Source organism: Oncorhynchus mykiss, chromosome 19 (assembly GCF_013265735.2).
Source record: "Oncorhynchus mykiss isolate Arlee chromosome 19, USDA_OmykA_1.1, whole genome shotgun sequence".
Classification (NCBI taxonomy): domain Eukaryota; kingdom Metazoa; phylum Chordata; class Actinopteri; order Salmoniformes; family Salmonidae; genus Oncorhynchus; species Oncorhynchus mykiss.
This window is the reverse complement of record NC_048583.1, coordinates 42119076-42263254: the sequence shown is the minus strand read 5'-3', so window position 1 is coordinate 42263254 and position 144179 is coordinate 42119076. Positions and strand designations below refer to the sequence as shown.

Here is a 144179-nt window from a genome sequence, read left to right as displayed (position 1 = left end):
GTAAAACAAACTTAGGGAGGAGGCTTCTGATGTTATCATGCATGAAACCAAGGCTTTTTCAGTTACAGAAGTCAACAAATGAGAGTGCCTGGGGACATGCAGGGCCTGGGTTAACCTCCACATCACCTGAGGAACAGAGGAGGAGTAGGATGAGGGTACAGCTAATGACTATCAAAACTGGTCGTCTAGTGCTTTGGGGACAGCGAATAAAAGGAGCAGATTTCTGGTCGTGGTAGAATAGATTCAGGGCATAATGTACAGACAGGGGTATGGTGGGGTGCGGGTACAGTGGAGATAAACCCAGGCACTGAGTCATGATAAGAGAGGTTGCATCTCTGGATGCGCTAGTTATGCTGGGTGAGGTCACTGCATGTGTGGGAGGTTGGACAAAGGAGGTATCTGAGGCATGTTGAGTGGGACTAGGGGCTCAGCAGTAAACTAAAACAATGATAACTATCCTAAACAACAGTATACCAGGCATATTGACATTTGAGAAAGACATAAAGTGAGGCATAAAGCAATCACAGGTGTTGATTGGGAGAGGTAGCTAAGACAACAACGGGTCAGACAACAACAGCTAATCAGCTAAGACAACAACAGCTAATCAGCTAAGACAACAACAACAACAACAGATCAAATGCGATGAATGGGCAGAGAGGGTCGGTTAACTACACACAGGGCCTGAGTTCGAGGCTGGGGCCGACAGATAAACAAAATAAAATAAATGGAGTACCGTGATTAATGAACAGTCCAGCAGGCATCAGCTATGTAGCCAAATGATCATAGGGTCCAGTGAACAGCAATAGATGTAACAGGGAAGCCGCGGGGTAGTCGTTACTACGCTAGCACGCGGGTGACACAGCGTTTAACATTAGCAGGCCGGGGTTAGTAGAAGCGTCTGCTCCAACGTCCGGCAAGGCCAGTTGAGGGCACAGTGGATGGAGTTCCGTCGGCAGACCAGTCGTGGTGGAACGGCGGGGCGCCGTGTTGACAAAGGGTCCAGGCCAGATGGCGAAAGAGGTATTGTAGTTGTAGTCATTTTGTTTGCTAGCCGGGAGATGCGCCTGACTCGCGGCTAACTGGTGCTAGCTTCGGGGCAGGGGCATTAGCCATTATAGTCACTCGGTAGCAGCTAGCTAGCAGTGATGATCCGGTGCAAAGGTCCAGTGCTTGCGGCAAGGATCCGTTGGAGTAGTGGATTCTAGCCGTGTTGGGGTAAGAGTCCGGGAGGCATCAGCTACAATTTGATCACTGAGTACCCCAGGAGGTGGGCCTGGCTCAGAGCTAGCTTCGGGGCTGGGTCACACGGTGGCAGCTAACTAACTGTGATGAATTAGCTGGTTAGCTTCTGATGGCAAGCTTCTGATGGTGGTTCTGACTATAAGGTCTAAAAAACAATAGCGGATTCGTATCACTTCGGGTGACGCGGGTTACCGGAAGGTATATTTAATTTTAAAATGGAAAAGAGATTGAAAATAAATTGAAATATATTGTGGCGTACAGCAGGTCAGCCACCAGGGGGAGACTCGTTGAGGCGATGGCTCCATCTGCTGGACGTGCCAGGTCTCGACAGGCTCTCCGGCCAGGACTGGCCCAACAGGCGCAGCTATTCCACAACTGGAGGTTCGTAGCCGACGCATCCCCCCGAGCCCAGATGAGAGACCTACTGCGCGTCACCAGGGGAAGGCTCCTAACCGACGTACCCACCCTCTCCATCCTAGACAAAGTGGTCCTGGATCACTTCCTACGGGCACTACCCCACGACATGAAGAGAGTTTATCAACTTTCAAAGCAGAATTACTTTCCCATTGTTTCAACTATAGCTCTGAGTCTACTTTTATCCAATGTAAAAAACACAATTTCAAATTTTGCTACATAAGACTAAATTGAGCCACATTTATACATATAGAAGGACATTCACTTAAATAGCTATAGCTTGTATAACACAGGACAGCAGTTAGGGGAAGGAGAGCAGGCAGCTGGGGAAAGTTAGAATAACTTAGAATCATAGACAATACAACTGGCCAATGGAAATTTGGCAGTAGTGCCATCTATTATCCAGACTCAATTCACTGTGCCTGAATATACGGTTGGCTTTCTTCTCCGCGGCTACTGTGCACTTGCTAGATAGTGGTTTTCATTACTCCTGACAATGTCTGTTTGTTGTTGTATCCCTGGTCATAAGCATCTGGTCGTGGAGCATGGAGCATAGCTGCCAGGGAGATGGTAGAGACAAGCAGTCCCAGATGGCTGTTTGCCCGGAGAGAACAGCTAAATGTAGACCACCAGAGTGGATAAAACAACAGGACAATGACACAGGGGCATTGGGCCGATGAGATGCACATGCCAGTATATGAACCAAGCAAAGTAAATGCTAATGGTAAGGATGGCAAATTTGTGACTGCCTATCTTTAGTGATACAGTTGGCTTTTCTTCTACAAGTCTTGATTATCTGACTAAGTCTGCATGACTTCACAGTGGTCAGGATGTTTGATTTTCCATTCCCCTAAAAAACTATAAACAAACAAATAGGCTAGCTACAGGATGGCGACGCTGAAGAAGGTTGGGGTAGGCTGGGGTTGTGAGAAAGGAGGGTCCTGCCCTAAGGTTGTCACTGGCTCTTTGCTGGTCCAGCCTGGTCTACTCTCCTCTCTGTCTGACTCAGCTAAACAGGAAACACGCCTATAACACACATACAGTGCTGTGAAAAAGCATTTGCCCCCAATCTGATTTTCTCTATTTTTGCATATTTTTGATACTGAATCAGATCTTCATCCAAATCGTAATATTAGAAAAAGGGAACCTGAGTTGACAAATAACAAAAAAAGGATGCTTACTTTCAAGGTGTGTTTGCCAAGGACTATCAAAAACAAATCTGTACTGATACATCATTGGATTAAAGTGATTTGCAAACTGTGGGGAACACCAGAGTTGAAACACAAGCTCATAAATGTCCCTAGGTTGTCACGCCCTGACCATAGAGAGCCCTTGGCGATGTAGTAGGTCAGGGCGTGACTAGGGGGTGTTCTAGCTCAATATTTCTATGTTGGTGTTTTGAATGGTTACCAATTAGAGGCAGCTGGTAATCTGATCATATTTAGGTAGCCATTTTTCCCATCTGTGTTTGTGGGATATTTTGGGATGTTTTGTGTTTGTGCACCACTACTTTCACTTTTTGTTTTAAGTTTCACCGTAATAAAGATGTGGAACTTCAATCACGCTGCGCCTTGGTCCGCTCATTACGAAGATCGTGACATAGATCTAGGATATCACTCCCAATCCATTATGAGCTATTGATTAACAGAATAAACCCCTTCAATTCCCTTATTACATTTGCAGAGATTTCATTAATCCACAGTGCAGAGCTGAGGGATCCGATGTTGAGCTCTTTTCTTTGGCAGTGAGAGGTCCCTGTGAGGTTCCTGCATCATCAGCCTGCTGTTATGTACAACTGAGCCATATTCTCTGTAAATGCAGAACATCTCAGATCAATATTACAAATCATGAACTCCTTCAGACAGCCTCAGCAAGTCTGAGAGAAACAGGGAGAGAGAGAGAGAGAGAATCACAAGCACAAGTTGTGGTGAGTGTTGACATCTCATCACTGTCTGTGCAACCTGCTGTCACTATGCCAAGAGAGAACCTGGGGTTGATTAAAGCTAAGCACGGGCTGTGTTTGACACTCCCTGCAGAGAGAGAGAGTGACAGGCTGGCTTGGGGCACGAGTATGTGTTTTGGGGGCAGTCAGAGTCTTGGGAAGTGGTGAGGGGTGATATGCTGGGGACAGGGTGAGTGGATGGCACTGAAAAGACACAAGCCACAGCCCGCACACCACCCACCTCCTCGAACTCTTCCACGAGGAGTGTGTGAGAGAGTGAAAATAAGTAGTGCTAATCAGGAGAAAATTAACAGAGCAGTACCCCTGGGCATCGTGGGAACAGGAGAGGGTTTAGGCCAAGTCAAGCAGAGTCAATGTGCCACACATGTTGAATGGTACATATGGCCACCTACCATATCACACTGTCAGCCCATTTATTTATCAATTCACTGACCTGGATTGTATCCAGGGACGCATAGACAAAGATAATACAATAAAGAACTTCACAATTCAAGTTGCATAGACAAGGCAGAAGTCCAATAAAATAATGAATGGTGTGATGAAGTAATAGAAAATCGAAATCAACCAAAACTGGTTTAGAAGTTGGGGTGTGAAAAGCATAATAAGGCTTTAGAAAGGTGTAGTGTAGGGATGTCTGATAGATATCTCCGTAATTGATTGGTTATGTGTGTCATCATCATAACCGGATATGACTAATCTAGCAATGAGGACTAGCAGATAGTTGCTCGGTGGACTGCATGTTAATTGTCTGATTTAAGATTTCTTAAACATATCTAAACTGGATAATTTACTGTCTGGTCTCCATCAGGACAGCTAGAGATGTTACATTCAGGCAACAGACAAAGCAATAAAGGGTATGCCGCCACTGTGCTTGCTGTCCCCAAAGTTCAACTCACAATTAGAGCTCACAATCAGCCAATACCTTTGTACATTATACATAAGTGTCATTTTCTCTCCCACACAGTGTCTATCCTAGGCTAGGGTTCCGTTCATGCTGGTGGAGGGGGTCACGATGGAACTGAGCCAACAAGGCCTGAGGGAGCACGCTTATGATGTCCGAGCCTCAGAGGAGCCAGGCTGCTCTATCTGAGGGACTCCAGCCTAATCTCCAGGATCAGGGGAATTTTCCCATTGAGATGAAAAGCAGATGTGTGTGTGTGTCTCTCTCCCTCTCTTTCCCTCTCTCTTTCCTCGTAGCTGAACCTACTCTATCCTACTCCAACCCCCCTCCGTCCCCCCAGGCCCCAGGAGGGACATGGGAGGAACATGAGCACCATGGGAAGGCTGGTTGTCCCCAGGCCCCGCCACATGACGGAGGAGCATTTCTGTGGGAGGCATGGACCTTTTAGGTAGCTGTGAGCGCGTGGAGCCGGGCCAAGAGCTCCCTGCTTTCTCAAGGAAAACGCAAACAAAGCTGTTATACTAAACGTCATGTTTCGCACATTCCCACTTAAGATGAATAAACTCTGGCTGGCTCTAGGTAGACAGGGTCTCCTAAATGCATCCTAGACTTATTCTCTTTCCAGTGTTGATCTAGCACGAGAACTTTGACCTCTGGTGGGATGAAGATGTATGGAGATCAGAGGGCTAGTGGCTTGGCCGCTGCCGTACCAGTCCCCTCACCCCCAACTCCCCATCCCCAGGGCCTGTACCACCACCACCCACTTCTAGAGTCTGTGCCCCTCCTCCTGCACCTGCAGCCCCCCTGGGTCACGCCCCCTGCTCCCCTAGAGTCCAGCCCTGGCTCCGGCCCCTGTGTGACTCAGCAGTGACATGCATAGCCTGGCTCACAGCGTAAACAGACAGAGACAGGGCTGCTGTGGAGTCGTCCTCTGTGCAGTGGTCACAGGGTGTTCAACCAGGGTTTGTAAACAGAGCTGGAGGAGGAACAGAATATCCCTGTGGAGTACAGACTCACAGACAGACAGAGAGATAGAAGTGATGGAGGGAACGTTGAGGGATGAGATACATGCCTATGATCATAGCTGCTTAATCTCCAAAATGCCATGTGTAGTTAGGATAAGGAGTTTCCCTTATGAAAATACTGCTCACAGATTACATGGGATTGTTTGCGGTAGTGTTCTGTATACGCAAAATTAAGTAGTAATCTCTTTTCCAATGATTCAGTTGTACCCTATCATTACCAAAACAACATTTTATATATAAGGAACCGTTAGTTCACATAGAACCATTACAAAAAAACTGCTGAAATGGTTTTCACAGGATGAGCTTAAGTTTCATGTGAAACCATATTTTACCATCTATTCAATTTAGAGCTCACATGTTAACACCATCTTCTCACGTGAGGAGAATAACTTTACACCTAATGTGAATTTAGCATTTTTCACATGTGAAAATCAGACATGCAGTTTCACCAACTTTCACATGTGAAAAACATTCACGTGTAAGAACACTGGTTTTCACATATGATTGTTTTTCACAATCAAATTAGTAGTTTTACATGTGAATAACTTTCACATGTGAATATCTAACTCTTGTAGAATTGCATTTTTTTTTTTTTACATATGTAAGAAACATTCACGTGAAAATCGACCTTTCACATGTGGAATTGCAAGTTCACGTGGGGGGTGAAATAGTGTTATTCTCCTCACATGTAAAAAGGTGGTGTTAACATTTTGCACTAGCAATGTTTACACATGTGGAATTGCAAATTATGGAATTCCATTCTGTAACAAGGTAACTTAGCCTACCTGAGTATAATAATTCAAGTGCGTTCATTAAAAATAATGATTTCCTATTTCTGAAATGTCCTCCATGTACAGTAGTCCTCCATGGCGTTTCATTGATATACATGTATACTTAGCCATACCACTAGGGGAAGAGATTCAAAGTGTTAATGCTGCAGGCCTATTTTCTTCGTACGTTTGTCTTTGACTGTTGGAAGAAGCCCAGTGAAAAGAAAAGAACAGAGAAGCTAGCACTCCGTGCCTCCTTATTCTTTTTTCTGGTTTACATGGTGTTGAGTTGTCTGGTAATTTTTATGTATCATTTAATTGCTTTGAACAAGTGAGATTTTCCCATTTACATAAGTGTAGCTAAGCTAAGTAACTAGCTAGCTCACTTTTGTATGCAAGTCAATAGGAACAAGATGGCGTTTCCATTATAAACTCAGGAAAAAAAAGAAACGTCCCTTCTTCAGGACCCTGTCTTTCAAAGATAATTTGTAAAAATCCAAATAACTTCACAGATCTTCATTGTAAAGGGTTTAAACACTGTTTCCCATGCTTGTTCAATAAACCATAAACAATTAATGAACATGCACCTGTGGAACGGTCGTTAAGACACTAACAGCTTACAGATGGTAGGCAATTAAGGTCACAGTTATGAAAACTTAGGACACTAAAGTGGCCTTTCTGCTGACTCTGAAAAATACCAAAAGAAAGATGCCCAGGGTCCCTGCTCATCTGTGTGAACGTGCCTTAGGCATGCTGCAAGGAGGCATGAGGACTGGAGATGAGGCCAGGGCAATAAATTGCAATGTCCGTACTGTGAGACGCCTATGACAGCGCTACAGGGAGACAGGACGGACAGCTGATCGTCCTCGCAGTGGCAGACCATGTGTAACAACACCTGCACAGGATCTCTACATCCGAACATCACACCTGCGGGACAGGTACAAGATGGCAACAACAACTGCCCGAGTTACACCAGGAATGCACAATCCCTCATCAGTGCTCAGACTGTCCGCAATAGGCTGAGAAAGGCTGGACTGAGGGCTTGTAGGCCTGTTGTAAGGCAGGTCCTCACCAGACATCACCGACAACAACGTCGCCTATGGGCACAAACCCACCGTCGCTGGACCAGACAGGACTGGCAAAAAGTGCTCTTTACTAACGAGTTGCGGTTTTGTCTCACCAGGGCTGATGGTTGGATTCGCGTTTATCGTCGAAGGAATGAGCGTTACACCGAGGCCTGTACTCTGGAGTGGGATCGATTTGGAGGTGGAGGGTCCGTCATGGTCTAGGGCGGTGTGTCACAGCATCATCGGACTGAGCTTGTTGTCATTGCAGGCAATCTCAACGCTGTGCGTTACAGGGAAGACATCCTCCTCCCTCATGTGGTACCTTTCCTGCAGGCTCATCCTGACATGACCCTCCAGCATGACAATGCCACCAGCTATACTGCTCGTTCTGTGCGTGATTTCCTGCAAGACAGGAATGTCAGTGTTCTGCTATGGCCAGCGAAGAGCCCGGATCTCAATCCTATTGAGCACGTCTGGGACCTGTTGGATCGGAGGGTGAGGGCTAGGGCCATTCCCCCCAGACATTTCCAGGAACTTGCAGGTGTCTTGGTGGAAGATTGGGGTAACATCTCACAGCAAGTACTGGCAAATCTTATGCAGTCCATGAGGAGGAGATGCACTGCAGTACTTAATGCAGCTGGTGGCCACACCAGATACTGACTGTTACTTTTGATTTTGACCCCCCTTTGTTCATGGACACATTATTTCATTTCTTTTAGTCACATGTCTGTGGAACTTTTTTCAGTTTATGTCTCAGTTGTTGAATCTTTCTATGTTCATACAAATGTTTACACATGTTAAGTTTGCTGAAAATAAACGCAGTTGACAGTGAGAGGACATTTCTTTTTTTGCTGAGTTTAGATATTTTGGCTCTTAAATGGTTTTACTTTTATAAACGAGGGCTCGTATTAAGTGCATTTACATGTCTACATACGACCCATGCTAATCATATGTACTGTATTTTAGAAGGTTATAAAACATTTAAAAAATGGTATGTAATGGTCGCATGCTAATTGCTAACCGCTAGCAAGCTTAGTGCGATAGCTAACCTGCCACTTCATCCTAGCTAGCTATGTTATTAGCTTTTTCTGTTGCTAACTGTCTGTTGGTTTTTGTTACGTTTCATACTCAGGCCTAAAAATTAATTTGAATGTATTTGAAAATGTGTGAATGTGTTTGCTATTGGAATGAATGTAAACACATACTTTTATAGAAAGAGATGGTTTATAATTAGGGCTGTCTGAGTTAATCAGTTAACTTTAATTGACTTTTTGTAATTTTAGTGCATAACAATTGCACACGTGTCTGACACTTTCATGTGTTTTTCTCATTTTTTTTTCACATGATTCTTTCACATGACATTTTTCATGCAGTTTTTTTGTAAGGCAAGGCACAGTGAAAGAGGTCAGAGGGTATTGGCCAGCTCAGTTAGTTTATATGGCCAGAGTTCTCACTGGCGCATCAGGAAACAGATCAAACATCTGGCCTACATCTGTGCAACCACCCAACTTTAGGAAGTTCGAGAATGTACTGTAATCCCTGGCCACGTTCACTGTCGGAACAAGTGGAACATCAGGGAAGTCATATTTATTTCAATTCCAGACAATCAGGACAGGATTGAAAGTATTTAAAATATATTTAAAATATCTAATTACATATTGACTAACATTCTATAGCAGATTATTTGACAAATGAAAAGTTATCCAACAGGTCATAACTTAATCCACTGTTGGTGTGAAATATTGATGGTGAGAATTAAACCAAATAAACTCAACACTCCAAGTAATGTTGGCCAACTTCCTCCGCTCACTGGCCCCTCTATCCAGTTGGCATTTCCATGTAAAATGACCCATGAGCAGCAACATGTGAAGTTCATAGGAACACATCAAATTGGGTGTCAAATAAAAGCTAAGAGTCTATATGTTTGGGAAATGAAGGCATAGATACACTTTTCAACCATTTTCCATCTTTAAAATTAAGCATAAATAAAAACTTTAATTTCTGGATAATCAATCAATCAAATTTATTTTTATTTTTTTTATATAGCCCTTCGTACATCAGCTGATATCTCAAAGTGCTGTACAGAAACCCAGCCTAAAACCCCAAACAGCAAGCAATGCAGGTGAAGAAGCACGGTGGCTAGGAAAAACTCCCTAGAAAGGCCAAAACCTAGGAAGAAACCTAGAGAGGAACCAGGCTATGTGGGGTGGCCAGTCCTCTTCTGGCTGTGCCGGGTGGAGATTATAACAAAACATGGTCAAGATGTTCAAATGTTCATAAATGACCAGCATGGTCGAATAATAATAAGGCAGAATAGTTGAAACTGGAGCAGCAGCACAGTCAGGTGGACTGGGGACAGCAAGGAGTCATCATGTCAGGTATTCCTGGGGCATGGTCCTAGGGCTCAGGTCCTCCGAGAGAGAGAAAGAAAGAGAGAATTAGAGAGAGCATATGTGGGATGGCCAGTCCTCTTCTGGCTGTGCCGGGTGGAGATTATAACAGAACATGGCCAAGATGTTCAAATGTTCATAAATGATCAGCATGGTCGAATAATAATAAGGCAGAACAGTTGAAACTGGAGCAGCAGCACAGCCAGGTGGACTGGGGACAGCAAGGAGTCATCATGTCAGGTAGTCCTGGGGCATGGTCCTAGGGCTCAGGTCCTCCGAGAGAGAGAAAGAGAGAAGGAGAGAATTAGAGAACGCACACTTAGATTCACACAGGACACCGAATAGGACAGGAGAAGTACTCCAGATATAACAAACTGACCCTAGCCCCCCGACACATAAACTACTGCAGCATAAATACTGGAGGCTGAGACAGGAGGGGTCAGGAGACACTGTGGCCCACTCCGAGGACACCCCCGGACAGGGCCAAACAGGAAGGATATAACCCCACCCACTTTGCCAAAGCACAGCCCCCACACCACTAGAGGGATATCTTCAACCACCAACTTACCATCCTGAGACAAGGCTGAGTATAGCCCACAAAGACCTCCGCCACGGCACAACTTAAGGGGGGGGGGGGGGGGGCGCCAACCCAGACAGGATGACCACATCAGTGACTCAACCCACTCAGGTGACGCACCTCCTCCAGGGACGGCATGAGAGAGCCCCAGTAAAGCCAGTGACTCAGCCCCTGTAATAGGGTTAGAGGCAGAGAATCCCAGTGGAAAGAGGGGAACCGGCCAGGCAGAGACAGCAAGGGTGGTTCGTTGCTCCAGAGCCTTTCCGTTCACCCTCCCACTCCTGGGCCAGACTACACTCAATCATATGACCCACTGAAGAGATGAGTCTTCAGTAGAGACTTAAAGGTTGAGACCGAGTTTGCGTCTCTGACATGGGTAGGCAGACCGTTCCATAAAAATGGAGCTCTATAGGAGAAAGCCCTGCCTCCAGCTGTTTGCTTAAAAATTCTAGGGACAATTAGGAGGCCTGCGTCTTGTGACCGTAGCGTACGTGTAGGTATGTACGGCAGGACCAAATCAGAGAGATAGATAGGAGCAAGCCCATGTAATGCTTTGTAGGTTAGCAGTAAAACCTTGAAATCAGCCCTTGCTTTGACAGGAAGCCAGTGTAGAGAGGCTAGCACTGGAGTAATATGATCAAATTTTTTGGTTCTAGTCAGGATTCTAGCAGCCGTATTTAGCACTAACTGAAGTTTATTTAGTGCTTTATCCGGGTAGCCGGAAAGTAGAGCATTGCAGTAGTCTAACCTGGAAGTGACAAAAGCATGGATTAATTTTTCTGCATCATTTTTGGACAGAAAGTTCCTGATTTTTGCAATGTTACGTAGATGGAAAAAAGCTGTCCTTGAAATGGTCTTGATATGTTCTTCAAAAGAGAGATCAGGGTCCAGAGTAACGCCGAGGTCCTTCACAGTTTTATTTGAGACGACTGTACAACCATTAAGATTAATTGTCAGATTCAACAGAAGATCTCTTTGTTTCTTGGGACCTAGAACAAGCATCTCTGTTTTGTCCGAGTTTAAAAGTAGAAAGTTTGCAGCCATCCACTTCCTTATGTCTGAAACACATTCTTCTAGCAAGGGCAATTTTGGGGCTTCACCATGTTTAATTGAAATGTACAGCTGTGTGTCATCTGCATAGCAGTGAAAGTTAGCATTATGTTTTCGAATAACATCCCCAAGAGGTAAAATATATAGTGAAAACAATAGTGGTCCTAAAACGGAACCTTGAGGAACACCGAAATTTACAGTTGATTTGTCAGAGGACAGACCATTCACAGAGACAAACTGATATCTTTCCGACAGATAAGATCTAAACCAGGCCAGAACTTGTCCGTGTAGACCAATTTGGGTTTCCAATCTCTCCAAAAGAATGTGGTGATCGATGGTATCAAAAGCAGCACTAAGGTCTAGGAGCACGAGGACAGATGCAGAGCCTCGGTCCGATGCCATTAAAATGTCATTTACCACCTTCACAAGTGCCGTCTCAGTGCTATGATGGGGTCTAAAACCAGACTGAAGCATTTCGTATACATTGTTTGTCTTCAGGAAGGCAGTGAGTTGTTGCGCAACAGCCTTTTCTAAAATTTTTGAGAGGAATGGAAGATTCAATATAGGCCGATAGTTTTTTATATTTTCTGGGTCAAGGTTTGGCTTTTTCAAGAGAGGCTTTATTACTGCCACTTTTAGTGAGTTTGGTACACATCCGGTGGATAGAGAGCCGTTTATTATGTTCAACATAGTAGGGCCAAGCACAGGAAGCAGCTCTTTCAGGAGTTTAGTTGGAATAGGGTCCAGTATGCAGCTTGAAGGTTTAGAGGCCATGATTATTTTCATCATTGTGTCAAGAGATATAGTACTAAAACACTTGAGTGTCTCTCTTGATCCTAGGTCCTGGCAGAGTTGTGCAGACTCAGGACAACTGAGCTTTGAAGGAATACGCAGATTTAAGGAAGAGTCCGTAATTTGCTTTCTAATAATCATAATCTTTTCCTCAAAGAAGTTCATGAATTTATCACTGCTAAAGTGAAAGTCATCCTCTCTTGGGGAATGCTGCTTTTTAGTTAGCTTTGCGACAGTATCAAAAAGGAATTTCGGATTGTTCTTATTTTCAACAATTATGTTGGAAAAATAGGATGATCGAGCAGCAGTAAGGGCTCTTCGGTACTGCACAGTACTGTCTTTCCAAGCTAGTCGGAAGACTTCCAGTTTGGTGTGGCGCCATTTCCGTTCCAATTTTCTGGAAGCTTGCTTCAGAGCTCGGGTATTTTCTGTGTACCAGGGAGCTAGTTTCTTATGAGAAATGTTTTTAGTTTTTAGGGGTGCAACTGCATCTAGGGTATTGCGCAAGGTTAAGTTGAGTTCCTCAGTTGAGTTCCTCAGTTAGATAAACAGATGGAAAAGGGGTCTTAGAAAACATCTACCAGAAAGAGTCTTAAAAGGTATCAGAAATACATCAACACACAATAACGTTGATGTAAAGACACCTGTCAACTAATTTCAACACTTATATTTACACTGAACAAAATATAAACGCAACATGCACCAATGTCAAAGATTATACTGAGTTACAGTTCATAAAAGGAAATCAGTCAATTCAAATAAATTCATTAGGCCCAAATCTATGGATTTCACATGACTGGGAAAAGGAACTCCTCATGTTTCAAGCAGACCACCATAGTCCCTGTGCCTAAGAATGCCAAGGTAACCTGCCTAAATGATTACCGCCTGATAGCACTTACATCTGTAGATGTCACACCTTGATCTGGTTCACCTGTTTCAACCCCCTCCAGATGTCGCTTATTATCCCCGGTATATATATCCCTGTGTTTCCTCTCTGTGCCAGTTCGTCTTGTTTGCCAAGTCAACCAGTATTTTTCCTTGCTCCTATTTTTCCCAGTCTCTGTTTCTAGTCCTCCTGGTTTCGACCCTTGCCTGTCCTGACTCCGTACCCACCTGCCTGACCACTCTGCCTGTTCTGACCAACAGCCTTCCTATCCCCTTGTACTGTTTTGGACTCAGATCTGGTTTCTGACCCTTGCTGGCCTGACCTCGAGACTGCCTATCGTCTGGTACTGTTTGGACTCTGACCTGGTTTATGAACTCACCCCTGTCCCTGACCTGTCTTTGCATACTCCCTTTGTTATAATAAATATCGGAGCTCTACCATCTGCCTCCTGTGTCTGCATTTGGGTCTCGCCTTGTGCCCTTATAGTAGCCATGAAATGCTTTGAAAGGCTGGCCATGGCTCACATCAACACCATCATTCCCAGAAACACTGGACACACTCCAATCCGCATACCACCCCAACAGATTAACAGATGACACAATTTCTAATGCACTTCACACTGCCCTTTCCCACCTGGACAAGAGAAACACCTATGTGAGAATGCTGTTCATTGACTACAGCTCAGCGTTCAACACCTTAGTTCCCTCCAAGCTCATCATTAAGCTAAGGACCCTGGGACTGAACACCTCCCTCCGCAACTGGATCCTGGATTTCCTGACGGGCCGCCCCCAGGTGGTGAGGGTAGGCAACAACACATCTGCCACGCTGACCCTCAACAGGGGTAGCATTCTCACGTAGGTGTTCCTTTTATCCAGGTGGGAAAGGGCAGTGTGGAGTGCGATTGAGATTGCGTCATCTGTGTATATGTTGGGGAGGTAAGCAAATTGGAGTGTGTCTAAGGCAGGTATTTTCCACACTGGGGTAAGTGCAATGCCGGCGGAGGTATGCCAAATTAAATGTGTCATTTTAAAACAGTACATTTATATTTTCCAACGGGTTAAACATTTGGATGAGATTTTTTTTCTCGTCTGAGTAGCCTCGTTTCACTGCCAGAAATAAAATTAAACCATCTAGTGTTCAGTGAAATCACAACACAATGTCAAATACAGGTAGCCTAGTCAAATAATTAACCATTACTCTCTCGCAGGAAACCTTCACTCTTGTGTAGTCATTTAGAAACGAAACATGCCAATTTAAAAAATAAGCCACAGGAGTTTGTTGAGTGAGAATAAAGAGGACTTTTGAGTAGTAAGACATGTATAAAAGCAACAGATACCATTAACAAGACGGGGCTAGAAGCGTCTTACATGGTGAGCTACCAAGTGGCTAGGACAGGCAAGCCCCAAACTATTGTAGAGGACTTAATTCTTCCTGCTGCCGTGGATATAGCTGGGACAATGCTGGGGGAAAGGCCCAAAAAACTATACAGACAATGTCTTTATCAAACAACACTGTTTCACGACGCATCAGTGACATGGCAGGAGATGTTTTGAAACAATTACTGCATCGCATACAAGCCAGTGAATTATATGCGTTACAGCTGGATGAGTCAACAGACATGGCGGGCCTGGCACAGCTCCTGTTATATGTCCGTTACATTTATGGGGGGTCTATTAAGGAAGACATCATCTTCTGCAAACCACTGGAAACCAGGACAACAGGAGAGTATATTTTTTAAAGTACTGAACAGCTTAGTGACATCAAATGGACTTTGGTGGTCAAGATGTGTTGGTATCTGTACTGATGGTGCAAAAGCCATGACAGGGAGACATAGTGGAGTGGTAACATACATGCAAGCAGTTGCTCCCGACACCACTTGGGTACACTGCAGCATCCACCGAGAGGCTCTTGCCGCCAAGGGAATGCCTGACAGCTTGAAAGATGTTTTGGACACTACAGTGAAAATGGTTAACTTTGTTAAAAGCAAGGCCGCTGAACACTTGTGTATTTTCTGCATTATGCAATGATATGGACAGCGACCACGGCTTTTACAACATACAGAAGTGCACTGGTTATCAAGGGGCAAAGTATTGACACGTTTTTTTGTATTGAGAGACGAGCTTAAAGTTTTCTTTACAGACCATATTTTCACTTGTCTGACCGTTTGCATGATGACGAGTTTCTCACACAACTGGCCTATCTGGGTGATGTTTTTTCTCGCCTGAATGATCTGAGTCTAGGATTACAAGGACTCTCCGCAGCTATATTCAATGTGCGGGACAAAATTGAGGCTATGATTAAGAAGTTGGATCTCTTTTCTGTCTGCATTAACAAGGACAATACACAGGTCTTTCCATCATTGTAGGATTTTTGTGTGTGCAAATTTACTCAAGCTTGTGGACAATGTCAAATATGATATAGCGAAGCACCTGAGTGAGCTGGGTGCGCAATTACCCAGGTACTTTCCCGAAACGGATGACACAAACAACTGGATTCATTATCCCTTTCATGCCCTGCCTCCAGTCCACTTACCAATATCTGAACAAGAGGGCCTCATCAAAATTGCAACAAGCGGTTCTGTGAAAATGTAATTTAATCAGAAGCCACTGCCAGATTTCTGGATTGGGCTGCACTCAGAGTTTCTTGCCTTGGCAAATTGCGCTGTTAAGACACTGATGCCTTTTGCAACCACATACCTATGTGAGAGTGTATTCTCGGCCCTGACTAGCATGAAAACTAAATACAGGCACAGACTGTGTTGAAAATGATTTGAGACTCTGTAACGTCTGCTTCCAACTCACACTCTCAAACACGTAGATCTGCTGAACGCAGCTCACTTTCCAGCCCACTTTCCAGCTCACACTCTCAAACACATAGATCCCACGAATGCAGCTCACTCTCCAGATTCCAATCACATTAATTCTGATCACCTGTTCACAAGCCTGTATGTCATCATCACACACTATTTAGTTCAGTTCTTTGCACCCTTTCATTGTGAGGTATTGTTTGTTTTGTGACACACTTCTATTCAGAGCTCTGTTTTTCCTGTAATTTAATCCTCCCGTGTATGATAGTTTTGGCCTACCTCACTAATGACGCCTTTTGCTTATTCCCTGCCTGTACTTTAGCCTATCGGATTAGCTGTTATCAACCTATTGCCTGATCTCCCGGACGACGTTACTAGCCTTTTCCCTGCCTGTACTGTTTCCCTTTTGGACCCCCTGTGTATGACCTTCTGCCTGCCCCTGGACACAGCTACCTGCCTCCTCCTGTGGTCCTTTACAATAAACACCTACTGCACCCTACACTTGATACCAGCTCTCTGTCTCCCATTGTGTTCATTGCAGACTCTTTCTAATACAACCCTACATTGCAGATTTATGTGCATCCTTTCAAGCACACCCTTCTCATTAACCTGTGGTTAAATTGTATTCACAATTTTCTATGAACAAATAATGTAAATTGTATATGTAAGATGGCTAAATACAGAGCAAAATGATTTATTATTACTATTTTATTATTTGTATCCTGGTCCAATAAGAGCTCTTTGTCACAACCCGGCTTGTGGGAAGTTACAAACTCATTCTTAAATGCATCGTATAGTGTATGTGGCAGGCTTAAAATGATGGCAAAAAACAACATTTGAGAGTGCTCTGAACCTAGTGCCATAGGAGGTACGCAGCCGGAGGTTGAATGTTTAAAGGGGTACGGGACTATAACAAGTTTGGGAACCACTAGTCTAGGGTATCCTAGACGCTGTTGATGTGAGCCATGACCAGCCTTTCAAAGCACTTCATGGCTAACGACGTGAGCACTACGGCGCGGTAATCATTTAGGCAGGTTACCTTCGCTTCCTTGGGCACAGGGACTATGATGGTCTGCTTGAACCATGTAGGTATTACAGACTCGGTCAAGGAGAGGTTGAAAATGTCAGTGAAGACACTTGCCAGTTGGTCCGCGCATGCTTTGAGTACACCCCCGCGGCCCCCCGGCTTTGTGAATGTTGACCTGTTTACAGGTCTTGCTCACATTGGCTACTGAGAGCGTTGTCACATAGTCATCCGGATCAGCTGGTGCTCTAGTGCATGCTTCAGTGTTGCTTGCCTCGTAGTGAGCATAAAGGCATTTAGCTCGTCTGGTAGGCTTGCGTCACTGGGCAGCTCACGTCTGGGTTTCCCTTTGTAGTTCGTAATAGTTTTCATGCCCTGCCACATAGGAAGAGTGTCAGAGCCGGTTTAGTAGGATCTTAATCCTGTACTGACGCTTTGCTTCTTTGATGGTTCGTCTGAGGGCATAGTGGGATTTCTTATAAGCATATGGATTAGTGTCGCGCTCCTTGAAAGCGGCAGCTCTAGCCTTTAGCTTGATGTGGATTTTGCCTGTTATCTATGACTTCTGGTTGGGATATGTACGTACGGTCACTGTGGGGACGACGTCGTCGATGCACTTATTGATGAAGCCGATGACTGAGGTGGTATACTCCTCAATGCCATTGGACGAATCCCAGAACATATTCCAGTCTGTGCTAGCAAAACTGCCTTGTAGCGTAGCATCCGCGTCATCTGACCACTTCCTTATTGAGCGAGTCACTGGTATTTCCTGCTTTAGTTTTGGCTTGTAAGCAGGAATCAGGAGGATATAATTATGGTCAGATTTGCCAAATGGATGTCTTGGGAGAGCTTTGTATGCATTTCTGTGTGTGGAGTAAAGTTGGTCTTGAGTTTTTTTCCCCTCTGGTTGCACATGTGACATGCTAGTAAAAATTTGGTAAAACTGATTTAAGTTTGCCTGCATTAAAGTCCCCGGCCATTAGGTGCGCCGCTTCTGGATGAGCATTTTCTTGTTTGCTATATGGCCTTATAGCGTTGTTTGATTGCGGTCTTAGTGCCAGCATCGGTCTGTGGTGGTAAATAGACGGCTACGAATAATACAAATGAGAACTCTCTTGGTAGATAGTGTGGTCTACAGCTTATTATAAGGTACTCTACCTCAGGCGAGCAATACCTCGAGACATCTTTAATATTAGACGTTGCGCACCAGCTGTTATTGACAAAAACACACCTCATCTTACCAGACTTAGCATCTCTGTTCTACCGAGCTCGAACAGTGACATAAACAATTAGATGCCACCGTTTGGAGTGGGGGTGCCTTCAAGAGCTTTGAGTTTGTTTTTATCTGATGGAAAAGAGTGTTAGTGATGGTAAAGTTGTACTCAGCACATGAGCATGAGGATGATGAGGAGAAAAACTCCATTGGAGTTTATGTTGCCGATGCCTTCCTTTCCTATTGTGCCTCTCTAAAGGTTGTGGTCCCCAACCCTGGCATTGAAATCCCCAAGAAGAATGATCTTATCCTCCTTTGGGATGCTTGCCAGTGATGCGTCTAAGCTGGCATAGAAGGTCTCCTTACTTCCTCCTGTGAGTCCAGAATTGTGGCATCGGCACTCACAACTGTTGCCATCTGGTGTTAGCAAGCACCAGACAGACGGTCATGATCTCAATGGGAAGTTCAGAGAGGTGGCTGATGAGCTGGCTCTTGATTGTGAATCCAACGCCATGGATCCTGGGCTCATCAGCTGCTTTCCCACAGAACAAGGTGTACCCACCCTTCTCCTCTTTCAGTTGCCCTTCATCTGCCAGAAGGGTTTCAGAGAGGGCAGCTATGTCAATCTGGCACCACCTTAGTTCTCTCACTATGATCGCAGTTCTCCTCTCGGGTTGATCACTGGTTTCACTATCCATTAGGGTGCGAACATTCAAGGTTCCAAATGTGATTTTTCTTTGTTTTTGACCGCATGTGGGTGACCCCTCTGGTGACCCAGTCAGGAGTTTTCGAGGCAAGCTATTTTTAGGGAACCTTTGGGTGTAGCTGGGTGTAGCTGCTGAAAGCTCTATCTGCCTCAGTCCAAGAGCGCAGAGACAGCCAGATCACACAATCCTGTCCCCTACGCCCATTGCTGAACACCATAGGACTTTAGTCTGGGATGTATAGGGCGGATTCCTTTTTAAAGGACGCCTGTGCGAGACTGATGCACGGGCAGCCACCACACAGTCCAGTGGCATGGAGTCCAAGACGATGGCAGCCTACCAGCCATTGTGGCTTGACGTCATCTTCCGCCTGCTCTACTGTTGAGGTCTTGGTTGGATTCCACTTTGTCTGGAACCTCCCCATTGACCTTAACACAGTGGGTGACCCTACCAGAAGCTAGCTCAACTCCAGACGGCTTCGGGATCACTGGAACTGTGCAAGCTTCTCCACCACTACAAGGTGGCGATCCTCAGAAAGGACAGTACTGTATATTGTACTGTACTGCATTGCGCTGTACTGTAGTCTACTGTACTCCACTCTACTGTACTGAACTCTACCCTACTCTGCTCTGCTGTATTGTACTGCACTGTACTCTGCTGTGCTCTGCTGTTCTGTGCTGTGATGTCCAAACTTGTGAAACATGAGCAGAATGAGATTCATATCCATAATTATGCATTTCTGTGTAGTACAGATCATGGACCCATGATATAATTATGTTACCGTAACGGGGTGTAAATCCACTTCACTTACTGTAGTTTAATAACCAAAATAGGTGCCATGTCATAGTTGACACCCCAGTATTTCTGCAGACATCTTTGAATCTTAATTTGGAGCAGATATTCAAAAGTGTTCGGAAATGTGGACGCACAAAAACCTGAAGGACATTTTACCATAATTCCCTTTCCAAAGTTTGCATCTGCACAGTTCTGTGACATTTTTTAAAGGTAGTCCTTGTGCATAGAGTTGTATGGTTCTTTAAACTTTGAAATCAATGTTGTTTGTTTGGCATACATTTAAAAGTGATGTCAAAGCCTAATTACTTTACCGTGGAATTGCCCCGGTGCTACACCTTCCCCTCAGAGCAGTAGCTCCAAACGGGACGGGTGGAGCGGGGATAAACCCCACGTCATGGTTGAGAGTTACTGAGGATTCCCATCCAAAGCCTTGCAGTGTGTTAATAAGACTGTGTTGACACTGAGTCGCTCTGTGTTTAGGCAGAGTTGAATGGTTGGGATTAAGGAGAGGCTGGTGGTGTTTTGACAGTCTTGTTAGATGCTTCCCCTCCGCCCCCTCTCCTCCTCCAATCTGATTTCATAGTGGTGCCGATGAGATGAGGGTTTGAAGGCACAAGCCCAGTTATGCCAGCCTGCAGGAAGTGCTCAAGTGCTTTCATGTCAACATAACTGGCCCAGTCGAAATGGCACAATCCATTACAGAGCAGAGCTGTGATTAAATAGGGGCCTGACAGAAGCTTCACAACGTCCACTTCATCAAAGCTCCTGACCTGCATGTATGAATTATGGCCCTTTAGCAGCAAAGAGGCCTAGATTACATTGGATCATATTAAACATTAAGGAACAGGTTGCGAAAATCACATGGCGGTGCTTAGGAACAGGTCTGGGGAGCTAATAGAGAATAAGATAACTTTGTGTACAAACATCACATTTAAGCAAGGTAATTAGCACTTAAACCAACCGTGAAAGAACAAGCTGCAAAACAAGGATAATAATTTAATTCACTGTAATATCAGAAAAATAACAATGCATCCACTGTTCCAAAATGATGAAGGTTAATTGACCCTGCTGCTTGCTGCAAGAAAGTGCATTTAAGTCATCTGAAACCTACACCTAATGACTATTACCACATCTCATCATCTCAATTAGCTTTGCTTACGTCAAACCACTTCAGATACTTATAGGCAGTGTACACTGTACATCTTTACCAAAGCTTCCCATGGTAACAATCTCCATCTCCCCACCACTGATTGCTGGGTACAGTAGTTAAGTATAATTCCGTGTAGTGTAGTAGCCTCCACACCAGGAGCATGCAGCAGATGGAGAATGTCAGGGCCAGCCTGCAGTGTCCATGAGGACCATGTTAATGGGGCCTTAATCACCTTTACAGATGGGTCATAGAGGGACTTCCTCTGGGCTAAACTCCACTCCAGCCTGTGGGCTCAGCACAAATGGTGGCAGAGCACAGCTCTGGGAGAATCTACTACTGTACAGTATATACTGTATCTATTGTTTGTGTAGTAGTACTGTAAAAAAAAATGTATTTACATTTAAACAGGGTAGCAGGACAGATTGTACTATTAGTGCCATTCTTACTGGGGAAACATGGTGTTTTCTGTTTTTATGTCCATACAGAGACATCAGGTGGGATCATAGGAGAGGCACTTCTCTCATGTCCTTAGTTCCTTACATGTGATGCTATATCTCCAGGGAACAAAAGAGGGACACTAGACAGAACTCATCCATCATCGGGACATGTTTTAGAACAAGACAAATGCCACTCTAATCTAATGTTCAGCTGGCCAACAATCTGGGTCTTCCCGGGCCCAGGGTCACTCCTCTACACCTGGCTGTAAAGGAGCCCTAGTCTACTGGTACCTGTACAGTCAGGACAGCTCTAGATGGAAGGATTAGTCATAGGGGATGAATGGGGTATTTATGGGAAACAGTGACAGCATGGTCATAACACACTGACACATATATGTGGGATGGCCCTGGAGGGGACTTAATGGGCCATGATTTGGAATTCAACTCCAAGGATCCCAACTAAGGAGCTTCTCCTTTATGTGGAGGGGCGGCAGGACGAGGGATTTAAGTGGTCCTACATCTGTCCCTTTCAGGGTACAGTACAGTAAGAAAAACAACCATACCTCCTCCTCTTCCTCCTCCTCCAGTGTGTCTGAATGGCAGAGGGGGTGTACAGTACTGTATTCCCAAAGTGAGTCTGATGCTCTTGGCCCTCTCTGTCGTGACTATGTCCACTTCCAACCCAGAGATAACATAGGTTTATGACACTGTAACGGCTGAGGGGGAAGGCTGTCCCAGCGGACCCCCTGTCCCGCTCCTCGCCTCCCTTCTGAACATCGCAATCTAATAGATAAGACATGACAAATGAATTCTGGCAAGTGCATTTGCACACTCACGTGACACATTCTCAGGGAATCACCAATTACGCTGGTGCGTCCCCAGCCTCCCCATCCCACTGGTGCCTCTTATCAATGTGGGAGAAGGCACAAGAGGAAATGCCTCCTTAACTGGAGGAGCCTGCACACTGCTGTTTGTGTTGTCGTGCTCCCTCTCAGTCCACAGTGACAGAGGATGATTGGGGGGGTAGATGATGTCTCGGGAACTATTAGGCAGTGTGCCTGGTGGCCCTCCCCTCAAGGATCTGCATAGTGGAGTCCGATTACAGATTACAGAGCTCTGGGAAGCAACAGGATCCTGCTAAGGGTACATAACATGGAAGCAACAGGATCCTGCTAAGGGTACATAACATGGAAGCAACAGGATCCTGCTAAGGATACATAACATGGAAGCAACAGGATCCTGCTAAGGGTACATAACATGGAAGCAACAGGATCCTGCTATGGGTACATAACATGGAAGCAACAGGATCCTGCTAAGGGTACATAACATGGAAGCAACAGGATCCTGCTAAATGTACATAACATGGAAGCAACAGGATCCTGCTAAGGGTACATAGTAACATGGAAACAACAGGATCCTGCTAAGCACATGATCATGGGTGTCACACCCTGACCATAGTTTACTTTGTATATTTCTATGTTGTGGTTGGTCAGGGTGTGATCTGAGTGGGCATTCTATGTTTCATGTCTAGTTTGTCTAGTTCTATGTTCGGCCTGATATGGTTCTCAATCAGAGGCAGGTGTTCGTCATTGTCTCTGATTGGGAACCATATTTAGGTAGCCTGGGTTTCACTGTGTGTTTGTGGGTGATTGTTCCTGTTTTTGTGTTTGCACCAGACAGGGCTGTTTTGAGTTCTCACGTTTCTTGTTTTTTCGTTAGTTTGTTCATGTATAGTGTCGTCAATAAATTACAATGAACAACCACCACGCTGCGCTTTGGTCCGCCTCTACTTCACAAGAAGAGAATCGTTACAGAATCACCCACCACAACAGGACCAAGCGGTGTGGTAATGGGCAAAGGAAAAAGCAGCAGCAGGAGCAGCGCGAGGAGGTATGGACATGGGAGGACGAATTAGACGGAAGAGGACCCTGGGCTCAGCCAGGAGAATATCGCCGTCCCAAAGAAGAACTGGAGGCGGCGAAAGCGGAGAGGCGCTGGTATGAGGAGGCAGCGCGGCGTCGTGGATGGAAGCCCGGGAGTCAGCCCCAAAAATTTCTTGGGGGGGGGCTAACAGGGAGTATGGCTACGCCAGGTAGGAGACCTGAGCCAACTTCCTGTGGTTACCGGGGGGCTAGAGAGACCGGGCAGGCACCGTGTTATGCTGTGGAGCGCACGGTGTCCCCAGTGCGGGTGCACAGCCCGGTGCGGTACATTCCAGCTCCGCGTATCGGCCGGGCTAGAGTGGGCATCGAGCCAAGTGCCATGAAGCCGGCTCTACGCATCTGGTCTCCAGTGCGTCTCCTTGGGCCGGCTTACATGGCACCAGCCTTGCGCACGGTGTCCCCGGTTCGCCTGCATAGCCCAGTGCGGGCTATTCCACCTCGCCGCACTGGCAGGGCGACCGGGACCATTCAACCGGGTAAGGTTGGGCAGGCTCGGTGCTCAAGAGCTCCAGTGCGCCTGCACGGCCCGGTCTATCCGTCACCACCTCCACACCCCAGCCCTCCGGTGGCAGCTCCCCGTACCAGGCTGTCTCTCCGGCCCATCCGTCCAGAGCCTTCCTCCTCTCCAGCGCTGCCGGAGTCTCCCGCCTCTCCGGCGCTACCAGAGCCTTCCTCCTCTCCAGCGCTGCCGGAGTCTCCCGCCTGTCCGGCGCCTCTGCCGGAGCCTCCCGCCTGTCCGCCGCCAGCGCCGCCCGTCTGCCCAGCGCCGCCAGCGCCGCCCGTCTGCCCAGCGCCGCCAGCGCCGCCCGTCTGCCCAGCGCCGCCAGCGCCGCCCGTCTGCCCAGTGCCGCCCGTCTGCCCAGCGCCGCCAGTGCCGCCCGTCTGCCCAGCGCCGCCAGTGCCGCCCGTCTGCCAGGGGCCGCCAGTGCCGCCCGTCTGCCAGGGGCCGCCAGTGCCGCCCGTCTGCCCAGCGCCGCCAGCGCCGCCCGTCTGCCAGGGGCCGCCAGTGCCGCCAGTCAGCCAGGGGCCGCCAGTGCCGCCAGTCAACCAGGGGCCGCCAGTGCCGCCAGTCAGCCCAGCGCCAGCGCCGCCAGTCAACCAGGGGCCGCCAGTGCCGCCAGTCAGCCAGGGGCCGCCAGTCAGCCAGGGGCCGCTAGAGCCCCTCCGCCCGGAGCAGCTGTCCCTCTGTCCCGAGCAGCTGTCCCTCTGTCCCGAGCAGCTGTCCCTCTGTCCCGAGCAGCTGTCCCTCTGTCCCGAGCAGCTGTCCCTCTGTCCCGAGCTGTCTCTTAGGAGGGTCACCTATCTAGGGACGCTAAGGAGGTGGACAAAGACTATTATGGAGTGGGGTCCACGTCCAGCGCCAGAGCCGCCTCCGCGGACAGATGCCCACCCAGACCCTCCCCTATAGGTTCAGGTTTTGCGGCCGGAGTCCGCACCTTGGGGGGGGGGGGTACTGTCACACCCTGACCATAGTTTACTTTGTATATTTCTATGTTGTGGTTGGTCAGGGTGTGATCTGAGTGGGCATTCTATGTTTCATGTCTAGTTTGTCTAGTTCTATGTTCGGCCTGATATGGTTCTCAATCAGAGGCAGGTGTTCGTCATTGTCTCTGATTGGGAACCATATTTAGGTAGCCTGGGTTTCACTGTGTGTTTGTGGGTGATTGTTCCTGTTTTTGTGTTTGCACCAGACAGGGCTGTTTTGAGTTCTCACGTTTCTTGTTTTTTCGTTAGTTTGTTCATGTATAGTGTCGTCAATAAATTACAATGAACAACCACCACGCTGCGCTTTGGTCCGCCTCTACTTCACAAGAAGAGAATCGTTACAATGGGATTGACAGGCCCTTTTACTCAGGGCAGGAAATGCACATCTGCAGATGTTCAACAGCTGGGACATATCACAAACTCTGCCATGGGAACTACATTATAAAATACACTATACTGTCTGTCTATATACAGTACTCTACTATATCCACTATTTCATATACTTTAGTCATAGAGATGAATTATTTAATGAAGTGGACTAAAACATTAAACAGATATAAATATAGATCTAGTATACAATAGTGATTTTCTTTTAGTTTACACACTTGGTAATTGTTTTATTAATTGAATTTGAATTAATCTGAATAGGAGTTTGATTGAATAGGGCTTCATAACTTTTTGGTCTAATAATATGCCAATTTGAGCAATGCTGAAAAAAGGTTTGTGAAAATTAGACGAAAGCTGAGGGAAGTGGAGAAGAGGAAGAGATGAGAGCACTACATAATTACACAGATGCAGAGAGATAGTAATTGGCATACTACACTCATTGTCCTGTTCAAAGTAGATGGTATCAGAAATAATATGAATACAAGCCAAAGGGAAGTCCCATAAGGAAAGAGAAAATAGTGAAAAAGCTCAAATAAAGATGGACATTCCCATGGACAGACTAAATGATGTTATGCAATTCCGGGATTTTACTGGCAGTTCACTAGCCGTCACTCACAGCAACAAGCTATCTCCCATTAATGCAAATGCATTTAAAGAGTCTCCTGGCATCTACAAACTCTGTTGGATCCTATAAGGAGAGCATGTCAGTAAAGGGAAACTTTATTGGATGAAAATGACTTGTAAAATGTTCATTAAACTGTCTCAATCAAAACTTGTTGGCATATCCTACGGTATAGATCAAAGCGTTGATAAACTATACTTCATATACGGTGAAATGCATTAACAGTGCTAAGTTGTGCAACTCACACAACTTTCATTCTTAGCATGAAACAAAATACCTTTCATGGCTGATAACAGGAAACAACAACATTAAAGCAAAAAACACTCTGAGATTTTGTTCTATCTCTGTGCAACATGATTAGCACCTGCTATCATGTCTGCTGACCTGGACCAGGGGTTCTCATGGTCATTGGAGTCTGACTGGGTTCCTGGACGCTGTGCACGCTATGAATCTCAGAGACAATCTGAATCTGTTTTTATTTGTTTTGGCTTCCAATGTTATAATCTAATGCTTCTGCCTGTGGCCAGTTAGTAAGTACTTGTTTAGCTGGCTCTACAGTACAATACTATTGGACCGATTCTGTAGATTCACCGAGGTTTGTCTTAACTCTGACAAATCTAAAAAGAAAGGTGTGTAAGAATCTTGGTCACAGTCACTATTACCTATTGGATTGAGATTTGTTCAAATCATATTGTTTGTTGCATGACTGATACTTATCCAAAAGAGTAAGGGGAACAGCAGTTGCTGCAGGTGGGCAGGCCTGAGGTGAAGATTATAGGGGTCATTGACAACTAGTGTCCACCTCAGCTCCTATATGACCCCTGACACTTTCTATTCAGATAACTGATCAGGTTAGAAGAGGTCTAATGCTGAAAGCCACCGTCTAAAAGGCCCTGTGATGACAGACAGTCACATTGAGTACCCAAGAAAAGGATTTCAATCCGTCCAATGTAAACCATTTAAAAATACATTTAAGTTCACCATCCCTTAAGTGAACACCAAAATATGTTTCAACAGACTCTACTGATTGTAATCTTAATGTTAAGTTTTATGTTTTAGATAGAGAGACGAGAGGAGTTTCTAATATTATCCACTTCTTCATCACATTTCAAAAACATTTTCGAAAACGATCTTGAGATAGAAACCATCCTTAAAGTCAAGCATAACTTTCAAGCACATAAACCACGGCTGGTCTGTACAACAAACGTTGTGTTTACTTTGGCAGACTGCTGCAGTATGCAAACCTGTTTCTGGCAAAGCTGGAGAAAAAAAATGTATGGAGTTCAATGGGAGTAAGACCCAAACTACAATAATTTGTTCCCACTGTTGAAGCCAGTTCAAGGCTAGCAGTGCATCAAGTTGCTACTGTTTCCACCATGCTGTTTGCAGTTTACACCATCCTAAGATACTTCCAAGCCATTGTATTCAGTCATAAAATAGTTTTTTAGAATCCATCTAACAAGCTGTGAGCAAGCGTTTAGAGTAGAGAGTGCAGGATCAGCACTTCCCAGTGCCAGCATTGAAATGGCCATTTACACTTTTTGACATGTTGAATGTCATACTACAGTACGTGTAGAGGATATCGGAGTTGGCCATCTCCAGACCACGACCCATTTCTGTATATTACTGAAATATCCCAATGGGAGCTAAACAGAGGTAAATTAAACCTGTAGTTATGCTTAGTACAATCTATCCCCAAATGTTCACAATTCATAAACTAACAAGCCATTTCATTTTTTCCCCCAACTTGTACTGCATGTATGCTTCATACCATTAGAACTGATATTGATCATTCAGTACAGATTAGTCTGTCCAGTAAGGCCAAGTAATTGCCGTTGAAGTGACTTTATCTATGACAGATGTGAGCTTTGAGAAAGCTGACAAAGGGGTTGTGTTCTGCAAACTACTAGCGATTTCCAGAAAACGATTGGGCAATATTAGAATTGTATCAGACTCATAGTTCAGTTCCCAGTCAGTCATCATTGGGTAATTCTTTCACATAATGAAGTTAGTTTTTCATAAGATGCCAATGAGATAACATTTGGCAAGGTCTAGCTTGGCCTGTTCTGACAGCACAGGGAGTAACAACAACCAGTGTTCAACATGTGCGTCTGCACTGACATTGATCATATACCAGCAGGTCATGGAATACTGGAGGATACTCAGATGCTTTGTGGAGAAGCCAATAATAAACATAAGGTTAACAGTATGATTGTAATCATCAGGCATGGATTGAGTGAGTCATGATATTCATTTCTTGTTGCATCTTGAGACAAAATGGGAAAGATCGAATTGCACGATTGAAATAACTTCCAAAGAACTATGAGGAAAATCCATGGACATTTAGGTCAAACTAGCCATCTTTAGCTACAGTGAAACTGTGTCATAAGTGCATGATGGTTTTTGCGACTGCACTTGAAGAAACTTTCAAATTAATTTACATTTTCCGAATTGATTGACCTTCAAGTCTTAAAGTAATGGACTGTCATTTCTCTTTGCTTATTTGAGCTGTTCTTGCCATAATATGAACTTGGTCTTTAACCAAATAGGGCTCTCTCCTGTATACCACCCCTACCTTGTCACAACACAACTGATTGGCTCAAACGCATTAAGAAGGAAAGAATTTCCACAAATCAACTTTTAACAAGGCACACCTGTTAATTATCTCTCTCTATATATACAGTGCTGTGAAAAAGTATTTGCCCCCTTCCTGATTTAAATTTTTTTGCACATTTGTCACACTTAAATGTTTGAGATCATCAAACAAATGTTCATATTACACAAAGATAACCCAAGTAAACACAAAATGCAGTTTTTAAGTGATAATTGTGTTTACTAAGGGAAAAAGGCTATCCGAACCTTCATGGCCCTATGTGAAAAAGTAATTGACCTCCCTTGTTAAATCATGAATTTGCTGTGGTTAATCACATTTTTTGGAAAGCTGAGTTCAATTTCACTAGCCACACCCAGGCCTGATTACTGCCAGACCTGTTGAATCAAGAAATCCCTTAAATAGAACCTGTCTGACAAAGTGAAGTAGGCCAAAAGATCTCAAAAAGCAAGACATCATGCCGGGATCTAAAGAAATTCAGGAACAGATGAGAAACAAAGTAATTGACATCTATCAGCCTGGAAAGGGTTACAAGCCATTTCTAAAGCTTTGGGACTCCAGCGAAACACGGTGAGAGCCATTATCCACAAATGGAGATAATTTGGAACAGTGGTGAACCATCCCAGGAGTGGCCGGCCTACCAAAATTACCCCAAGAGCGCAGCAATGACTCATCCAAGAGGTCACAAAAGAACCCACAACAACATCTAAAGAACTGCAGGCCTCACTTGCCTCAGTTAAGGTCAGTGTTCATGACTCAACCATAAGAAAGAGACTGGGCAAAAATGGCATCCATGGCAGAGTTCCGAAGCGAAATCCACTGCTGACCAAAAATAACATAAAGGCTCGTCTCACTTTTGGAAAAAAAACAACTTGATGATCCCCAAGACTTTTGGGAAAATATTCTTTGGACTGACAAGACAAAAGTTGAACTTTTTGGAAGGTGTGCGTCCCGTTACAACTGGTGTGGAAGTAACACAAGCATTTCAGAAAAAGAACATCATACAAACAGTCAAATATGGTAGTGGTCTGGGGCTGCTTTGCAGCTTCAGGACCTGGACGATTTGCTGTGATTGATGGAACCATGAAATTTGCTCTCTACCCAAAAATCCTGAAGGAGAATGTCCGGCCATCATTTTGTGACCTCAAGCTGAAGTGCATTTGGGTTCTGCAGCAGGACAATGATCCAAAACACACCAGCATGTCCATGGCTTAAAAAAAATAATTAAGGTTTTTGAGTGGCCTAGTCAAAGTCCAGACTTGAATCCGATTGAGATGTTGTGGCGTGACCTTTAAAAAGGCGGTTCATGCTCGGAAACCCTCCAATGTGGCTGAATTAAAACAATTATGCAAAGAAGAGTGGGCCAGAATTCCTCAACAGCGATGTGAAAGACTCATTGCCAGTTATCGCAAATGCTTGATTGCAGTTGTTGCTGCTGAGGGTGGCACAACCAGTTATTAGGTTTAGGGGGCAATTACTTTTTCACATAGGGTCATGAAGGTTCGGATAGCTTTTTTCCCGTAATAAATAAAATAATCACTTAACTGCATTTTGTGTTTACTGGGGTTATCTTTGTGTAATATTTCAATTTGTTTGATGATGTGAAACATTTAAGTGTGACAAATGTGCAAAAAACATTTGATATCAGGAAGGGAGAAAATACTTTTTCACAGCACTGTATTTAATATAATTTAAACGTTTGAGGGGCTGGAACTGGTTCAGGGAACAGAACTAAAAAATTTAATATAGCAAACATTTTAGAGGAACAGAAACTGAACTCCGAACTAAAGTGATCTGTACCATTCCTGAACAGAACCAAAATTTTAAAAATCATGGGAACCGTTTAATAACGTTATTTTACGTTCCAGGCATTTTTTTCTAGTCCCCACAAAGAAACGTAACAAGGCGTCTATGCAAAGCCCTCCCTCTGTCACCCACCTTTGACAGTGTGTGCTCCTGTAGCCTACTGATGTTTCAAGAGTGATTAAAAAAAATCAAAGCATATACAAGATGGCGCCGGTAGACATGGCAGCTCTGTTTCTAGCTCCAAAGATTCAGAAATTAGGAAGAGAGAATTTTTATTAGAGAAAAATTGATTAACATTTTCAATGCTAGTTAAGGATACTATAGTTACTACAAAAAGGTAAGTGTTTTTATTTAAATTCTGGTGCCACTCTGCACACACAAGCTTGTTCGCTTGCTAGCTTGCTCTGATCCAACGTTAAGCCAACTCTCAGAAGTTGAAAGACATTCAAAGTTCCATCATAGAGGCTGCTCCTCCATAGGTATATTTATGTGGGCCTAATTCAGATAATACACTTCATAACAAGATGCCCAGCACTTCAAGCCAAGCCTCCTCCTCCACTCTCTCTCATTCTCTCCCCACCCTTCAAAATATCTGTTACATTGGACAGGCAAGTGTCGGACACGAAATGTATGTAAACAACTATAGTTTGCTCGCTCTATAGCAAGCTGCTCTAGCCGCACTGATTTTTCAAGTAATTTAATGTCGAGCTAAATGTTAAAAAAAAATGATTTTAGAAGTTTAAAAAGAACATAAACTAACATTATTTTTGGGAGTTTAACTTAGGAAGTTAAAGCTTGGTCGCAAATGGGTCTTCCAAATGGACAATGACCCCAAGCATACTTCCAAAGTTGTGGCAAAATGGCTTAAGAACAACAAAGTCAAGGTATTGGAGTGGCCATCACAAAGCCCTGACCTCAATCCTATAGAAAATCTGTGGGCAGAACTGAAGAAGCATGTGCGAGCAAGGCCTACAAGCCTGACTCAGTTACACCAGCTCTGTCAGGAGGAATGGACCAAAATCCACCCAACTTATTGTGGGAAGCTTGTGGAACGCTGCACACAACTTTTGACCCAAGTTAAATAATTTGAAGGCAATGCTACCAAATACTAATTGAGTGTATTTAAACTTCTGACCCACTGGGAATGTGATTAAAGCAATAGAAGTTGAAATAAAACAATCTCTCTACTATTGTTCTGATATTTCACATTCTTAAAATAAAGTTGTGATCCTAACTGACGTTGGACATGGAATTTTTACTAGGATTAAATGTCAGGAATTGTGAAAAACTGTGTTGTATTTGGCTAAGGTGTATGTAAACTTCCGACTTCAACTGTATAAACAGTGTTTTCGGAAAATATTCAGACACCATTACTTTTTGCACATTTTGTTACATTACAGCCTTATTCTAAAATGTATTCAATCGTTTACCCCCCTCATCAATCTACACACTATACCCCATAATAACAAAGCAAAAATATGTTTTATTTATTTTTTGCTAATTTCTGAACAGAAAACTGAATATTTCATTTACATAACTATTCAGACCCTTTACTCAGTACTTTGTTGAAGCATCTTTGGCAGCGATTACAGCCTCAAGTCTTCTTGGGTTTGACGCTACAAGCTTAACACACCTGTATTTGGGGAGTTTTCTCTCTGCATTTGGGGAGTTTCTTCTCTGTAGGTTTTTTAAAAACATTTTAATACATTTGTGACTCACCCCCTGAATTTGGTTTTATGTAGCAAAATTTGAATCTCTGTTTTTTACATTGAATAAAAGTAGAGGCTCAAGAGCTACAAAATGGTATATCATACACAGCATTTTTGAGGAACAACGGGAAAGTAATTCTGCTTTGAAAGTTGATATATTTGTAAATTCACTTTTGAGAAAAGGGCCTTTGAATGTTTTGGTACCTACTCCTTTGTATACATCCATTCAGCATTGTTCACACCCTCTTAAGCCATCCCCACCCATCTCTTTAAGGATTCACATGATGTCATGTGCTAAAGACTAAAAGTGGTAGTAGCCTACAATAAGGAAAAATTCCAGGTAAACAGAAAGTGTCCAGATATAAATATTAGATGACGCTTACCCTGATACACTTGTCTAAATTGACGGGTCGTGTGAAAGAAATGCTAGAACCCCCAGCCACACCCAGTGGTGGAAAAAGCACTAAATTGTCATACTTGAATAAAAGTATAAATCATTTCAAATTCCTTATATTGAACCAGGTGGCACAATTGTATTTAAAAAAAAATATATCATATTGATGGATAGCCAGAGGCACAATGTATTTAAGTATCAAAAGTAAAAATATAAACCATTTCAACCTCTTTATATTAAACAAACCAGACAGCAAAATTGAATTATTTTTTATTGATGGATAGCCAGTGGCACACTCCAACATAATTTACAAACGAAGCATGTGTGTTTAGTGAGTCTGCCAGATCAAAGACAGTATGGATGACCAGGGATGTTCTCTTGATAAGTGTTTGAGTTGGACAATTTTCCTGTCAACATGTAACAAGTACTTTTGGGCGTCAAGGAAAATGGATGGAGTAAAAAGTACATTATTTTCTTTACAAAATGTAGTAAAGTAAAAGTTGCCAAAAATATAAATAGTAATGTACAGATAGCACAAAAAAACTACTTAATTAGTACTTTAGGGTATTTTTACTTAAGTACTTTACACCACTGCCCAAATGCCTTCACACCAGTACATTAGCATACTTTATGTACTGTTACACATGCACTTATCACATAGTATACCATACATAAGTTAAGGGCATGCCTGAGTTGAAACCTGAGTGAGGTGCACATGTACAGTATATAAAACAGATGCATGCGCCATATATTTAAGTGGTGGACACGTGATACGAACACATGATATTGTTGTGTTATGTCACAAAATCATGTTACGACCACACATCAATATTCATTTTATATATCAAATATTTTGCTAAGTCTTGCTGAGTGGATGGTCTCTACAGAACGTGTAAATGGTACAGCCAAAGCCAAATGGTTACTTGCATAGTAGTAATATCAGAAATAGTGTCAATATAAATAAAATATACAGTATGTACAAGAACAACATCAATAACAATAGTGATAGACGAGGTTGTTATATGCATACAATCAGGGGTAAAGTGGCTGAGCAGCAGGATAAAGAAAAATATCAGCAACATATGGCGTGAGTGTTAGGAGAGAGTCATGTGAATAGAGGCACTGCTGATGACTGGTCCGTCCAAACCATGCATGAACAGGGGAATATTCGGAGAACCTGTTTCTGTCCTACCCTTGACTTTAGTGTAGAGCATGTGATGTCTATAGCCTCTTCGTCGCACAACTCCCTGATCTTGTCAAAAATATTGTCTAGCTGTGTCCAGTCCAGGTGGTGCTTTTACAGGCAGACCATCTATGGGAGGAAGGATGTCAGCGTTGCGCAGCAGCTGAAACCTGGTCCCGACAGTCCGAACGCTCCAACAACACCAGGCTCCAGAGCATCGAAGCTGTAAAACAGAGAATGACAAAAAAAATCAGAAGACATTACAACCCTGCACAACATCAAGTCACCTCCCAAGTTTAGATAAGAGTAACCTCATGCAAATACATTTTATTTACCTGATGGGCTGGCACTGCTTGATCTGTGGCAGAGGCCTGAAGTAGGGAGTCAGGTGTTGTTGCCAGCCATGGCTTTCCACCAGCACCGTACCATCCTCCAGTCCAACCAGCTGTGGGATGTTGACCCGTCACAGTGCTGTCCTTCACAACCCCAGCAATCTCTAACAAAGTGTACACTCTGGTCTTTCTGAAGCGCTGCTTGATGAGGCCGAAGCAAAGTCAGGGGCAAACTTGGTGTGGCCTGTGATCAGGAAGTGAAGGTCCAGACTGTGGTGGAGCTTGTGCATGGTCCACCAGGCAAAATACCAGAGCACAAACTTGTTCTTGTTTTGGCCACTGCAGTTATTACAATTCAGGTCAGCAGTGTTTTACCAACTCCGTAGTTGGTGAAGAAATGGTGCATGTAGTTGATGGCTGCGCTGCTGCCTTCTTTTGCTTGGGCCAGCTCTCTTTTGATGACTGTATGACTTGTGGATTAGTCAGGCGTGTTCTACTGATTTAATGCTGAAAGACAAATTCCAGATACAAATATTTTAGCATTATTATACAATAGATGCGAAACGGCATTCTGATAACATCACTACACACAGTTCATAAAGGTAATACTAGCTACTGTAGCTAGCCAGCCATCTAACGTCAGCTGGCTAGCTAACAGCAAGCTTTAACTAGCAATACAAACCGATTGTCAGCTAACATTAGGCTGTAACTAGCAATGCGAAATGGCATTCTGAGAAAACATCACTAACGTTACACACACTTAAATTAATGTTAGCTAGCGAGCTAAAAAAGTAACTATAATCCCAATCCATAGAATAACGTTACTAGCAATACAAACCGATTGTCATAGCAAGCTATAGTTAACCAAAAAAGGTATGTTCATTGTTCAATGGCTGGATGGCTAACAGCAAGCTTTAGCTTGCAATGAAAACCATTTTCAGACAAAATTAGAAACGTATAATATCTGAATCTGTAGCTAGATTTTTTACCTGTATACATTAATGAAAGCTTAATGGCAGACTGCAACCCCTTTTATAAGACACCCTGTGTTGTTTCTGTTTAGTTTACACAGCTTATTTGGTCCGTTGTGTTCCACTGATTTCAAAACGTGTCCTTGTCCAGAAAGTTGTCAATCACACCTTTTCCCCATGACCTTTGTCGATAACAGCTGATAAATTCATGCCAGCAATGTTATTGAGAACAGTAACAACATATTTGCAGTTCTCCATAGCTAACATAATATCTTTCTAAAAAACTGCAGTAGAAAGGAGTATTAACGCATTACAAGCAGCTCATTTTAAAGACAAAAGACGCAACACCGCAGACCAATCCAAACTCATCTCTCATCATGTCCCGCCCACTCATCATCTCAGCCAATCTTGGCTAGCGGGAAGGTTGCCGACCTTTTCTGTGGCTAAACCAACTAGGCTCGTAATTTAATAATTGTATTGGTATTTACAGATGATATACACGTTTGATATTAAGGTACATGAAAGTTCACATGTTCGAGAAGGCAATTCTGCCAAAAAAACACATTTTGATAAAAATATTATTTTTACATTCAAAAGGCTCTCCTGTGAAGTCGTGACTTGGGACATACGCCTAGTTTCCTGAATCGGGTCACATTTGCAAAAAAAAAGAAAACGGTTTTCTCTTTGTCATTATAGGGTATTGTGTGTGTAGATTGGTAAGACAAAATGTTTTATTTAATCCATTTTAGAATAAGGCTGTAATATAACAAAATGTGGAAAAAGTCAAGAGGTCTGAAAACTTTCCAAATGCACTGTACACATTTTTGCATATTCATATATATATTTTTTTTTACAGAAATAACTTATTATATAATTATATAAGTATACTTTCCGAAATGCACTGTATAAATCATTGGGTGGAAGCGGACTGGAAGCTTTAAAGTTGTGTAACCTCAGAAGGCTGGTGGGAGTTTTTTTGAGCCCCAGCCGCTGTGACCCGCCATGACGTCATACATACCCAACACACAAACACCTGCTTAGACATAGGAACTAACTAGGCAATGTAGAGTACGAAGCCTTATACAGAGTATTTCCTGTCTAGACATGCTTCCTTTTCAATTGTTCATCTTGTTTCAGTTGTTCAAGGTGGAAACCGTAACATGTTTCAATGCACAGTATGAAATTGTATGACTTGATGTAATCAGCTGTATAATAAAGCTGTGATTTACTATCCTTGCTTGGAACTGGTTTCAACATGATTATTATGTGGTTGCAAAGGAACACCATTATTGATTTCACACGTTTTCCAAGGGATTTACCCTTTCAGCCTACTGTGCCCATTTGTAGTGGCAGGGCCGGAACTGGAGTCGGAGGCCTGGGATGCCTGTCCAACCTGAATATAGTCTGAACACTGCCTGAATTCAACATGACCAGAGTTGTTTGCACTTCCCAACTCCATGGCAACCCTGTGGAAATAGGGGGATAACCGTTCTGCAATCTGGCCTGGTGAGGCAGCTGGGCTTGCCCACTGACTTGGGTGCCTTACACACACTCCAAGAGTGTTTGGTTAATGCTTCCATGGCTCTTGAGGAAAGGTCTTTGTGGGAAAGAATAGGCTTTTGGGGATTATTGAGAGCATACACAGATTTAAAGCTAACCTCACAATTTAATCCTACTGGAACACTCTCTACGAATATTGCAGCTCATCCCTTAACTCCTCAAGTCCATCAATCTATTTGTGTTTTGCAGCTCTATCTACATTGCAATTTACTATAATTGTTAAACTGTCTACACAGTTCTTAAAAGAGTGGTAGTATGATGATTGCAGACTAAGGTACGAACACATGGCCTTGTAAGAAATTGCTGTCTCACTAACACCAGCTTAAGAAAATAAGCGACAAGGCCCGTCTATCCCTGAGTTTGACATGCCCATCTCCATAGACACAATTGTGTCCCCTAGTGCATTTACTGTGTATTACCTCAATAAACAAATACCTCTGTCCTCTACTGTCTTGTTCATGCGTTTATTAAATAGGTCTAACTTGTTTGTTGAAATATTTGATGAAGTAAAGAGATATCTGCACCTGTAAATAAGAAAATACTGTAGATCATATGGATAAATGCAAAGACCTAATCTAACGGCAGTTTGTACTGCACAAATACTGAGATGATGAATGAGAATGATCCTTGTTAAATGTAGTGAGGTTACATTTGTTCTGGGAAGATAATCAGACTAATCTAATTCCCTACAACCTGAGAGTGATTCAGTGTTCTGGAGAGACCATATGGAATTGTCATTCCACTGGATTCTGTGAACTGTTTCTTTCCAGGAGGACATTCACAAGAAACACACCTCCCAATAGAGAACACATCAAGATACATTTTCAAGCATATAATGTTCTGTCAGCCCAAGTTAGGGGTGTGGTGGAAACTGGTTTATCCATTCAATTTGTATGATCTGGAGACAGCATAACCTGTTATATGAAATAAAGAAAACTCAATTCAAAAGGTCTCACAAGGGAAATGTTTTTTTGTTCCTCTGCAGTCAGCAAACCATATATCAGGCACCCTATTATATATGTCAGAATATAAGATCCTTTTCACCATCTTTGCAATAGTGATGCCACTTTGGTGGAATTTCTCTGTAAAAAAAATGTAATGTTTTCTTGTGTAAGGTAATGTTTCAGTTAAGTGATGTTAGTGCATAATATTATTGGTGTAAATGAATGCCATTAAGAGGAACAACACATTTGCAAGAAGCATCAATATTCTCTGATGATCCTTATGAACCACTAAGCACCATTCCCAACAGAGTATGCATCCTGATGAACTGCTCATTTCTGGGACAAGTGCACAAAATACAATGTAAACTTTCAGTGTTTATCAAACAATCCCAAAGTTAATATATATTTGTACAGCATTTGCTTGTGGAGGAAATCATCTTAATTTAATGATTTCCTCTGTGAGAACAAACTGTTGTCATTGTCCACATTGTGTTGTATACTGGTTGAACACAGGGTGGCAGTCTAGTCATATCCCTAAAATGGATGTCAATAGGCAATGAAAATAATGCAAAATATATACTACTGTATACTCTCTCTATATATATACTATACTACAATTAAGACTTAAAATGTGAAATATACTATAGCCTAAGACAGAATGCATTTCTGTCAGATACAGGAGGCTGATGAGGGCACAGTAACAGTTCAGCTCACTCAGACCAACAAAAACAATCAGATCTTGTTGTCTGGGGCAGCGGCATTGTTGAGAGTGGTTCTGTTATAGAAGAAGCCACCTCCAGCTCATGAAACTCATGTTCCTCCCATAAATAGCCCAGAGTCAGTCTGAGGCTCCCTGGGGAGTACCTTGTCTATCTCTGTACTGGAGTAGACAGAGAACAGCCCAACTCCATCCAGACCTCAACAGCAGCAGAGCCCGCTTTTATTTACCTCCACAGAGGTAATCCATCCTATCAGCGCTAATACACCATAATACAGATTCCTTAGCAAATGAATGAATAACACAAAGAGGCTGATGCCATGGACAAGTTGTGTCATGTGTTAAGGTCTGGAAAGCAGTGCATACTGTGTTGAGTTACAGCTCGATCAATGTCCACTAACTCATACTGCGGCCCAGAAGAGATATTATGAATGATCCATCAATAATCCTATCTAGCTGCCAATACCAGGCAGGACTGGTCAGTTGTTGGCCACAGAGGAAATTATCTGGGCCATTTCCACTCTAGGTAACACCCTTGGGGTCGGGAGGCATTTATCAGAAGGTATTGATTCCCTGTTAAGTTGTCCCTGGGTAGACAGTGATCATGGGAGAGAGCTCAGCCTTTTGCCTTAAGCGTCAGCATGGACAAATTGGTTTAATTAGGCTTGCCCTCTTTGGAGGATAGAGGGGCATTGTGGGTTATATACAAGCATAAGTTGTGTCGTTTGTGGTAAGTCGGATCAATATGTGAAACAGGGGAACTGTCAGACTGAGGTGGAGGGTCAGCGTGGTGCTGCAAGCAAGGGTAGGGAGATGGCTGACAGGTTTCTTCAATGGAGTGCTTAGCAGTCATCCTCCGTGTTAGTGGATAAATACCAAGCACAAGACAGATTTGGTCTTTGATCATGGGCTGTTAATGATTACACAAGTAAGATATAAGCTTAGAGAATTATAACCCATGGAAATCTCCACAAGTGTTAGGGAATCCCAATAGGGATGTAGTATAACAGCGGCCAGTATGGCAATCTTGAAGATGAGGACTCATGGACCTGGACAGTCTTTGAGGAGTCGAGGGCTCAGTGCTCGGTTCCATTATAAAGACATGAGGCCATACCACACTATGACCTTTTTATTACACAACAACACAGACATTACTTTCTCAGTGACACATGACCGTGGCTTCATTGTGGTCACTTTGAACAGCAGGCCAGAGGAGAGTCATCAAAGCCAATGTAGAAACCTTCCCTCTATGTGTTTTATCTACCATGTGACGTTAACTGTTCTCCCTCTAGTTGCATGATAACAAATGGCTGCTATTGGCATGTTATGTAGACACCATTTAATGAGTGGTCAAGTAGGAGATACTCATGACAACACTTATTCACTTGATCAGGCATTCTACATGCGTGAGGAAATGGGCCAACCATAAATACCCAGAGTTTAATGAGAATGTCGAGCCAGTAGAGGAGGACTGTGAGAGGCTGATTTAAAGCGACATTAGTCCTGACCTGGGAGGGCAACGTGCTCGGCCAACCATCTCCATACTGCTCTGGGCACCAGCTAGGGGAGAAATCCTAGCTCTAAGATTGCCAATCTCCCAAATCATTATTCTCATTAAGGACAAATGACAGCGGCTTTTACAGAGGGCTCCTTTGAGGCTTCCCAAATCCCTCCCCTGATCTCTCACTCTCTGGTGACCTCGACCTTGAATCACCAGAGTGAGTGTGTCATGCCCTGGCCATAGAGAGACTTTTTATTCTCTATTTTGGTTAGGCCAGGGTGTGACTAGGGTGGGCATTCTATGTTCTTTTTTCTATATTTTTGTATTTCTTTGTTTTTGGCCGGTTCTCAATCAGGGACAGCTGTCTGTCGTTGTCTCTGATTGAGAACCATACTTAGGTAGCTCTTGCCCACATGAGTTTTGTGGGTAGTTGTTTTCTGTCTCTGTGTCTACACCAGACAGAACTGTTTCGTTTTCGTTCTCTTGTTATTTTGTGGTCAGTTTAAATAAATTATTAACATGGACACGTACCACGCTGCATATTGGTCCGATCCTTTTTATTCCTCATCCGAAGAGGAAGACAATCGTTACAGAGTGTTGCCTTTCCTACCATCAGGGTTCAGTGGGTTTTGGTTGATTTCCCTTCCATAGATCCCCTTTAATGACCCGTGGGGAGAGTGTCTGTAGGCTGCGGGGTCAATGTTGGGCTCAGAAATCTTGCGTGGGAGTAGAGTAGAGACACCTGCCACTATACTGACTCCACAGTAGTGTAGGCCTATATCATAATGCTGGTGTATTTCAGGGAGAAAACTGCAGCCTAACCAGAAACCTCCAAAATGACTGTACACAGATAATAGAACTGGTGGGTTGTCTGTGGATACTGCATAGTAGATTGAGTTTTCGCAGCGCTGCAGTAGTAAGGTGGGTTTGATTAAGTGGCAGAACTCCCATGGGACTTGCTCATAAAATGTGTGTCGAGAGAAGACACTTGAAAGAATTCTATAGCTTTAACATGTAGCCTATCCATCCACCTCTATTTTATCTCGGAGCTGAGAGAGGTCAATGAGAAAAGGTGGTTCTATGAATTTCATCTTGTACATGTAGGTCTCAGTTTTTACAGTGAAGATTAATGGTGGAGGTGGTCAGTGAAGAATGGCTCGATCATTCTGTGCTTTTCTTTTTGGCCCTTTGCCTACATTTTACTCTCACTTTACTCCTGCTTTCTTCAAAGAGAACAGCTCAAAGAATTTTCTCCTTTTATTGTATCACTCCTCTTATTTCCCCTCCTTATCCTTGTCTTCATTTAAGCTGGGAGAGTTATGTAAATCAATGCAGGCTTATCTCTCACAGCTACTTTGGAGATTTTTGTTGTTGTGCCAAATGTGACTGTTTTAGATTGTATTAGAAGAATGGGATCAGAATCAATAAGCAGCAGACAAAAAGTAGTAACTGAGTGGCACTGGTTATTGACCTTTTTACGATATGGTGCTTTTAAAAGGAGTATTGAGGCAGCTTTACAGTTAGCTATAAACTGTATTTATTTTTATTTTGGTCGTATCTTCGGAGGGGGAACTGCAGCCAACAATCTCTTACCAACTTGATCACTATCTATGCATGGACAACTTGTCTGATTTCCTGAAATAGCAAATTATTCACTTGTTTATTTGTGTGAGATGGCAAGTTACCCTGGTCTGTATCCCCTAAAACTGGTTTGAAGAGATAAGATGAGTATGAGGAGACAGGCAGGCACCGCAGTAACACAGTAGTATCCAGGCTGAACTGCATGTATCTGAGAATGGCACATAACATCCAGATAAGGAAACTAGATCATGATTGCTCTATACTATAATGCATTAACTGTATGCAAATGAATTAAGACACTAATTGGTGTAATTAAAATGTCATTATCCATCTGTAACACCTGGAGGAAAGTGCATTCCCATCCCGTCATACACTGTAAATAAAACATTGCTTCTTTTCCTCACTGTTATTGACATGGTTGTGCAGTGTTACTTGTCAGGCTACTCTGCTGCAATCATGTTAACATGGATGACCACATTTAGCCACTCTGGAGACCTTGACCACCATAGGAATTCCATGGGAAAGTGAGCACTTGGCTCTTTCTATGAACGAGGCAGAAGACCAGTTTAGATGGTACTTGAGCGTGGCACCAAGGCTGATGCCACGTGGGTTCCATATTAACATGTGGTGGCAATGTGGTGGAATGAGAGACGACACCATCAACACCATAGACTTACTAGAGTACTTGTCTCTGTAGTGAGTAGTGTATTGATCTAACTGTCTTTCACTAAAAGTGTGATCAAATGTATGAAACCAAACCGGGGCGGAACTTAGCATGTTAGAGAAGCTCAGCGCTGTACATCCTCTATTTTAAAATGCGGTCTGGTTACTATGTTTTATTCATATAGAGACTGGCTTAGGCCTACTTACAGCAGAGTGAGTAGAAGACTAATTCGGCAATGGCCTTTTCTAGAGGCAAAACCAACCATTAAAAGTCAATGGTAAGGAAAAATAAATGTCATGGGCCGACTAGTCCACAACAAGACCACGCTACCGAAACAGCTGACTGCACTGTATGTTTGTGTTTGCAGATCAAAACAACAAAGAAAGGTCTTCATCAAAGGACATCTAGAGCCATGACTACATGGAACTCTATTCCACATCAGGTAACTGGGGGTGGCAGGTAGCCTAGTGGTTAGAGTGTTGGGCCAGTAACCGGAAAGGTTGCTAGATTGAATCCCTAAGCTGACAAGGTAAAAATCATCATCACAATGCATCATTGTTTTATGATGTGTGTAAGAATGGCCCTAAGTGGAAAAATATTAGAGCCTCAAAGATTACTCTGGGGAACAATTCAGTGAGCAAAACATGTTAATGCTCAGACTGCAATCACCATTGCTTCTGTATTAGATTTTTTATCACACACAACTAATTGGGTCAATAAGTCTTCTATAGCTGCCTACCATCCAGCCCAGTATGTACTGACTCTATGCTATATGGTTCCTGCCCCTCCTCCACTCAGTCTAATTAAAGCTATACATTGCTACAGTGGCATGCTGATCAAAGACATCAAACATTTAGCAGCCTTTTAAACCTGACCTTTTAGCAGGCCAACACGGTAGGCAGCCACCGCTGGCCTTGCTATATTCTAATGAGAAAACCTCTTCTACAACAGACCTCTTTCTCCAGCACCACGGCACATCAATGTTATCTTTAGTGCACATTGAATATTTATAAGGGAAAGAGGCTGGGAGCGCCGTCACTGATCTGTAAGGTGACTTGTGGTGTCTTTGCAGTGGGTGCTGGTGCAGTGCCAACCCAAGTCACATGGTACATGATGTCTCATAAAAGTTACCTTTATTCTTTTTAGGGGAAGGATTATGTTTCATTCTTAATAGCTGTACCTATTAGCTTTGGATTTCTCTGGAGTATTTCATGAACATTAGAATCATTATCGGAATATATAGATGTGTCAATCTACACAAACGTCAGGTAGCCTAGTAATTAAGAACATTGGGCCAGTAACCAAAAGGTTGCGGGTTCAAATCCCTGAGCCAGCTAGGTGAAAACTCTGACGATGTGGCCCTGAGCAAGGCACTTAACCCTAATTACTCCTGTAAGTCAAATGCAATTATACAACAGGTTTGACTGCCCCATCAAATCCAGCCTAGTACTGAAGCTAAAATCAGAAGCTTAACAGCCTAATTGGTCTATATATAGGCATTTGCTGTTCAACTGCCTGAAAAACATGTTACTGATAATAAGCATCAACAAACACTGCTGGCATGTAATCTCCTCCAGACTCATGTGGCCACCTCATTAGAAAAGAGTGGAGGATATAGGGTCAGAATGCTAATGACTTCCATTGATCGTAGGGCTAAAACACTCACAGAATTCACCTTCTTATAACTGGAAGAGGAGAGGAGGGGAGGAGCAGAGAGGAAAAAAGAAGAGGACAAACTAATAAGACCAGACCCCAAGTGGGTTAGCTGTGCCAGTGAACCAAATTGTTAACCACAGTCATCTTTACAGAGACAAGACTGAGAATGGTTTGTATACTGAGCAGGAGGATGTGGAAGTGTCATTGGAACAGTATGCATCTTCATCCCTACATCCTCATGTTCTCCTCATTACTGAGGGGATGTCACATCACAGAATAAATAAATGATAGCATAATATTCTCTATGTCGATATTATGGATGACTGAGGCAAGAAATTATTTAGAGGTTACATTTATTTTCTATTGGATGATTCCAAACCAGTTGACTGTAATGTGACTTCTGGATTCTAATAAATTAATAGATAAACATCCGATCCGCCAGACAGACACAAGCTGTCTGCGATCATGCATACTGACTTGACTGATTGCTCATTGCTGACGACACGTGCTCGGAAGGCTTCATTGGAGACTAAAATGTACATCATACTTGCTAGCTTCCTCTCCAAAAAGCCATTAGAAAACAATCAGCCATCCCTCTAAATTGAATCCTCCTCTGTACTATACAGCAGGTGACTCAGGGAATATCAATGAGAAAGGCCTCCCAGGCTACTCATATGCCAGAGACATACATCACCAATTCAACGTCCATTCCGCATTGGCTCAACATCATTTCATTAAAAAGACATGGAAACAACGTTGATTCAACCAGTGTGTGCCCAGTGGGAAACCACTAAGCCCTGAGCTTCAAAAGCAACAGACGGGGGGACATTAAATATTGATGGGTAGAAATAAATAAACAGGCTAAGGACAACCAGAAGGACACTACATAAAATGGAGTCGTAGATGTAAACCAAAAGTGTTCAGATCACAAAAATATGATCTCTTCAGGATTTTGACATTCCAGAATTAAGGTTTCTAAATTCTGCCTGCTCCTCACATAAGGCCCACACTCACCACATGCCTACAACTTAGAGACACTAACTTTTTTGACACTGTAGTTTGTGGAGACCAGACTCATGTGGCCAATAATAAAATCACAGAAACAAATCTCAAGGCTTTGCCTTTGGGGGAAAACACTTCTGGGCTCTGGCATTTCTATGTCGCTGCAGCTATAAAGCTATCATATCCCTGCCGGGTAGGGGAGAGATAACTGTTCTGGAGAAAAAACAACCAGAGACAATAGAACATGAGGTGGAGATTGGTTTAGTAAGTAAGAGAAGGAGAGGAAACACTGCTGGCATCCAGGGGCATCGCCACAACTCAGCGGGTGTCTGCACAACAATGCCAACAGGGGTGCAAATTCTCCATACTCCAGAAATCAATTTCACACAAAGTGCTGAGGACTTGGACAGGGGCGTATCGGAAACACATTGAAATACTGCAGCTTGTGTTATTGGATTTGGAGCCCAATAGTCAGCCCTTTGGGCAATATCCACAAACTGGGGGGGATCCAGTCAAGAGTAGCTTCCCTTCCTTCCCTCGTCAGCCCTGGAACCTCTGGCTCTCCCTCTGCCAGCAGGGGAAAAGAGATTGTTATGGAATTTACTTCAGATTTAAAGTTCTGTCCTCAAATTTGGATACAAACTTTTTGGGTTGCTTATAGTACCCATACTGGAGAGTATGACAACTATATCTGTGTCTACTCTGTTGTAAACTGCCTGCAGTAAAAACATTTCCGAAAGCTGTGAACCAATATGTATGGACACAGACCTGTTACACTCTCACTCACTCTCCAAGATTCATGCATGTTTCATTGAAAACAATAAATAGAAACATCACCCAAGGGTACTTAAGCATTGAAGTACAGCATACTGTGGAAAACTAGTGAGCCTACAAGGAGCACTGAATGGATTCTACAAATGCAGTGCCTTGGAGGGAAAGGGGCATTATTGTTGATTTGTGACAGGATGAAGGTTGTAGTAAGGGTATTAGGCCTACATTATGAGAAGGTATTTTAAATGAACCTACAGAGATTTAATATACATCTTAATTCCTTCTTCCCATAAAGACTAATCTTTCTCATACACTGTATGTTGCCGAGTGACTTAATGTGATGTATTGGTTTGGCAATCATATATTTTATAAAAGCTGACAAGGTTAGGGTTAGGTTTAAAATCAGATTTCAAGAAGATAAATTGTAGAAATAGGCGGGGTTTAGACATAATTACTGTGACTGTGGTAACTAATGATTACCATAATCACATCAAATCAATTCAAATGTTATTGGTTGCATACACATATTTAGCAGATGTTATTGTGGGTGTAGCGAAATGCTTGTGTTCTTATCTCCAATAGTGCAGTAACATCTAGCAATACACAACAACACACATCAATCTAAAAGTAAAATAATGGAATAAAAAAATATATAAATATTATGACAAGCAATGTCAGAGTCCGGAGTATAAATATATATACATTTATTTATATGTATATATATATATATATTTATACACAGTTGAAGTCGGAAGTTTGCATACACTTAGGTTGGAGCCATTGAAACTAGTTTTTCAACCACTCCATAAATATCTTGCTAACAAACTATAGTTTTGGCAAGCCAGTTAGGTCATCTACTTTGTGCATGACACAAGTAATTTTTCCAACAATTGTTTACAGACAGATTATTTCACTTAATTCACTGTATCACTATTCCAGTGGGTCAGAAGTTTACATACACTAAGTTGACTGTGCATTTAAACAGCTTGGAAAATTCCAGAAAATTATGTCATGGCTTTAGAAGCTTCTGATAGGCTAATTGACATCATTTGAGTCAATTGGAGGTGTACCTGTGGATGTATTTCAAGGCCTACCTTCAAACTCAGTGCCTCTTTGCTTGACATCATGGGAAAATCATAAGAAATCCGCCAAGACCTCAGAAAAACAATTGTAGACCTCCACAAGTCTGGTTCATCCTTGGGAGCAATTTCCAAATGCCTGAAGGTACCACGTTCATCTGTACAAACAATAGTACGCAAGTATAAACACCATGGGACCACGCAGCCGTCATACCACTCAGGAATGAGACGCGTTCTGTCTCCTAGAGATTAACGTACTTTGGTGCGAAAAATGCAAATCATTCCCAGAACAACAGCAAAGGACCTTGTGAAGATGCTGGAGGAAACAGGTACAAAAGTATCATAACCTGAAACCTGAAAGGCCGCTCAGCAAGGAAGAAGCCACTGCTCCAAAACCACCATAAAAAATCCAGACTTTTGCCACTGCACATGAGGACAAAGATCATACCTTTTGGAGAAATGTCCACTGGTCTGATGAAACAAAAATAGAAATGTTTGGCTACAATGACCATTGTTTTGTTTGGAGGAAAAAGGGGGAGGCTTGGAAGCCGAAGAACACCATCCCAACCGTGAAGCACGGGGGTGGCATCATCATGTTGTGGGGGTGCTTTGCTGCAGAAGGGACTGGTGCACTTCACAAAATAGAGGAAGGAAAATTATGTAATATATTGAAGCAACATCTCAAGACATCAGTCAGGAAGTTAAAGCTTGGTCGCAAATGGGTCTTCCAAATGAACAATGACACCCAAGCTTACTTCCAAAGTTGTGGAAAAATGTCTTAAGGATAACAAAGTCAAGGTATTGGAGTGGTCATCACAAAGCCCTGACCACCATCCTATAGAAAATATGTGGGCAGAACTGAAAAAGCATGTGCGAGCAAGGAGGCCTACAAACCTGACTCAGTTACACCAGCTCTGTCAGGAGGAATGGGCCAAAATTCACCCAACTTATTGTGGGAAGCTTGTGGAAGGCTACCCGAAACATTTGACCCAAGTTAAACAATGCAAAGGCAATGGAACCAAATAGTAATTGAGTGTATGTAAACTTCTGACCCACTGGGAATGTGATGAAATAAATAAAAGCTGAAATAAATCGTTCTCTACTATTATTCTGACATTTCACATTCTTAAAATAAAGTGATCAAAATCAAATTTATTTATATAGCCCTTCGTACATCAGCTGATATCTCAAAGTGCTGTACAGAAACCCAGCCTAAAACCCCAAACAGCAAGCAATGCAGGTGTAGAAGCACGGTGGCTAGGAAAAACTCCCTAGAAAGGCCAAAACCTAGGAAGAAACCTAGAGAGGAACCAGGCTATGTGGGGTGGCCAGTCCTCTTCTGGCTGTGCCGGGTGGAGATTATAACAGAACATGGCCAAGATGTTCAAATGTTCATAAATGACCAGCATGGTCGAATAATAGTAAGGCAGAACAGTTGAAACTGGAGCAGCAGCACGGTCAGGTGGACTGGGGACAGCAAGGAGTCATCATGTCAGGTAGTCCTGGGGCATGGTCCTAGGGCTTAGGTCAGTTGAAACTGGAGCAGCAGCACGGCCAGGTGGACTGGGGACAGCAAGGAGTCATCATGTCAGGTAGTCCTGGGGCATGGTCCTAGGGCTCAGGTCAGTTGAAACTGGAGCAGCAGCACGGCCAGGTGGACTGGGGACAGCACGGAGTCATCATGTCAGGTAGTCCTGGGGCATGGTCCTAGGGCTCAGGTCCTCCGAGAGAGAGAAAGAAATGATGATCCTAACTGACCTAAAACAGGGAATTTTTACTAGGAAGGAATTTACTATGTCAGGAATTGTGAAAAACAGAGTTTAAATGTATTTGGCTAAGGTGTATGTAAACTTCCGACTTCAACTGTACATAGGCGACAGAGGCCATTATCAGCAACCATCACTCCTGTGTTCCAATGGCACATTGTGTTTGCTAATCCAAGTTTATCATTTTAAAAGGCTAATTGATCATTCGCTACAGGTCAAGCATTTCGCTACACTCGCATTAACATCTGCTAACCATGTGTATGTGACAAATAAAATTTGATTTGATTTGAAAACCTTTTTACAATTATGTTAGCACAGCTGAAAACTGTTGTTCTTATTAAAGAATCAATAAAACTGGCCTTCTTTAGACTAGTTGAGTATCTGGATTTGTGGGTTCGATTAAAGGCTCAAAATGGCCAGAAACAAAGCTCTTTCTTCTGAAACTTGTCAGGCTATTCCATGCCAGAAAATTGCCAAGAAACTGAAGATCTGGTAAAATGCTGTGTACTTTTCCCTTCACAGAACAGCGTAAATTGGCTATAACCAGAATAGAAAGAGAAGTGGGAGGCCCCGGTGCACAACTGAGCAAAAGGACAAGTACATAAGAATGTCTAGTTTGAGAAACAGACACCTCACAAGTCCTCAACTGGCAGCTTCATTAAATAGTACCTGCAAAACACCAGTCTCAACGTCAACAGTGAAGAGACCAGGATGCTGGTCTCCTAGGCAGAGTTCCTCTGTCCAGTGTCTGTGTTCTTTTGCCCACCTTAATCTTTTATTTTTATTGGCCAGTCAGAGATATGGCTTTTTCTTTGCAACTCTGCATAGAAGGCCAGCATCCCGGTGTCGCCTCTTCACTGTTGACGTGACAAGTGTTCGATGTCTATATATATAGGGCAGAAGCCTCTTAGGTGCAGGGTTGAGAAACCGGGTGGTAACCAGCTAGTGAAAGTGACTAAAGTTTAGGGCGGGGTACTGGGTGGATGCCGGCTAGTGGTGGCTATTTAACAGTCTGATGGCCTTGAGATAGAAGCTGTTTTTCAGTCTCTCGGTCCTAGCTTTAATATACCTGTCCTCACCTCACCTTCAGGATGATAGCGGGGTGAATAGGCCGTGGTTCGGGTGGCTGAGGTCCTTGATCAAACTAGGGCATAATAAACTTCCGGCTACTGTCTTTCGATTGTAAAAGTGATACTAAGGGCCAATCCCAAATCAACCACTATACCCTATGCCAGGGGTACTTAAGCATTATTTGAGAAGCTGTAATAAACGCCCAGCTCTCAGTCCATGCGATCCCAAACTTTACACATCCCTCTTTTTAGCTGAGATGAAATGTTTCTGTTTTAAAGCTAATTTCCTGCAATTCTACACATGTTGCCATGTATTATTTGTGTTAATATGATACCAGTGGTCGAAGTCTGACCTAGCTCCCCCAATTCAACAAAAGAAAGACCTGTGGTCCGTATTGACCCCGTTCTGGGTCCGGCCCTATGCGGAGATCTGAAAGGATTTGATTGCTATAACCAATATGGTGAAACTTACACAAAGCCTATCAAAGGGCAAGGTGGAGCTATTACCATATCGATTGGACCCAGAGGTTTCATACCATAGGGGGTACGTGCCCCCTCATATTTTGGGGGGTAATTCAATAAATATATATTTATACTGTATATTAAATATATCATTTTTTTAAAATTACATTTTCGAATGTTAAATTAATTACTTAACTTATTTTTTAAAGCCACCTTTTGACTATAATTATTTATAAAAATAGGTATTTTGCGGAGGTGGCACAATGACTGGACCAGGCAAAGAGTACCCCCCCCCCCCCCCCACCCCCCACAAAAACCTCACCCAGCCAAACAAGCTGAAATTTCAGGCAGTCTTTTCAAACAGCTCTTACAGTAATAGTGCATTATCATTTTCACAATATTATTCCAACCTCATAGTGTGGAAGTATACATAAAAGAAAATCATGTTTTTGACTGCACTGCCCTTTAAAGAATCATTGTGCATCATTAATTCTAATGACAATTGAACAGGTAAAGAGGTATGCTTAGATGCAGAAAAAAATATTATTTTTTTTTACATAGAATTAGGCATTATGATTATATGACTCTTGATTGCAGGAAAAAGCTGTTTCCCCTCCATCCTCATGTACTTCGTGCCCCCTCTAAAATAATAGGTGCATGACACCCCTGATTGCACCTGTCATACCCTCTCAGATCTCCACACGTGCATAGGCCCCAAGTTTAAGGTTTAGGTCCATTAGTAATTGGGCCCGAGACTACTAAAACTGAATTTAGATGCGATAGTGACACGCCCCCTGGTATACGATGTCTGTCACGCTCCCCAAATTCAATAACCTCCGCGCCTTGCGAACAGTGTGGTGCAATGTGAATGCCCTTCCATAGCTGTTAGTTGATGCCTTTGATACTATATTTCGCATGGTGAGCGCGGAACACACGAAACATTCCCTTCTGACTGCGCGTTTGGATTTATGATGATCAGTACCGAGGGTGCTGAAGGTGGAGGAGACCAGCCCTGCTTTCGGCTGGAACCTTTGAACGCGCACCTATCAGGCAAAGCGGGTGAAACCCACCTTCTCTATGGGGACACGGACGCCACCTCTAAAGTGACCGCCAACGGTGTGCAAGACATTGAGGATAGAATTTTGCGGATCACTGGTTATTACGGCTATTATCCGGGCTACTCCAGTCACAGAAGTAAGTCTTGAAAATAGAAAACAGTCAAATAAGTCAACTAATAAAGTAGAAGTCAACTAAACGTAAGCGTAAAACTGAAGGCCTTTGTCAATTTCACACTATTGCACCTCGTCATCCAGGTAGAGACAATGGCACGGGTAGTAGCCTATATTGTATGTGACCAGCATATTACAGAGGGGGGAGCTTTGCTTTCCCATATGAAATGAATGTTAACCATTTATACGGTGTTGCAGGAATAGGCTTAAACATGATATTCACTCACAAAATATAGTGATTGTTGGGGCATGTGATTTTCTATTGTTTATTCGACTGATATCTACTGGGTTTTTTCAACAAATTCTGTCAATCACTGATTATTGTGTAATGTCAGAAGAGGGCTTTTTAATTTAAAAAAAATTATATTCTATACCTGAGAGCTAGAGGAATTGGTGCTGTATAGCCTACAATTCAATTTGTTTGTGGAATGAGCCATAATGGAACCACATTCTAAGGTGACATGTGCCTGAAACAGCTGCTGCTATGGAGACGAAGTAATAGGTTCCTCTTCACATCCTTATTGACTTTTGGTCTGAGACACAAACAATGAACAGCAGTAGACATCCAGACTGACAGGCACAGACAGACAGGCACAGACAGACAGACAGGCACAGACAGACAGACAGGCACAGACAGACAGGCACAGACAGACAGGCACAGACAGACAGGCACAGACAGACAAGCAGGCAGTCAGACAGACAGATGCAATACCATAATGTGACATGACATCTATGCAAATGACATATATGCAAACCATTGTTCCTCTTACCATGACTGTAAATCATTTGAACTGTAGTGTTTTTATGATCATGAAGAGGAGACAACATACACTCTGTTAGATGCATATTGAATTGTTTGTTGCTGGTCATGTTAATAGTTTTGCAGCTATTAAAATAATCAATATTTTACAGTAGACAGATACCCTTCTCACATGCAACTCTCCCTCCCATGCTTCTATTACTCTGATTCTGCAGGACTTTATATTTTACTGTCTGTGAAATGACAGAAACACAATGATCAAAAATAAATCCCACCACTGTGCATTGTACATGCATTGCAGCATACATTGGATATAATAATCATTGGGCTGCTTGCCACCTCAGTGCTAGAAGAAGCTGCAATGCGATCTGCCTGGGCTACCATTGATTGGATTTATTTTGATTTGCAATAAATGTATGATTGCTGTGGTGAAATCATGGGTTGAGATGAAATGAGATTGATTATACGGGTTGTTCACAGGGAACTCTATTTAAGCAATAACTATCAAATCAAAATCAAATCAAAATGTACTGTATAGAAGAAACATAGCAGAGCATTTGACCGGTTTATAGTGAAAATTATGTATTTCATTACAAAACTAAATCTAATGAGATCAAGGCCAGTATTCTGTAAGATGCTATACTGGTCAGAAATCCTGTAGGCTATAATTGTGCCGTTCATTTTACTATACAGTATGTGGGGCCAATGTAAGGAAGACTTATACTGTTGTTGAAGACATCAGAGAAAAATATCACTGATTCAGTGTCCATGAGCCTGTTGTGATTCATACTCAGAAATACCCTAGCTGAACTGAAATATCCTGACTGAATTGAATTTGACTTGTCACGGACAAGCTTCGTAGCATTTCCAAGCTTTTATATAAAAGCTCATCTAAAAATGATTTACTTGCAAAGTTACTCAGACCTAAAGAACAATGGAAGTCAGTCACACACATTATCACTCTGGGTGAATAACAAGTCTTCACCAGGCTTTACTGCATCAACCAAATTCAATCAAATTTTTACATCAGCAGATGTCACAAAGTGATTATACAGAAATGTTCTAGTGCATCATGAATCAGGTTTCCAGGCAAAAGGGGAAATCACTTTCAGCAGAGCAAGAGAATGTCTGAATTTATATTATTTTCTTTCATAGTGTTAAAGGCTCAATGCAGTCAAAAAATTAGATTTTCCCATGTTTTATATATATTTCCACACTATGAAGTTGATGTCTGAGGATTGCCTGACACTTATTTGTGAGTTGGTTTTTGTTTAGATTTTGAAATTAGAATTAAATGTCTCTTGAAATGTTGCATATCATTTAAAAGAAGACTGCTGTTGGGTTGAAGCAAAAATAGCACAGATCTAGAACATTAGTTTGATCTTGCCAACGCCATTGGGTAATTCTATTTTTTGCCATTTTCTGTTGGCGTTTTGCTATTTTTGCCATCTGCAGTGAGTTAAAATATGCCTCCAAGGAGGATCATGGACTACATTTTCAGAGAGGGTCTTGAATAAAGTTCACACAGTGTTTGTGATAACTTGTTAGGTAGTGATGTGACAAAAAATGTAAATGTTGTGCTCACATTAAGTGATAAAATAACTTTGAAATGGCAAAACTGACTTGAGTGTTGCTTTGAAATTGTACAAAATATATCTCCCCGTCTCTTACCCCAGCACCAGTCCTCGGAACAATTCTGGGGACTCCTCATAGGCCCTGCTCAGCCAAGTTGCAACTTCAGTGTCCCTTGAACAAACATTAGTTTCATTTATTATAATTTGTGGTGTATAGTATCGTGCCTGTGAAGTGCTGAGATGTCCTGTTCAGTGGTCCAGAGGAACTGGATGGGCTGGCACACCACTGGGCAGACTGGCAGAGGCGAGAGGAAGTGAAATGACAGGCCCTGGCAACGCCACTCAGCACCGAGCCAGGCAGGCAGCTCACATTAACATTGACATTAGAATAAGAACTCTCCTTGGAAACTAGTATGACAAGGCACACTATGATACCTATGGCTCTAAAAGTCTCCCCAGACACACAGACAATCACATTCATGTTTTAATTGAATCATTTAAGATTTCACTCAGACATGTAGGCCTATGTCTGCAATCACTTTCCCACTGAAGCCTCACTCTTTCGGCGTGCTATTTTTAACTAGTGTCTAATTGGATGTGGGCTTTCTCTTGAACCACCATAGAGAGCACAGTTAGCCCGTAGCTCTCTTGAGAATGGGTAAAAACCTGTACAAAGTAATGGGGGAAATATTTATTCAAAATAGGTTAAGGACTTTTTTTGCCAAAGTAGCAAACACACAAACAGGAGAGGCAAATTAACATCACACAAGTATCTAGGTGCTTAGGGTAGGTAATTAAAGGTAACTCGGCATACACTGAATATTCTTTAAAGTGAGTTTGATCTCATTCTCAGTGTTGTTGAGACTTTAGCAACAGTATGGCACGGAATATTCAACTGATGGTTAGAAATGCACAGCTATTTACCACCTTGAATGTGCATCTGCAACCCATCTGTTAAGACTAGATCTCTACTCCACTAATGGGTTGACTGTGGTTAGGTGGTGGTTACCATGTGTTGCCCTTATCACCGCTGGCCAGCCTGTTCCTTAGCTCACTCCAAACAGCAGCATAGTACCTGTTCAGTACAGCCAGTCCCTCCAACAGAGAGAGATGTGTATATACACCTGAGTGTACAAAACATTATAAACACTGCTCTTTCCATGACATAGACTGACCAGGGGAATCCAGGGGAAAGCTATGATCCCTTATTGATGTCCCTTGTTAAATCCACTTCAACCAATATAAATGAAGGGGAGGAGACAGGTTAAAGAATCATTTTTAAGCCTTGAGACAATTGAGAAATGGATTGTGTATGTGTGCCATTCAAAGGGTGAATGGGGAAGACAACACATTTAAGTGCCTTTGAACGGGGTATGGTAGTAGGTGCCAGGCTCACCGGTTTGTGTTAAGAACTGCAACACTGCTGGGTTTTTAACTCTCAACAGTTTCCCATGTGTATCAAGAATGGTCCACCACCCAAAGGACATCCAGCAAACTTGACACAACTGTGGGAAGCATTGGAATCCCTGTGGAACGCTTTCAACACCTTGTAGAGTCCATGCTCTCAACGAATTGAGGCTGTTCTGAGGGCAAAATATTTAAATACATGTCATTTTGTCCCATTTAATTGAAATACTGTAGCCTTACATTAATTCCTATGGAGGACTGCTTCTTCTGAGGAGTGAAACTATAGGCTGACCGGTGGCGTCAAAGCCACTCATTGGCCAATACATAGCGATCCAGGGTTTATATACATCATTGGCCAATACATAGCGATCCAGGGTTTATATACATCATTGGCCAATACATAGCGATCCAGGATTTATATACATCATTGGCCAATACAGAGCGATCCAGGGTTTATATACATCATTGGCCAATACATAGCGATCCAGGGTTTATATACATCATTGGCCAATACATAGCGATCCAGGATTTATATACATCATTGGCCAATACATAGCGATCCAGGGTTTATATACATCATTGGCCAATACATAGCGATCCAGGGTTTATATACATCATTGGCCAATACATAGCGATCCAGGGTTTATATACATCATTGGCCAATACATAGCGATCCAGGGTTTATATACAGTGCCTTGCGAAAGTATTCGGCCCCCTTGAACTTTGCGACCTTTTGCCACATTTCAGGCTTCAAATATAAAGATATACAACTGTATGTTTTTGTGAAGAATCAACAACAAGTGGGATACAATCATGAAGTGGAACGACATTTATTGGATATTTCAAACTTTTTTAACAAATCAAAAACTGAAAAATTGGCCGTGCAAAATTATTCAGCCCCCTTAAGTTAATACTTTGTAGCGCCACCTTTTGCTGCGATTACAGCTGTAAGTTGCTTGGGGTATGTCTCTATCAGTTTTGCACATCGAGAGACTGAATTTTTTTCCCATTCCTCCTTGTAAAACAGCTCGAGCTCAGTGAGGTTGGATGGAGAGCATTTGTGAACAGCAGTTTTCAGTTCTTTCCACAGATTCTCGATTGGATTCAGGTCTGGACTTTGACTTGGCCATTCTAACACCTGGATATGTTTATTTTTGAACCATTCCATTGTAGATTTTGCTTTATGTTTTGGATCATTGTCTTGTTGGAAGACAAATCTCTGTCCCAGTCTCAGGTCTTTTGCAGACTCCATCAGGTTTTCTTCCAGAATGGTCCTGTATTTGGCTCCATCTATCTTCCCATCAATTTTAACCATCTTCCCTGTCCCTGCTGAAGAAAAGCAGGCCCAAACCATGATGCTGCCACCACCATGTTTGACAGTGGGTATGGTGTGTTCAGGGTGATGAGCTGTGTTGCTTTTACGCCAAACATAACGTTTTGCATTGTTGCCAAAAAGTTCAATTTTGGTTTCATCTGACCAGAGCACCTTCTTCCACATGTTTGGTGCGTCTCCCAGGTTGCTTGTGGCAAACTTTAACCGACACTTTTTATGGATATCTTTAAGAAATGTCTTTCTTCTTGCCACTCTTCCATAAAGGCCAGATTTGTGCAATATACGACTGATTGTTGTCCTATGGACAGAGTCTCCCACCTCAACTGTAGATCTCTGCAGTTCATCCAGAGTGATCATGGGCCTCTTGGCTGCATCTCTGATCAGTCTTCTCCTTGTATGAGCTGAAAGTTTAGAGGGACGTCCAGGTCTTGGTAGATTTGCAGTGGTCTGATACTCCTTCCATTTCAATATTATCGCTTGCACAGTGCTCCTTGGGATGTTTAAAGCTTGGGAAATCTTTTTGCATCCAAATCCGGCTTTAAACTTCTTCACAACAGCATCTCGGACCTGCCTGGTGTGTTCCTTGTTCTTCATGATGCTCTCTGCGCTTTTAACGGACCTCTGAGACTATCACAGTGCAGGTGCATTTATACGGAGACTTGATTACACACAGTTGGATTGTATTTATCATCTTTGGTCATTTAGGTCAACATTGGATCATTCAGAGATCCTCACTGAACTTCTGGAGAGAGTTTGCTGCACTGAAAGTAAAGGGGCTGAATAATTTTGCACGGACAATTTTTCAGTTTTTGATTTGTTAAAAAAGTTTGAAATATCCAATAAATGTCGTTCCACTTCATGATTGTGTCCCACTTGTTGTTGATTCTTCACAAAAAAATACAGTTTTATATCTTTATGTTTGAAGCCTGAAATGTGGCAAAAGGTCGCAAAGTTCAAGGGGGCCGAATACTTTCGCAAGGCACTGTACATCATTGGCCTCCTAGTGCCCTCTTGTGGTCTATTAGGCTATCTAAACCTCAGTATGACGTCTTCTTCTGTCCTCCAAAGGAATGATAACAGGAAAAAGGGGAGCCGTGACTAGAGGTCTACTAAGCCTAATTACTACCAGCATGTATAAGACAACATGGATAGCTCCTTAAATCACCCCTATGCGGAAATCCATTATATAAAAAATCTAGTCAAATCACATTTTATTTGTAACATGCTTACTTGTGAAATGCTTACTTACAAGCCCTTAACCAACAATGCAGTTTTAAGAAATATACATGTTAAGTAAAAAAATAGATAGGTAAAAAATAAGAAATAAAAGTAATAAATAATTAAAAAGCAGCAGTAAAATAACAGTAGCGAGGCTATATACAGGTACCAGTACAGAGTCAATGTGACCAGGTCTCTGACCACTGGTTAGTCGAGGTCATTGAGGTAATATGTACATGTAGGTACAGTTAAAGTGACTATGCATAGATGATAAACAGAGAATAGCAGCAGCGTAAAATGGGGAGGGGGGGGGGGGGGGGGGGGGGATTGCAAATAGTCTCGGTAGCAATTTGATTAGATGTTCTGGAGTCTTATGACTTGGGGGTAGAAGCTGTTTAGAAGCCTTTGGACCTAGACTTTGCTCTCCAATACCGCTTGCCATGTGGTAGCAGAGACAACAGTCTATGACTGGGGTGGCTAGAGTCTTTTTGACCATTTTTAGGGCCTTCCTCTGACACCACCTGGTATAGAGGTCCTGGATGGCAGGAAGCTTGACCCCAGTGATGTACTGGGCCGTACTCACTACGCTCTGTAGTGCCTTGCGGTCGGAGGCCAAGCAGTTGCCGTACCAGGCAGTGATGCAACCAGTCAGAATGTTCTCGATGGTACAGCTGTAGAACTTTTGGGGGATCTGAGGACCCATGCCAAATCTTTTCAGTGTCCTGAGGGGGAATAGGTTTTGTTGTGCCCTCTTCATGACTGTGTTGGTGTGCTTGGACCATGTTAGTTTGTTGGTGATGTAGACACCAAGGAACTTGAAGCTCCCAACCTGCTCCACTACAGCCCCGTCGATGAGAATGGGGGCGTGCTCGGTCCTCCTTTTTCTGTAGTCCACACTAATCTCCTTTCTCTTGATCACGTTGAGGTAGAAGTTGTTGTCCTGGCACCACACGGCCAGGTCTCTGACCCCCTCCCTATAGGCTGTCTCATCGTTGTCGGTGATCAGGCCTACCACTGTTGTGTCATCAGCAAACTTAATGATGCCTGGCCATGCAGTCATGAGTGAACAGGGAGTACAGGAGGTGACTGAGCTGTAGTCAATGAATAGCATTCTCACATAGGTGTTCCTTTTGTCCAGGTGGGAAAGAGCAGTGTGGAGTGCAATAGAGATTGCATCATCTGTGGATCAGTTGGGGCGGTATGCAAATTGGAGTGGGTCTAGGGTTTCTGGGATAATGGTGTTGTTGTGAGCCATGACCAGCCTTTCAAAGCACATCATGGCTACAGACGTGAGTGCTACGGGTCGGTAGCCATTTAGGCAGGTTACCTTAGTGTTCTTGGGCACGGGGACTATGGTGGTCTGCTTGAAACATGTTGGTATTACAGACTGTCAGGGACAGGTTGAAAATGTCAGTGAATACACTTGCCAGTTGGTCAGCTCATGCTCAGAGTACATGTCCTGGTAATCCGTCTGGCCCTGCGGCCTTGTGAATGCTGACCTGTTTAAAGATCTTACTCACATCGGCTGCGGAGAGCGTGATCACACAGTCGTCCGGAACAATTGATGCTCTCGTGCGCATGTTTCAATGTTACTTGCATCGAAGCGAGAATACAAGTAATTTAGCTTGTCTGGTAGGCTCGTGTCACTGGGAAGCTCTCGGGTGTGCTTCCCTTTGTAGTCTGTCATAGTTTGCAAGCCCTGCCACATAAGACGAGCGTCGGAGCTGGTATAGTACGATTCAATCTTAGTCCTGTATTGACGCTTTGCCTGTTTGATGGTTTATCAGAGGGCACAGCGGGATTTCTTATAAGCTTCCGGGAAGGTGGCAGCTCTACCCTTTAGCTAAGTGTGGATGTTGCCTGTAATCGATGGCTTCTGGTTGGGGTCTGTACATACTGTCACTGTGGGGACTATGTCATTGATGCACTTATTAATGAAGCCAATGACTGATGTGGTGTACTCCTCAATGCCATCGGAAGAATCCCGGAACATATTCCAGTCTGTGCTAGCAAAACAGTCCTGTAGTTTAGCATCTGCTTCATCTGACCACTTTTTTATAGACCGAGTCACTGGTGCTTCCTGCTTTAATTTTTGCTTGTAAGCAGTAATCAGGAGGATATAATTATGATCAGATTTCCCAAATGGAGGGCGAGGGAGAGCTTTGTATGTGTCTCTGTGTGGACTAAAGCTGGTCTAGAGTTGTTTTTCCCCCCTCTGGTTGCACATTTAACATGCTGGTAGAAATGAGGTAAATGGTTCTATGTCAATGGTTCTCATGCAGAGTGACTTGCACAGCCTCAGTGACCCTAGAGTAACCACTGAATGCACATAACATGGGTATATGTATGGCATATGTTGCTCTAGATGACCAGAGTTATATTTATACACAGTAGACACTAACATCATACACAAAAATGTTGGTAATGTTCTCAACTGATGCTCCTACTCTGCCACTCTCCCTAATGCCCACTAGATGTCTCCCTCTTAAAACTAGAGTCATCTTCGATTATAACCATGGGCAATGGTTTTAATCATTCATCTTAACTTCACAACTTCACACCATGTTGTATAGCCCTGGAATAATTCAATATGCTTAAGAAAAATATAGATGCAAAATGTATCCTTTGTAATAATAATATGGGTTAGTCAGAAATCTATTTCACTACCGCCTACTCTAATACATTATTTCAGTGTCTCTCTGTCCTCTCTCTCCTGTCTGTCCTCTCTCACCTCTCTGTCTTTTTTCCCTGTTCCTGCTCATCTCTGAGACGTACTGATTAACAGAGAGATGCATAAAGGCAAAGGGCTGTACGGTGGCAGAGGAACACGGGCTAATCTGAATGACAAAGGGCCTGAATGAGGCGACTGCGTCAGTGTTTCAGGCCAGAGCACACCGGAGCACCACCGTTGCTATGGACGAGTGCATGGTTTATTTTAGAATCTGTGCCCTGGTCCAAGATGCGACACAAGCATTGTGTTGTCTATGGTAAACTCTGGTCAGGGGTCTCTGGGGTTGTGATGAGAGGCTAGGGGGATATGGTTGGTCGGCAGTGAGGTGGAGTGTCGGCAGTGAAGTGTGGTCGGCAGTGAAGGTCGGTGAAGGTCGGCAGTGAAGTGTGTCATTGGGACATAGAGTGAGAGGGCTTGTCCCAGTCCTTATGGGCATCCCATCCCAGCACTAGGAATGAGGGATAGGGGGATAATAACCTTTTCAGCCTTTCATGATCTAGATGTACCTGAGTTTGGTCTCCATACAACATCCATGCTCTATGTCATTATCTGTGCCCTATGTCAATATCGGTGCCATATGTCATTATCCATGCTCTGTCAATATCTGTGCTCTATGTCAATATCCGTGCCCTATTTCAATCCCCTAAGCTCTCAGTGATTAGCATCCTTGGGCCAAATGTGCTGACTAGCTGCCTTTCTTCTCCCTCCCTGTCTAGCTCCTGTCTCCACTGTGGTTAGGCAGGGCTATTTTTAAGTTTAGTGCCCCCTCCCCCCCTCCTAGCCCCTGCCTCAGGGAAGGGAACCATACAAGCACAAGGTGCAGCCAGAGCCAGCTCTCCAGACAGTCTCCACTGCCTTGCCCTGCCCCACTCATTTTCAGAATTTGAGTAACAGTGAAGCACTGTGATCTGCCATGCTCTGTAGCTTTGCCAGGATTCTGACTGAGAATTGGAGAGGAGAGACAGGAGAGTGGGAAGGGGGGCGGGGGGGGGGGGGGTCTGAGTGACATCGATATAGTGACAGAGAGAGGTTGGAGTACACATGATTGCAAAAAGGCAGTGACAGCTGGTTTCCTGTTAACTGTAATCAGGGCTACCCAATAGGACGGTGCTGCAGCCCAGGTTCACTGTACTGTTGTTCATATCTCTGGTGAAATACTGCTGTCACTCCCTTGCGGGGGGTGCTGATAGAATTTGTTGTATTTAGGTCCACTCATACAGGAGTAATAAAGGCCCAGTGCGCTTCTTTTGTGAGAGAAAAAAAAAAGATGTACGTATATATTTATCAAGGGGTGCTGCATCTCCCTCAGCACCCTTACTTCCCACGGCTATGTTCCCTGGCCCGGCTTGCCTGAGATTAATTTTTCTGGTGTGAGAGTAAGCAGGGTGGGGGATATACTAAGATTATATTACAGGGAGCTGGACCTCTGCTCTGTGTCTCACCGCATTGATGCTGTTGTATGCTATTGATGTATAGGCTGACAGGATGCCGAGGCCCATTAGAACCTTTGATTGTGAAAACCGCAGACAGAGGCAGGATGACCGGGAGCGAGGGCACTGTGAGATGAGAACTCTTGACCACACTCCCATGGGCCAGCTAGCACATAATGTTCTGAGAATCCTATGTTTCTTAGAGTTTGGTGAGAGCGTGGTTGTCCTATGGTTATTTTGCATACAACCTTCCCACAACTTTCTGAGAATGGTGCTTCATAGTTGCTTGGCTTTGGAGCATTTTCAGCACATTTAAGGAACTTGACAAAAAAGCGTTATTTTCTTTGTATTACGCCTAACAGTTCAAACATGGTTACATTTGCTTTCAATTTTAGTAATGTTCTAGGAACATTACCTAACTGGTTTGACATTGGGAATGTTCTCAAATAGTTCAGAGAATGTTAAGAAACAGCTTTCTTCTGTGGGAATTTCAGTACTTCAAGGATAAAGTGTCCTACAGGTTTCCACATGGTTCTATTTAAAGTCACGTTAAATGTGATGTACATGTTCAGAAAACATGTACGTTCCGTTTTCGGGAAAACTCTCTCTATCCTCTATCTTGTTAAGTGTGTTCAGATGTGTTGGCAGCACCCACTAATTGGCCACACCTGATCTTAATGAGTGCTTGTTTCTTTTGAAATGGGGTCTGTTTGAATAGACAAAATGAACATCTATGCATGCATAATAAAAACCTAAAACTTATGTTCCCAAGGGACACAATGTGCTAGCTGGTTATGCCCTGAGCTCACCCCTCTGCTGGGGCCTCTTTGCTGACATCATGGGAAAATCAAAAGAAATCAGCCAAGACCTCAGAAAAACAATTCTAGACCTCCACAAGTCTTGTTCATCCTTGGGAGCAATTTCCAATCGCCTGAAGGGAGCACGCTCATCTCTACAACCAATAGTACGCAAGTATAAACACTATGGGACCACACAGCCGTCATACCGCTCAGGAAGGAGATGCGTTCAGGCTCCTAGAGATTCATGTATTTTGGTGTGAAAAGTGCAAATCAATCCAAGAATAACCGCAAAGGACCTTGTGAAGATGATGGAGAAAACAGGTACAAAAGTATCTATATCCACAGTAAAACAAGTCCTATATCGACATAACCTGAAAGGCCGCTCAGCAAGGGAGAAGCCACTGCTCCAAAACCGCCATAAAAAAGCCAGACTACGGTTTGAAACTGCACATGGGGACAAAGATCGTACCTTTTGGAGAAATTCCACTGGTCTGATGAAACAAAAATATAACTGTTTGGCCATAATGATCATCGTTATGTTTGGAGGAAAAAGGGAGATGCTTGCAAGCTGAAGAACACCATCCCAACCGTGAAGCGCGGGGGTGGCAGCATCATGTTGTGGGGGTGCTTTGCTGCAGGAGGGGCTGGTGCACTTCACAAAATAGATGGCTTCATGAGGAAGGAAAATTATGTGGATATATTGACACAACATCTCAAGACATCAGTCAGGAAGTTAAAGCTTGGTCTCAAATGGGTCTTCCAAATGGACAATGACCCCAAGCTTACTTCCAAAGTTGTGGCAAAATGGCTTAAGGACAACAAAGTCAAGGTATTGGAGTGGTCATCACAAAGCCCTGACCTCCATCCTTTTGAAAATATGTGGGCAGAACTGAAAAAGCGTGTGCGAGCAAGGAGGCCTACATAGCTGACTCAGTTACACCAGCTCTGTCAGGAGGAATGGGCCAAAATTCACCCAACTTATTGTGGGACGCTTGTGGAAGGCTACCCAAAACATTTGGCCCAAGTTAAACAATTTAAAGGCAATGCTACTAAATACTAATTGAGTGCATGTAAACTTCTGACCCACTGGGAATGTGATGAAAGAAATAAAAGCTGAAATAAATCATTCTCTCTACTATTATTCTGACATTTCACATTCTTAAAATATAGTGATGATCCTAACTGACCTATAAGACAGGGAATTTTTACTAGGATTAAATGTCAGGAATTGTGAAAAACTGAGTTTAAATGTATTTGGCTAAGGTGTATGTAAACTTCCGACGTCAACTCTACATTTGATGTGTCTGGTCCATGCTCTCTCCAGCCCCCTTTCTGCTGGCATGACAGAGCACCATGAAGTGGGCTGGATGTGTGGGTGTTGGAGAGAGCATGTGCAGACAGGCTTGATTCTCTTTCTCATCCAGACTCTATGAGCTCCTACTGCATTAGGACTCCATGTCGTGAGGTGTAATGGGTAGTTAGGGGTGGTGTGGGACTTAGGTAAGTCCCTTCCCTGTCTCAGTTCAATTCATTTGTGTTGCAATGGCACAGGCAACAGGACAGGACCACTATAAATAATATAAGACTGAATGAGTAGTGAAGTAGGGGAGAAGTGCCAGCAGAGGAGAGAGAGCGCGAGGGGACAGCAGCTAACACAGCATAATTAGCTGGGGCTGCTTGGTTACCTTCCAAACAAAGCAGCTGATTTGCGGATCAAACGAAGAGGAGGGGAATGCAAGGGAGGAGGAGGGAGAACGAAAGGAAAGCGATGAAGGGAGTGATTGCGCGGTGCCACACACTTGAATCTCAGTCTCCCTTGGAGACAGTGCATGACAGTGCAACAGTAGTCTCCACTCCACAGCACTTCTACTGAGCTCCAGCACTGTCCAGAGAGAAAGAGAGACAGCATCTGAGTAAGAGACAGTGAGGGGGTTAGCTCAACTGATTGAGAACGAGGGAGAAATAAATAAATAAGGAGATATAAACATCAATAGACATTTAGATAGAAGAGACTGATAGAGAGCCGTCTGTGGAGGAGCCAGGAGCCTGGGAATGCAGAGGGATTGCAGGAGGAGCTGCTGAGTGTAGCAGCAGTCCAGGCAGGCAGACAGACACACACACATCCCAGGGAGGGACTGTTGGCTCTGCCTCTAGTGGAGGATGAAGAAGCACTCGGCCAGAGTGGCTCCTCTCAGCTCCTACAGCTCCCAGGTCCTCACCTGCCCCATCTCCGAAGGTAAAGACTCCAGACTGGGGGTAGGGGACGGGGGAGTCTGGCCCTAAGCGCCATGTCTGGGACGTGTGTGTACGTTTGTGTGTTTTGCGTATGTGTGCGTATCTGTGTGTCTAAGATGGGCAGCATTGGAAACTCTTCTATAAGAGCAGGGATATGAGTGGAGAGATTACCAGATCTTTGTGCATTGTTAATGCTTATGGCTAAACAGCTATGGCAGGTTTGCTGTTTTCCCATATTAATGTCTGTGTATAGGCTTTGGTGTAATGTGGTCATTACATTGTTCATTAAAATCAACCCCAAAGGGCAGAATATGAGGTTGAGAAAGAAAGAGAAAGGGGGGGGGGAGATAGTTAAGGTAGCTAAAACAAATTTGGATGTGTCCAGTCTTAGTATAATTTTATGCTCTGGGCTTTCTATGATTATGTAAAGAGCACATTATGTGCCCTCTACAGAATAGTGTATACTAGGCTCCTCATTAAGTCTATGAAATGTCACAAGGGCTTGAAAATATAGTTATCAAGTAGACTAAAATGTTCTTCATTATCTTGTGATTATTCAAGATCATACACAATCAGATGAATGCTTATATTACAAATCAACTGTTATGATTATTTAAATACTTTCACTTGAATGACTGTATTACATAACTATGAGAAACATTCATGCCTTTGCTCTTCCCCGTTCTTTGAGAGGGGATACAGAATGTATCGACAGGGACTCTTAGATCACAGCATATGTTTAGTTGTGTTCAAGTTGTACTTGGTGCCTTACTGCTGATGTTTCCATGCCCAAACAGGCTGATGGTTTGGCTGTTCTCACATCTGTTCCTTCTTACTTACTTGTCTTGCATGTGTTTAGTTTTGAGAGGGACATGGGTACCAAGTCCTTTAAATGGTACAGTTCTCTCCACAGCCATACACCGTCCCGTCTCTAAGGCTTTAAGGTCCATATCCATTGTCTTTCTATCTATTTTGCAGAGATGAACTAAATATACTCTTAATATTAATCCTCAATTAAACCATGCATTTTATTCTCACCTGGTATGGACTAGATGCATTGCCTGACCTCTGTATACCCCTGCAGGCCATATAGGAACATTAATGTGAACTACTAGTCATGTATTATATTCAGCACTGGTTTGTCCATCACTGTCTCCACCACCCTTCCTCTGTCATGGATTGGAATGTGAGGTCCACGCAGGGGCACTGCGTCACGTTGTCAGCATATCCTGTATATCTTCTCTTAATGGGAGTTTGTATTTCACACCTTTTCTTATGAGTCATCTCAAATCATAGCTTGGGGCTTAATACAGTACAGCTGTATATAGGTAGCTACTAGGTAAAGGCCTACTAAGCAGCAGTGCGTAGAGATATTCCTGTCCTTTGCAAGACCTCAGCCATATGACGCTCTCAGATGTCCGAACTACAGTGTTTGAGATACCTTAGTTTTTGTTATGCTATTATTTGCTGTGCCATACTGTATTGTAGTCTAACGTTTTATAGCACCATCAGCAGGAAATGTTGCAGTCTGTTACAGGAGCTCAAATGTAGCGAATAATTCAGTATTAATGAGGTGGAATGTGGAATGATAGTTTTGTTTTAATATCCACATCCTGGCAATGGATCAGAGCGTGGTGCTTTTGCCTGGGGAAACAGGATGCTAACAAGCCTACAATTTGTCACTCTCTGCACCCAGCACCCACGACAGTACTGTACAGTGAATTATGTCCTGTCAGTATGGGCATGGTCTTTGAATGGTCAATGGGAAGAGGACAAGAAAATGCAGCTTAGCGTACAATATCTACATCCTATGATGTTACTTCTGCTTTTAAACCATGCAAATCTTGATTGTCTCCCTTTCTCCACTTAAGGTCTATCTGTCTGTCCCCATCTGGGACAAAGTGCGATAAAACACGTCATCAATCTTTAGTTTTAAGGCATACTAATTGATTTTTATAAAGTTTTTTTTTAAAGTTTTTCATTTCATGGATGTATTGGAGATGACATTTGCATCCAATATAAAACTCTGCACTGTACGCCTTGTTCCCAAGCCAAATTGCCAGAGTTCCAAATGCCAGTGAAAGTTGTCACAGTAACCTCAGTGTGACAGAGATACAGTTTCCCTATCAAAATCCTTTTAAATAAATAAGTCAAACAACATAGACTGGAACTGATTTTCATGCACTGTCTGTCTTCATATTGTGTGGAACTGATTATCATGCATTGTCTGTCTTCATAATGTGTGGAACTGATTATCATGCACTGTCTGTCTTCATAATGTGTGGAACTGATTATCATGCACTGTCTGTCTTCATATTGTGTGGAACTGATTATCATGCACTGTCTGTCTTCATATTGTGTGGAACTGATTATCATGCACTGTCTGTCTTCATAATGTGTGGAACTGATTATCATGCACTGTCTGTCTTCATAATGTGTGGAACTGATTCTCATGCACTGTCTGTCTTCATAATTTGTGGAACTGATTCTCATGCACTGTCTGTCTTCATAATGTGTGTTTGGCCAGCATTATCTTTTCCTTCCTATGGAAAGGCACTTTTCGGAGAGATGCAATGCTCACCTAATATAATGTAGGAACTGTAGGTGTATGAATGCTTTTCAATGCTGTTACTGTTAGGTTTGTCATCATGAAGTTTCTGCCAACACCTTAGCGTGGGTACTGAATAGCAGCATTATTATAAGTTTGGGTCAGAGAGCATGAAGTGTCTTGGGTATCAAGGATATTATCATTCTGGATGTGCTGCTGAAGTCTTTTCTCTTACTTCTAAGGCGTTCAAGTTTTACAGAACCCAGCACACACACTCTTAAGCATCTATGACATTTTAAGCCAGCAATTAATGTTACCCTTGTTCTCTTTCAATCAAATGGATTTGAAAGAGTTCCATCTCATACATATTCCATTACACTCTGCTTTCTGTTTTAGAGAACCTAGGGGGAAGAGTCAAGGTATGAATCTTAGTGCCACTTTTATAGTTTTGATTAGATTTTTTTTTTTTGGGGGGGGGGAGACTGCTCTGAACCAACAGTTTGTTTTCTCTCTGGGAGCAGGGGGTCGATGCCTAGTGGTGCACGTTAGGGGGTTTATTGGATAACTTTGAGGCACTGATTGTACTCATATTGCTTTGAGCACTGATAATGCTCCTCCTCAGAGAGCGAGAGAGGCTGCTGCTTCCTGCTCTATTGTAATGTAATGTCTATAGCCATGGTGGAAATGGCTGGGCTGAGCCCATAGTGCTGAACCAGCAAGCTGAAAGCGAGCAGCAAACACCCAGCACATGTCATATTTTATTCCTGCCCTGGTGTAAATTGATCATGCTCTGGAGGGTTATATAACGGATCTTAGCTCTCTCCGGAAACACCCTCACATCATCTCAGTGACACACACACACACACTACAGCAAGTAAGCAATGACCCATAAGGCATTCAGTCCCACAATCCATTAATGCATTCAATATAATTCCTTACATTTCTGTTCTCAATTCCTGGTTGTCTGTTGTAGTGGGTGTGATGTGTGTGCTCACAGTTAGATTTAGGGTTCTCCCTGCTCCCAGTCTCCCTGCGCACACTGCACCAGTCCAAAAACCACTCAGTTTGCACTGAAGCCACTGAACACATAAATGCACACTCAGAGCTTTGCTAATCTATTCTCTTTACAGTCGCAAGCAAAAACAAAAAGGCCAGTCTGCTAACCTTTTAACAATGTTTTCTTGCGGTTGTAAAGATGTCAGCAGTCTGCCGTAGTTGCCCTGCTATGTCCACAAGGGAAAGTCCTAGTGGAAGATCTTGCTCAGTGCTGTAAAGGTGTTTTTGAAAAGTCTCATTCCTCAATAGTCAGACCTCTTGTAATCCTGTAGTTTCTTTAGAGAGGTGGATGGATGTCACGTGATTGGGCTGACACATACATATTGTGGATAGTTGTTTTGGGGCATCAGGTTTCTGTACGCATATGACTACATGACTATGTTAGGACTGTATCCACGTGACTTCATGGTGCTATTTCTGACATCGGCAACCAGCAACCACTATGCTAAGGTTATTCAATCTGGGGGATTTACTGCTCACTAAGGATGAATGATCAATTCTTGCTTACTTACCTCAGCGAGGCAGCCAGGATAGTGTCAAAGAATGGAGCATGGAACCCATTGAGAACAATGGAACAATCCACTTTAAATGTATTTGTGAAAACTATCCCACATCACCTGTATTCTGAAGTGTTTTATTGTGAAAACTGAACATTCAAATTGATTGTCTGTTGATGGAAAGAGGGTCAGCCACTGCTGAATTACACAATTGCATGTCATTAATCTCTCATGCCAATGGCTACTCAAGTGGTACACATGTACTAGTTGTGTACTGTCATCAACAACCACAAACTGTCCATGGTTCTAAAGCCATTCAACTGTTGTTGGTGCTGAAGCCAGTTCCACTGTCCGTTGTACTGAAGCCAGTTCCACTGTCCGTGGTGCTGAAGTGTTTACTCTTCAGACACACCTACGCCCATAGGTGTAACCCTATTCCCTACATAGTTCAACAGCATGTGCTTTCCCCCCACAGGAGAGGAGGGTTCTGAGTCTCGTGCAGACACCCCAGGCAGCGAGGCCAGTGGAGAGGGGACATCGTACCAGACGTGTGCTAACACAGTGCTGAAGGTGCTGGGGGGCCTCCTATTGGTCCTATGTGTGTCCTCCTCCTGGGTGGGCACCACTCAGCTGGTCCAGCTCACCTTCAAGTCCTTCTCCTGCCCCTTCTTCGTCTCCTGGTTCAGCACCAACTGGAACATCCTCCTCTTCCCTCTCTACTACGGAGGCCATGTGGTCACCACCCGGGACAAGCAAACGCCTATACAGAAATTCAGGTGATTTCTTATGACAGTGGGGAAGGGATAATACATGTATTTCTCTTTGAGAAGCCATATGCTCCATAGACTATATGGAGTGTATTGAATCAGTGGTGACACCCGGAAGTGTTTACCGGAGCTACAGTAGTTATCAGATTTGTACGATGCTGTTTGTTCAGTATTCAGTGGCTTTAATCTCCCCCAGTGCTCAGTGAGACGCTGTTTATATGACACATCCCTCCTCTAATTACCATTGGCACTCAGGCGTGTGAATGGGAATATTGACCGCAACCAGGAGAAATGGCCATTGTAGTAATGGTGATGTCTGCATATTTCAATGAAGCGTTGCCTCTCAGCCGGAAAAACAAACAAAAATGATCAAATTTACCCGAACAGTTTTGACTTCCATCCAAAGTTTTTGGATTCCCACTCTTACATTTCCTCATGGGAATAGACCTAGAACTAATTCCTTTGATAAGTGCTCTTACCAAAAACAACAATTTTGAGAAGTAAATAGCCTCTCCCATTCCTTTATCCCTCATTTCCTTTCTGTAATTCTATTCGTCAGAGAATGCAGCAGGCTTTTCGGGGAAGATGGGATGACACTCAAGCTGTTCCTGAAGAGGACAGCCCCCTTCTCCATCCTGTGGACCCTGACTAACTACCTGTACCTGCTGGCCCTGAGGAAGCTGACTGCCACTGACGTCTCAGCCCTCTACTGCTGCCACAAGGCCTTCGTCTTCCTGCTGTCATGGATCGTCCTGAAGGACCGCTTCATGGGTGTACGGGTCAGTACTCTACCACTACTATTACTTCCTTGGGCTTGGTCACACAGCTATCTAACAAATCATACAGGGGAGTGGGACAGTAGGCACAAGTATTAAGGTTGATTGGTTTACTTCCCTCATCCCTACCTGCAGATTGTGGCAGCCATAATGGCCATCACAGGCATTGTCATGATGGCATACGCAGATGGTTTCCATGGGGACTCCATCATAGGTGTGGCCTTGGCTGTGGGCTCTGCCTCCACATCGGCTCTCTACAAGGTTTGTTTAATAAGCATGTGTCTGTTTACTGAAATACTTAGTATTCTCAATTAGTTTTACAAAAAGTGCCATCAGTATAACATACCTGGACATTGTTTCCTCTGCTGCAGGTGCTGTTTAAGATGTTCCTGGGCAGTGCCAGCCTGGGTGAGGTGGCTCACTTCCTCTCCACCATGGGTGTCTTCAATCTCATCTTCATCTCCTTCATCCCCCTCATCCTCTACTTCACCAAAGTGGAGCACTGGGGCTCTCTGTCCTCACTGCCCTGGGGATACCTGTGTGGCCTGGCTGGGCTCTGGCTTGGTGAGTGGACACAACTATGGGACACACACACGCGTACAGGAAAGATATTTTGGTTAACATTCTCATTTCTCTTCCAGTGTTCAATATCCTGGTTAATGTTGGTGTGGTGCTTACCTACCCCATCCTCATCTCTATAGGGACACTGCTCAGTGTGCCCGGCAATGCAGGTATGTGTCTGTGTGTGTGTGTGTGCGTGTGTACGTGCATCCGTGTGTGGGTGAAGTAAAGTTTAAACTGACATTGACTTTTGTTAATAAACAGACTGGCTCTTTTCTTCATCTTTATAATGTGGAAATGTTCAATGTCTGTATCATCTCTGAAATCTGTGTTTAGGCCTATTTATTCTAGTGCATGCAGAGGTATTGTATCCAGAGGTCAGCACTTTAGGCCCCCACAGCAAACAGATTACACAGCAAGTCTGACTCTCTCACCTCGGAAACCCAATCATCAATGTGCCTTCACACAGACGCAGCAACTATCCCTCACTAAGGTGGATTAGGTTTCTAAGGCAACAATAAATGCCTGCAGACTAGTTATTTTCCTCAACCACAGAGGCCTGTATGAAGGTCAGTGGGTTACGACAGCTATGCGGGGCAGGGGTCTACACTCTTAGAAAAAAGGTTTCTGTGGCTGTCCCCATAGGAGAACCCTTTTTTGTTCCAGGTAGAACCCTTTTTGGTTTCAGGTAGAACTATTTTGGGTTCCATTTAGAACCCTCTGTGGAAAGGGTTCTACATGGAACCCAAAAGAGTTCTATCTACAACTGATCCTACAGGGACAGCTGAAGAACCCTGTTTGGTTCTAGATAGCACATTGTTTTCTAAGACTGTAGGCCAATAGAGCAGAGAGGAAACGTTTGCAATCTTGTGCTGATTGTAAGCCGCATTGTTAGCTACTTTTATCTCCCCCTGCAGTTCAGTTTGTCCTCCCACCTGTGTCCTGTGGTTTGTTACTTTATGTAATTAATCAGAACATCTTCTTCTCGCTCTCTCTTCTTATACCTCACTTCTACTTAATTAATCAAAACATCTCTCTCTCTGTACCCCCTACCTCCTTCCCCTCCTTTCCTCCCTCTCCCCCCCCCCCCTCTCCCCTCTCCCCCCTCTCCCTCCCATTCGTAGCGGTAGATGTGTTGAAACATGAGGTTATCTTCAGTGTGGTGCGTCTGGCTGCCACCTGCATCATCTGCCTGGGCTTCCTGCTGCTGCTGCTTCCTGAGGAGTGGGACTCCGTCACTCTGCGCTTCCTCGCCGCCTTCGCAGACAAGAAGTCTGAGGAGCATGGCGAGGAGCTGACCGAGTCCAGCATCCACACGCGCAGCCGCAGCCGAGCCAATGGCACAGTCTCAATCCCTATGGCATGATCCCATGATCCTCCACTGCCCCGTCCCATCACCAACCCCCATTCTCACACGTTTCTACATGTCCCATCTGGGAAGCGTGGCGAGATGACTCTGGTGCTGACTTACAGACCAGGAAGTCCAAAATCAGGAGAACAGGATGTGTAACTCTCACTGAGAGAAACTATCACAGTTCTGTCACTTTCCCCAGGAACTACTGGGGAGTGAAAATAGAACATTTACTGCTGAGTTTGGTGAGCAGAAAGTTGGAAAGTGTTATTTACTTTCTTGAATTCCTTGCCACGCCCAGTTTTGCCCGTCACATGCCCCTAGACCAGTGTTTCTCAACTTTGGTCCTCCAATACCCCCACAGTACATATTTTTGTTGTGACCCCGGACAAGCACATCTAATCATCTAGCACTTGCCAAATTGTATCAGTTGTTTTTATCCGAGGCTACAACAAAAATATGTGCTGTTGGGGGCACTGAAGGACCGGAGTTGGGAAACACTAGCCTAGACCACGTAAGCTCAACCTTGAACCTGCTACACGGACTGTATTCTGTGAATATAAATATGGAATGGGCCAGTTTGGCTCAATCTTATATGTATTTATTGAATTTACTCAGAGGTGTATCAGTATAGTATTTACATTTTACTTCTTATATAGAATTATGTACAGGAATGGGTTGGGAAATACAGTTCCTTTAGAAAGTGTTTTTTTCCCACATTTCGTGTTGCACCCTGATTATAATTACATTTAGATGTTTTTGTCACGAGCCTACACACAATACTCCATAATGTCAAAGTGGAATTATGTTTTTTTTGTTTTTTAAATTTACAAATGAATTGAAAATGAAAAGCTGAAATGTCTTGAGTCAATAAGTATTCAACCCCTTTGTTATGGCAAACCTAAATAAGTTCAGGAGTAAAAGTGTGCTTAAACAAGTCACAAAATAAGTTGCATGGTCTCACTCTTTGTGCAATAATAGTGTTTAACATTATTTTTTTAAAGACTACCTAATATCTGTACCTCACACATACAATTATCTGTAAGTTCCCTCTGTCGAGCACTGAATTTCAAACACAGATTCAACCACAAAGACCAGGGAGGCTTTCCAATTGCTCGAAAAGAAGGTAGATGGGTGAATATCCCTGTGATAATGAAGTTATTCATTAGACTTTGGATGGTGTATCAATACACCCAGCCACTATAAAGATACAGATGTCCTTCCTAACTCAGTTGTCAGAGAGGAAGGAAACAGCTTAGGGATTTCATCATGAGGCCAATAGTGACTTTAAAACCGTTACAAAGTTTAATGGCCGTGATAGGAGAAAACTGAGGAAGGATCAAAAACGTTTTAGTTACTCCACAATACTAATCTAATTGACAGAGTTAAAATAATATAAATATTCCAAAACATGCATCCTGTTTGCAACAGGGCACTAAAGTTATACTGCAAAAGCATGTGTCAAAGCAATTCACTTTTTGTCCTGAATACAACGTGTTATGTTTGGGGCAAATCCAATGCAACACACAACTGACTACCACGCTCCATATTTTCAAGTGGTGGCTGCATCATGTTATGGGTATGCTTGCAATTGTTAAGGACTGGGGAGTTTTCCAGGATAAAAAGTAAATGGAATTGAGCAAAGCACAGGAGAATCCTAGAGGAAAACCTGAATCAGTCTGCTTTTCACCAGACACTGGGAGATGAATTCACCTTTCAGCAGGACAATGACCTAAACACAAGGCCAAATCTACACTGCACTTGATTACCAAGAAGACAGTTCCTGAGTGGTCGAGTTACAGTTTTCACTAAAATCTACTTGGAAATCTATGACAAGACATGAAAATGGTTGTCAAGCAATGATCAATAACCAATTTGACAGAACTTGAAGAATTTTGAGAAGAATAATGGGTGTGGAAAGCTCTTAGAGACTTACCCAGAAAGACTCACAGCTGTAATCACTTCCAAATATGCTTCTACAAAGTATTGCCTCAGGGCTGTAAATACTTCTGTAAATAAGATATTTCTGTATTTCATTTTCAATACATTTTCAAAGATTTCTAAAAAAATAGGTTTTCACTTTGTCATTATGGGGTATTGTGTGTAGATGGGTGAGAGAAAACATATATTTAATGCATTTTGAATTCAGGCTGAAACACAACAAAATGTGGAACAAGTCAAGGGGTATGAATACTTTCTGAGGGCACTGTATCCGCTTAATGTACAGGCTCTTTTTCTTTTTTAATAAAATATTATAAAAAGACCAATAGCTTCTTGTTATTGGTGCCTATCAGCTCAGATTGTCTTATAAACTCCTAAGCACATCAAAACATGAAAATGATTGAGATGGCTATAAATTGATATTTCAGATATCAATTGCCAGAGAAGTCGATCAGGTTCACATTGGACAGGGGCTCCTGGCAGAGCTTCTGAAGTCTCTCTCTCCATACAGGCACGGCCTTCAGATCCTCCTATCACATCTCTTCTGCACGCGGCACACAGACAGCAGGTTCATGTTTATATGTTTAACTAACTGCTCAGTAGATCTGCTCACAAAGGCCTGAGAATATATTGCCTTCTTCAGATCAACTATACCAGTACTTTTTATTATGAGCTTTAGAAGGCTGTGAACCACACTTAATGCCATCTGTCACAACCAGTAAGGTTTGTCTTCTGCCCTGATTCTTCTGCAGTTTCAAACATATCCAGCGATATGGAGAGTGGGATTCATCCATTCTTAGTAATAATGTATTTAAATGAATTGTGAGGAGATGACAGACTCTCCTGCATGCTCTGTGTGACAGGCTCTCCTGAATGCTCTCCATCTTTCCTCTCTCTGCTCCCCCTGCTCACTTTCATAGATATCTCTGGTAATTACGGGATAAAGGCTTTTATAGCCCAGCAGCAACCTAGCACTGATTCACGTGAAGGTAGCATCTCGCAGGTCCTCCACAACCAGACAGTGACAGAGGAGCAGTAAGAACAGCAGCCTTTCACTGTGATAGAAATACAATGAAACCAATATGAAAGACGGAACAACTTAATCTTAAATTCATTTCAGGGCGCTTGAATTGCTTTATTCCTGGAGACGAAGTGGAGTGTGTTTGTTGGAGCTGTTCTCCTCTGAGGCTGATACACAGAGCTCAGTCCCCAGTCAGTGCTGTGATGGCTGGTGTACTGTCAGTGAGACATGCCCTCTAATGAAGCATTTGCTGAAGTGACAGATTCACAGACACAGACTGTTGTGGCTGCTGCCTCATTAAAGCAAACGAGCGAGAAAAGAGGAGTAGGAGGAATGTAGGGAGGGCTTTAAACCCCTCATCACTGATATATTTACAAATCCACACACTGAGACGGGAGAGAAGGAAACATCTCCATGTTATGCAAGTAGTCTGAACTTCCTCATTTTTGGAAAAGTCATGCTCCAACTTTGACCCTTATTTCCTGCTGTTGATGACTTCCTTGTTGAAAACGGAATTCTGGGAAAGTAGAGTGTATGTTGATGAGGCAGCTCTGTCTCTGATTCTCTACCCATGCCTGGGCAGTTTGGAACGGGGAGGGGAGGAGGTATGGGGCTCGAAAAAAGAACAGGGTCTTTCAAGCATTAACTTGGAGTTACAAAGTAACCTGTAGGGAGAGTTTCCATAGAAACACAGCTCATTATAATGAAAAAGTATAAAGACAGGGGGGTTGCACACACCTTCCATGTTAACCACAACTAAAACTGGCTACTGCACTTGTACAGTTGCAACATACAGAGAGGTGGTTTCAGAGGGGAAATGCTCATTTTTCCAATGGGAGGATATGAAGCCCACTTTGATTGATAGCTATAGATGACAAATGGATATCTGAGAGGTATGCCACCACAACGAGCAAATAAAGTTATTATGTAATTAATGGTATCATACTAAAGGGCTATGCTAATTTATCAAGAAAGAAAAGTCAACTACAGTATATCAAGATCCGTAGCAGCCGTGGCGGAGCATGCCGCACCACATACAGCCAAGCGAATGAAAGAGCCTGAGCGGAGGACTCTAAAACAAGTGAGATGAGACAAGTTCCTCTGATTTCAACACTAAAGGTAATTTATTAACACACCCAAATTCCTGCTTGGCTGACCAACAGACTAAAAGCAAAAGCCTAGCATAGCATAGCAGCCTGACGGCCATAGCAGAGGACTAGTAGTGGAGTATGGGCTCTACAGGCTCCAGGTCCAGGCTCAGTCAGGTGGCCCCGTGTCACAGTCAGACAGAGGGAGACCTGGACCAGCAGGCCAGTCATCCCACTTCACATTGGACCATCCCTGCCATACCAACCCCACTGGAGCATCAACATGAGCCGCTGGGACATAGGAGGACTACCCAGCTGCCCCCACTGAAACTGGAAAACCCTGCAACCTTCCCACCGCTATCTACAGGTTGGTATACAAGCAGAACATTATTCAAAATGTTGCTGTCATCCTCATGAAGGATGAACTGTATTGTGTGTATATGTGTGCATGTGCGTGTGTGTGTGTAAGTATCATCATATGTATCAAGCAGCCTCCCACAAAGTCAAATCAACATTTGGGGTCCAAGCATCATTCATCCTCAGCCACCACGGAGACTACAGGTCAGAACAGTAAGGTTTCACTAAAATTGTACTACAAACTATTACTAGCATTCTTGTTCAACTGTTACTAAATTCCTATTTTGTTATTTTCCTATCTCTATGTGAGGTAAATTGCATTTCAGTATAGTGTCAATTTTGAATCTGTTTAAATGGCCTTATGCTTCAGTTTGATTTGTTCTCTATTGTCACAGGGCAGGGACCGGAGAGATGGGGGTGTCCTCCACTTTTCTACACCCAGCCAGGGGGCACACGGTGGCACCGGCCGCCTGCCGCAGGTGCAGATAGATACTGTAATGGATTAACATGCTTAAGTTACTCAGTTGTTATAAGAGGAAATGTACGTGTGTAGCAAGATAGCACTGTGCTTGGTCTGAGAGAGAGAGAGAGAGAGAGAGAGAGAGAGCGCTGGGGAGCTGCCAGCCCGGGCCCTTCCTGTTCCAGTGGGCCCGACTGCAGTGCTGGTGGGGTGGGCCACAGCCATGACTGGCCCTCAATGGGATGCTCTTGCAGGGTACGGGGAACAAGAAAATCCCCACGACCATGCAAACACACACAAGCATGTATGTGGACATACACTCATTGGGGTGGCAGGGTAGCCTAGTGGTTAGAGTGTTGGACTAGCAACCGAGAGGTTGCAGGGGTGGCAGGGTAGCCTAGTGGTTAGAGTGATGGACTAGCAACTGTAGAGGTTGCAAGTTCAAATCCCCAAGCTGACATGGTACAAATCTGTCGTTCTGCACCTAAACAGGCAGTTAACCCACTGTTCCTAGGCCGTCATTGAAAATAAGAATTTGTTCTTAACTGACTTGCTTAGTTAAATAAAGGTAAAAAAATACAATTATTGCTTAGGGCATGATCTAGAGATCCAATTTTTTTCTAGCGCATATTTTGGGTGAATTATCTGTAACATATCGTTGGTGCATTATGTGTATAACATGGCATGTGACTATATTATATTTCAAACAACCATTTGTTGCTGACCCATGAATGGTGTGGTCTTTCTGGCTGTGTGGGTTGGGTTGTGCTGGATAGGGAGGTCTCCTGGAGGCACAGATGGTCCTCAGTCAACAGGCCCAGCAGAGACAGAGAGCCCACCAGAGACAAGTCAGAGAACAGCGGGAGCACGAGAGGATCTTCTATACAGATAATTGTGAGACTGGAGACATTTTGTACCACCCCCACCAACTTGAACATGTTCTAACTGACGCATACAGTCCATAGATAAATGGTGTACTTGTATTATTGTCTTTCTCTCTTGGCCTCTATAGTTGGAGCACCAAGCAGCAAAGGGATACATGGTGGACCGACTTTGAGGAAAACCTTACCTTGGATGCTGGACTGGAAGACAGAGAAACAAGGAGATCCAGTTCCCAAACACTTGAACTCTTTAGGGGATAGTGAGAGGGCTAGTAGGTGGGACATGAGGCCCAGGCCTCTGATAGACTGGCAGAGGTGGGACTTTGGTTGAATCAACGTTGTTCCACATCATTTCAATGAAATTACGTTGAACCATCATGTAATAGACGTTGAATTGACGTCTGTGCCCAGTGGGCTATATCATGTGGAGAGCGTGATTTGGGAACCTGAACGGGACTAGGAGCTGTTTATGAGGTTTAGTAATCTGGACTAAACTGGATCTCCAATCTCATGTTGCAAAATGCTAATTAACTTTTCATGGACAATTTATTTAGAAAAAGCTGAAATTGTATCTAATTTATTTGGTAAAATGTTTGCATTTTACTGTATGATCGCATGGCAAAGTTAAATGTTGGTTTGTTATCAATTACAGTGGCAAGAAAATGTGAATCCTTTGGAATTACCAGGATTTCTGCATAAATTGGTCATAAAATTTGATCTGATCTTTAAAAAATAAACATGTAACCTTTATTTAACTAGGCAAGTCAGTTAAGAACAAATTCTTATTTACAGTGACGGCCTACCTGGAACAGTGTTCAGGGGCAGAACAACAGATTTTTACTTTGTCAGCTCGGAGATTCGATCCAGCAACCTTTCGATTACTGGCCCCATCTAAGTCACAACAATAAACAAACACAGTCTGCTTAAACTAATAATACACAAACAATTATATGTTTTCATGTCTTTATTGAACACAGCGTTAACATTCACAGAGTAGGGTGGGGAAAGTATGTGAACCCTTGGATTTAATAACTGGTTGACCCTCCTTTGGCAGCAATAAACTCAACCAAACATTTTCTGTAGTTGCGGATCAGACCTGCACAACGGTCAGGAGGAATTTTGAACCATTAATCTTAACAACACTGTTTCAGTTCAGCAATATTCTTAGGATGTCTGGTGTGAACCGCTCTCGAGGTCTTGCCATAGCATTTAAATCAGGGTGAGGTCAGGACTGACTGGGATACTCCAGAAGGTGTATTTTCTTCTGTTGTTGATTTACTTATGTGTTTTGAGTTGTTGTCCTGAATCATCACCCAACATCTGTTGAGCTTCAATTGGCAGACAGATAGCCTAACATTCTATTGCAAAATGTCTTGATAAACTTGGGAATTCATTTTTCTGTCGATGATAGCAAGCTGTCCAGGCCCTGAGGCATCAAAGCAGCCCCAAACCACAATGCTCCCTCCACCATATTTTACAGTTGGGATGAAGTTTTGATGTTGTGGTACTGTGCCTTTTTTTCTCCACACAAAGTGTTGTGTGTTCCTTCCAAACAACACAACTGTAGTTTCATCGGTCCACAGAATATTTTGCCAGTAGAGCTGTGGAACATCCAGGTGCTCTTTTTAAAACTTCAGACGTACAGCAATGTTTTTTTTGGACAGCAGTGGCTTCTTCCGTGGTGTCCTCCCATGAACACCATTCTTGTTTATTGTTTTACGTATTGTAGACTCGTCAACAGAGATGTTAACATGTTCCAGAGATTTCTGTAAGTCTTTAGCTGACACTCTAGGATTCTTCTTAACATTGAGTATTCTGCACTGTGCTCTTGCAGTCATCTTTGCAGGACGGCCACTCCTAGGGAGTAGCAACAGTGCTGAACTTTCTCTATTTATAGACAATTTGTCTTAACGTGGACTGATGAACATCAAGGCTTTTAGAGATACTTCTGTAACCCTTTCCAGCTTTATGCAACGATTCTTAATCTTAAGTCTTCTGAGATCTCTTTTGTTCGAGGCGTGGTTCACATCAGGTAATGCTGCTTGTGAATAGCAAACTCAAATTTTATGAGTATTTTTTATAGGGCAGGGCAGCTCTAATCAACATCTCCAATCTCGTCTCACTGATTGGACTCAAGGTTAACTGACCTTTGACTCCAACTAGCTTTTGGAAAAGTCATTAGCCTAGGGGTTCACATACTTTTTCCAACCTACACTGTGAATGTTTAAATTATGTATTCAATACAGACAAGAAAAATACAATAATTTGTGTGTTATTAGTTTAAACACACTGTGTTTGTCTATTGTTGTGACTAAGATGAAGATCAGATCAAATTTCATAACTAATTTATGCAGAAATCCAGGTAATTCCAAAGAGTTCACATACTTTTTCTTCATAACCAAAGTATTTCAGAAAATGTGTCCACCACCAGTGTTAAACGATCACCTGAATGTATTAATAGGATTGTGAATAGCAGCTGGCATCCTTACCATGATAAAATATATGTTTTGCTGCTTCTGTGTAGAGCTGTTCTCTCTCACCAGATATTTGATCATTTTGTCACTGTGGTTAAAATAAGTCTCATTGTGGGAACCATTCCGTTTTCCATAACAAATAAATGTGTTTGTGACAGTGCGTCAGTCTCTTATTCCAATATGTTTGAAGGCCCAGCATGGGGCGCCCTCTAGGGATGATAGTGATAATCCAGGTGTGGAAAGGACTAACGTGCGTATTGCAACACCAGTGTAATGTTCACAAGGTGAGAAAGCACATTCAAAAGAATACATTTGTCTTGTGTCATCTTCAGAGAGAGATTGTTTTCTTTTCAATATTAAATAAGTCTTAGGATTACATGGTATTGAGATTTAAGGGTGGGAGGTAGCCTAGTGGTTTGAGTGTTGGGCCAGTAACTGAAAGGTTGTTGGATCAAATCTCTGTGCTGACAAGGTAAAAATCTGTCATTCTGCCCTTGAATAAAGCAGTTAGCCCACTGTCATTGTAAATAAGAATTTGTTGTTAACTGACTTGCCTAGTTAAAAAATACAATACTCTGCAAGGAACCAAAGTGGCTTTCATCTATTTGTTAGTTTTCAATCTTATTTCATTATTATGATTAATACCTCTCACTGGGCAAAAACTGGTTGAATCAACGTTGTTTCCATGTCATTTCAACCAACAAAATCAATGTGATGATGTTGAATCAACGTGGAAAACTGATTGAATTCGCAAAGTCATCAAAATAACAACTTTTAACCTAAATCCAATGACATGGTGATATATATTAATGTTTTCAACCAAATGTAAGTCAAAGCTACACTTTGAACTGATGTCTGTGCCCAGTGGGATGGTATTTTTATATATTTTTTCAAGGACCCAAAGACTCATCAATTTCAATGCTTAATCTTAATGGAAAAATGTGTTCCCTCAATGGCCATTTGATCAAGCTTCAAAGAAGAAAAAAATGAATTTTGTTTTGTGAGAAGCACACAGAAGAAGATCTCTTATGTTCCCTAGTTCCCTTCAACATTGAAATGATCTATTGCACTTCAGGTCTCCTTTTACCATTACAACAGTAAATTGCTTATTGCAACACTCCTCTCCACCTCAATGAAGCCCAGATTGAAGCTCTTAGCAGTACTAGAGAGACAAAGTAGAACTGTCCAGCTACCAAACACCTGGGTCCACAATGTTGAACACACAACAAGAGCAGGTTCAGGTGCATTTCATTCTTGAATTGAGTGAGAGGTGTCCACTTTTCCAATGATTTCTGAAGCATCTCGGCTACTGTATATAGCCCTTATAAAGGGTTTATGATGAAGATTCAGTTTGTGTAGTCTTACTCTCCTTGTGCCATGTTTTCAGTATTCTAAGAAACAAGGACAGAAGCAAGCTGTTGTTTTGTTTGTCATAGCTCTAGTTTAGTACAGGTCAAGAGCTAGGGTGTGGTCATTTTCTGTTAATTTCCACTGGCCACTATAATGCCACAAGTACTTCCAATACACCAAAGAAAACTGTGGTACCTGTCTCATTTTCCTTCTTCCTAATCTTGCTGGCTTTTCTGTGGCTTTGATGTTTCCCCTTATAGGGAGAACATTTCTTCCTGAGACTGGGGGGGGAAGAGGTCTCAGAGCCAGAGTCAGAGCCAATGACTACCAAAGCCAGTTTGAGCCTGTAGAGCTCCATTTAAATACTCCATTTAAATAGTACCGTAAGAGCTTCTTGTCCCTCACAAAGCCCAGGTGCTCATACAGTTTCTGGGCTGATAGGTTGGTGATCTTAGTCTCTTGCACCAACTGTTGAAGTCAATAACATCAAGTAATTTAGTATAGATCTGTACTGAATCTACGTACTGAATACAATGCTGCTATGCAAATTAATAAAATAAAATAAAATCAAAGTGTATTTCTCACGTGTGCCGAATACAACAGGTATTACAGACCTTACAGTGAAATGCTTAGTTACAGGCTCTAACCAATGGTGCCAAAAAAAAGGTGTGTATGTAGGTAAGTAAAGAAATAAAACAACAGTAGAAAGACATTTGAAAAAAGAGTGGCAAGGCTATATACAGACACCTGTTTGTCAGGCTTATTGAGGTAGTATGTACATGTAGGTATAAAATCAAATCAAATCAAATCAAATGTTATTTGTCACATACACATGGTTAGCAGATGTTAATGCGAGTGTAGCGAAATGCTTGTGCTTCTAGTTCCGACAATGCAGTAATAACCAACAAGTAATCTAGCTAACAATTCCAAAACTACTACCTTATAGACACAAGTGTAAGGGGATAAAGAATGTGTACATAAAGATATATGAATGAGTGATGGTACAGAGCGGCATAGGCAAGATACAGTAGATGGTATTGAGCGCAGTATATACATATGAGATGAGTATGTAAACAAAGTGGCATAGTTAAAGTGGCTAGTGATACATGTATTACATAAAGATGCAGTAGATGATATAGAGTACAGTATATACATATACATATGAGATGAATAATGTAGGGTATGTAAACATTATATTAGGTAGCATTGTTTAAAGTGGCTAGTGATATATTTTGCATCATTTCCCATCAATTCCCATTATTAAAGTGGCTGGAGTTGAGTCAGTGTGTTGGCAGCAGCCACTCAATGTTAGTGGTGGCTGTTTAACAGTCTGATGGCCTTGAGATAGAAACTGTTTTTCAGTCTCTCGGTCCCAGCTTTGATGCACCTGTACTGACCTCGCCTTCTGGATGATAGCGGGGTGAACAGGCAGTGGCTCGGGTGGTTGTTGTCCTTGATGATCTTTATGGCCTTCCTGTGACATCAGGTGGTGTAGGTGTCCTGGAGGGCAGGTAGTTTGCCCCCGGTGATGCATTGTGCAGACCTCACTACCCTCTGGAGAGCCTTACGGTTGTGGGCGGAGCAGTTGCCGTACCAGGTGGTGATACAGCCCGACAGGATGCTCTCGATTGTGCATCTGTAGAAGTTTGTGAGTGCTTTTGGTGACAAGCCGAATTTCTGGAGCCTGCAGCCTTGCGAGGGTTGACACGTTTAAATGTTTTCCTCACGCCGGCTGCAGTGAAGGAGAGTCCGCATGTTTTAGTTGCGGGCCGTGTCAGTGGCACTGTATTGTCCTCAAAGCGGGCAAAAAAGTTATTTAGTCTGCCTGGGAGCAAGACATCCTGGTCTGTGACGGGGCTGGTTTTCTTTTTGTAATCCGTGATTGACTGTAGACCCTGCCACATACCTCTTGTGTCTGAGCCGTTGAATTGAGATTCTACTTTGTCTCTATACTGATGCTTAGCTTGTTTGATTGCCTTGCGGAGGGAATAGTTACACTGTTTGTATTCGGTCATGTTTCCGGTCACCTTGCCCTGATTAAAAGCAGTGGTTCGCGCTTTCAGTTTCACGCGAATGCTGCCATCAATCCACGGTTTCTGGTTTGGGAATGTTTTAATCGTTGCTATGGGAACGACTTCTTCAACGCACGTTCTAATGAACTCGCTCACCGAATCAGCGTATTCGTCAATGTTGTTGTCTGACGCAATACGAAATATATCCCAGTCCACGTGATGGAAGCAGTCTTGGAGTGTGGAATCAGATTGGTCGGACCAGCGTTGAACAGACCTCAGATTTTGGGGTGCAAAGGAGCAAATAAATAAATAAATAACAATATGGGGATGAGGTAGTTGGATGGGCTATTTACAGATGGACTATGTACAGGTGCAGTGATCTATGAGCTGCTCTGACAGCTGATGCTTAAAGTTAGTGAGGGAGATATGAGTCTCCAGCTTCAGTGATTTTTGCAATTCGTTCCAGTTATTGGCAGCAGAGAACTGGAAGGAAAGGCTGCCAAAGGAGGAATAGGCTTTGGGGCTGACCAGTCAAATATACCTGCTGAAGTGAGTGCAATCGGTGGATGCTGCTATGGTGACCAGTGAGCTGAGATAAGGAGGGGCTTTACCTAGCAAAGACTTATAGATGACCTGGAGCCAGTGGGTTTGGCGACGAATATCAAGTGAGGGCCAGCCAACGAGAGCATACAGGTCGCAGTGGTGGGTAGTATATGGGGATTTGGTGACAAAACGGATGGCACTGTGATAAACTGCATCCAATTTGTGAGTAGTGTGTTGGAGACTATTTTATAAATGACATCGCCGAAGTCAAGGATCGGTAGGATAGTCAGTTTTACAAGAGTATGTTTGGCAGCATGAGTGAAGGATGCTTTGTTGTGAAATAGGAAGCCGATTCTCGATTTAATTTTGGATTGGAGATGCTTAATGTGAGTCTGGAAGGAGAGTTTACAGTCTAACCAGACGCCTAGGTATTTGTAATTGTCCACATATTCTAAGTCAGAACCGTACAGAGTAGTGATGCTGGACGGGCAGGCAGGTGCGGGCAGTGATCGGTTGAAGATCATGCATTTAGTTTTACTTGCATTTAAGAGCAGTTGGAGGCCATACAACAAGGAGAGTTGTATGGCATTGAAGCTCGTCTGGAGGTTAGTTAACACAGTGTCCAAAGAAGGGCCAGAAGTATACAGAATGGTGTCGTCTGCGTAGAGGTGGATCAGAGAATCACCAGCTGCAAGAGCGACATCATTGATGTATATAGATAAAAGTGCCGGCCCGAGAATTGAACCCTGTGGCATACCCATAGAGACTGCCAGAGGTACGGACAACAAGCCCTCCGATTTGACACTGAACTCTGTCTGAGAAGTAGTTGGAGAACCAGGCGAGGCAGTCATTTGAGAAACCAAGGCTGTTCAGTCTGCCGATAAGAATGTGGTGATTGACAGAGTCGAAAGCCTTGGCCAGGTTGATGAAGACGGCTGCACAGTATTGTCTTTTATTGATGGCAGTTATGATATCGTTTAGGACCTTGAGCGTGGCTGAGGTGCACCCATGACCAGCTCGGAAACCAGATTGCATAGCAGAGAAGGTATGGTGGGATTCAAAATGATCGGTGATCTGTTTGTTAACTTGGCTTTCGAAGACCTTAGAAAGGCAGGGTAGGATAGATATAGGTCTGTAACCGTTTGGGTCTAGAGTGTCTCCCCCTTTGAAGAGGGGGATGACCGCGGCAGCTGCAACAATACTGGTGGATAATTTTAGAAAGAGAGGGTCCAGATTGTCTAGCCCAGCTGATTTGTAGGGGTCCAGATTTTGCAACTGTTTCAGAACATCATCTATCTGGATTTGGGTGAAGGAGAAATGGAGGAGGTTTGGGCAAGTTGCTGTGGGGGGGTGCAGGGTTGTTGACCGGGGTAGGGGTAGCCAGGAGGAAAGCATGGCCAGCTGTAGTAAAATGCTTATTGAAATTCTCAATTATCGTGGATTTATCGGTGGTGACAGTGTTTCCTAGCCTCAGTGCAGTGGACAGCTGGGAGGAGGTGCTCTTATTCTCCATGGACTTTACAGTGTCCCAGAACTTTTTGGAGTTTGTGCTACAGGATGCAAATTTCTGTTTGAAAAAGCTAGCCTTTGCTTTCATAACTGCCTGCGTATATAACTTCCTTGAAAAGTTTCATATCGCATCGAATAAGGTTTTTCTCAGAATAAGGTTTTTCTCAGTACTCTCTCATTTGCGTCTGTGTGGACTGAGTTGGGCTTCTGGGCCTTGGGCTGGCAATTGATTTATGATGGCTTGATGATTAAAAACCTACAGCCTGCATTTCATAGAATGAGTTGGTGTTTGAGTACTATTAGGTACCAGGGTGAAGATGGCTCTGGTATAGATACTGTAGCTGATAAGAAGAACCTTGTCTTAGGGGCAAAACCTTGGTTTCTATACAATTGGATTAGTCTTCACAGCAAATGCTATCTGGCTGGGGGAAATTACTTTCTCACATGCAAAACCTCACCTTGACCCATTCCACACATCTGTTGTTTGTCATGAAAATTCAGGAGGAAGGACTTTGCTATAAAGAGCTGCAAACAAAATCTGCTCGTGGGTACTCAGCGATCACCTCCGGGTGATTGTTTACCAGCTCCATTATTGGAATAATTACTAATAAAGTTTGAATGTTTTGAAGAAATAACACAGTCTCTCTCACTTGGTTAGAATTTCTACGACAGTGGCGATAGTAATTTAGTTCAGGTAACTGCTTTCTTGGGTACAGGAACAATGGTGGACATCTTGAAGCAAGTTGGGACAGCAGACTGGTACAGGGAGAGATTGAATATGTCCGTAAACACTCCATCCAGCTGGTCAGCGTATGCTCTGAGGATGCGGCTAGGGATGCCGTCTGGGCCGGCAGCCTTGCGAGGGTTACTCACATCGGCCATGGAGAAAGAGAGCCCACAGTCCTTGGGAGCGGGACGCGTTGGTGGCACTGTGTTATCTTCAAAGCGGGCGAAGAAGGTGTTTAGCTTGTCCGGGAGCAAGATGTCGGTGTCCACGACTTGGCTGGTTTTCTCTTTGTAATCCCTGAATGTCTGTAGACCCTGTCACACACGTCATGTGTCTGAGTCATTGAATGTGACTCCACTTTGTCTCTGTACTGACGTTTTGCCTGTTTGATTGACTTACAGAGGGAATAACTACAATGTTTGTATTGAACCATATTCCCAGTCACCTTGCCATGGTTAAATGCTGTGGTTTGCGCTTTCAGTTTTGCGCAAATGCTGCCATCTAGCCACGGTTTTTGGTTTGGGTAGGTTTTAATAGTCACAGTGGGAAAAAAACATCCCCTATACACTTCCTGATGAACTCAGTTACCATGTCCGTGTATACGTCAATATTATTCTCAGAGGCTACCCGGAACATTACCCAGTCCGTGTGATCAAAACAATCAAAAGCACGGATTACGGTTGGTCAGACCAGGGTTGAATAGACCTTAGCACGGGTAATTCCTGTTTGAGCAAAATGGAGTTGTGGTCTGATTTGCCGAAAAGAGGACGGAGGAGGGCCTTGTATCCCGGAAGGGGGAGTAACAGTGGTCAAGCTTTTTCCAGCGTGAGTACTACAGTCAATGTGTTGGTAGAGCTTCTGTATCGTTTTCCTCAAATTTGCTTTGTTAAAATCCCCAGCTACAATAAATGAGGCCTCAGGATATGTGGTTTCCAGTTTGCACAAAGTTCAGTGTAATTTCTTGAGGGCCATCGTGATATCTGCTTGGGGGAAAATATACACGGTTGTGACTATAACCGAAGAGATTTCTCTTGGGAGGTAATACGGTCGGCATTTCATTGTAAGGTATTCTAGGTCGGGGGGAACAAAAGGACTTGAGTTTCTGTACGTTATCACAATCATACCATGGGTAGTTAGTAATGAAACATACACCACTACCTTTCTTTTTCCCAGAAAGTTATTTATTCCTGTCTGCGCAATGTACTGAGAACCCAGCTGGCTGTATGGACGGGGACAGTATATCTAGAGAGAGCCATGATTTTTACATCATTTTACATAATTATGACATAACATTGAAGGTTATGCAATGTAACAGCAATATTTAGACTTAGTGTTGCCACGATTCAATAAAACACGTAACGGTTCCGTATTTCACTGAAAGAAATGTTTTGTTTTAGAAATGATCATTTCTGGATTTGACCATCTTAATGACCAAAGGCTCGTATTTCTGTGTGTTTATTATATTATAATTAAGTCTATCATTTGATATTTGATAGAGCAGTCTGACTGAGCGGTGGTAGGCAGCACCAGGCTCGTAAGCATTCATTCAAACAGCACTTTACTGCATTTGCCAGCAGCTCTTAAAAATGCTTGAGGCACAGCGCTGTTTATGACTTCAAGCCTATCAACTCCCGAAATTAGGCTGGCAATACTAAAATGCCTATAAGAGCTTCCAATGGTCAAAGTTATATGAAATACAAATGGTATAGAGAGAAATAGTCGACGTGTCATAATTCCTATAATAACTTGCGGCTGAACTTGAAAGGGGTACCTTCGTTATTTTACCGTTCATGTCTTCCATAGAGAATGTCTTGATCTACTTCAAATAAGGTGTGTGTTTCGTGCTTAAACCGCCTCTGCGTTTTGACACCCGTGTAAATCTCACTAGGATAATGTAACGTTTGTCAACATATTTTCATAAATATGTATCTGACCAAAACGTTCAATTTTTCTTCCAATCATAATTGAAATTATGTTTTGCAAACTCGATGTGCTTGCGTCTGTGTCTTGGGGTCAGAAAGGGCTTTCTTCTGGCAACCCTTCCAAAGAGCCTGTGGTTGTGGAGGTGGCGTCTGATGGTGCTTTTTTAAACCTGGTGACCCCAAGACCCTACTAAGGCCTGCAATTCTTTCACAGTGATTATTGGGGATTTTGTTGCTTCTCTCACAATCCTCCTCCCTATCCTGGGGGGCAAAATGCATTTGCGTCCTCTACCTGTGAGGTTTTCGACTGTTCCATATCGTTTGAATTTTTTTATAATTGCCCTGACAGTGCTCAGTGGTATATTCAATCGTTTGTGGATCTTCTTGTAGCCATTACCAGATTTATGAAGGTCTACGACCGTCTGGCCCTTTTGAACTGCCAGGTCTTTTCTTTTCTTCATGGTGTTGGATGACAAAGGGATATTGCATGCGTGTTACCTCATTTTTGTACTCTAGTACTAGTGAAAAGGGAAGTGATGTAATGGCTCAATATAGTTCCTTAAACACTTAGATAAACTTAAATAAGTGAAATTTAATTCCTTGTTTAATTTTGGTAGATGTTATTTACAATAACATCTAAGGGTGCCAATAATAGTGAAACCTTGATTTGGAGGACATTGATTTTTAATTAAATCAATAAATTATTTTGGTGGGTTCCATTGAAACATTAATAAAGTACAGTATTTTTCACATGTTGAGTTTGTCTCTCTAATTATATTGTTTCTATTTTTTAAGTATTGTTTGTGCATTGTCAGTCAGGGGTGCCAGTAATTTTGGATCCCACTTTATTTGCTTATATTTAGCCTATATTGATCAGAGTTACCTTGTCCTATGAATATCTACACAGTTATCAAATTGGCAAGGTGGTGTAAGCCTACACGAAACAGACCTTATTTGAAGTGAATCTAAAAATATCCTATGGAATAAATGAATGAAGGAACCGCTTTTCAGATTTTGCTGTAAGGTGTCATGGGAATTATGACTCACACTTTGGTAGTCAATTCTTACCATGCCCAGTATTAAAATAGGATTTCCTGCATATAGAAATGACAGTTTTTGTTTTCAACATTCATCACAGGTTACTTAAACTCTAGTTTTATTATTCAAACAGTTGAGAATATGTGTGTCTCCTAAGCAGACTCTTCAGTATCCTTGTCACTTCAGAGTGCTGTGCGTGTGTGTGTGTGTGTACGATTATATACATTTTACAGATGGCAGAGAAAAGCACCAGTGTGGGACTATTACATTGAATTGGCACCAGGGAAAGCAAGGTGTCTTATTTGTGATAAAGATGTAAGCGTGGGGTCAGCAACCTGTGGATTCACCTTAAGAACACCTATCCAAAAGCCCATAAGGAAGCAATGATGAAAAAAGCTAAACGCAAATTCTTTGCCAGGAAAAAGTGATACAGACACGTCACAGACATCGCAGGCTACAATCTTAGAACATTTTAATAAACAAGCAAAATGGCAGGACAAAGACCTAAGAAGATGGATAAAGCAATTATTAAGATGATAGCCCGTGACAAGCAGTCATTCACAGTGGTGTCTAACGTTGGTTTTCAGAGGCTGATTACTCTTGCTGAACCCCGGTACAGGATCAAAGATGAAAAATTATACCGCATAGAAATGCTAGGTAAAACACATGAAAGAGCTGTGATGAAAGTGAAGAATCTTTTGGCTCCATTGAATGCTCCACACATGGCATTCACAACTGACTGCTGGTCAGGCACTACAGAGTCCCTGATGAGCCTTACTGGACATTTAATTGACAATGTCTGGACAAGAAAGCAGGTTGTGCTGAATGTCAAGACTATGACTGGATCACACACAGGAAACTATATCAGAGAGATGTTTTTAACTATGTTGGAATACTGGGAGATCCACACAGAACATGTAGTGCTGGTCATCAGGGACAGTGGGGCAAACATGGTGAAAGGTATGAGACTGGCAGAGCTTCCAGACTTCAGCTACAGTGCACACACCCTACAGCTTGTAATCAATGATGGACTATCCAGTCAGAGAGCTGTGCTAGACATTATTGCCATGTTGAAGAGCTGTGCAACTCACTTTGACCACTCTGTATTGGCCAAACAGAGGCTGAGGGCCATTCAGGAAGAGCTTGGCCTTCCCAAACACAGCATCATCCAAGCAGTTCAAACTCGCTGGAACTCAACACTACACATGTTGCAGAGGATGCTTGAATAGAGGCGTGCACTGAATGTGTATGCAGGTGAATATGGACACATCAGCAGTTTGTCTGCTGCACAGTGGGACATTGTCTCTAACCTAATTGAGACTCTGGCACCTATGGAGGAGGTTACACTGGAGATGAGCCACTCCAACTCTACAGCAGCATGCATCATCCCCAGTGTGTCGGTGCTGAAGCTGATGCTGCAGCAGGAGGGTTCTTCTACTCAAGGCATCAAAACTTTACGGAAGACCATGTTGGACAGTCTGACAAGGTGGTTCCCCAAGGCCGAGGAGACAAAGTGCCTAGTGCTGGCAACTGTCCTGGATCCACGTTACAAGAGATATGCCTTCACCTCAGGGACAGCACTAGAGAAAGCAAAAGAGTGGCTGAAGGAGGAATCTGACCTAAAAAAAACAAATACCAGAGCCACAGCAGAAAGGACTAGTGTAGAGGAGGACTCAGATCCAGGTGCAAAGAGTCCGGATAGATCAGCCACCCAGTCTGGTGGAAAGCCTCTACGCTAGAATCCTTGGTAGCCAAGAGGGCAGGGCTGAAGTCCAGTGTAGTTTTGAAATTGAGCTGGAGCGTTACCTCACAGAGCCTGTCATTGACAGAAAGAGCAGCTTGCCTTTGGAGCGGTGGAAGCAGAATGGGGACAGTCTTCAATCACTTGCTCCACTGGCAAAGAAGTTTCTCTGTCCCCCATCTTCTTCGGTCCCTAGCAAGAGAGTGTTCATTGAGGTGGGAATCATTTATGATAAGCAGAGGAGCAGACTGACGGGAACATACAGACAAGCTCTGCTTTCTGCACTACAACCTAAAACCTCTTAACTGGGAATATAATAGGAACTACAATCTTTCATATGTTCTCATGTTCTGAGCAAGGAACTTAAATATTAGCTTTTATACATGGCACATATTGCACTTTTACTTTCTTCTCCAACACTGTGTTTTGCATTATTTAAACCAAATTGAACATGTTTCATTATTTATTTGAGACTAAATTGATTTTATTTATGTATTATATTAACTTAAAATAAAAGTGTTCATTGTTCATTCAGTATTGTTCTAATTGTCATTATTACAAATATATAGACATAAAAATCGTTAATCGGTATCTGCTTTTTTTGGTTCTCCAATAATCGGTATCGGCGTTAATAAATCATAATCGGTCGACATATAGCATGCACTGTACGAAAAACGTATTCTAGTATTCTTCTTCTTCTTCTTCTTCTTCTTCTTCTTCTTCTATGGTAATATGGCGGTTCGCAAACAAACATTAGAGGTGCATGCTGCCACCTACTGTACTGGAGTGTGTAGTCAATCACCCCCCCCAATCCTCATCCAACCTCAATAACTATACACATCAATCTTTCCCGCTCTTTCACATACCAGTACATACAACAACACATCATCACATGCTCCAGTGTTTCATCAACCATACACTCGATACACAAACCATTCACATGCTTGCCAACCATATGTAATGATGAGTTCAATGTACTGTACAATGTCCAAGGCGCAACCGAGCAAACAGCACCTCTTCCTTCCTAATCTCACCTTTGAATCTTGGTCCACCGTCCTTTCTTTGGAGGGCATATCAATACCGGCCCTTGGGCTCACTGTCCCATGAAAAACAACTTTACGACACATAGAAGTCAATTTGCTGAGGAGTCACATACAAATCTTTGGAACAGTGTACTATCAAGTAGTCTACACATTTTATGAAATAATTGAATGCAGAAATAAAATGACATATCTATAAATCTAAATTACGTTTTTTGTTTAGTGTGTCAAAGAGACAGAGCTCAACAACATGTTCTCCATCCATACCACTGGATGTCGTAGAAGGCTTGACAGTGTGAGGGTAGCACTTCGTCCGGACACTGTCGTTGCATTTTGGTACACCAGAATTACATTAATTTCCAATGAAACGCTGTGTTCGCCTTGCAGCATTGTGTTGCAGAGGCAGTGCGTTCGTAAATGGCTTGACATAAATTGTAGCAGAAGGTGAATGTTGATTGTTTGTTGCATACATATCCAGATGATGCTGCGTGCTATTTTGTGCAATGATGCTGTCGGTGTGATCGAAGCGTAAGGAGATTAAAGGCATACTCAGCAATATGACGTAGACAAAGAAAGTAAACAGCATAGTGGGTCAATTTCCGCAACAACTAAGAGTATAGAAGCTCAAGGCTCAACTTTTCAACTGTTTTGGTCCTGTGCCTCAGACGCTGTAAGAGCATGAAGCAAAACCGTGCACATGCACAGGTACTGTGTGTGACTGTGTGAGAGTGAAGTCTTGCATCTCACCATAGCTGTGGGAAGTACAGGTGCTGGAGGTGCTGCAGCACCCACTGGTGGTGAGATGAACAAGATGGCACCAACAGACATGGTCGCCCTGTTCCTAGCACCTAGCTAACTTTGTAGTATTTTTTTGTGTATTTATTTCTTACATTATTTGCTCAGAACGTTTCTTTCACCATGGGCTGCTCTAAGACTCCACTGACGGAGAAGAGGAATATGAAGTGGGATTTTAGTTCGACTCAGAAGGTGTGCATTCCATCCACTGCTTCCGAGCATATTACACACTAATGTTCAGTCCCTGGACAATAAAGTAGACAAGTTCAGGGTGAAGATCTACTTCTAGAGAGACATCAGGGACTGTAACATTCATGGAATCATGGCTTTCTTTGGATATCCATACAGCCAGCGGGGTTCTCAGTACATCGTGCGGACAGGAATAAAATAGGTCTCCAGGAAAAAAGCGGAGGTATATGTTTCATGATTTAACTACTCATGGTGTGATTGTGGTAACGTACAGGAACTCAAGTCCTTTTGTTTTGCCGATCATACCTAACTATCAAATGTCGACCACATTACCTCCCAAGAAAATGTTTTTTGTTCGTCGTCAAAGCCGCGTATATTTCCCCTCAAGCCGACACCACGACAGCTCTGGACTTCATGCAAACTGGAAACTGCCTATCCTGAGACCGCATTTATTGTAGCTGGGGACTTTAATAAAGCAAATCTGGGGGAAACGCTAAAGAAGTTTTAACAGCTGCGCTACTCACTCATCAATAATTCTTAACCATTGCTACTCCCCCTTCCGGGATGGTGGGGCGGCAGGTAGCCTAGTGGTTAGAGCGTTGGACTAGTAACCGAAAGGTTGCAAGATTGAATCCCCGAGCTGACAAGGTAAAAATATGTTGTTTTGCCCCTGAACAAGGCAGTTAACCCACTGTTCCTAGGCCGTCATTGAAAATAACAATTTGTTCTTAATTCTTATGGCTTGGGGGCGCAATTTTCACGTCCGGATGAAAAGTGTGCCCAATGTAAACTGCCTGCTTCTCAGGCCCAGAATCTTGGATATGCATGTAATTGGTAGATTTGAAAGTTTCTAAAACTGTTTGAATAAAGTCTGTGAGTATAACAGAACTTATTTGGCAGGCGAAACCCCGAGCACAATCCATTCAGGGAATTTTTCTTTTGAGGTCAATCTGTTTTCCATTGGTTTTCTATGGCAAGGCCATTTTAATAGAAATATCCTTGCAGTTCCTATGGCTTCCACTAGATGTTTAGAAATTGTGGATGTTTTTTTTTTGAGAAATGAAGAAGTAGCACTGTTATTTCCCTGTGTCACTCCAGGTGCACTCTATTGATTTGGTGCGCGCGACCTAGAACATGCTTTCTTTGTTTTCGTCCGGTTTTCTATGGCAAGGCCATTTTAATAGAAATATCCTTGCAGTTCCTATGGCTTCCACTAGATGTTTAGAAATTGTGGATGTTTTTTTTTTTTGAGAAATGAAGAAGTAGCACTGTTATTTCCCTGTGTCACTCCAGGTGCACTCTATTGATTTGGTGCGCGCGACCTAGAACATGCTTTCTTTGTTTTCGTCCGGTATTGAACGCTGTTATCCCGTCTTAAATTTGATCGATTATTTACTTAAAAAAATACCTAACGTTGTATTACGAAAGTTGTTTGAAATGTTTGGACAATGATTACAGGTAACTTATGAGAGATTTGTAGTCATGTAGAGTGAGTTGGAACCGGTGTTTTTCTGGATCAAAAGTGCCAAATAAATTGACATTTTGGATACATAACGACGGAATTAATCGAACAAAAGGACCATTTGTGATGTTTATGGGACATAGAAGAAGCTCGTCAAAGGTAAGGCATGAATTATATCTTTATTTCTGAGTTTTGTGTCGCGGCTGGCTGGTTGAATTATGATTGTTTGTCTTTGTTTGCTGGGGTGCTGTCCTCAGATAATAGCACGGTTTGCTTTCGCCGTAAAGCATTTTTAAAATCTGACTCTGCGGCAGGATTAACAACAAGTGTAGCTTTCATTTGGTGTATTGTATGTGTGATTTCATGAAAGTTTAATATTTATAGTATAGTAGTAGTAGTAGTTTATAGTAATTTGAATTTGGCGCGCTGCCATTTCACCGGATGTTGTCAAATCGATCCCGCTAAAGGGATTTGATCCATAAGAAGTTGCTTGCCTAGTTAAATAAAGGTAAATAATGGTTACAAGGCCCTTCCTTGCCCTCCCTTTAGCAAATCAATCATTTTAGCCTGTATTCCTAGCCGCTCCCTCAGAGCATGTGCAGACCAGCTGGCTAGAGTGTTTACGGACATATTCAATCTCTCCCATCCCAGTCTGTTGTCCCCACTTGCTTCAAGATGTCCACCATTGTTCCTGTACCTGAGAAAGCAAAGGTAACTGAACTAAATGACTATTACCCCGTAGCACTCACTTCTGTCATCATGAAGTGCTTTGAGAGTCTAGGTAAGGATCATATCACCTTCACCTTACCCGACACCCTAGACCCACTACAATCGCCATTGCCTCTGGACAAGAGGAATACCTATGTACGAATCCTGTTCATGAACTACAGCTCAGCCTTCAATACCATGGTACCCTCCAAGCTCATCACTAAGCTTAGGCCCTGAGTCTGAATCCCGCCCTGTGCAACTGGGTCCTGAACACAACAAAACAAAGGAGCTGATAGTGGACTTTAGGAGACAGCAGAGGGACTGTTTTTTTGCATGCACATCACTGAAAACCTGAAATTGTCCATCCACACAGACTGTGTGGTGAAGAAGGCGCAACAGCGCTTGGCTCCTAAGATCCTCACAAACTTCTACAGATGCACCACTGAGAGTCATCCTATCGGGCTGTGTCACCGCCTGGTACAGCAACTGCACCATCCACAACCGCAGGGCTCTAGAGGGTGGTGCGGTCGGCCCAACGCATCACCAGGGCACATTGCTTGCACTCCAGGACATCTACAGCACCCATTTTCACAGGAAGGCGAAGAAGATCATCAAGGACCTCAGTCACCCAAGCCACAGTCTGTTCACCCCACTATCAACTAGAAGGCGGAGATAGCACAGGTACATCAAAGCTGAGACCACCATGACTGAAAAACAGCTTCCACCTGCAGGCCAATATCAAATAAGGAACATGGCATTCTCTCAATCTTGGCTTGCAGACCTGCTCCTGTCCATGTCAAACACATAGGTGTACTAGCCCACTAGTTTAGCAAGCAACACCATGCTGGGCAAGGCACAGCGAGTGGTGCTTTCCGTGATGGGTGGATCACAAAGCTGTCCATTTGTGCTCAGTTTTAAGGCAGAATACTTACAGCCCCCTTCTCATTATCTCTCTTTCTCACACACCCATTGTAATTATGCAGTAGGCATGTGCACCTAGGCAGTGCATGAGTTTAAATTTTGTGAGTTTCAAGTTTGGGGAAGCTTACAATTTATCTTACCATTTCTACCGATCTGGGTGCCAGTTATGAATGTTATATGTGCATTTTCATGGAACAGTTTCATTTAAAAAAATAACGGTTTTGTTTCTCAAAATCAGCTCCTGCCATTATGGACACATGGATTCACGATGAGCCATTGGCGGCTAAAGAAATGAGTGCATGGAAGTAAGAGATAGCCTAGGCCAATGTAGCAATAACTTCCTTTGTCAACTAAGTAAAAATACATATAGCCGACAAATAAAAACAGAACATATCCTGATGAAAATGCAGGTTCATTCAATCGCATTCATCTCCCTATTCCGCCTGTCTGCCTCCGTTTTTATCGGTCTTGACTTGAGCTATTGCTAGGGAAGTGCAACATTGTATCAAATCAATTAACTGGGCTGGTCTGGCTCAGTGACTGTATACATGAAAGTCCAGCCCCAGTTTATCGAACTTGCTGTAGCTATCGAACATTGTATCAACTAGCCTATTCCGGGCCCACAGAGACAAACACAGCTGTTTGTGAAAAAATTATCACATTTTCACCCATCAGACTGTTCTCAATTTAATATTGTCTTTACTAACATGTAAAATTAGTTTTAATTTAGAATTGCCCACTATCAAATAGGCAGGAACAGTGGCAAGGGAAAAAACATGTCATCCGTGTGCACTCTAATAGCTAATGGAGGCCGCTTTCCCACTGGTTAGTTTCACTCATGTCAGGTAGGATGCATCAGTTATTTCACCACGCGACAGGTGACATTCCGCCCTAACTCTTTATGCCATGGGCTCTCCAACCCTCTTCCTGAAGCTACCCAGTGCTTCAGTTGGGAAATCAAGTGAAATCTGTTTGGGAGCATCGATAGTAACATGTTTTCACAATTAAACATATTTCATTAAACTGTTGACAGACCCTCTCTCTGCGTGCTGCTGTATCAGCCTATTAATTATGAAAATATAACAAATGCCATATTACTAGGCTATTCAAAATCAAATACAAATTCACTGTAATTGTAGGCTAACTCTGAATTTGTTTAATTTAGGCTAGACCAATTATGTACCAAAGATATCTTGAATCAGTATTTAAATTTTTCTGTGGTAGGCTATGTATTGTACAATCATTTTAATTCAGGGTTTTTGGGCTTGGGCTCATACACTGCCTTCGGAAAGTATTCAGACCCCTTGACTTTTTCTACATTTTGTTAGGGTACATCCTTATTTTAAAATGGATTAAATAAAAATGTTCCTCATCAATCTGCACACAACACTCCATAATGACAAAGCAAAAACAGTTTTTTAGAAATTTTAGCAACGTTATAAAAAAACTAAAAACTGAAATATCACATTTACATAAGTATTCAGACCCTACACTCATTACTTTGTTAAAGCACCTTTGACAGCGATTACAGCCTCGAGTCTTCTTGGGTATGATGCTACAAGCTTAGCACACCTTTATTTGGGGAGTTTATCCCATTCTTCTCTGCAGATCCTCTCAAGCTCTGTCAGGTTGGATGGGGAGTGTTGCTGCACAGCTATTTTCAGGTCTCTCCAGAGATGTTTGATCCGCTTTAAGTCCGGGCTCTGGCTGGGCCACTCAAGGACATTCAGAGACTTGTCCCGAAGCCACTCATGTGTTGTCCTGGCTGTGTGCTTAGGGTCATTGTCCTGTTGGAGGGTGAACCTTCGCCCTAGTCTGAGGTCCTGAGCGTTCTGGAGCAGGTTCTCATCAAGGATCTCTCTGTACTTTACTCCATTCATCTTTTCCTCGATCCTGACTAGTCTCCCAGTCCCTGCCGCTGAGAAACATCTCCACAGCATGATGCTGCCACAACCATGCTTCACCGTAGGGATGGTGCCAGGTTTCCTCCAGATATGATGCTTGGCATTCAGGCCAAAGAGTTCAATTTTGGTTTCATCAGACCAGAGAATCTTGTTTATCATAGTCTGACAGTCTTTAGGTGTCTTTTGGCAAACCAAGTGGGCTGTCATTTGCCTTTTACTGAAGAGTGGGTTCCATCTGGTCACTCTACCATAAAGGCCTGATTGGTGGAGTGCTGCAGAGATGTTTGTCCTTCTGGAAGGTTCTCCCATCTCCACAGAGGAACTCTAGAGCTCTGTCAGAGTGACTATCGGGTTCTTGGTCATCTCCCTGACCAAGGCCCTTCTCCCCCAATTGCTCAGTTTGGCGGGGCGGCCAGCTCTAGGAAGAGTCTTGGTGGTTCCAAACTTCTTCCATTGAAGAATTATGGAGGCCACTGTGTTCTTGGGGACCTTCAATGATGCAGACATGTTTTGGTACCCTTTCCCAGATCTGTGCCTCGAAACAATCCTGTCTCGGAGCTCTACGGACAATTCCTTTGACCTCATGGCTTGGTTATTGATCTGACATGCACTGTCAACTGTGGGACATTACTGTATATAGACAGGTGTGTGCCTTTCCAAATTATGTCCAATCAAGTTGTAGAAACATCTCAAGGATGATCAATGGAAACAGGGTGCACCTGAGCTCAATTTCATGTCTCATAGAAATGGTCTGAATATTTATGTAAATAAGATATTTCTGTTTGAACATTTTATACATTTGCAAAAAAATCTAAAAACCTGTTTTCACTTTGTCATTGTGGGGTATTGTGTGTAGATTGCTAAGGATTTTTTTATTTTTTTAATCCATTTTATAATAAGGCTGTAATGTAACAAAATGTGGAGAAGGTCAAGGGGTCTGAATACGCATAAGCCCTTATATGTATGAGTGTTTTAATTGATCATCGCCTTAGAAAGTGCTGTCCATTTCGTTGTGTTAGGCTTTGAAACAACATCCACAATGACCATGTTTTCCACTCAGTTTCAAATTGATCAATCACAGTGAGGTGAGTTTTAAAAGCATGATACTGTTTTGATAAGTGTTTGATGTGATTTTCAATTACATTTGCATTGATGTCAGAGTGGTTAGAGGGACAATAGAGCCATGAGTACCAGGCCAATAGCTACCTGATGATCATTAGTGAGTTGGGTTCTACTAACACATGTCCAGAGTACATAAGAGGAGATTACCATGACTCAATGGCCACGTAGAATTTTACTGCAGTCATTACTCATGACTGGTAACGCAACAGCTCTAGTCATGGTGAGTTAATAAGACAATCAGAAATCGGACATCCCCAAATGGGCACTTTCCTACATTTGTCCGCAGCAGGCCAGTAGTACTTCTCTGCGTGCTCAGGCGCCCATGCTCCATCAACATTAAGAAGACAGCGAAATCAGACACATGCTCGTTGCTCACATGGAGCGCTCCAAACAAAACACAATGAAAAAATTGGCAACACTCAGAAATGATGGTATGACAACCAAAACTTGTTTCTCACAAGTGGAGCAGGTTGTGAACTCTGCAAACAATGTTTCCACTGCGAGAATAAGTACAGTAAATGACTGTAGGCCTAATTAATCCATGCATTAACAGAAATGTACGTAACCAAATTATGGGGTTAACTGTAAATGTACTACTGGTGAATTGATAAAAATAAACAATAAAAGTGCAAACAATTAACAGGAGACAGCTCAACATATTCTGGAGAGCTGAGCACATTCTGGAGAGAGGTGTACCAAATGTCTTTGTCACACACTCCTCCCCTTCTTGTCTCAACATTTCAAATTTTCCTCAAGACACATTATCTTACACACATTTTGGGATGCATTGATGTCACTGACAGCCAGATCTCAATAATCAGCAAGGCCTATTGCTACCTGCACTGCACAAATTGTGGGCTACCCAAATAGGCATATATGCCTACACACTTATGATTTGAAACAATCCACAGCTTTAAAAAAAACTAATGGTCCAAATTAAGCAGTGCCCCCTTTGTGCTTTGTATAATATCATGTAGGTTCCACAGGTGAGCACAAAGATGATGGAAAGAGAAAGACCATGGGCATTCATAAACTTTATTACATGATCTTCTTAAAAATCAGATGCTTTTTATTCTCCATTAGGTCAAGTAGTTGACAAGTCAATGAATCAAAAGAAATTGCTTTAAAAAAAATCCCCCAGACTGCAGCATCTCAATTTAGTTGAATGCCTATGGTATGGATTCAAGGCATTCTAGCAGAGGCTTGTTAAAATGAGCCCATTAATGTAGAAAGCCTTACTTAACCAACAATGCCATGTCTGCCAGTGGGAACCCAGTAACTGCACAGACCTCAGAAGTCAGGCTGACAACAGGATGGGATGCTCAAGAGCTTTAGATCAGTCAGCAACATTTTTAAACATACCCTTTACCAGTTCACCACACACACACACACACACACACACACACGCAGGGTCTTAAAGCCAAATCAATGTGGAGAAAGGGAAGGCTCAGAGGTCCTGGTGTCTGCCATACCATACTGCTACATAAAAAGGTGAAGGATGCCATGTTAGCAATTGGTTCCAATTGACAGAGGATTGGTCATGGTCAGTCTCCTGGGTGGAAATCCTGGTGAGAATGTGGCTATTGTACCAGCAAGAGAGGCCAGTGCTGGACAATAGAGCACTCAGAGGAATCTGGCTACAGTGGAACACACTCACAGTGGATCACAATCTCCCCCTGTTTTAACTCTTCAACTACCAGATGTGCACATACCTAGCAGTGTCTATATGACCATTATATATACACTGGACAAAAATATAAACGCAACATGTTGAAAATGCACAAAAAGCTTATTTCTCTCAAATATTGTGCACAAATGTGTTTACATCCCGGTTAGTGAGCATTTCTCCTTTGCCAAGATAATCCATCTATCAAGAAGCTCATTAAACAGCATGATCATTACACAGGTGCTCCGTGTGCTGGGGACAATAAAAGGCCACTCTAAAATGTGCAGTTTTGTCACAACACAATGCCACAGATGTCTCAAGTTGAGGGAGCATGCAATTGGCATGCTGAATGTCCACCAGAGATCTTGCCAGAGAACTGAATGTTAATTTATCTCCCATACGCCACCTCCAACATCGTTTTAGAGAATTTGGCAGTACGTCCAACTGGCCTCACAAGCACAGACCACGTGTAACCATGACAACCCAGGACCTCCACATCCGGCTTCTTGACCTGCGTGATCATCTGAGACTAGCTACCCGGACATCTGATGAAACTGATGAGCATTTCTTTCTGTAACAAAGCCCTTTTGTGGGATAAAACGTATTCTTATAGGCTGGGCCTGGCTCCCCAGTGAGTGGACCCTCCCAGGTGGGCCCTCCCAGGCCCAGTCATGTGAAATCCATAGATTAGGGCCAAATTAATTTGCGTTTATATTTTTGTTCAGTGTGCCTTCCTTGCTAAAAACCGGGTCTACATATAGTATGTCTTGGTAAACAGCTTCGTTCTCTTTTTTGTTACATTTTGTAGACATGCCGATGAATTTTCTTTTCAATTACAGTTTTTTTTATCATGGCCATGCATGGATGAGCTCTACTCTAATCAAATTGCAATTAAGACCTGAATCCGGACCACTACGCTAAACCTATTTTTGTCATGTAATATTTAATGCCACCACACCCAGTTTCTCCAATTAGCCAGTCATCTGGCCAGCTGGGGCCTCAACTTTTTAGAGGGCGGTTCAGTGGAGAGGCTGGGTATTTGAAGAGACCACTGGCTGACAGGCAGGGCAGTCACAGGGAGGAACCAGTGAGTCCTGCCAGTTCTCCAGAGGGGCCCTTTGTGGCACAGACTCTGCCCAGATCAGCTTACCCTTTCACAGCCCAAGCCCCGTCTCCCACAGGCCCTCAGCTCCAGCTGACAACAAGGCCCCAGCTGCTAATTATCCGGCTAATGGAGGGGTGGGACTGAAGTGGGACTGTCAGAGCGAAGGGTGGCAACACTCTAAAGAGATGTGGAGTGGGTAGCCCAAACATGTTCCAAAAATGGCAGCATCAATACCATTTTTTAAATTTCAATATGCCTATCCAGTAGTACTACTCTTTACTAGAATTCAGTTAAATAACCATTATCTCTATTTAATAAGGCGCATTCTTTCACAAAAAAGGGATTGGTCTGTGTTCAGAACAGATGAGAAACAGCATTTTGCATCTTAGAAGAGACCGAGACTGTAAGAACAACAGCAGAAACAAACCATTCAGTTACAGTACTTTGACCATTGGGTTCATAATGTTGGATGCTGTCCGTTTCAAACCTGGTCACCAGAATCCTGTTGTCCAGTTGCTGCAGAGAGGAGAGAGAGGGTGTGCATTCAGAATTCACACAAATACACCTATTTTCATACATAATAATGAAACCAGCATTAGAACCCAAATATGTGACTATGCAAGGTTTTGCAGAGGAATAGACCTGCACTGAATGCTGGGCTACACAACATCCAGACAGAGTCAAGTCTGGCACTCGAAAGTTCAACTGAAAAACATAAATGAAAAGTTTCTGGTTTGTTCGGTTTTAGATGCATCTCCATTGTCTAGAAAGATTCTGACTTACTTTGATGTAGACTGTAAGGTCTGTGCAGAGAGGATCTGTAGGTCCTGGGAGCTGCCCTAAGAAACTCAGTGCTGTCTAGTGACACCTCACTGGACTTGGGGAACTTCTGGCCTAAAGAGTGCCAGGGCACAAAAGCTATTTGAACATGTAATATGGCTTAAACTGAGCCATTGCAAAGTGTAAATGTTGTCGCCAGACCAATGAGACATACAGAGGACCCAGACCAGCAGGTTCTCCTTGAACACCTCCAGCTGTCCTGAGCTCACCTTTACATCCACACTACTCATCTGGTCCATACAGGGACACATAGGTCAGAGGTTAAATTTAACTTGAAGTTGTGTTTCTTAAAAAAATAGCTGAAACACTATTTCAAGCGACAAAAAGTGATGATTATGTGTAATAAGCTACTATGTTGACATTAGGAAGCCCGTCATCAATGTGAGATGTTATGTATTGTGTTTAGAGGAAGCGCTACCGGAAAGCCAAGTCTAGGTTCAAAAGGCTCATTACAGCTTCTACCACAAGCCATAAGACTGCTGAACAATTAATCGAATTTGACTTTATTTAGTAAATATTTTCTTAACTCCATTTATTGAACTGCATTGTTGGTTAAGGGCTTGTAAGTAAGCATTTCACGGTAAGGTCTACTACACCTGTTGTATTTGGTGCAGGTGACAAAAACAATTTGATTTGATATGTCCATAGGTTACCCGTTAAAGAACGGCAGATGTGCCTCACAGTACTCAAAGCTGTTCCTCACAGTCAAATGCAGCTGGTTGTCATACTCCTTCAGCTGATAGGGAGGATGGGTGGCACGGGGACCTGAGAAAAGACAGCATTTAATTTGATGTGAGATGAACATAGCAATGTATGACATGTTTTGATGTATGAAGGAGTGTTTAGAAGCTGTGGACCTGAAAGACCCAATGGGAGAAGGGGAACTTGTAGGGGCCAGAGGCATCCAGTGAAGACACACAAGGATGGACCAGGACATCCAGCAGTGGTGAGCCATTGGGTCGCAGCGAGAGAGTGACCGTCGCATTGGGAAGGACCCCTTCCACGTCACACAGATTACACAAAGGGGAAAATAACAAATGGGTTTGAGAAAATTAGGAGACAGCAGAAGGCAACAAGAAGCTTTAGCCTTACATTTACTGTACCATAGACTGTGCTCACCTTGCAATTCACTGTAGACACTGTGCAGTTTCCATACTGCATGGAGCGTACCATCTCCGAAAGAGCTACATTCACCACAGCCCCACCATGCTGCAGCCTTTTTCTAGGCTTGGTGTTTCTGGATCCTTGCAGGAGAGGGCATTGCTGATGCCGATGAGGCCCCTGGCTGAGGGATGTCCAGGGGGGTCCCAAAGGGGCAGACCTGCAGGAAGATAGAGGGTATCATGGCCAGGCGATAGGCCAGCCCTTCACTGTCAGGCTTACTCCCAGACCCACAGAGGAAAGCCCGCAGGTCCGACAACAGTGTGAGGTCCTGTGGGACAGAGAACAGCCTGGCCAGAGGAGGAAGGGGCCATCCACCAGGGGCAAATGGCCAACACTGGCCAGAGGACAGAGGGAGCCGGCCAGACACTTAGCACGCTGCTCCACTGTTGGGTATTGCATGTGTTAGAGAAGAAGACAAAATGCTGCACAATCACAAAGTGTTGAAAGTAGAATAATAAAAATGAGTACATGCACAGTACAATCAGGGAAAATAAGAAAAAAAAGCATTACAAATCTGGAAAAACGCACAACTACAGATTCCCCCTCTCGTATGTAACGTTACTGTATAATCCACAATGCCCTCACACCCATTTTGGCCAGGAATGACTGTTATTGACTGTGATTGAGGTTATGAATAAATATGGTAACCAGGACTGTTCAGTGATACATCTATGAGTAAAATCCTAAAATAAAAAATAATACAATTTTGTTTCATTTTAAACTTACACGGCTGATGTTCTACCAAATTAACATTGAGGTTCTGTTTCGTTCTATTTTCACTGCAAACTGTACTTCCTATTTTTATAATAATGTGACTGCCTGGACCAATCAAGAATCATTTGGTGCATGCGTTTTACGCAGTGTATTCTGGCAACGACCAGTCCCAAACCTTTTTTTTTTTCTTCAGCACGGGAGTTGTATTGCTTTGGATACAGGAAGTAGAGCTGTGTAACTGTTGTCAATAAAGGGCAAAACATAAATCCAGTTGATCAATCAGTTGTCTGTCATACCCGACTGTTAGTTTGCCTGAATTGCAATTTCTACATTGCAAATCGAAGTAAAACATGTCAACGACTGCTCAACTATTCGAGGTAAATTGAACTGTATGTTCTAGTATTGTTGGGGTAGCTGTCTGCTAGTTCTAGGTAGCTAGCTAATGTTAGCTAGGTGGAGAAAGGAGAAGTCAGTGCTAGCTATCCATCCATATGACGAGAAGTCCGAGCTAGCAAGCTAGGCAGCCAGCCAGCCTATTGTTTAACCGATTAGGCTATAGCTAGCTGGCTAACGTTAGCTATAGCTAGCTAGCCAGATAACTATAATGAGTGTAAATCGCGTTTTTGAAAGGAAGCTGCCATCATCTAGCTAGCTACCACTCGCTATACAGTTGACAGTGCTGTGTTTATCCAGGGATATGTTGATGTGATATTGTCAAACATGTAGCTAACGTTACCTACATATGTTGACCAACAGAGCCTTTTCAGCAGTGAATGTTAATTCTAGCTACTATGTTTTTTGTTATTGTGTACAGTTGTATTTGCTAGCTTGTCACGCCCAGTGTTGGCCCAATAATATACTACTGTCTGTGAATGGGCTTGCCCAGCTATAAGCAGTGACTACGTTTACATGCGCATATTATTACGGATAGTAGCTCATATCCCGTTTAAGGTCTTATTCGGGAAAAGCTGTTTACATGCACCTTTGATATCCTGCTCATGGGTATCCCTGTAAACATGAATAAACATCATATTCTTCATTTACGTTTATATGGGTTAGTCACTGAAATATGGATACTGAGTGTCGGCCTTTAACCTCTCACATGTAGCGTAATATAATATTAACTCCTGGACAATTATTCATTTCTTGCAGAGTAATTATACAACAAATGTTAATTTTGTCTCGGGAACAGCAGTGGAGAAATATTATGTTTTTCTTTCAGCATCTCTTTGAGAAAATGCAAATGCGTGTGTAATGTGCCATCTTCGACACTGTTATGCCATCAGACAGTATTTCAACCATATCAAATATGCACCCAAACTGAAGTCTTATCAGAAACGTGTTTGGTATTTTTCTCAGCTTTTCATTTCCTTAAAACTGGTCAAGCTGATGACATTTTGCACAGGACTAATCTTTCCACTGTTTTCTCCCCGGTCACTAAACAAAACAGACAATTTTACCAGCGTTAACTAGATTACTAATGCATTCACTCGATGTAAGACATTATTCTGGTGAGCACTACTTTATTTGGTCTTCTGGGGTAACAAGTTATGACAGAAGAGAAGCTGCATGTATCAAACTATAGTTGACATACAAATGGCCTACCAAATGTCAGAAATTAGAATATGGCCTACCAAATGTATTAAATTATAAGCAGATACTTATATTAATTATAGTAGGCAAAATTATTAAGGAATTATGGTGAATCGAACTGGCAGGTAGCTTACTTTTTGAAGGGATTTCAGTTTACGTAGAATTTCAGCACACCGCAGAAGGACCGCAGTTGTACAGGACAAACATAGGTACAGGTAAGCGTTTTCCGAATTTACATTTTTACAGGAATCGAATGATGGTGACTCAAATCCTGTGACCCACTTATAAAAACTCAACCCCACCTCGATATAAGAGAACAGAGTTGAGCGTTCCTCAGCTAGGTCCAGTATTGCTCATGTCATGTAAGATACACACCATTTACACTGATTTACTGTGTGTGTATGATATGATTCACAGGAGCCCTTTGATGCAGACGAGTACATAGAGAGGTTGGCCTGGAGAACCCCTGGAGGAGGGTCCAAAGGAGGAGCAGAGGCATTCGACCCCAAAAGGTAGTCTTGTACTAAAGACATGGCTTTATTCAGACTCACTGTAATCATGGCTCTAGTCCCAACCATACAGCAAGCTTTATTTAAACCTCCATTGAAGATAATTCTGAGGCAGAGCATTATGGGAGGCCACTAAGTTCTGAGTCATACAGTAACTGACAGAGAGGGAATGTGTGCGCGTTGGGAAGGGATGGGCAATGTGCCTAAGCTGTAGCCACCACCTAAGGAATTAGCCAAAAGATTATATACTCATCATTTTGGGATGTTTCCAACTCTGTTAAATATGGTGCTGACTTACAACATTTGCTCCACAGTCCTCACTTTAAATGCAGCTGACGAAGCTTCCAGTTTGTAGAGATTCTGAAATCTGGGGACCCAAGAATTAAGCCCCCAATGCTATTTATAAATATTAACAGAGAGAGTGTAAGGTTAGTAGGACAAATCTAACCCCATATTACTCAGTCACTCATGCTAGTAATATAGTAAAGCAGTTTTTCCCTACCCTTTGTTTGCTGTAAAACTCATGACTGTAGATCAATGAAGAGTGTTGAAGGCCAGCTTGTACTGTAAGGGGCCTTATAGCTATAGAGTGTTTACTCTAGACCAATGTGAGGTAGGCCTGCAGTGTGTTAATAAAGCCCTTGTCCTGCTTCCCTTCCAGGCTGCTGGAGGAGTTTGAGAACCACATAGAGGAGCTGAAGCATCTGGATGAGAAGATCCAGCGGCGGGTGGAGAAGCTGGAGCACCAGTGTCACAGAGAAGCCAAGGAGTTTGCCCACAAAGTGCAGGACTTACAGAGGAGCAACCAGGTCAGCTTCACGGCCCACCGGACCCTCAACCACCCACCACAACCCCAAATCCCCAGGAGTTCCTCCTGTCGACAGACACTTTTCTGAAGAAAATGTTTTGTTTTATCCACATTCATCGATCATGTCACTAAACATGTGACTTCTTTGTCTCCATACAGGTAGCCTTCCAGCACTTCCAGGAGTTGGACGAGCACATCAGCTATGTGGCCACCAAGGTGTGTCACCTTGGTGACCAGCTGGAGGGAGTGAACACGCCCAGGCAGAGGGCTGTGGAGGCCCAGCGTCTCATGACCTACTTTAATGAGTTCCTGGATGGGGAGCTTCGCAGTGATGTCTTCAACAACCCAGAAAAAGTCAGGATGCATACACTACCATCCACCCACATGTAGTCCTAAAGAGATTGAGTTTGACCATTGAAAACAAACAAAAAACTACAGCAGTGAAAGATATTAAGAACTAAAATTAGTTAATGAACAGGATTATGAAGTAACCACCCATTTTAATTTGTGGAATTGATCCCTTTAATTGAAACCTTTAGCTAATTTGGATTAATATACTCGCATTTACTTCTTGACAATAGCTAACGGATTGACTGGTATGGATGTCAGCATGCTCATGTCTGGCTGAATTGCCTTAAGTTGCGAGGTAGACTGGGCCTAATGAATCTATGTTTCCTAATGATGGGTTGGTTGTTTAGCAACAAACGATGCATGTGCAACTATGGGGCAAAACAGACGTAGTTGACTTAGATTGTTGACAACATGTAAACTATATTTCGTCTCTAATGTTTATTGAAAACAAATTCATTTTCACAATTAGCATTTGTTGTCTCTCAAAGACATTTCTCTGGTTGTTGTTTAGCTAGCTTACACATTTTAGCCATATTAGCATAGATGTGACATCAGTCAAACACCCCCCAAAAAAGAGACAGTATCAGTAACAAGATACTTTTGGTCATGTAGTGTATGTGGACATCTGCTCGTCGAACATCTCATTCCAAAATAATGGGCATTAATATGGAGTTGGTCCTACCTTTGTTGCTATAACAGCCTCCACACTTCTGGGAAGGCTTTGCACTAGAGGTTGGAACATTGCTGTGGGGACTTGCTTCCATTCAGCCACAAGAGCATTAGTGAGGTCGGGCACTGATGTTGGGCATTAGGTCTGGCTCGCAGTCAGTGTTCCAATTCATCCCAAAGGTGTTTGATGGAGTTGAGGTCAGGGCCCTGTGCAACAAGACAAACCATTTCTGTATGGACCTCGCTTTATGCACGGGGGAATTGTCATGCTGAAACAGGAAAGGGCCTTCCCCAAACTGTTGCCACATTTGGAAGCACAGAATCGTCTAGAATGTCATTGTATGTTGTAGTGTTACGATTTCCCTTCATTGGAACTAAGGGGCCTAGCCCGAACCATGAAAAATAGCCCCAGACCATTATTCCTCCTCCAACAAACCTTAGTTGGCACTATGCATTGGGCCAGGTTGCGTTCTCCTGGCATCTGCCAAACCAAGATTTGTCCGTCGGACTGTCAGATGGTGAAGCGGGATTCATCACTCCAGCGAACACGTTTCCACTGCTCCAGAGTCCAATGGTGGCGAGCTTTACACCACTCCAGCCGACACTTGGCATTGCGCATGGTGATCTTAGGCTTGTGTGCGGCTGCTCGGCCATAGAAACCCATTTCATGAAGCTCCCTACGAATTGTTATTGTGCTGACGTTGCTTCCAGATGCAGTTTACAACTCGGGAGTGAGTGTTGCAACTGAGGACAGACCATTTTTACACGCACTTCAGCACTCTGCATTCCTGTTTTGTGAGCTTGTGTGGCCTACTGCTTCGCGGCTGAGCCGTCGTTGCTCCTAGACGTTTCCACTTCACGATAACAGAACAGTTACAGTTGACCAGGGCAGCTCGAGCAGGGCAGAAATTTGACTACCTGAGTTGTTGGAAAGGTGGCATCCTATGACGGTGCCATGTTGAAAGTCACTGAGCTCTTCTGCACGGGTCATTCTGCCGATGTTTGTCTATGGAAAATGCATGGCTGTGTGCTTGATTTTATACACCTGTCAGCAACGGGTGTGGCTAAAATTGCCAAATTCACAAATTTGAAGGTGTCCACGTACTTTTGTGTATATATAGTGTACAATGAGTTGAAATGTGGCAGTTTCTCAACATGGCAGTTTCTTGTCCTTGTTGTTAGCTATCTGGCCATCCGGAATCACAGCAACACACCGAAGCCTTCTGCCCCATTGAAGCGTTCGCATTTGTTTTTGTGAAGTTGTCAGCTAACCCGTCTATAGGGTTCAAAACTATCTGAGCGACCTCCCTATCAACCCTCAAAAATTTGATAGTGTATTATCAGAATATCATAGCTGTTTTTGAAGAGTTTGGGATTCTCTCAATGAATTCCTTTTAGTGGGAAAACAGTAATCAATCTCAGAGACGGGAGCTGGACATGGGATGAGAATGCTTCCAGAGAGGCATGATGTGGAAATTGCAGACAGATCCCTTTTTCTGAGCATACCTCCAGACGAGGAGGAAAGAGGAAAGCTGTGAGTGCATAGCTGAAGGGGGAAGGCTCTGCTAATCCTTCTGAAAGGGAGGGCTGGGCCGCCAGCGTGGAGACAAGTGCTGCTAAACCCTGACTGCAGAGAGACGGCTACATTACTTACATGGGATTTAGCTAATCTTGGCTGGGGGACAGATACTTAGAAAACCTTTGCCGAGCAGAAAGGCTGGATCCTCCTCACGGGAGCGGAGTAATAATGTTAGCTGAGGCAGGCATCTGCAGAAACCGGGGAGTTGCGGACGGCGGGCCTGTCCTAGGTCTGGGGTTTTCAGCCAGAGTGTGTATGTCGGGTGGGGGGAGTGGGCGGTTCTTGACAGGGCATCTCTTTAGAGAGATATCCCTGGCCGGACAGATTATTGAAGGCGATTTAGGCTCCTGTGGGATTACAGCCCATTCAGAGGAGGCATACCAATACAGAGTTGGATATGCTGCTAACTCAGGGCTGCTGTGGATGCCGTTAGCCAGGTGAGCAGCGGCTGCTTGTTATCATCTCCGTGGTGTACAGAGAGGTGGAGGAGGGCTGGTTTAACATGATCCCCTAAGTGGAGATGCTGGTCTGCTCTCTGGGTGTCCATTTATTATGTTCCTCTGTCTCCCTCCCCCCTATTTCTCCCTCTCCCAGATTAAGGAAGCTGCTGATATCATTCAGAAGTTGCATCTCATAGCCCAGGAGCTGCCATTCGACAGGTGAGTAGTCCTGGAGGCAGCATTACACGATCTCTGTGGTATAGTGTAAACAGTATAGGTGCTGCTACTCTGCCTCTAGCCCATCTCATAGAAAAATCAGAAATATTTTTGTCAATGTTAGGTTGCATTAACTGTTGTTTCTGAGGGAGAGAATATATTCAACTCACTTCAAATTAAAGGGACTACACGTTATATAATTTTGGGTTTGAGTCTTTTTAAATGTCCGATATCTCTCTGATGAATGCCTCTATCCTTGTCCTCTTAACAGGTTTGCAGATGTTAAGGCCAAGATTGCAAGTGAGTGTTTGCGTTCAACATGCTCATTTGTTGCTGATTGATGAACAAGTGATAACACAGCCATGCTAAGAAAGGCAACTAAATCTGTTGAGTGTGTGTCTAGGTAAATACCACGACCTGGAGCGCCAGCTGATCCAGGAGTTCACGGCGGCCCAGCGTAGGGGCGAGATTGGCCGCATGCAGGAAGTCGCTGCGGTCCTCTTACACTTCAAGGTGACCCACAAACACTGGACACACTCTGATATGTCTCCATATTAAAGGAAGATGTGTGTTATTGTTTGAGTTGTGTTGTAACTTACAAATATGCTCTTGTCTCATTCAGCGTCTATGCAACCATGCATACAGTTTGTTGTCATTTTTAGGTGGTTAGATTGTGGAAGTCATGCAGGTGTGATTGTGACATGTCTGTGTTTCCTGCAGGGCTATGCACACTGCGTGGATGTATATATCAAGCAGTGCCAGGAGGTGAGTGTGCAGTGTTCAGTTGAACATGAACCCTTTATAACAGCTCAGTATAGAGTACCTGAGCGCTTCGGTCGTCTCACCACAGGTTAGTCCTGAGGTCTGGGTTCAACATAGCCCCTCTAGTAATTTAATAGGATCTCTATGTCATAAACCCTCAAAGTTCCAGAATGGGGTGAAAACGGTAGCCATTGTTAAAATACAAACCATTCTAATTGGAATGAATGGCAATAGAAGCATTAGTAAAGAAGTGATGCATTTCCTGCTTTTACTTAGGCAGAAACATGTGGGATATATCATAATTACTGTTATAGAATTATTGTTACCCTAAAATATTGTAATATAATTATAAATGTTATGTATAAATAGCCTAAAAAATACACTGCTCAAAAAAATAAAGGGAACACTAAAATAACACATCCTAGATCTGAATGAATGAAATATTCTTATTAAATACTTTTTTCTTTACATAGTTGAATGTGCTGACAACAAAATCACACAAAAATTATCAATGGAAATCAAATTTATCAACCCATGGAGGTCTGGATTTGGAGTCACACTCAAAATTAAAGTGGAAAACCACACTACAGGCTGATCCAACTTTGATGTAATGTCCTTCAAACAAGTCAAAATGAGTCTCAGTAGTGTGTGTGGCCTCCACGTGCCTGTATGACCTCCTTGCAACCCCTGGACATGCTCCTGATGAGGTGGCTGATGGTCTCCTGAGGGATCTCCTCCCAGACCTGGACTAAAGCATCCGCCAACTCCTGGACAGTCTGTGGTGCAACGTGGCGTTGGTGGATGGAGCGAGACATGATGTCCCAGATGTGCTCAATTGGATTCAGGTCTGGGGAACAGGCGGGCCAGTCCATAGCATCAATGCCTTCCTCTTGCAGGAACTGCTGGCACACTCCAGCCACATGAGGTCTAGCATTGTCTTGCATTAGGAGGAACCCAGGGCCAACCACACCAGCATATGGTCTCACAAGGGGTCTGAGGATCTCATCTCGGTACCTAATGGCAGTGAGACTACCTCTGGTGAGCACACAGAGGGCTGTGTGGCCCCCCCCAAAGAAATGCCACCCCACACCATGACTGACCCACCGCCAAACCGGGCATGCTGGAGGATGTTGCAGGCAGCAGAACTTTCTCCACAGCGTCTCCAGACTGTCACGTCTGTCACGTGCTCAGTGTGAACCTGCTTTCATCTGTGAAGAGCACAGGGCGCCAGTGGCGAATTTGCCAATCTTGGTGTTCTCTGGCAAATGCCAAACGTCCTGCACGGTGTTGGGCTGTAAGCACAACCCCCACCTGTGGACGTCAGGCCCTCATACCACCCAGTCTGTTTCTGACCGTTTGAGCAGACACATGCACGTGTGGCCTGCTGGAGGTCATTTTGCAGGGCTCTGGCAGTGCTCCTCCTGCTCCTCCTTGCACAAAGGCGGAGGTAGCGGTCCTGCTGCTGGGTTGTTGCCCTCCTACGGCCTCCTCCACGTCTCCTGATGTACTGGCCTGTCTCCTGGTGGCGCCTCCATGCTCTGGACACTACGCTGACAGACACAGCAAACCTTCTTGCCACAGCTCGCATTGATGTGCCATCCTGAATGAGCTGCACTACCTGAACCAGTTGTGTGAGTTGTAGACTTCGTCTCATGCTACCACTAGAGTGAAAGCACCGCCAGCATTCAAAAGTGACCAAAACATCAGCCAGGAAGCATAGGAACTGAGAAGTGGTCTGTGGTCCCACCTACAGAACCACTCCTTTATTGGGGGTGTCTTGCTAAATGCCTATAATTTCCACCTGTTGTCTATTCCATTTGCACAACAGCATGTGAAATTTATTGTCAATCAGTGTTGCTTCCTAAGTGGACAGTTTGATTTCACAGAAGTGTGATTGACTTGGAGTTACATTGTGTTGTTTAAGTGTTCCCTTTATTTTTTTGAGCAGTGTATATGTAAACGGACAACAAATGTCTCAATGTTTGTTTCCCTGGAAAGCTGTGAGTGTTATAATACAAAATCAGTACTTTCGCATTTCTGACTTGTCTAAGTCCTATCATTAACTGATTTCAGCCAGTGTCTGGCTATGGATTGACTGCATTTGTATGGAATATTGGCAGTTAAATTGAAAATATATGGAATCATTCCACTTAAACTAGCTGGTAAGTCAGCTAATAAACATACTGTGCAGATAATCTTCAAATTCATTGTTTTACACCATCTTATCACAGCACACTGGCTGACTAACTCCCTGACCAAAATGGCTGATCTTTTCTACTGGCATAATACTTTATCCATTCTAGTATTCTAATTCCTAATTCTATGGGGTTAACCCTCTCTCTCGCTCTCTCTCTTTCTCACTCTGTCTGACTGTCTGTGTTCAGGGGGCGTACATGCGTAGTGATGTGTTTGAAGACACTGCACTCCTCTGCCAGCGGGTCAACAAGCAGGTGGGAGAGGTCTTCCAGAGCCCAGAGACCGTCATGGCCAAACTCATCCAGAACATCTTTGAGAACAAACTACAGGTACAGTGGACAGTCTCTCCTATTGACCAAATCTTCAGCTGCCACAAGGTTTAAAAATGTCTTAGTTCTCTGACCCAGTTCTGATGGACTGACTAAGCAGTTTTGTGTTCCAGGCCCACGTAAAAGAAAAACTGGATGAAACCCGCCGCTCTGATGTCGAACAATACCTCAAAAACCTCTATGACCTTTATACCAGGTAATACTGCTGTTCGCCCTTTGACCTCTCACTCTAAGCACCTCATACCATCTATTCTGACTTTTTTTGAAACCGCGGCAACCCTGTGTCTCCAGGACAACGGCCTTGGCTTCCAAGCTGACCGAGTTCAACCTGGGCTCAGACAAACACACCTTCCTGTCCAAGCTCATTAAAAACATCTTCTCCACCTATCTGGAGAGCTACATTGAAATGGAGAAAGATTACCTCCGCACGCGCAGTGCCATGATCCTGCAGCGCTACTACGACTCCAAGAACCACCAGAAACGTCCACAGGGTGGGGGCAGGTAGGAAGTGACTGACCACCTCTACCCCACTACCCCCTGACCCTCTCTTCCATCTCGTCTTCCTTTACCCAAAACTTCTTGTTCATCCTTGGGGTCAGATCTCAGTTGGATGAAATAGTTAAATGGATTTAAATAGTATGTTCCTCATCTCTCCACTCCTCATCATAGCAAGGTCTTTGAGTTCACTCTTCCCTTTTCCTTAATGCACCCCCCCTCCCCAGTATCCAGGAGCTGAAGGAGCGGATCAGGCAGCGCACCAACCTGCCCCTGGGGCCCAGCATTGACACCCACGGAGAGACCTTCCTCTCCCAGGAGGTGGTGGTCAACCTGCTGCAGGAGACGCGCCACGCTTTCGAGAGGTGCAACAGGGTAAGGCTGCTATGCTTCCACCTACAGGAGAGACAATAACACTGCATGCAGTAAATCCCTGTAGAGTGCTGAGAGTAAATCAGTTCCTGTCTCTGTGTGTTGTGAACCAGCTCTCAGATCCCTCGGACCTGCCTAAGAACGCCTTCTCCATCTTCCTGCTGCTGGTGGAACACCTGTGTATGGACCACATCGACTACGCACTGGAAATCGGCCTCTCCGGTACATCTAACTCTCACTAACACCGTAAAGGCTGTGAAACCTTGAGCAGATACTTTTCATTTGTAGGTGTTGTATAATCATCTTCCTATCCTTCTGTTGTTCTCTTTTGCCTTTTTTCTAAAGAAAAGTGGTGTGTTTCTCTCTTTCTACAGCCATTCCCTCAGCTGATGCCAAGAATGCCAACCTGTACTTCCTGGATGTGGTCCAGCAAGCCAACACCATCTTCCACCTGTTTGATAAGCAGTTCAACGACCACCTAATGCCTCTTATCAGGTTAGCGTGGGGCCTGAACTGTCAATCACACATCCCCCCCCCCCCCCCCCCCCCCCCTCCCCATTAAAAGGTAGCAACTCTCTAGATAGAACAACTTTATCTGGACAGCATGAAGCTGTGTTAGGTTTTTATTGCCTTTGACCTTTCATGGACCTTCTGTCTCCACCAGCTCATCTCCCAAACTGACAGAGTGCCTGCACAAGAAGAAGGAGGTGATTGAACAGATGGAGGTGAAACTGGACACGGGCATAGACAGGTCAGTAAACCACAAAGTGTTGTAAATGTTATCAACAGCATCATGGGAAATGAGTGAATGTATCCTATTAGTGTGTTAGGGGTGGTCGTCATGGTGTTGTCCTCTCTCTGCAGGACACTGAACTGCATGGTGGGACAGATGAAGCACATCCTGGCTACGGAACAGAAGAAGACAGACTTCAGGCCTGAAGATGAGAACAACGTCATGATCCAGTGCACCGCAGTAAGGGGTGAACTGCACCCAGCCTCCACCTCTGCTCTCATTTATGAAAAGCAAAGCGAGAATCAAACCATGTTAAACACGCTGCTCCTGGCAGTTCAGAATATGTTGTTGAATTTCAGTGTATTTAAAAACAACTGTATTTAACTTGAAAGTCATCTGTTTTATGCAAGTACCAGAGAATTCTTCATAGTTGTAGAAGTTGCAAATAATTTTTTTGCACATTGATTCACTTGACCTTTGACACCAGAACTACACAGTCCGACTCCTACTTCCTCCCTGTGCTCCCCAGGCCTGCTCCAAGGTGTGTGTGTATGTGAGTCGGCAGGTGGAGCGTGTGCGGAAGTCCATGGATGGTAAGAACGTGGACACAGTGCTGACGGAGCTGGGCGTGCGTTTCCACCGCCTCATCCACGAGCACCTGCAGCAGTACAGCTACAGCTCCATGGGAGGCATGCTGGCCATCTGCGATGTGGCCGAGTACCGCAAAAGTGCCAAGGACTTCCGGGTGAGAGGTCACACCAGAGTTAGCATCATTACGCATGTAGCAACAGTTGACATCATGTAGAGCTAGGAATGATACTGAATAAATGCCTCTTGGCCTAGTTAAAGGTTTTTGTTTATTCCTCCTAGCAGAACGCTAATGGTTTTTCTGTCCCACGGGATCCTCTGGTTCCTAATGGTTTACTGTCTGTCCCACAGGATCATCTGGTTCCTAATGGTTTACTGTCTGTCCCCCAGGATCCTCTGGTTCCTAATGGTTTACTGTCTGTCCCACAGGATCCTCTGGTTCCTAATGGTTTACTGTCTGTCCCCCAGGATCCTCTGGTTCCTAATGGTTTACTGTCTGTCCCACAGGATCATCTGGTTCCTAATGGTTTACTGTCTGTCCCCCAGGATCCTCTGGTTCCTAATGGTTTACTGTCTGTCCCCCAGGATCCTCTGGTTCCTAATGGTTTACTGTCTGTCCCACAGGATCATCTGGTTCCTAATGGTTTACTGTCTGTCCCCCAGGATCCTCTGGTTCCTAATGGTTTACTGTCTGTCCCACAGGATCCTCTGGTTCCTAATGGTTTACTGTCTGTCCCACAGGATCCTCTGTTTCTTAATGGTTCACTGTCTGTCCCCCAGGATCCTCTGGTTCCTAATGGTTCACTGTCTGTCCCCCAGGTTCCTCTTGTGCTGCAGCTCTTTGACACGCTCCACGCCCTGTGTAACCTCCTGGTGGTTGCCCCAGACAACCTCAAACAGGTCTGCTCCGGGGAGCAGCTCACCAACCTGGATCGGAACCTTCTGCACGCCTTCGTACAGCTGAGAGTGGACTACCGCCAGGCCAGACTGGGACGACACTTCAGCTAATGGCCCTGGCCAATGCGTCACTGTCCAGCCATCGGTCCGTCCAATCACCACGGCCTATGATTTCACAAAACTCACCATGGAAACGGAATTCAGCCAACCTGGATGGAGTCTTCACTGAGTTAGTCTTTCATTCTCATCTGCAGTAGCACCTTTTGCTTTGTCCATCCTAGAGGCCAAGAAAGACCACCGCCATTCACAGTTGGTCTACAGATAGCCTAGAGGTTAGAGAAGGGTTTCTTAAACTATGGGTCGGGACCCAAAGTGGGCCCTGAGTTTGTGGGAGGTGGGTCGCCAGTTATGAGAATACATATATAATCAAACACTATTTCTTCTTAATTTGGTTTGTTGGAGGATCACAGGAGTACGGTCAATTTCTCATTTGGATCTCGAGCTGATAAAGTTTAAGAAACCCTGGGTTAGAGCATTGGGCCAGTATCCGAGAGGTCGCTGGTTCGAATACTCGAGCTGACAAGGTGAATAATCTGTTTATGTGCCCTTGAGCATGGCACTTAACCCTAGTTTGCTCCAGGGGTGCGATACTACTATGACTGACCCTGTAAAACAGGGCTGTCAAACTCATTCAACGGAGGGCATAGTATCTGCTGGTTTTTGGTTTTCCTTTCAATTAAAACCTGGACAACCAGTTGTGAGGAGTTCCTTACTAATCAGTGTACTTGATTGATGAATTAAGGTCAAGGGAGGATGAACACCCGTGGACACTCAGCCCTCCGTAGAATGAGTTTGACACGTGCTGTAAAACAACACATTTTCACTGCACCTTTCACCTAAAATTTGCCCTTGACTTCTGCAACACAAATAATTTGAAATGTATATGACTCTTGTTTTGAAATACTAATCCACCAAAACATGATTGTGTCATATTACCGGTAAAATCAACCTTGGATTTCCAAGCTTTCAACTTTAACATAAAGCGACATTTTGTTTTGATTGTGCCAAATGTATATTCTGTGGCTGCACTTGTACACAGGAACAGACTTTAAAAGCTACTGCAAAGAGAAAGTTGAGCTCTTCATAGCTCAGGCCTGTCATGGCACTGACTGACTGCATACTGGAAACAGCCACCCCTCACACAGAACTCCCAGAGGAATCTACTCTCACCAACATCCTTCTCTCTCTCCTCCCGAACCAAGCCTGCTAAAGAGCTCTGCTGTGCCTGCCAGAGAGAGTCACATGACCACCTCTCTCCGACCCCTGACCTCAAGGGAGAGGTGAGGGGTCAACACACTGGCTGTGATCCCAGCCGTAATCATGTCTGAGAACCACTCGGGGGTCCTGGGTGGTCCGTCTGTGGCTAAGATGACAGGTCCGAGAGGTCAGTGAATGTGTCATTGTAATTGCATAGATCAACACCTGCTTATCCAACGAGGCTTACCATCCGTGCTCTCCATTGTGGACTTATCTTCATCGCTTAAGGAGATAATGAGTGAAAGTTAAGTGGACTTCACAGGGCCTACAGGAGGCCAGGGAGGGTCAAGATCGCTGTGCCTCCGTGTTCTCTATGGTGGTAATTGTTTGTCTGTCTATCAGTGTCGGTGAGACCAAACCTGAAGTTATGTATTATGCTAAGCTATTCCCAGTATACTGCTGTTTACCTTAATGAGTCATAAAAAAAATGTGTGTTTAATTTGTCTCATTTTCATTAACAATAACCTTGAAGAAAGAGTTTGAAATGTAAGAACTCAGTGAGAGAGTATGCTTGGTGCTGGAAGTGATAGGAATAGACTTATATAACTCATTAGGTATTCTTAACATGCCAGACTCAAGAGTAATTTCTCCCTAAAAGAGTAAAGTTCTCTAGACTCCAGGAACAGAATCTGTTCGAGGGATTAGACATCTAGCGGTTCATGAAATGTGTGCAGTCGTCATGGACTGGAGAGACGGGGCGAGATGGAGATGGCTGAGCACTCAGCCACAGCTTCGGCTGGCTAGTGTTGTGTAGAAGGTACACAGAGTGCTGAGCAAAGTCAAACAACATCATTAATTAGGCTAATATTATTATCAATGCCACGGAAATTAAATTCTCCCAGCCCTAATCACAACTGGATAGCTTGTAAAAAATATTTTGTTAGGCCCTGGTGCAAACACTGGGCCTTCTACCAAACATTTGAAAACGATTTGTTTTAGCAGCGATTAATACATGCTGCCTGGGTAGGGGTGGGGGGAATGGGCCCCGGCTATAGACTATAACTGGAGAGGAGGCTAAGGCACAGCCTGCCCCCAGGGACGCCCTGCATGGGTAAATGGGAGGGATGGTTTTTTTCGGGGGGTGTTTGAGCAGCTGGAGGGGATTAGTAACACTGTCAATACTGGAGAGCTGGATAAGACTTGTTCCCTCTTACTCGTCAGCCGCCACAGTCTGAGCAGCTCCTGCATCGACACTCGTTTACACACACAAACACACGCAGGGCGTCTGTCTGGAGACGGAGACAAAAAAACAGAAAACTGTTCTTGTTCTACATTCAATCAAACCCCTGGTTGAGGAAGATATACAGTGCATTCGGAAATTATTCAGACCCCTTGACTTTTTCCACATTTTGTTACCGAACAGCCTCATTCTAAAATGCATTACGTAGTGTTTTTCCCCCTCATCAATCTACACACAATAACCCATAATGACAAAGCAAAAACAGGTTTTTAGAAATGGTTGATCATTTATTAAAGAAACTGATATCACATTTACATAAGTATTCAGACCCTTTACTCAGTACTTTGTTGATGCTACAAGCTTGGCACACCTGTATTTGGGGAGCTTCTCCCATTCTTCTCTGCAGAGTTCTGTCAGGTTGCATGGGGAGCGTCGCTGCACAGCTATTTTCAGGTCTCTCCGTAGATGTTCAAGTCCTGGCTCTGGCTAGGCCACTCAAGGACATTCAGAGACTTGTCCTGAAGCAACTCCTGCGTTGTCTTGGCTGTGTGCTTAGGGTCAATTGTCCTATTGGAAGGTGAACCTTTGCCCCAGTCTGAGGTCCTGAGTGTTCTGGAGCAAGTTTTCATCAAGGATCTCTCTGTACTTTGATCTGTTCATCTTTGTATTGATCCTGACTAGTCTCCCAGTCCCTGCTGCTAAAATATCATTACAGCATGATGCTGCCACCACCATGCTTCACCGTAGGGCTGTCATGTGCCAAGCGAGCTGTCATGTGCCTTTTACTGAGGAGTGACTTCCGTCTGGCCACTTTACCATAAAGGCCTGATTGGTGGAGTGCTGCAGATATGGTTGACCTCCTGGAAGGTTCTCTAATCTCTACAGCGGAACTCTCGAGCTCTGTCAGAGTGACCATTGGGTTCACCTTCCTGACCAAGGCCCTTCTCCCCCGATTGCTCAGTTTGTCTGGGCGACCAGCTCTAGAAAGAGTTTTGGTGGTTCAAAACTTCTTCCATTTAAGAGTGATTGAGCCCACTGTGTTCTTTGGGACTTTCAATGCTCCAGAAATATTTTGGTACCCTTCCACAGATCTGTATTTATTTTTTATATTTTTGCTAAAATTTGATTGCTGAGGATTGTTGTTTCTAATTTAATACATTTTAGAGTTAGGCCGTAAAGTAACAAAATGTGGAATACTGTGGAATACTTTCCCGACGGCACTATTTCCTCTTGCTTTTTCCTGTTCAGATTGAAAGGCAGTTCTGCAAGAATGCAAGCATCTGGATGTAGCCAAAGAACCTTATTCAACTTGTAAAAATACCAAATATGTACTGTGCATGTTTTTATCTATCAATCATTTCTGAACTTCCTAAACAAGGAAATGCAGAACATGCATCCAAACCCATTAATTCACTTTCCCTCCTCTCTCTTTTCCTCCACTCTCCCTGAGCTTTATCCTCACCCAGCAGGCTCAGGTAGAGCTCAGCCAGCAATTACACCTGTATTAGTGGCCAGATACGGAGTGCCCCTCTCTTAAGCTACCAAACCTGCCAACCTGCAGTGTCACCAGGCTAATTCTCTGTCACTCACACCCTCAGGAAGGAAGATGTCTCCTTGTCAAGAGTGATCTCCATTAGGCAATATGAAAAGTGGATTGATTGTTTTGTCATTTGTTCTTGGCGTGTGTTATTGTATTCAAATGAAAGACATTCTGTTTCAAACGCTAGCCTCTTGAGTGTTCTACTTAAGCTACATATTCAACAGCAACAACTCTTGAAACTCCATTTATTGTGTGTTCTGTTAAGAGGAAGTCTGATTCCTCCAGTCCTCTGCTCTGTCCGCCAATATCTTTGTTCTCTCCGCAGGTCATATTCTCCCCCATCATCCCCACTCAACACCAGTCTTCCAGCAACCCCCTCTTCCACACTAAGATGTCATAGCACTTTCAGTTTGTCCACTCTCTACGCTACAAGCCCAGCTAGTCCTTCAGAATCCCACAAATCCCTGCTTTCGGCGTCGCCCTCCCATACATGCCGGTCCTCCCTCTGCCTCCTGGAGCACTGACAATAAAGCATTACAGCAGTCAATCCATGTCAACAACAGCTTTGCTTAATTCCTGCTAAACACGTTTAAGCTAAATCTTCACCTAATGATGCATAGTGATTAGCACTTGCTCTTTCGTCTGCCGGCGGCTTGTATCAATTTCACTTATGTATTTGATTTTCCTGCCATCATCAGAGAGATGACTCAGGTGTGGGAGCTGTAGCAGCCAGGCTGGGAGGGTGTTAAGGATCCCCCTTCAAATTAGACACCAAGTAATTAACACTTGTATTGTGGGCAGCTTTGTATTCATACAACACCCCTCATCAGCCTCTTTGATGTGGGAATCAGATTAATGATGCCAGAGCCAGCAATAACTGGTGCTATTTAACTGCCTGTTGACCCTATCTACATTTCATATCAGACATTTGTCACTTGACATCTACAGTATGGCTTGGAAAGAGGGAGTCCAGATGCAAAAGGAGTCCCAGTGCATATTAATAGAGCATAATCAAAAGGCAGGTTGGATACAGCTATGATAGGGGTTGCAAACAGGGTGCTTTCCAACTGAATAGATAGAATGGGTTGTTGTTCATGTGCTGCCCCTTTTCAAAAGCCATTCTCCAGGATGTCACTACGTCACTACAGGAGTCAGGAGGTGGGCATCGTGCCAGACACTTACCCCGCCAGGCTCTCTTAATGTGTTGTAGATTTTGCCCTGGCCTTGACCCACTGCCCAGAGTGTGCCAGCCAGGCCCAACATGGCACAGGTGTCATGCCACCTTTAGTCTTGGGCATCCTGGAAATTCACTAGGCAGAATGAGACTGATGCCAATGCTCTCCTCCTTCGCTTCACTCTTGTCATAGTGAAGGCATAGTCCACTGTGGCCCAATTGAGCCCTCCCTCAAATCATTTAATCATCCACCACCATCCTTTTGGTAATATTAAACCAATGTGTGGTGGTGTGCTTTGTTCTCTCCCACTCCTTCCCTCTATGCCATAACTCTATTAATACTGTTCATCATTTTCCTGTTTCCTGGCTCGATGCCTGCGCTGTGCACGCTCTTGGCTGGGCTTGTCTGTTTGACTGCTCCACAGGAACAGACTGGCACTCTGACTGAGGGCTCCGGACTTCGGGGCCTGCACACAAAATCAGCTAAGCATGGATCTGTGTCTGTGATAAACAGGGTTGACATCTCACAAGAAATCCCAATATAAATTGTCTCAATGCTACTTTTAGTTTCTGATCTGTATCACTTACCCACACACGCATGCACAGTGCACACACGCAAATGCACACATACATACACACAAAACAACAGCTAGGTTCAATAGCACTCACCCAACCCTGGGATGTGAGCAGTTAGGTGTCTTGATCATGGGTTTGGGTTGTTTTCCAATAGAAACATCTGCAGCACCCCACTGAGCCACCATACTTGGCAGAGAGAAACAGAGCTCCCGCTCTCTCCTCGACTAAAGATGAAACACTACGTCAACACAACAACACATGCTTTTGTTTCATCAAGCATTTGCCTTGAGGGTAGATCAAATGTAAATGAATGTGTTCTGTGCTCTCCTCCCAAGTATTTTCCCATGTGGAATGAGTAGCCGTGCTGCTGTAGTAGAAATGGTTCAGTACCTCTAGTAGGCCAGCAGAGGGCAGTAGTGCTCTAGTATTGCTCTCCTCCCCTGAAGAACTCTTTCTTCCTCAGAGCTGCTCACAATGGGGATCTTCCTGCAGGGTGAAATGTAGCTTTTTTAGGTCTGTAAGCCCATATCCCTTAATCCCCAGCCATGATTGACAATCATGATTTAGGGTATATGGTGTCCCATTCTAATCCACGAGCAATGATTAATTTGCATACCTTCCGTGCGTGGCCTCATTTTGGAGGAGGAAACCGCTGCCTTTGTAAGTGACGCAGAGAGAGAGAAAGAGAGAGCTGTGGAGACAGTGTATGACAGATAAAGAACAGAAAGAAGAGAGCATGGATGGGGGAATGCTTGTGAATTTTGCCAGAGGGGAGATGATTGCAGTCTCTATGCCTCACCAAACCTGCCCTTTGCCCGTCTTCTTCTCCAGCGAGACTTTCCTCTGACACAGTGACACACACACACACACACACACACACAGGCAAACAGACACACACACACACACACACACACAGAGACAACCATCAAACATAAAACACAGATACCAGAGCATATGCAGAAATAGAGACACAAGGGGACACAGAGGAGAAACACAGAGATGCTCCCTCACACGTTGCAAAACTAAATTGGTATTTGCTCATTTTATATCCAAGTCAGGCTTAATTATAATCATGGGAGTTTGGGAGTTACCGTATAATCTCTGGAAGGTATTAAGAATTACCCAGAACACACCACAGCAAAAGAAACAAATACAAATACTTACAATTACTTTCCAGTCATAAAATACACAGGGGATTTAACATCAAATACACACGCTGTTTGGCATACCTTCAGAGAGCAGTCATCCACACTGTATCAATGAGAGCATTGTACAGAGGGGGATCGCCTGATCCAGGGGTTTTATGGTCAATGTCTGGGCTTACTGTACTACATGTACATCTAAATCATTTGCACAACAATTTCTGTTTTGCTAAATATCCTGTGAGTGTATAGGATGCAATTAGGCCTTTATTTTCAATATTAAAATGTGAATATCTCACTGTTGTTACATGTTAATGATTAGAGGATACATTTGGATAGATTTTGTATTTGATATAATTAATCATCTATAATTGTGTAATTACAGTGTTTTAAGGCTAGTTCAATATTATTGTAATTGTAGATAGGCCAATGTGGAAGCAATATTTGTTTGAGATATCAGTTCTACACTTGCAACGACTTACACATAACACACAATTAGACACGGGGATATTACAATATAAATATATATTCTAAAATAATGATTAATGTTATCATGTTGTATTAGAAGATGTTTTATAGTGCATATGAAGCAAGCGTTTTCTTATCCAGGGGAAATTGTCCACTGCAGTTTAGACACATTTTTCAACACATGCTACTCATATTACGGTAATGGACATTTCTGTTAAAAAGCAACCTATAAAGTGACCTTGACCATACAATTATCATACCTTCATAATGGTTGTATTATTCCTTCACTCAATCCCTGAAACCAAAGCTATCAAGGCCGTCGAGTTTATCCAGTCTATAAAAGAGTGAATAGAGGTTCAGGTATCTCTTCGCACTGAATATACCTTTACGAGACCACCACATTTCTGCAATTAACTTACTGACACTCTTGACTGACTGAGCCTGGCCAAGCCTTTGTGACGGATCACTTCCCTTTGAGATGGCAACTGTGTGATAATCTGATTTGATCTCCGGTAGTATATCGTCTGTCTGGTTAACAGGCTGTGGATGTGTCCACACTGTAGTGTCAGTGTTAATACAAGGCCTGGAGAAGACAACACTGGGACACACTGACTACAGCAGATAACCTGGACACCTCAGTTCACACAAATAACATGTATATTTTTGTAAGGTAAATCAAATCAAACCGAAGAAAAAAACGGTTTTTATGTTAATGATCTCTTTTCAGACTTGATATTCTCGGCAAAGTTATCAGTGGCTTATTATTTTAATGTAAAAACAATGACATCAAAATAAATGCAGTTACACACAGTCATTTACAATACTCCTTATTAAATTCGCAACTATAGTAACATTTTATTTTTCATTAAATGTCATTCACATCTCTTCCATAGACTCGGTGCTGGTACATCTAGCTAATTTATCGTTCCTCATTGTGTATCTATTATTACGTGTTTTACTTTTCTATTATTTCTCTATTTTCTTTCTCTCTGCATTGGGAAAAGGGGGGGATACCTAGTCAGTGGTACAGCTGAATGCCTTCAACTGAAATGTGTCTTCCACATTTAACCCAACCCCTCTGAATCAGAGAGGTGCAGGGGGCCTTAATCGACATCCACGTCTTCGGAGCCCAGGGAACAGTGGGTTAACTGCCTTGCTCAGGGGCAGAATGACAGATTTATACCTTGTCAGCTCGGGATTCGATCCAGCAAACTTTCGGTTACTGGCCCAATGCACTAACCACTAGGCTGCCTGCCGCCACGTTGGGGCCAATAAGTAAGCATTTCACTGTTAATCTACACCTGTTGTTTACAAAACGTGATGAATACAATTTGATTTGATTTGACTGGCTTATTGCAGTGAACATTAGCAAACATGAACAGGCTTGTTCAGTCCTACATACTGTATCCACTATGGGCAACCATCCTGAGTGCCTGCGGCTACCCAGCCACAACCTCAGCCTAGCCCTGAACTGGCCTGTCAATGTGGGAGGTGCAGTGTGATTAGTGAGCCTGTGGCAGGGCTCTATCTACTTTAACACAGTGCCCCCATCCCACCGCCACGTGCCATCCTACCATCCCAACCCCTCTGCAATCAGCACTATTTACTGGCTCAATTGATTCCTTCTCTTTATCTCTCTAACTCCTACATTTTCAGTGAGCGAGGGGAAAAAGCTCTTATTTTTCCCATTTTGAGAAATTATACTCTTGTACTTGATCCAGCTAACAGGATTTTCTTAAATTACTTTATAAAAGACCATCTTTTAACTTTCCTCTTTCTCCTCTATCCATTCATTAGCAGGTCTGCCTCAAGGCCTGTTCACATCAATTGGTTGGGTTAAAGTTACAAAGTTAGGCAGCTCAGCTCAGCGCTCACGGTGGTTTGTGTGTGTGTGGGGGGGGGGCAGAATTATTAATTTCTGAAGTATTAGAAAAAATAAAGAGATTGAATTAAGAGTATTGGCCCTCTGTTATCCAGCACGGGGAGCCTCAGGGACCTACTGTGGTGGAGGACATTATGCTAATGCTCTCTCCCTTTCCTCAATATCTCTCTCTCTTTCACTCTCTCTATTCTCTCCCACTCCCTCTCTGTCAATCTCCTGTCCCTCTCTCTATAATCTCTTTCTCTGCCCCTCTCCTCTTTTCATCTCTCCCATCTCTCTCTCTCTCTCTCTCTCTCTCTCTCTATATATATATATATATATATATATATATATATATATATATATATATATATATATATATATATATATATATATATATATATATATAGCCTGCAGAGACAGAGAGCTGCCTGGGAAAAAGACAGCTGTCAGAGTGTCTCCCTCTCGTTGTCGCTCTCTCTATTTCATTCTCTCGCCTCATCTCTCTCTATTTCACTCTCTCACTTCATCTCTCTCTATTTCACTCTCTATTTCACTCTCTCACTTCATCTCTCTCTTTCACTCTCTATTTCACTCTCTCACTTCATCTCTCTCTATTTCACTCTCTCACTTCATCTCTCTCTATTTCACTCTCTCACTTCATCTCTCTCTATTTCACTCTCTATTTCACTCTCTCACTTCATCTCTCTATATATCTCTCTCTATTTCACTCTCTCACTTCATCTCTCTCTTTCACTCTCTCACTTCATCTCTCTCTATTTCACTCTCTATTTCACTCTCACTTCATCTCTCTCTATTTCACTCTCTCACTTCATCTCTCTCTATTTCACTCTCTCACTTCATCTCTCTCTATTTCACTCTCTATTTCACTCTCTCACTTCATCTCTTTCTATATCTCTCTCTATTTCACTCTCTATTTCACTCTCTCACTTCATCTCTCTATTTCACTCTCTCACTTCATCTCTCTCTATTTCACTCTCTCACTTCATCTCTCTCTATATCTCTCTCTATTTCACTCTCTCACTTCATCTCTCTCTTTCACTCTCTCACTTCATCTCTCTCTATTTCACTCTCTATTTCACTCTCTCACTTCATCTCTCTCTATTTCACTCTCTCACTTCATCTCTCTCTATTTCACTCTCTCTCTTCATCTCTCTCTATTCCACTCTCTCGCCTCCTCTCTCCATTTCACTCTCTCACTTCATCTCTCTCTATTTCACTCTTTCACTTCATCTCTCTCAATTTCACTCTCACTTCACCTCTCTCTATTTCACTCTCTCTTCATCTCTCTCTATTTCACTCTCTCACTTCATCTCTCTCTATTTCACTCTCTCTCTTCATCTCTCTCTATTTCACTCTCTCTCTTCATCTCTCTCTATTTCACTCTCTCTCTTCATCTCTCTCTATTTCACTCTCTCTCTTCATCTCTCTCTATTCCACTCTCTCGCCTCATCTCTCTCTATTCCACTCTCTCGCCTCATCTCTCTCCATTTCACTCTCTCACTTCATCTCTCTCTATTTCACTCTTTCACTTCATCTCTCTCTATTTCACTCTCTATTTCACTCTCTCACTTCATCTCTCTCTATTTCACTCTCTCACTTCATCTCTCTCTATTTCACTCTCTCACTTCATCTCTCTCTATTTCACTCTCTCACTTCATCTCTCTCTATTTCACTCTCTCACTTCATCCCTCTCTATTTCACTCTCTCTCTTCATCTCTCTCTATTTCACTCTCTCTCTTCATCTCTCTCTATTTCACTCTCTCACTTCAGCTATCTCTTCATCTCTCTCTATTCCACTCTCTCGCCTCATCTCTCTCTATTTCACTCTCTCGCCTCATCTTTCTATTTCACTCTCTCGCCTCATCTCTCTCTTCATCTCTCTCTATTTCACTCTCTCTCTTCATCTCTCTCACTCATTAAGTGTTGATTGCGTTCCAAAGATTTCCAAGAGAAAACCAGAGGGGAGGGAAGAGGATGTCTCTCTCTCTCTCTCTCTCTCTCTCTCTCTCTCTTTCTGTGTGTCCCTGGCTCTTGTTCTGTCTCTCTCTCTACCTTGTGACAGAGAAGAGGATATCGTTTTCTCTTCATTTCCTCATTCTGGGACATGTATGATAGTGTAGTCAGATGATGGAGATCTTTATTCAAGGGGATCTTCATTCATTTACAGTCACTGTTGGCACTCCTGTGATCCTCTTGTCCTGATCATTCTGCCTACCAGGTCACAATATACTACAAATACAAAAGCTATACAAAAACAACACAGTTAGTCCCAAGCCTTCACTGTCTCCTTTTCGGGGGTCAAACTTTGATAAATTGAAGAGTTTGATTCCAAAACGCTATATATATTTTCAGAAATATTGGTAAATGATGAAAGAGAGTGGTGTTTTTTCACATGGGGTTGTTCTAGGACAGACATGTATTTGTTTAAAATCTATCCCTTGACGGTTTCAGTTCACAGGGACAAATAATGCTGTATATCCACCTCACTGCTAGGTTTTACACAGTCAAGTTGAACAAATAGCTACGTTTTTTATTAAGAAATGTACAAATGGCGCATTTGTGACATGGTAAAAAAAATACAAAAAATTAAGTATTCAATATTAGATTTGACAGTTTAGTAATTTAGCAGATGCTCTTATCCATTCATCTTAAGATAGCTAGGTGAGAAAACCACATTTCACATTTAAAATATACATGATACGAACATTCTATTCCAGCTACACAATGGATGTAGTACATAGCATTTTGCAAAAAGAAAAACATTTTCATACACATCAAAAATCATTCATTAACAATCTGAGAACAGTAATAATTTACACACACATGAAGGTACCCATAAGCAATCATTTCTGATGAAAAAAACACAAATTAAAGAAATTGTTGGTATAGTGTTTTCATTTTGAAAGGCAAGCATTCCACAGTAATTACCACACTGATGAGCCCTGGTCCAGTTAATTAAGACTCCATTAGAAAATGATGGACCAGCATGGGCGATAAGGGGAGGATGGCCAATGGGGAAGAGAGGAAGAGGAGGAGGAGTAGGAGGGCAGCGAGGCGAGGAGTCAGTAACAGGGCCAGTAATCTTACCGCTGGAGGAGGAGAGACTCCCAGCAGCACCGGCAGCATCCCGCTCAAGCCACAACAGACAGGTTTGATGTTCACAAATATTAGCTTTGTGCAGGATGTAGGGTTTTCTCTTCCTTGACAAACTCATTGCATATTCAGAGGCAGATGTTGCAGTGGCAGTAGAGACGACGAGGAGGAAGAGGGCAGGCGGCCGAATGAAAGGCTGGGATGGCAGAGTTGCTGTCGGAGGAGCAAGTAATTGGCCCCTTGACGATGGCGGTGGCAGAGAGGCACTCGCAACCCCCCCCCCCCCCCCCCCCCCCCCGTTCTCTCATCTCTTTTCCTTCGCTCCCCTCCCCAGATCTGATAAAGGTAAACGTGGAGCAAATTTGTCATTTGATGAGGGAGGGTTGCCACAAACAGAGCTGACATGATGAGCCTGTGATCTGCCTGTATGAGTGTCAGCAGGGGCCCAGGCAGAGATCTCAATCCTCCCTCTCCCTCCTCTCTTTCTCCCTCCCTCCCTATCTTTCTTTTTCTCTCTCACTCTCACACACACACACAGCTCTTTGCGCATGGAGCCTCAGTAATTGCTGCCTGCCATCCATATATTTCTCTTTCTCTCTCTCTCTCTCTCTCTCTCTCTCTCTCTCTCTCTCTGGCTCTTGTTCTCTCTATCTCTCCTCCTCAGAGATTTCCTCTCCTTTTCCACTCCTCTTTTCCCATCAAATAAAAACCTTCACTACTGCACCTCATTCAATGTCTGACTCTCACACTAATCTCAAGTCTCCATGTCTTGAGCAGAGCACTGTCTGTGAAATCTGTATAATGCACCTTGCTCACATTGAAGCATATCATCTTGAACTATTTCCTTGCCCTCAAGACCACAGACACACAGAACAGAGCACAGCGATAAAGTTACAACAAATGCAGAGAAATAAAAATGATAAATAACAACTTTAAAGAACAACATGGGCGGGAATCTGAAGGCCAGGGCTAGAATAATCCAAGACTGACTAAAGTGAAGGTTAACAACCTATATCAACATTTCCCAACCTGGGATTTCAACCTGAACCTCTCTGGTCACCAGTTCATTTATCTCACCGCCAAGTCCAAAAGAGATCATCTTCTGAAGCATTCATCAATGAAAATTGATCTTGAGACTCTCGGACCATCAGGAAGAAACCCATCTCCCTCATTTTGCTCCACTTACAGTAATTTTGCGGCACTTATCTGTTAGACTGCGGCAGGCTTCATTCTAGCAGGCAGTCTTTTCCTCTCCATCTGAGTGAGAGGGTTGGGTTTGAGCTCCTTTACTCAGGGGTAATGGTTGCCTGAGGACTCACCCTGAATGTAATTCCCTTGATCTCGCTTTCGCTACATACATTCAGTATGAAACTGCCATCCTACAAGTTGTTTGTGTGACTTCAAAATGAGGGGCGTTGTACAAAACAAATGAATCAGCGATTGGATCGTCTCGAACAAATCTAGCCAATCAGAGTATCAAAGTTGATCGTGTTGGTTTCTGGAACCAATCAGAATGTTCAGAATGTGTTTCTCTTTCTAGAAATCATTGGGGAGGGAGGCAAATCAAGACTCATCGTGGGGAAGAAATGTCAGTTGGCCGGTGTGATGTGGATGGGTAGCCAGGCAAGGGTAATGGTCCTGCCTGGTCCCATGACACTCTAATCCAGGAACTCAATGGCCGAGCTACTGCTCTGTGCTCTGTGCTGTTCAGAACCATTCTGTTTCTGTGTATGGCCAATGGTCTCTGTCCTTCTTTAAACCTGCAGCTATTTATTTTATTGTAACCCCACCAGTAGTCATCGTAATCAGGACTGTAACTCCGACCCTCTATTCACCACACTCAGATTGTCCCCAGCCTATATATTAAAGCACAGCTCCCTGGAACATCATTAGCAAGAACTGGGCTGCTGCGTTCAGTTGAGTAGCTAAAAGTCAGTAGATAATTACTTTGCTGCTTATGAGAAGGCTGGTGTCGAGGGAGAGGAGAGGAAGGGTGCATTGAGGAAAGGAGAGGAGAGGGCTGGTGTGGAAGGAGAGGAGAGGGGGGCTGTACGGAAGGAGGAGGAAGGGGGCACTGAGGAGAGGAGAGGGGGGCTGTAAGGAAGGGGGAGGAAGGAGGCACTGAGGAAAGGAGAGGAGAGGGCTGTAAGGAAGGAGAGGAGAGGGGGGCTGTAAAGGAAGGAGGAGGAAGGGGGCACTGAGGAGAGGGCTGGTGTGGAAGGAGAGGAGAGGGGGGTTGTAAGGAAGGAGGAGGAAGGGGGCACTGAGAAAAGGAGAGGAGAGGGCTGGTGTGGAAGGAGAGGAGAGGGGGGCTGTAAGGAAGGAGGAGGAAGGGGGCACTGAGAAAAGGAGAGGAGAGGGCTGGTGTGGAAGGAGAGGAGAGGGGGGGCTGTAAGGAAGGAGGAGGAAGGGGGTACTGAGGAAAGGAGAGGAGAGGGCTGGTGTGGAAGGAGAGGAGAGGGGGGCTGTAAGGAAGGAGGAGGAAGGGGGCACTGAGGAGAGGGGAGGGGGGCTGTAAGGAAGGAGGAGGAAGGGGGCACTGAGGAGAGGTGAACTTTGTTAATGGACTGTTTCTGTGTGCGAGTCACCCAGCTTTGAAAGCCAAGCCCCCTGGGTGAGGGCTCTGAAGCGCCGGAATCCAACATGAACAATCAGTTCCACTCCTTAAATCTCCTTTAGAAGCATATCTATTTGAACAGCCTTTCCTTAATTTGTTTCTCTATCAGTTAGTGGGTTGTGATCTGGCGGAGTGCTTCGGCAATATGAGGCACAGCTGAATGGTGAAATGGAGATGGTTCTCTGTTCCTCTCTCTTTCCTGGTCTCTCTCTCTGATTCCCTCTCTCACATATATACTCACTCTCCCTTCCCCCCCTCTGCCCTTACCATCCATTTAGGCAGCACTTCTGACTAATTTGTCCATCACGCCTCCTGTCTGCTCTCTCGGCTGGCGCTGTCTCCATGGTGATTAGGAATATTTTAATAAAAAGTAAATGCAGACAGTCACCAAACGGGTGACTAGGGAAGGATGCTAACATGTGTAGTATTACGTGTGTGTGTGTGCGTGTGCGTGTGCGTGTGCGTGCGTGCGCCTAGCCTTTTTGAGACCATGAATCAAGAAAGCAGGATGCAGGATGGCCATTGGAAGATATTTTATTAGTTTGTCCAACCCAGAGCCATATGTCACTAGGTGTAAAACCTGAGAGGTACTTCTAAAATGTATTCCCAGACACACCTGTGGCATCCAGTAAACATTAGGCATCCTGTGGACAAGGCCCCTGGGATAACTAACTAAGCCTGGCCCTGGAGCCATGCAGTGTGCCTTGGTCTGGCTAGGGCTAGCATGGCTGTAAGTTTGTGTGGGTCTCGTGCATGCATCCATCCACGTGGCCTAGCGGAACAGGAGCAATTAGTCGACAGCTCCGGCCATCCAGTGGCCCACTCTAGAGATCACCCTGTTTGACTTTTCCCACAATCCCCTGGAACAAAGGTGTCATTGACATGAGGAATGTGCCAGGCCACCACGTCAGCCCCCCGTACCCCTCCATCACCCCCAAAAACCTCCACCCACACTGGACTCACCAAGTGATTAGTTAGGGATAAAAATATTTGCCGTGCAAATATCTGCCTTGGCTGTCTGACCCAACACCGTAGTTCAAAGACATGGGCTTAACCATCCCTTCTCCTAACTTCACAAATATCATAGACAACACTAGGCAGCACCCTTAACATCTTCAAACTCACTGTCCTTATTAGCAGACAGAGTTGACTTTCTTGAAAGCCCAGGGGAGAAAAGATGATGGTAACAGTCTAAGGACAATATTTTGAGCAAATGAACGTCAGGGCCTACATGTGCAGTAGGGAGATGGCTTGTTCGAAGTGCATCATGTGAGGTGCTGACATGCTGCACCTGCTGATGAAGCACTGATTGGTTAGCTATGTGGCCCACTGACACTGGGGTTAGACATGGAAATCAGGGCCTCTTCAATGTGAATGGCAAAAATGGCCCATACATGGAGAACATCAACTGACCAATGAAAAAGAGGACACATGGAGGACCCATGCTCACTGTTAGAGGTCCATTCTGTCACCAACACACTAATCTGTTTTTTTTTTAGATCCAATGCAGCTGTTTTTATCTCAATATCAAATCATTTCTGGGTAACAATTAAGTACCTTATTGTGATTTTCAATTAAAATGGTCAAAAAATAAATACAGTAGCATCTTAGCAAAGAGCAATGTCTCAATAAGTAAGTTTGCCAGGAGTGTCTGTGAGTGATCTGATTGTGGGGTCTTATTGACTGAGCCTAGAAAAATTGCTGTCTGTCATTGGTCTATTAATTTATACTGCCTGGTGATGTCGTCAGGCAGGCCAAAACTCCATCCCACCAAAACAGGCTGACATTTCAGGTGGCCTTTTCAATCAGCTCGTACACTAAAAGGGCATTTTCACAATGTCACAGTATTATTTCAACCTAAGTGTGAAAATGTATATAAAACACAGAAAATCACGTTTTTGAATGCGCTGGGCCTTTAAGGCTGGCTAATTTACCATCAAATCTGATTTCTCGGGCTAGATTCTATCAGATCCGTGCTAGCTGATATCTGCATAGTCGTTTTTTTTTTGCCAGTGTCGGAGGTGGAACAGCATTAGAGATGTTAAATCCACAAGCAGGTAAAACCAAGTACAGTCCTTTCCAAATCACCTAAAATGCATCTGCTGATTTATGAGCGTGTCCCTGTTTATATCTGAGCATCTGGGTTGACGAAAAGCGATCTTTCAAAAAGCATTTTATTGAGTTAGTTAAGAATTGTTATTTTGTTAAGAATAGGTCATTCCTTTCATTAAATAGTAGAAAACAAATCATTCAGTCAACATTCATTTCGGTGATAGACTATGGGGATATTGTCTATCTGAATACAACTGCCACTGTATCGAAGCCATTGGATGCAGTTTATCATCATAGCTCACTACTCTTAATTACGGGCGATAGGTTCAGAACACATTGCTGCATTCTGTATCAGAAAGTAGACTGGCCCTCTGAAGTCTCGTAGATCGATGCGTTTCACTCTTCTTTTATAAAACCCTCCTGCATGACCTTCCACTGTATACTTCATTGTTACGTACGAGATACCAGACCTGGTCTCAGGGATGACTATCTCCGGAGATCCCTTCTATCTCCACTGAGTTAGGTCAATTTGCCTTTAGTTTTTTTGCACCTTACTTGTGGATAATCTCCAAGGCTCTCTAAAATTCAATGAATTGGTGCATCGAGGACAATTCAAAAAGGCTGACTAAAGAATGTGTTCATTTTCTATGATTGTGTTTTGCTTTTCCTGTATTGATGTGAATTAATAAACACTTAACCAAAGAATCCCTACTATTGAGTAATCATCCACGACTGGGCGTAGACTTCGGCTACCGAACTTCAACTAGCTTCAAGGGAAAAATGTGTGTGCTTGAACAGCCCCCCAAAAACTGACGAACACCAAAACTAACCAAAACATCACAAATTCTCATCATTATATGGTCAGTGGCAACCCATTATTCCCACCTGTTTTGAGCCCCACATTTATAGCAAAAAAAAGAGTGCATTTATATTTTATTTTTTTTGGGGGGGGGGGGGTCCTATTTTGCATGTTATTTTGGCATTAATAGGTGTTACATATCAGTTTGCAAATAATGTAAAACATATATACAGTGCCTTGCGAAAGTATTCGACCCCCTTGAACTTTGCGACCTTTTGCCACATTTCAGGCTTCAAACATAAAGATATAAAACTGTATTTTTTTGTGAAGAATCAACAACAAGTGGGACACAATCATGAAGTGGAACGACATTTATTGGATATTTTAAACTTTTTTAACAAATCAAAAACTGAAAAATTGGGCGTGCAAAATTATTCAGCCCCTTTAATTTCAGTGCAGCAAACTCTCTCCAGAAGTTCAGTGAGGATCTCTGAATGATCCAATGTTGACCTAAATGACTAATGATGATAAATACAATCCACCTGTGTGTAATCAAGTCTCCGTATAAATGCACCTGCACTGTGATAGTCTCAGAAGTCCGTTAAAAGCGCAGAGAGCATCATGAAGAACAAGGAACACACCAGGCAGGTCCGAGATACTGTTGTGAAGAAGTTTAAAGCTGGATTTGGATACAAAAAGATTTCCCAAGCTTTAAACATCCCAAGGAGCACTGTGCAAGCGGTAATATTGAAATGGAAGGAGTATCAGACCACTGCAAATCTACCAAGACCTGGCCGTCCCTCTAAACTTCCAGCTCATACAAGGAGAAGACTGATCAGAGATGCAGCCAAGAGGCCCATGATCACTCTGGATGAACTGCAGAGATCTACAGCTGAGGTGGGAGACTCTGTCCATAGGACAACAATCAGTCGTATATTGCACAAATCTGGCCTTTATGGAAGAGTGGCAAGAAGAAAGCCATTTCTTAAAGATATCCATAAAAAATGTCGTTTAAAGTTTGCCACAAGCCACCTGGGAGACACACCAAACATGTGGAAGAAGGTGCTCTGGTCAGATTAAACCAAAATTGAACTTTTTGGCAACAATGCAAAACGTTATGTTTGGCGTAAAAGCAACACAGCTCATCACCCTGAACACACCATCCCCACTGTCAAACATGGTGGTGGCAGCATCATGGTTTGGGCCTGCTTTTCTTCAGCAGGGACAGGGAAGATGGTTAAAATTGATGGGAAGATGGATGGAGCCAAATACAGGACCATTCTGGAAGAAAACCTGATGGAGTCTGCAAAAGACCTGAGACTGGGATGGAGATTTGTCTTCCAACAAGACAATGATCCAAAACATAAAGCAAAATCTACAATGGAATGGTTCAAAAATAAACATATCCAGGTGTTAGAATGGCCAAGTCAAAGTCCAGACCTGAATCCAATCGAGAATCTGTGGAAAGAACTGAAAACTGCTGTTCACAAATGCTCTCCATCCAACCTCACTGAGCTAAAGCTGTTTTGCAAGGAGGAATGGGAAAAAATGTCAGTCTCTCGATGTGCAAAACTGATAGAGACATACCCCAAGTGACATACAGCTGTAATCGCAGCAAAAGGTGGCGCTACAAAGTATTAACTTAAGGGGGCTGAATAATTTTGCACGCCCAATTTTTCAGTTTTTGATTTGTTAAAAAAGTTTGAAATATCCAATAAATGTCGTTCCACTTCATGATTGTGTCCCACTTGTTGTTGATTCTTCACAAAAAAATAAAGTTTTATATCTTTATGTTTGAAGCCTGAAATGTGGCAAAAGATCACAAAGTTCAAGGGGGCCGAATACTTTCGCAAGGCACTGTATATATCATTGAGTTAATAAAGGTCTCTTTTATGATTTCTTGAGTAAGGCAGCTCCAAAATGCAGGGGTTTCAGCCTAGCTCAGTGTTTTCTGTGGTAGTGGGGCAAGCCAGCAGAAAATAGGAGCATTGCGCCGTGATTGGCTCAGTGTTCTGTCACTCATGGGGACACTATGTGTCTAAGTCCCCTTTGGGCCCTGCCATAGAGTTACATAAGAAGAAACCTTCCAAGAAGGCTCAAGGTCATTGGCCACAGATAAAAATTATGTCAAATCACGTTATGTTTACAGTAGCTTTGATTGGACTGATCATGTCAACATCTTACTTTCAAAATCTTAGCAAGTAGTCATCATCATGAATCAAGTCGACAATCTACTGGAAAATCCTTTTTAATCCTTGGAAGGAATAAGTGGCTAACTGCAAGCATTGCAAAGCAACCGCTAGCCTGCTATTCAGTGGAGTGGCTGTGTGGTTTTTTTCCGAGTTCACACCATAAATCCAGAGAATGCCAGACTTTGATGACAATGTCTTGTAACGTTATGCTGCTGCATAAATGACGTTATATGCAAGGGAGATATGTATACTGTAGCTAAGAAAGTAATACTAAGTGTATGTTGTGTAGTAAGCTGTAGCCCATGTGTCTTATTAATTTGGTCTATTTTCAATAACACGGTATTGGCCGGTGTGTGCTTGTTTGCAGACTTTTTTTGTACAGCTTTGACAGTGCTACTGATAATAGTAGCATAATAGAGCTGATAATAGAATTGTGTTATTTGACGTGTAAATTAAAAGCTTATTTAACATGTCAAATAGTGTTATTTGACATGTATCTTTTTTGACACGCAAAGCGTTCAATGTGCCTCACCCCAGTAATTTGGTCTATTTTCACCTCTTAATTTCACCTGCTGTTCTAATTTGGTGGTGCACATGTAGCCTATAACCTGTTTTAGAGAAATGTAATCATTGAATATTGTAAGAGCCCTTTATTTATCATATGGTTCTGACTTGGTGTACAGAACCATAGGAACACTGTAAGAACGGCCCATGTTCTGAATTCTGTCGCTGTACATTTCAAAAGTGCTGAACAAATAGTTATATTGACTACGTCCGTCGTCACTCGCTCGTTAATGTCTTAATCGAAATTACGGATGCCTCTTATCCGCTTGTCGTCCCTTATGCCATAGTTTGTACATCTCAATTGTCAGTAGAAACCACATTTGTTTAAGCAAGTCAGCCATATGAGCAATGTTTTTTTTAAAGCAGTGAAAGAGACTGAATGAACTGTTTCGCTGCCAGACAAGGCTCCGCTTATAGCCAGGTGTAGTAGTGGTAAGGTGTTGGGACAGCTGTTGGGACTCTGCTGTTGGGACAGCTTTATGTTGGCCCTAACAGTTTGTGGGCACCATTTGTCGCCATTATAGTGCAATTAATGTATTGTTTAGTGTTGTGTTGTGTGGTGTAGTGGCTTTGCTGGCATGCATCCCACATTTTATTTTTTTGCCCCACCAAGATTTACATGCTAAAATCGCACCTGAATACAGCATATGCACAAACTGTTTAGACTGGGAAGCATACAACAAGCTTCAAGCGGCTCCTTGCGTTACTTTATTGTGGACATTGCCATTGGATGCAACAAAATCACCCGACTTCATATCCTTCAAGTTCCAATGAAGCCCGTTAGAAGTTTGTGCAGCTGCGTTACAAGTTCCAATGAAGCCCGTTAGAAGTTTGTGCAGCTGCGTTACAAGTTCCATTGAAGCCCGTTAGAAGTTGGTGCAGCTGCGTTACAAGTTCCAATGAAGCCCGTTAGAAGTTTGTGCAGCTGCGTTACAAGTTCCAATGCTCGAATGCGTGATGTTCTATTGTCTACACCTCGATTAGACTGACGGTCCCCATCCAAATGAACATGAAAATATGCATAAGCCTGTCAATATTTCTATCATCGATAGTGCCTATACTTTATCGCTGTTTTGAACTAATGCGTTAGGGATAATAGGTAGGGAGTGGTTTTTGCAGTTACACTTCCAACACCGCCAAAACATCTGCTATGCGGATGTCGGCCACTTACTTCCTTGGGGAATGGCATGCTTCTGTTGAACGAAAAACAATAACAGGTTTTTAAAGGGGAAATTTCACTGCTGCGCTTTCACTGTATATGTCCATTAATATGTAACATATAATATGTCATAAAAATCAAGAATTTCCTCACTAAATCAAATTAAAATGGTCACATACACATATTTAGCAGATGTTATTGCGGGTGTAGCGAATTGCTTGTCTTCCAAGCTCCAACAGTACAGTAGTATCTAACAATTCACAACAATACACACAAATCTAAAAGTAAAAGTATAATAAATATGTTGTCATGTATACTCCCTCTCCGGCCTCTAGGTCATCAGGCTGCTGATTATCCCGCACACCTGTCACCATCGTCTTGCGCACCTGCGCCTCATGACACTCACCTTGACTCTATCACCTCCCTAATTATCTTCCCTATATCTGTCACTCCTCTTGGTTCTTTCCTTAGGTGTTATTCACGCTGTTTTCATGTCGGTGCGTTGTTTGTGTTTCTTGTTCATTATTTATTTTATTTATTAAAACACTCACTCCCTGAACTTGCTTCCCGACTCTCAGCGAACTCATTACATATATAAATATTAGGACGAGCAATGTCGGAGTTGCATTGACTGAAATAGAGTAGAATAGAATACAGTATATACACATTAAAATAGAAAAAAAAGTACAGTACCAGTCAAAAGTAGTTTTTTCTTTATTTTTACTATTGTCTACATTGTAAAATAATAGTGAAGATATCAAAACTACGATATAACACATGGAATCATGTCGCAACCAAAAAAGTGTCAAATCAAAATATATTTTAGATTTTAGATTTTTCAAAGTAGCCACCCTTTGCCTTGATGACAGCTTTGCACACTTGGCATTCTCTCAACCAGCTTCACCTGGAATGCTTTTCCAACAGTCTTGAAGGAGTTCCCGAATATGCTGAGCCCTTGTTGGCTGCTTTTCCTTCACTCTGTGGTCCAACTCAATTGGGGTGAGGTCGGGTGATTGTGGAGGCCAGGTCATCTGATGTAGCACTCCATCACTCTCCTTCTTGGACAAATAGCCCTTACACAGCCTGGAGGTGTGTTGCATCATTGTCCTGTTGAAAAACAAATGATAGTCCCGCTAACCGCAAACCAGATGGGATGGTGTTTCACTGCAGAATGCAGTGGTAGCCATACCGGTTAAGTGTACCTTGAATTCTAAATAAATCAGTGACAGTGTCACCACCAAAGCAACCCCACACCATCACACCTCCTCCTCCATGATTCACTGTGGGAACCAAACATGCGGAGATCATCTGTTCACCTTCTCTGCGTCTCACAAAGACATGGTGGTTGGAACCAAAAATCGCAAATTTGGACTATTCAGACCAAAGGACAGATTTCCACCGGTCTAATGTCCATTGCTTATGTTTCTTGGCCCAAGCAAGTCTCTTCTTCTTATTGGTCCTTTAGTTGTGGTTTCTTTGCAGCAATTCGACCATGAAGGCCTGATTCCCGCAGTCTCCTCTGAACAATTGATGATGAGATGTGTCTGTTGCTTGATCTCTGTAAAGCATTTATTTGGGCTGCAATGGTGGCTATTTAACAGCCTGATGGCCTTCTCAAGAAGCTGTTTTTCAGTCTCTTGGTCCCAGCTTAGATGCACCTGTACTGACCTTGCCTTCTGGATGGTAGTGTTGTGAACAGGCCGTGGCTCAGATGGTTGATGTTCTTGATTAACTTTTTGGCCTTCCTGTGATATCGGGTGCTGTAGGTGTCCTGGAGGGCAGGCAGTGTGCCCCCGTTGATGCGTTGGGTAGACTGCATCACCCTTTGGCCAGCCCTTCTGTTGCGGGCGGTGCAGTTGCCGTACCAGGCGGTGATAGAGCCTGACAGGATGCTCTCAATTGTACATCTGTAAAGGTTTGTGAGTGTCTTAGGGGCCAAGCCGAATTTCTTTAGCCTCCTGAGTGTGAGCCTTCTTCACCACACTGTCTGTGTGGGTGGACCATTTCAGATTGTCAGCAATGTTTACGCTTAGTCTACAAGCAAGCACTGGCCGCTGGGGTAATATTTAATTGGTTACTTTACTAAGAAGTGGAGCAGAGCTAACTTGCTAGCGAACTACATTTGTTTATCTCAACCAAAATCTAAACCAATGTAATTGCAGGATACAGTGAAATTCTTATACTCAGAGCTCCAACACTGCAGGTTAAAAGAGAAGTGAGTGAGACAATAATAACAAATAATAATAATAATATAGACACATTTACAACTGTAGCAATGATACATCTCAATTGGGTGGTGGGGTGGGAGCATGGTAAGTGTCAAAAGGGGCAGTAGCAGGGTAGAATGTCCATAGAGGGGGGAGCAGCAGGGTCAGCGGTGGTGGAGTTGCCATACCAGGTTGTGATGCAGCCCGGCAGTAATCTCTCGATGGTGCTCCTGTGGAACACTGTAAGGGCCCTCGGGGACAAATTTCTTCAGCCTCCTGAGGTAGAATAGTCACTGCCGGGGCCTCCCAGGTGGCGCAGTGGTCTAGGGCTGTGCCACCAGAGACTCTCTGTCGCACTCTCAGCTCTGTCGCAGCCGGCCGCGACCGGGAGGTCCGTGGGACGACGCACAATTGGCCTAGTGTCGTCCTGGTTAGGGAGGGTTTGGCCGGTAGGGATATCCTTGTATCATCGCACACCAGCGACTCCTGTGGCATGCTAACCAGGTCACCAGGTGCACGGTGTTTCCTTCGACACATTGGTGCGGCTGGCTTCCGGGTTGGATGCGCGCTGTGTTAAAGAAGCAGTGCGGCTTGGTTGGGTTGTGTTTCGGAGGACGCATGGCTTTCGACCTTCGTCTCTCCTGAGCCCGTACGGGAGTTGTAGCGATGAGGCAAGATAGTAAGTACTGACAATTGGATACCACGAAATTGGGGAGAAAAGGGGGTAAAACATTTTTTAATTTTTTTTTAAGAAGAGTCACTGCCGTGCCTGCATTACCAATGTATCCGTGTGGTTTGACCATTTCAGCTTATTGGAGACATGTATGACGAGGAACTTTACGTTATTGATTGTCTCCACTGAGGCACCGTTGATGACTATGGGGGTGTTCCCAACCTGATGACAACTTTGCACATTCTTGGCATTCTCTCAACCAGCTTCATGAGGTAGTCACCTGAAATGAATGTCAATTAACAGGTCTGCCATGTTAAAAGTGAATTTGTGGAATTTCTTTACTTCTTAATGAGTTTGAGCCAATCAGTTGTGTTGTGACAAGGTAGGGATGTCATGGTATAGGCTTGAGGGGGAATGTACCAAATATAATTTTATTGGGAGGTAATATAATGGATATAATGGAGTTTGATATAAAATGTATATTTCATATTTTCTGCAAGTGTACTGACAACTGACTAAGTGATTCAAGCTGCATTAGAACCAATAAAGTGTTGACGTCAACTTTTGGAACAATTCATTGTGATATTCATGAAATATATTTATTTATATTCATTTCAACTTTCATTTGTTCGTCATCAACATCAAAATATTTATCCAGTTTTGTTCTAGTCTTAAAGAAATGCACCGAGGCTAAGTAGCCTAGCTATCTAACGTTATCTAGCTAGCTATAACATTAGGCTACAATACATTTTGGGTATAGCAAACAAAGCTAGCTGGCTCAACTTGGCTAGCTTAGCTTGTAGTGGTAATAGCGAGCCCTGTTATGTCCGAATCTATCACAAAATTATACTGTACTGAATTACATTGCCTTGTGTGAGAAGAGAGCTTAGCTATATTGCAAGCTAGCTACCGACAGCAAAACAACTTACTTGTTTGACATTTGTCCTCCTGGTCCAGCTGGTCTAGGCTGCCGCCGCCAGTTGATCTTGGAGGTTCGGAAGAACGTCTCCAGCACACCTCTATCCATATGTGCATTGAAACTTCGATGGTCTGTTACACACACGTTCCATGGGATCTGCAGTGACCCTGTCCAGTAAGAACTCAAAGGAATAGGGCAGAATGTCCAATGTTAGTATGTCCAGCTCTTCTTGGAAAGAGGAATCACTAGAAGCAGCTGTTATAGTTATTGAGCTAGCCATCTCAGAAAGACAGTGCACGGTAACATAGCTCTTTTGTGTCACGAATCCCGTTTCCTGAGTCTGTTTTTTGTCTATGTTCTGTCCTGGAGAGTTTTTCCGGCGTCCTGGAACGCACCCTGTCTGGTTGCCGGGCAATGTAGCCAGTTGGGGTTTCTGATTACCCGCACCTGTATTCCATCAGCTATCTGCACACCTGGTCCTGATCATCATCTCTCCTCTTTATAAGCCCGGACCTGACATCCATTCCCTGCCGGATCGTTAGCCATGAACAGTATGTTGTGCCAGAGTATCAGCATCAAGTTGGATAGAAGTTGTTTTGTTGTTTGTTACGTATTGCTTGCCTTGAACTTACCTCTGTTTGTTCTGTCTTCAGTTACTCACCTGGATCATTTACCCCATTCCCGCCTGGTCGTCAGAAGATTCCGCTTCCCCATTGGATCCACCTATTTACTCCCATCAACTCATCACCGCTACCCGCTACACCACCTGGATATATCTACCCATTCACTTGTAAATAAATACTCACCTTTTTCCTACTCTCCTTGTCCTGGTCTGCTTCTGGGTTCGACTTTGAAGAATCGTGACATTTTGAACCTGTACAAACTAGTACGGCCCCTGTTTTGAAAAGCCTGTCTTTGAGAGTGGGAACAGAATTGGACAAGGAAGTAGGGCTCCCATCAGGCTGTAGTCTTTCCAAGGCCAGATAAAATGAGTCAACCTAGATATACTGCAATGTCGTGCCAGATAGGAACATCATTGAGACAAGTCCAATGTTTCTTTTGAACAATGACAGCCCTATCTAGTCACTGCTAGAATGATCGTGCAATTGACAAAAAACAAAGGCCACAATAATTGTTACAATACATGACACCATTCATTTTTAGACAGCCGGCTCAATCAAATCAAATTCAAATCAAATGTATTTATAAAGCCCTTTTTACATCAGCTGATATCTCAGTGCTATACAGAAACCCAGCCTAAAACCCCAAACGGCAAGCAATGCAGGTGTAGAAGCACAGTGGCTAGGTAAAACTCCCTAGAAAGTCACTGGTTTCCTGGCTCAAAAATGATGTCTGAAACACCTCTCATCACTCATTATGTAGAGAGACTGGAAGAACAGCCCAAATACAGTCTAGCGCTGAAGTTTCCCTTGAAGAGAACTGTTTATTGTGAAGGAGAATACAAAAATGTTTTCAACGTTTCCACAAAAGCTCCAAAGTGCTGACCAAAAACTGGAGGAGAGGAGACGCTGCCAAGTGCATTACTGCCTCTCTGGCGGAAACAACATGCACCCCTGAGGCCTTACACCACTCAGCAAATTAAGAGCTGGGCTTGTGGCTGGGGCCTTCCACCTTAACAGCCTCTACCTCGCCACAGAACAATGAGACCCGTTGGCCGCCACAGTGCATTCATCT

The 144179-nt window shown here is 43.4% G+C and overlaps 3 protein-coding genes, 2 long non-coding RNA genes and 1 pseudogene across 12 annotated transcripts; 4 read left to right on the top strand and 2 right to left on the bottom strand.

The window, feature by feature from the left end:
• Positions 1-32776: 32776 nt before the first annotated feature.
• On the bottom strand, positions 32777-34999 carry LOC110497895. Its single transcript, XR_002469738.2, has 3 exons — positions 34668-34999; positions 33682-34185; positions 32777-33569 (listed from the first exon to the last, which is right to left on the bottom strand). It is a non-coding gene; the product is annotated as an uncharacterized LOC110497895 (long non-coding RNA).
• A 15236-nt stretch (positions 35000-50235) lies between these two features.
• On the top strand, positions 50236-72984 carry LOC110497894 (solute carrier family 35 member F4). Of its 2 annotated transcripts, none has more exons than XM_021574345.2 (7): positions 50236-50617; positions 68717-69017; positions 69568-69787; positions 69920-70045; positions 70156-70348; positions 70426-70515; positions 71470-72984. In XM_021574345.2, the coding sequence occupies exons 1-7, from the start codon at positions 50392-50394 to the stop codon at positions 71709-71711; spliced, it is 1398 nt and encodes a 465-aa protein (XP_021430020.2). In that variant the 5' UTR covers positions 50236-50391; the 3' UTR covers positions 71712-72984. The 2 variants fall into 2 exon arrangements, with proteins under 2 accessions (XP_021430020.2, XP_021430021.2); XM_021574346.2 differs by lacking the exon at positions 50236-50617 and adding an exon at positions 63621-64141.
• Positions 72985-73757: 773 nt separating this feature from the next.
• On the top strand, positions 73758-78054 carry LOC118941476. 5 transcript variants are annotated; one of them, XM_036954849.1, is made up of 5 exons: positions 73758-76113; positions 76238-76307; positions 76499-76582; positions 77340-77457; positions 77576-78054. In XM_036954849.1, the coding sequence occupies exons 1-5, from the start codon at positions 75888-75890 to the stop codon at positions 77618-77620; spliced, it is 543 nt and encodes a 180-aa protein (XP_036810744.1). In that variant the 5' UTR covers positions 73758-75887; the 3' UTR covers positions 77621-78054. The 5 variants fall into 5 exon arrangements, 4 of the variants coding, with proteins under 4 accessions (XP_036810744.1, XP_036810743.1, XP_036810742.1 ...); XM_036954848.1 differs by having other exon boundaries at positions 74000-76113; positions 76238-76316; XM_036954847.1 differs by having other exon boundaries at positions 74329-76113; positions 76216-76307.
• Positions 78055-89507: 11453 nt separating this feature from the next.
• Positions 89508-91114, top strand: LOC110498354 (annotated as a pseudogene).
• Positions 91115-100967: 9853 nt separating this feature from the next.
• LOC110497893 lies at positions 100968-104524 on the bottom strand. Of its 3 annotated transcripts, XR_005037738.1 has the most exons (5): positions 104403-104524; positions 103632-103833; positions 103370-103509; positions 102456-103277; positions 100968-102188 (listed from the first exon to the last, which is right to left on the bottom strand). It is a non-coding gene; the product is annotated as an uncharacterized LOC110497893 (long non-coding RNA). The 3 variants fall into 3 exon arrangements; XR_002469735.2 differs by having other exon boundaries at positions 100968-103277; positions 104403-104519; XR_002469737.2 differs by having other exon boundaries at positions 100968-103277; positions 103632-104059; positions 104403-104472.
• A 4-nt stretch (positions 104525-104528) lies between these two features.
• On the top strand, positions 104529-118683 carry LOC110497892 (exocyst complex component 5). The gene is made up of 18 exons (XM_036954845.1): positions 104529-104767; positions 106401-106495; positions 107154-107301; positions 107460-107654; positions 110494-110558; positions 110827-110855; positions 110959-111068; positions 111276-111320; positions 113702-113842; positions 113956-114038; positions 114134-114343; positions 114565-114712; positions 114823-114931; positions 115084-115204; positions 115374-115460; positions 115574-115682; positions 115972-116187; positions 116850-118683. The coding sequence occupies exons 1-18, from the start codon at positions 104741-104743 to the stop codon at positions 117036-117038; spliced, it is 2127 nt and encodes a 708-aa protein (XP_036810740.1). The 5' UTR covers positions 104529-104740; the 3' UTR covers positions 117039-118683.
• The last annotated feature ends 25496 nt before the right edge of the window (positions 118684-144179 follow it).

What these genes read in the sequence shown, in the direction of transcription:
- LOC110497894 (XM_021574345.2), top strand. Translation starts at nt 50,392, where the DNA reads ATGATGATCAGTACCGAGGGTGCTGAAGGTGGAGGAGACCAGCCCTGC. An exon ending in ACGCCTATACAGAAATTCAG is followed by an intron (nt 69,018 to 69,567) that starts GTGATTTCTTAT and finishes TCTATTCGTCAG; the next exon opens with AGAATGCAGCAGGCTTTTCG. An exon ending in CCACATCGGCTCTCTACAAG is followed by an intron (nt 70,046 to 70,155) that starts GTTTGTTTAATA and finishes CCTCTGCTGCAG; the next exon opens with GTGCTGTTTAAGATGTTCCT.
- LOC118941476 (XM_036954846.1), top strand. Translation starts at nt 75,888, where the DNA reads ATGGGCTCTACAGGCTCCAGGTCCAGGCTCAGTCAGGTGGCCCCGTGT. An exon ending in CTTCCCACCGCTATCTACAG is followed by an intron (nt 76,114 to 76,215) that starts GTTGGTATACAA and finishes TGTGTGTGTAAG; the next exon opens with TATCATCATATGTATCAAGC. An exon ending in GATCTTCTATACAGATAATT is followed by an intron (nt 77,458 to 77,575) that starts GTGAGACTGGAG and finishes TGGCCTCTATAG; the next exon opens with TTGGAGCACCAAGCAGCAAA.
- LOC110497892 (XM_036954845.1), top strand. Translation starts at nt 104,741, where the DNA reads ATGTCAACGACTGCTCAACTATTCGAG. An exon ending in TGTTAAGGCCAAGATTGCAA is followed by an intron (nt 110,856 to 110,958) that starts GTGAGTGTTTGC and finishes GTGTGTGTCTAG; the next exon opens with GTAAATACCACGACCTGGAG. An exon ending in TCATGATCCAGTGCACCGCA is followed by an intron (nt 115,683 to 115,971) that starts GTAAGGGGTGAA and finishes TGTGCTCCCCAG; the next exon opens with GCCTGCTCCAAGGTGTGTGT.